Raw genomic sequence first — 137,633 nt, 5'->3', positions numbered from 1 at the left:
TGTCGTTGTTGTTAGATAGGACAGAGAGAAATGGAGAGAGGAGGGGAAGTCAGAGAAGGGGGAGAGAAAGATAGACACCTGCAGACCTGCTTCACTGATTGTGAAGCGACTCCCCTGCAGGTGGGGAGCTGGGGGCTCCAACCGGGAACCTTATGCCAGTTCTTGTGCTTTACGTCATGTGCACTTAACCCGCTGTGCTACTGCCCGACTCCCAAAAACTTTAATTTTTTTATCAGTTTTCCCTTTGTTGCCCTTTTGTTTATTGTTGTAGTTATTACTGCTGTTTTTATTGATGTATTGGTGTAGTTGTTAGAACAGAGAGAAATGGAGAGAGATGAGGAAGACAGAGATAGACACCTGCAGACCTGCTTCACGGCCTTTGAAGCGACTCCCCCTGCAGGTGGGGAGCCGTGGGGGGGGGGATGGCCTCGAACTGAGATCCATAGGCTGGTCCTTGTGCTTCATGCCACGTGCGCTTATCCCGCTGCGCTATCACCCAACTCCCAAAATAAAAACCTTAATGTCTGAGACTTTGAGGTCCCAGGTTCAATGCCCAGTACCACCATAAATCAAAGCTGGGCAGGGTCCTGATATATATATATATAATTTTTAAATCCAATAAGCTGGAGATGTACTCAGAATACACAGCAAATGAAGAAATTATAAAATACTACAACCACTGTGGAAAGGAATATAGGGGTGCCTCAATTTTGTTTTGCTTTTTTTTAAAAAAAATATATCATTTATTTATTCCCTTTTTGTTGCCCTTGTTATTTTACTGTTATACTTATTATTGATGTCGTCGTTGTTGGATAGGACAGAGAGAAATGGAGAGAGGAGGGGAAGACAGAGGGAGGAAAGAAAGATAGATACCTGCAGACCTGCTTCACCACCTGTGAAGCGACTCCCCTCCAGGTGGGGAGCTGAGGGCTCGAACTGGGATCCTTGCCTTTTTTTTTTTTTTGCCATTTTCTATTTATTTATTTATTTATTTATTTATTCCCTCTTGTTACCCTTGTTTTATTGTTGTATTTATTGTTGTTGTTCTTGATGTCATCGTTGTTGGATAGCACAGAAAGAAATGGAGAGAGGAGGGGAGACCGAGAGGGGGAGAGAAAGACAGACACCTGCAGCCCTGCTTCACCGCTTTTGAAGGGACCCCCCTGCAGGTGGGGAGCCGGGGGCTCAAACTGGGATCCTTAAGCCAGTCCTTGCTCTTTGTGCCACGTGCGCTTAACCCACTGTGCTACTGCCTGACTCCCCGTTTTTATTTATTTTTTTTATTATCTTTATTTACTGGATAGAGACAGTCAGAAATAGAGAAGAAGGGGGAGACAGAGGGAAAGAGACAGAAAGACACCTGAAACCCTGTTTCACCACTCACAAAGCATTTCCCCTGCAAGAAGGGACTGGGGGCTCGACCTGGGTCCTTGAGCATTGCAACATGTGCGCTCTATCAGGTGCGCCACCACCCGGCCCCCTGCCTTTTTCTTACTTCTTTTTTCTTTTTTTAAGTATTGGTTTATTTTTATCTTAATACGGGGTGGGGGAGGCTAAAGAGAGAAAGACAAGACCACTACTCAGCTCTGGCTTATGGTGGTGCTAGATATTGAACCTGGGACCCTGGATCCTAGACATGAGATTCTTTTGCATAACCATTATGCTATCTCCCAAGCAAAGTTTCTTCTTTCTTCTACTTGATAGGACAGAGAGACAATGAGAGGGAGGAAGACACTGCAAGGGGAAAAGAAAGACGCCTGCATCACTGCTTCATCACCAATGCAGCTTCTCCCTTACAAGTGAGGACCAAGGGTTTGAACCTGATTATGATAATGAGTGCACGTAACTAGTGCACCACTGCTCAGTCCCTAGAAATGCTTCAAGAAAGTACATATGTTGAATAAATGAGTTAACAATTCCACTTCATAATCTGTGCCAAAAAATACTGATGGTAGGGGGAGCCGGGCGGTAGCGCAGCAGGTTGAGCGCTCGTGGCCCGAAGCGCAAGGACCGGTTTAAGGATCCTGGTTCCAGCGTCCCTTCACAGGCTGTGAAGCAGGTCTACAGGTGTCTCTCTTTCTCTCCCCTCTCTGTCTTTCCCTCCTCTCTCCATTGCTTTCTGTCCTATCCAACAACGATGACATCAGTAACAACTACAACAATAAAACAACAAAGGCAACAAAAGGAAATAAATACATAAGTATTTTTTAAAAATTTAAATATATTGATGGTAGGGACATGAAACAATGTACACCACTGCTCACAACAGCAAAATAATGTCAGAAAACACAAACAACTAAAATGTCTTTCAATATTTGAATAAAATGTCGTGTGTGCATATATGTATGTACTTACATGTATGCATGCAACGGAATATTATTCACAATAAAAAGAAGGTAAGATATATTGGCAAAAAGAAATTAAATCCTGATACATGTCACAAAACCTTGAAAATGTTATTCCAAGTGAAATAAGCCAGGCAAGCTTGTGTGTGTGTGTGTGTGTGTGTGTGTGTGTGTGTGTGTGTGAATAACTCAATTTAATATAAAGTCACTCACTTGGATAATGTGCTACTTTGCCATGCGTGTGACCCAGGTTTTAGCCTGATCTACATTGCACTGGAGGAAGTTTCAGTGCTATGGTCTTTTTCATGTTGCATATCTGTCTCAAACTGGGGTAAAAAAATAGCAGAAATGACTAAGCTAACACTAATTAAAGAAGGATTAAGAGTAAAAAAATCAACAAAGACAAAGTGAGACATTATTTAATGATAAAAAAGGTAAATTGCGATTGTCCAGGAAGTGGCACAGTGGATAGAGCATTGGATTCTCAACCATGAGGTCCTGAGTTCGATCCCCAGCGGTACATATACCAGAGCGATGTTGTTTCTTTTTTTTTTTTTTTAATTATTTAATTATTTCCCTTTTGTTGCCTTTCATGGTTGTTGTAGTTGTTATTATTTATGTTGTTGTTCTTAGATAGGACAGAGACAAATGGAGAGAGAAGGGGAAGACAGAGAGGGGGAGAGAAAGATAGACACCTGCAGACCTGCTTCACAGCTTGTGAAGGGACCCCCCCCTTGCAAGTGGGGAGCCTGGGGCTTGAACCAGGATCCTTACGCAGGTCCTTGGCTTTGCGCCACCTGCGCTTAACCCACTGCACTACCGCCTGACTCCCATGATGTCTGGTTCTTTCTCTCCTCCTATCTTTCTCATGAATAAATAAATAAATTCTTAAAAAAAAAAAGTAGGGAGTCAGGCGGTAGCACCGTGGGTTAAGCGCAGGTGGCGCAAAGCGCAAGGACCGGCGTAAGGATCCGGGTTCCAGCCCCCGGCTCCCCACCTGCAGGGGAGTCGCTTCACAGGCGGTGAAGCAGGTCTGCAGGTGTCTATCTTTCTCTCCCCCCTCTGTCTTCCCCTCCTCTCTCCATTTCTCTCTGTCCTATCCAATAACAACCACATCAATAATAACTACAACAACAATAAAAAAAAGACAACAAGGGCAACAAAAGGGTAAATAAATAAATAAATAAAAATTTTACAAAAAAAAAGTAAATTGCCAAAAATACGTAGCAATCCTAAATGTGTGTGTGCTAGCTACAAAGCTGAATTTATGTGAATAAAACCTAATAAAACACAAAAGGCAAAGAGTTAAATCTACGATCAAAGTTGGAGCTATCAAATCTGTTTCTCAATAACTGATAAACTATAGAGAAAGCCAGCCATTACATAAAGGGACTGTGCAACATCGTAAGTCAACAAGATTTTATCAAAATTTATAAAACACTCCACCCCAAGACAATAGAATACATACTCTTTTTTTCTTAAATATTTATTTATTTGTTCATGAAGAAGATAAGAGGAGAGAGAGAAAGAACCAGGCATCACTCTGGTAAATATGTTGCTAGGATCGAACTCAGGACCTCATACTGGAAAGTCCAAGGCTTTATCCACTACATTACCTTCCGGACCACCAGAATACATACTCCTTTTAAATATCCATTGAATATACAGATCTTATCATGAGCCATAAAAAAAAAAAATCCTCAATAGTCTGGAAGAAGGGAAGTCTTTTAGAACATTATCTCCAATCCCAATGGATATAAACTTGAGGTCAAAATATAAAGTCACCAGGAGCAGCTGAGGAAATGGGTCAAGTTGTATAGCATTAACCTTGTATGTGTGAAGTTCCCAGTTCAGTCTCTGGCACTTGCATGTACCTGAGTAATCCTTTGGCTTGTCTCTCTTTCCCTCTCTGTCTCATGTGAAACTCTCTCTCTCATATGAAGCAAATAAAATAAATCTTTTAAAAAAGAAGATGCCAGACTGTTCTGCACAGAGGTTGGACCAATTGACATTCCCACCAGCAGTGCAGGACGGTTCCTTTGACCCCACACCCTCTCCAGCATTTGCTGCTGTTACCTTTTCTGATGTGTGACATTCTCACAGGAGTGAAGTGATATCTCATTGTTGTCTTGATTTGCATTTCTCTGACAATCAGAGACTTGGAGCATTTTTTCATGTGTTTCTCGGCCTTTTGGATCTCTTCTGTGGTGAATATTCTGTCCAAGTCCTCCCCCCATTTTTGGATGGGGTTATTTGTTGTCTTGTTGTTGATTCTGGCAAGCTCTTTATATATGTTGGTTATTAAACTCTTATCTGATGTATGGCATGTAAAGATCTTCTCCCATTTTGTGAGGGGTCTCTTGATTTGGGTAGTGGTTTCTTTTGCTGTGAAGAAGCTTTTTAATTTGATGTAGTCCCATAGGTTTATACTTGCCTTAGTCTTCCTTGTAATTGGATTCATTTCATTGAAAATGTCTTTAAAATTTATGCGGAAAAAAGTTCTTCCAGTATTTTCCTCTAAGTATCTGATAGTTTCTGGTCTAACATCCAAGTCCTTGATCCACTTGGAATTTACTTTTGTATTTGGTGAAATACAGTGATTCAGCTTCATTCTTCTGCATGTTTCAACCCATTGTTTCCAACACCATTTGTTGAAGAGACTCTGCTTCCCCCATATAATAGTCTGGGCCCCTTTGTCAAAGATTAGATGTCCATAGGTGTGGGGCCTCATTTCTGGGCTCTCAATTCTAATCCACTGGTCAGTGTGTCTGTTCATGTTCCAGTACCAAGCAGTTTTGATGACAATGGCCCTATAATATAGTTTGAGATCTGGCAGTGTGATGCCTCCGGTTCTGTTCTTTTTTCTCAAGATTGTTTTGGCAATTCTAGGTCTTTTCTGGTTCCAGATAAACATCTGTAGCATTTGTTCTATTCTCCTAAAAAATGTGCTTGGGATCTTGATGGGGATAGCATTAAATTTGTAGATGGCTCTGGGTAATATATTCATTTTGATGATGTTAATTCTTCCAACCCATGAGCATGGAATATCTTTCCACTTCTTTGTGTCTTTTTCAATTTCTTTGAGTAGTGACTCATAATTTTCAGTATACAAGTCTTTCACTTCTTTGGTTAGGTTTATTCCTAGATATTTTATTGTTTTTGTTGCTATGGAAAAAGGAACTGATTTCTGGATTTCAATTTCTTCTAACTTAGTGTTTGCATAGAGGAATGCCACTGACTTTTGAATGTTAATTTTATAGCCTGACACATTACTGTATTGCCTGATGATTTCCAAAAGCTTCTTGCTAGATTCCTTAGGTTTTTCCATGTATACTATCATGTCATCTGCAAATAAGGAGAGTTTGACTTCTTCTCTTCCAATCTGTATTCCTTTAATTCCTTGCTCCTGCCTGATTGCTATGGCAAGAACTTCCAACACTATGTTGAATAGTAATGGTGATAGTGGGCAGCCCTGTCTAGTACCCGATCTGAGGGGAAATGCTTCCAGTTTTTCACCATTGAGTATGATGCTGGCTGTAGGTTTGCTATATATAGACTCCACTATCTTCAGGAATTTTCCATCTATTCCTATTTTTTGTAGTGTTTTGATCATAAAGGGATGTTGTATTTTGTCAAAGGCTTTCTCTGCATCTATTGATATGACCATGTGGTTTTTGGTCTTGCTTTTTTTGATGTGGTGGATCACATTGATTGATTTATGTATATTAAACCAACCTTGCATGCCTGGGATAAACCCCACTTGGTCATGATGAACAATTTTTTTGATATACTGCTGTATCCGGTTGGCTAGAATTTTGTTCAATATTTTCGCATCTATGTTCATCAGAGATATTGGTCTGTAGTTTTCTTTTTTGGTTGTGTCCCTGTCTGCTTTTGGTATCAGGGTGATGTTGGCTTCATAGAAGCTGGCAGGGAGTATTCCAGTGTCTTCAATCTTCTGGAAGACTTTTAAAAGTAGAGGTATTAGCTCTTCTTTGAAAGTTTTGTAGAATTCATTTGTAAAACCATCTGGTCCAGGACTTTTATTTTTGGGAAGATTTTTGATAACTGTTTCAATTTCATTAGCTGTGATGGGCCTGTTCATGTTATCCACTTCCTCTTTACTTAGTTTTGGAAGTTGGTAGGTATCTAGGAAATCATTCATTTCTTCCAGGTTCTCTAGCTTGGTGGCATATAGTTGTTCATAGAAGCCTCGCATAATATGTTGAATTTCTGCTGTGTCTGTTGTGATATCTCCTCTTTCATTTACTATCCGATTTATTTGGGTCTTCTCCCTTTTTTGTTTAGTGAGTCTGGCTAAAGGTTTGTCGATTTTGTTTACTCTTTTGAAGAACCAACATTTACTTTCATTGATCTTTTGTATGGTTTTCCTATTCTCAATGTTATTTATTTCTGCCCTAACTTTAGTAATTTCTGTCCTTCTGGTTGCTTTAGGGTTCCTTTGTTGTTCTTCTTCTAGGTCTTTAAGATGTGCAATCAGGCTGTTTATTTGTGCCTTTTCTTGTTTCCTAATGTGTGCTTGTATAGCTATGAACTTCCCTCTTAGGACTGCTTTAGCTGTGTCCCAAATATTTTGATAGCTTGTGTCTTCATTTTCATTGAACTCTCGAAACATTTTGATTTCTTCCTTGATTTCCTCTTTGACCCAGAAGTTGTTAAGAAGTGTACTGTTGAGCTTCCACATTTTGGCACTGTTACTAATCTTTTGTTGATTGTTAAGTGTTAGTTTAATTCCACTGTGGTCTGAGAAGATGCTTGGGATGATTTCAGTGCTCTTGAATAGGCTGATGCTGTCTTTGTGGCCTAACATATGGTCTATTCTTGAGAATGATCCATGTGGATTTGAGTAAAATGTGTATTCCAGTTTCTTGGGATGAATGACTCTGAAAATGTCCAATAGTTCTAGTTTATCTATCTCTTCATTTAGCTCCCTTATGTCTTTACTGATTTTCTTCCTGGATGATCTGTCAAGTTGAGAGAGTGGGGTGTTGAAGTCCCCTACTATGATTGTGTTACTGGTAATATATTGCTGTAGCTCTTTCAGTAGAAGTTTGATGTATTTAGATAGCTTCTCATTGGGTGCATAGATATTAATAATTGTTAAGTCCTCTTGATTGACTGATCCTCTGAGCATTAAGTAGTGTCCATTCCTATCTTTTTTAATCTTATCTATTTTAAAGTCTATCATGTCAGATATGAGAATAACTGCTCCTGCCCTTTTTTGTGGGCCATTGGCTTGAATGATAGTTTTCCATCCTTTCACTTTAAGTCTGTGTTTGTCTTGTTGCGTTAGGTGAGTTTCCTGTAGACAACATATTGTTGGGTTGTGTTTTCTGATCCATCTTCCTACTCTGTGTCTTTTAATAGGTGAATTCAGGCCATTCACATCTATTGATATCAAAGATTGAAGATATTTTAACGCCATTCTTGTAGAGTTTTAGAGTGTTTTGATATATGTTCTATTTGTGGTGGTCTGGTTGTTTATAGGAAACCTTTCAGAATTTCTTTCAAGTTAGGCTTGGTGATGGTTGCTTCCTTCAACTGTTGCTTGTCTGAGAAGGTTTTGATGCTTCCATCTAGTCTGAATGACAATCTAGCAGGATATAGTATTCTTGGCTGAAAGCCTTTCTCATTGAGCACTCGATAGATATCTTGCCATTCTCTTCTGGCCTGTAGTGTTTGTATGGAGAAGTCTGCTGCTAATCTTATGGGTTTTCCTTTGTAGGTGATTCTTTGTTTTTCTCTTGCAGCCTTCAGGATCCTTTCTTTATCCTTATTCCTTTGCAATCTAAGTATGACATGTCTTGGTATCTTTAGGTCTGGGTTAATTCTGTTTGGGACCCTCTGGGCTTCTTGAATCTTTATGTCTTTGGTGTTGTCTAGACTAGAGAAATTTTCAGCTATTATGGCCTGGAGAACGCTTTCTTCCTCTCCTTCTCTTTCTTCCTCTGGTAAGCCAATAATGCGTATATTGTTTCTTTTGAAGTCATCCCATAGGACTCTGTTGTTGTTTTCAGCATCTCTTAATCTCTTTTTGAGATCTCTTACTTCTTTTTTAGTTGTCTCTAATTCATCCTCAATCTTGCTAATTCTGTCTTCAGCCTCATTGATTCTATTCTCTCTGCCCTCTACTGCTTTCTGGAGTTCATCTATTTTGTTGCCCTGCTCTGATACTGTTTTAGCTTGTTCAGCTAGTTGCCTTCTTAGCTCAGCAATTTCAGCTTTCAGCTCTCTAATAACCATGAGGTTAATAGAATTTTCTTCCATAGTCTCATTTGTTATTCCTGCAGTTCTGATTACAATTTTTTAAATTCTTTACTCACTCCTGTTATTATTTCCTTAGCTAATGTTTGGATGTTGAACTCGTTGTTTTGTGCTTCGCCCTCTGGAGGACTTTTAGCTGGACTCTTGTCCTGGTTCGAGTCTCCATTATTTTTTCTTGTTGTTTTAACCATTTTATATAAGTTAACAGTTTTTTCAATCCCTGAGTTGGAGTTCAATGGTGTAAAAAGCCTTTTTTTTTTCCCCCTGTAGGCTATGGTAGCCTGAGGGCTTTTAAACTATCAATAGGCTTCTTGGCTTAATCACTGACTCCTGACCAAGAGATAAAGCAGGGTGTGGCAGAGATAATCCAGTGGTTATGCAAAGAGACTTTCACAGCCCCTCAGCTATGCCACCGAGGTATAGGTCTTCTCCTGAGTTTCCCGGTTAGATCTCTGTACCCTGGTGTCCCTCCCTGTTGCTGCTCCAGATTCTGAGGGTAGTAGCAATGGAGACTCAGAGTTGCACTTGGTGAGTCTCTGGGGAGTCCTTTCCTCCCTTCAGCTGTCCCCTTGTTGGTGGAGCAGACTGGAGGTGGTGTCTCCACTGACAAACTGTCAAACTGTTAGCAGTCACTTAATCTCTCCTTAGGCCCCTCTCTCCTCTCTGTCTCCAGCCACGCGTGTTTGTACTCACGGGTGATTTACTGGGTTTCTATGGTCATTCTAGTCCTGTCTTGTTTCGGTCCGGGTGGTCTCCTTTGGTCTTCCTAGTTGATCCAGGAGAAGAGAGGAGAGGAGAGAAAGCGATCTGCTGCTCGTAGCTCCGCCTCCGGAAGTTGAATCGAATAGTGCATTGTTTTGCCATGTGCATGACCCAGGTCTGAGACTGACCCAACCTCACTGAAGGAAGTTTCAGTGCTTTGGTCTGTCACTCTCTCTTTGACTTTCTATCTGTATCAAAACATTATTTATAGTCCAAGTAATAAAAAACAAACATGTAAAAAACTTTTATTATATAAGCAAGAAAGAATATATTCTACCATATAACTAAATATCTAGACAAGGACAAACAGTAATAAATTCAGTCCCCTCCCCCCATTTTTTTTCTGTCACTGTCAGGTCTTCAAAGCTCCAGACCAACTTTTTTCATATTGAAAGAGAGAAACCAGCTTCAATCTCTGACACTACAATAAGCCAGGACTGTGCAGTGCCTGCTTGTTTCTCATTTATGTAAATAAGTAATTTCAAAGAAAGAAAACAAAGAGAAACACAAATGTAGTGAGTGATTCAGTGGAAAAGGGGAAAAAAGGAAACAGAACATTGAAACTTCCCCCAGTATTGTGGGGGAGTGGGGTAGGCTCTAACCTGGGTTGTATGCCTGGCAAAGTAGATACCCTCCCAGGTAATCTATCTTGCTGTCCTGCACTGCTTTTATTAAATGAAAAAGGATACCTCTCCTGGGAGGTTGGGCGGTAGCTCAGTGGGTTAAGTGCACTTGGCTTGAAGCATGGCTTAAGGATCCGGGTTGGAGTCCCCAACTCCCCATCTGCAGGGGGTTGCTTCACAGGTGGTGAAGGAGGTCTGCAGGTGTCTATCTTTCTGTCCCTCTCTGTCTCCTCTCCTCTCTTGATTTCTCTCTGTCCTATCCAACAACAACAAAATCAGTGGCAACAATAGCAATAATAAGGACAACAAAATGGGAAAAAATAGCCTCCAGGAGCAGTGGATTCATGGTGCAAGCACCAAGTTCCATCAATAACCCTGGAAGCAAAAACAACAACAACAAAAAAAGAATACCCCCCCTAAAATTGGGGGGAAAGTCTCTCTCTTTAGTCTAATCAAGAATGATTGAAGTCATTTAAACCTTTTTCTGTGTGTACATGTGAAATGAGAACATGTGAGGTCATACTTTGAAGAGTAAAGTGATTCTTCATTCATTATTATGAAAGGAACAGTAGAGAGGATAAAGTGAGAGCCAATAAAAATAAAATAATATTCATTTTTACATGTAACTCAGCATGTGATATTTTCCATATATTTGCTTAAATAATAATAATTTTAAAAAACATTGGACCTTCTTATCCCAGTATCTTGATTTATAGCTTACAAACTAATACTAAAAGTGATCTTGCATTGAAAACATTTGAGCAGATTCTAAGCGTCACTTTTATTTTCTATAATGTCATGTAATTAATACCTTCTATTGGTATAATTCAATTATAAATATGAGACTTTAACATAATATTCTACTGGATTATTGAAAACCTGTTTAACTTCTTCCCACCAGGAGTCCAGTGTCTGTTCTCAGGTCCCCCTGCTGCTTAAACATATATACAAAACCATGAGTGAAAGGGTTGACTCCAACAATTCATTCAATATAAATAAATCATGTCTTCAGAAAATACCTTTAATGCTATAACCCAACATAATTTTCAGTCTTTAAACTTTCTTTAGGTAATAGTAATAATATTTGCTTACCTAGAGTAATTTTATAAGGATTCATTAATCTTCTGAAATGCTTGGGGAGGTTAAAATGAAAGATCTCATACAGTAAGAATACATCAGTTTCAGTTCTGATTCAATGACATTTCCAGTGGCAGTTTTTCTTTTTTTTAACAATTTTTTAAAATTTATGTTTATTTATTTTCCTTTTTGTTGCCCTTGTTGTTTTTTATTATTGTTGTAGTTGTTGTTGTTATTGATGATGTTATTGTTGGACAGGACAGAGAGAAGTGGAGAGAGGAGGGGAAGACAGAGGGGGAGAGAAAGACACCTGCAGACTTGCTTCACCGCTTGTGAAGCGACTTCCCTGCAGTAGGGAGCCAGGGGCTCCAAGCGGGATCCTTAGTCAGTCCTTGAGCTTAGTGCCTCCTGAGCTTAACCCGCTGTGCTACAGCCTGACTCCCCCCAGTGGCAGTTTTTTTAAAGTAAAGTGTTTTGCCCATTGCTATCACATCTTCACTTTTCATCCTTCTCTCCTAGTTGTTTTCATTACTTTAACTAATACTATTAAAATTTTTGTAGTCTTTTTTCCTTTGCTTCTGTGAAGAAACACCCCCTAAGTAAACTTACCTATGATGCCTTTTTTAAAAAAATTTTTAAATATTTATTAATTTTCCCTTTTTATTGCCCTTGTTTTTCATTGTTGTTGTAGTTATTGTTGTTGATGATGTTGTCGTTGTTAGATAGGACAGAGAGAAATGGAGAGAGGAGGGGAAAAAAGAGGGGGAGAAAAAAGATAGAGACCTGCTTCACCACCTGTGAAGCGACTCCCCTGCAGGTGGGGAGCTGGGGGCTCGAACCCGGACCCTTACATCGGTCCTTGAGCTTTGTGCCATGTGCACTTAACCCGCTGCGCTACCAACGGACTCCCAATGCTTTTTCTAATACACACACACACACACACACACACACACACACACACACACACACACACTTTGTAGCACAATCTCAGTGGAGAGTGTCATTCAGACCTATTATCATAATATACTAAATTCCTTCAACTATCTCAGTGGTTATTTGTATCATAGCAAGCAATGTGCCAGTCTAATCCTACCATTTTCTGTACATAATCACCTGAGAACCAATAATGGGCACATCTAGTTCAGAAATCTCCTGAGCAGGCCAGAGCCAGTGGCACAACGGATAACGCATCTGACTACGAATCAGAAATCTCCTGAGCAAACAGAAATTCCTTGAAACCTTTCCCTGGGAGACCATTTCTCATTTACTCTAGAGGAAGAACTCACTGGGGCTTTGTGGGCCAACAGACAGAAATCCTTTTCTGTTTCCTCTAGCTAGTTGACTACTGGGTGACACTAACCTTTTGTAATGTTTTTTTTTTCCAGAGCACTGCTCAGCTCCAGCTTGTGGTGGTGCAGGTGATTAAACTTGGGACTTTGGAGCCTCAGATATGTCTCTGCATACCCATTATACTATCAATCCCCACCCACCCCATTGTATTCTTTTTGAACTAATGAATGCTAACAGAGATTTATAAATATCTATAAATACAAATAAGGCTGAATAATATCACAATCGATCTTCACTGCATTATTAGTATACCAGCTTTTATGAAATTAAAATAACCTTTGTGAACTTTAGGTTTACCTAGCCAACTGGATGTTTCCCTATTTAATTTTATTTAGCCATGAATATTTCATATTTCATAGAAAGATCTTATTTGGAAATTAGTTATGCCTCATCAAAAATAAATAATTCTCATCTCAACTTGGCTTCATCAAAATTCCACAAATGAAAAACTCAAAATCATGCACAGTGTCATCATTATAAATCATACTTGATACAGGTGTAATAAATTATATGAAGAGTTTTAAAAATCAAGAAAAAGGGGGCCAGGTGGTGGTGCACTGGGTTAAACACACATAGTACTACATGCAAGGAACTCAGTTCCAGCCCATGGCTCCCCACCTGTGGGGGGAGGGGGGGTCACTTCACAAGCGGTGAAGCTGAACTGCAGGTGTCTGTCTCTCTCCTTATTTCCCCTTCCCCCTCTCAATTTCTCTCTGTTCTGTCCAATAAATGAAAAAAAATCAAGAAAAATAAATCAGGTTTCTACATACCTCAGCTGAAAGTGAATGTCTATTTGTGAGATGTAATGTCCAGTGTAACGATAAAAGAAAAAAAAAACCTAACAGCTAATATATATCTAAGACATTATAGTTCCTGCACCAGTAAAGGGAAAAATGGGTTCAGTGACTATTAAGCATTTTATTTAAAAAAATTTTATTATCTTTATTTATTTGATAGAGACAGCCAGAAATCAAGAGGGAAGGGTGAAGAGAGACAGAGAGACACCTGCAGCACTGCTTCACCACTTGCAAAGCTTTCACCCTGCAGGTGGGGTTCAGGGGATTAAACCTGAGTCCTTGTGCACAGTAACGTGTGCTCAACTAAGTGTGCCACCACCTGGTCCTGATTATTAAGCATTTTAATAATGCCATTATTAGCATTTTTTTTTTTTTACCAGAGCACTGCTCAGCTCTGGCTTATGGTACTACGGGGTATTGAACCTGGGACCTTGGAGCCTCAGGCATTAGAGTCTGTTTGCATAATCTTTATATATGGCTCCCCTACCCCATTAGTAATTTTCAAAGTAAAACTTTAGATGTAAGTTTATATCCAACTAGTTCATCCAATAACGGCAAAATTAATTTTCTGTCTTAGTTGTCATTAATGCCAAGTACACTAATGAAAATATCCTATTGACTTCAAGCCAAGGGGGTAGCACAGTAGTGTAAGCTCTTAACTACCAGGCTTACAATTCTAACTTCAATCCCCAATACTTCCTGTGCCAGAGTGATGTTCTGGTTCTTTCTCTCTTTTCCATCTCATTAATAGATGAAAGAGAAAGAAGGGAGGGGAAAGGGGGGAGGGGGAGAGAAGGGGGAGGGGACAAGGGGTAAGGGGGCAGGGGGAGAGGGTAGGAGGAGAGGCAGGAGGTGAGGTGTGGGGGGGGACAGGGGTGAGGGGTGGGGAGGGGGATAAGGGGGAGAGGGAGAGGGAGGGGGAAGAGAAAGAGAGAGAGAGAGAGCACACCTGTACACTAGCACTGGGGGGTGGCACACCTGTTGGATCATAAATATTAAGTGCACAAGGACTTATCAGGGGGAAAGTCCCTTTCATGGGGAAAGCTTTGCAAGTGGTGAAACAGTGCTGCATGTGTCTCTGTTTCTCTCTCTCTACTCCCTTTGATTACTGGCTGTCTCTATCCAATAAATAAATAATGACAATAAAAATTTAAAGAATATAAATTCTAAAAAGAGAGAATACCCTATTGGAAAAAGAAAGAAGAAGAAGGAGGAGGAGGAGGAGGAGGAGGAGGAGGAGGAGGAAGAGAAGGAGAAGGAGTAGGAGAAGAAGGAGAAGAAGAAGAATAAGAAGAAGGAGGAGGAGGAGGAAGAGGAGGAGGAGGAGGAGGAGGAGGAGGAGGAGGAGGAGAAGGAGAAGGAGAAGGAGAAGGAGAAGAAGAAGAAGAAGAAGAAGAAAAACTACCTCTAGTAGATAAACTGATCTTTTCTTCCAAAGGTCTTTCTAGAAAGCTAATACACACAAAAATGACATGGAGAGATAGTAATAAATGTCACCGTTCCTCCGAATAGTCTTTCCCTTTTCAAGGCCAATTATTTTTTTTAAATTATTTTTTAAAAGTTACTTATTTTCCCTTTTGTTGCCTTGTTTTTTATTGTTGTTGTTACTGATGTCATTGTTGTTAGATAGGACAGAGAGAAATGGAGAGAGGAGGGGAAGACCAAGAGGGGGAAAGTTAGACACCTGCAGATCTGCTTCACCGCCTATGAAGTGACTCCCCTGCAGGTGGGGGAGGGGGGGCTCAAACCAGGATCCTTAGCCTGTCCTTGTGCTTTGTGCCACGTGTTGCTTAATCCGCTGCGCTACCGCTACCGCCTGACTTCCAGAGGTGGACATTTCTGACAAGCATACTAAGAACTTTTACTGTTTGGTTCAGGCTTATGATTTGGAAAACACTAATAAATATTAGTAATAGAAAATTTACTAGGAGGTGGCGCACCTTGTTAAGCACGCACATTACAATGCGCAAGGACCCTGATTCAAGCCCCTGGTCCCCACCTGCAGGGGGGATGCCTCACTAGCTGTGAAGCAGGTCTGCAGGTATCTCACTGCCTCTTGCTCTATCTCTATCTTCCCTCTCCCCTCTCAATTTCTCACTGTTTCTATCCAATAATAAAAAATAAAATTAAAAAAGGAAATTTAATAGGAAACCATTGATAGTGATAAACTTTTAAATTTGATAGTCACTATTACAGACTACATGTCTGTAAACAAATCAGATGCGCAGATGACACTGCCATATATATTGAGGTTTCAATTTATTTTTAAGTCAGAGTTCATTAGAAAACTTACTTGGGAGAGTGTCTGCTTTACCATGCACTTATCCAGGTCTCAACTGGGCATCCCCTCCCTCCACACCAAATGGAAGTACTGAGACACTGAAGAAAGTCTCTGGGCGATGGTCTCCCCTGCCCCTTTTAAAAAAAGCAAAGTCGGTGATCTGAGAGGTGTAGAGTGTGTAAAGACAAACCGAGAGAGAGAACTATTATTCTGAGTATTATTCCGAAAGAATATTTATGAGAGAGAGTATTATTCTGAAGTGAAGCTCTCTTTATATATATTAAAACATCTGCAGGGGTGGTGAAACCCTGAGGAAAATGACAAAGAGAAAATATAATGAAACTCAAATTTCAGTCCCAGACCCCATTTTTTCTTTTTTAAACCTTTTAATTTATTTATTATTGGATAGAGACAGAGAGAATTTGAGAGGGGAGGAGGGATAGAGAGGGAGAGAGACAGAGAGACACCTGCAGCCCCGATTCACCACTCATGAAGCCTCTCTACTGCAGGTGGGGACCAAGGTCTTAAATCAAGGTCCTTGATCACTGTAATGTCTGGCCATCTGGCCCCACTATATTTTTTTTTAATAGATAAATGTGACCCGGTATAACTCTGTGAAGTTTTTGTTTGTTTGGCTTATTTACTTATTTATTGGAGAGAGACAGAGAGAAATTAAGAAGTAAGGTGGATGGAGTCGGGTGGTAGCATAGCAGGTTAAGTGCACGTGGTGCAAAGCTCAAGGACTGGCCTAAGGATCCCGGTTCGAGCCCCCGGTTCCCTACCTACAGGGGAGTCGCTTCACAAGTGGTGAAGCAGGTCTGTTGGTGTCTTTCTCTCACCTCTCTGTCTTCCCCTTCTCTCTCCATTTCTTTCTGTCCTGTCCAACAACGACGACATCAATAACAACAACAACCACAACAACAATAAAAAACAAGGGCAACAAAAGGAAAAATAAATTTAAAAAAAATTAAAGAAAAAAAAAAGGAAGGTGGAGAGACAGAGACACCCTGCATCTCTGCTTCACTACTTGTGAAGCTTTCGCTCTGCAGGTGGGGACCAAGAGCTTACACCTGGGTCTTTGCACACTGTAATGTGTGCACTTAACCAGGTGTGTCACTGCCTGGCCTGTGTTTCTTTTTCTTTCTTTTTTGATTTTTATCTTTATTTACTTATTAGATAGAGACAGCCATATATTGAGAGACAGCCAGAAACTGAGGGGGAAGGGGGTAATAGAGTGAAAGACAGAGAGACACCTGCAGCCCTGTTTCACCACTCACAAAGTTTTCCCCCTGCAGGTGGGGACCAGGGGCTCAAACCTGGGACCCCGTGCACTGTAATGTGTGCTCAATCAGGTGCGCCACCACCTGGCCCCTGTTTCTTTTTCTTAATGTTGAGTTGTTCTTGCAAAAATGAGGTGACATGATTTTTGTCTGTGGTGGGAGTATAGGGATGGATAGAGGCCTGGCACATAGGATTAGAGAGTAATCAGACTGCTAAGTAGGGAGCAAAGATATTAAAGGACCATGAATCCAGTCCTGTAATAACTCTTCTTGGCTTCCAATGACCAAATCTACTTTCAATTAAATGAAAGTCACAACCTCAGTGATGTTCTGGGAATTGAACTAACATGATAAAACAAAAATCACAATTTAATTCTATAGACTTTTATCTTCTTTTTTTTTCCTCCAGGGTTATTGCTGGGCTCGGTGCCTGCACCATGAATCCACCGCTCCTGGAGGCCATTTTTCCCCCTTTTTGTTGCCCTAGTTGTTGTAGCCTCGTTGCAGTTATTATTGCCATTGTTGACGTTGCTTTGTTGTTGGATAGGACAGAGAGAAATGGAGAGAGGAGGGGAAGACAGAGAGAGAGGGGAGAGAAAGATAGACACCTGCAGACCTGCTTCACCGCCGTGAAGCGACTCCCCTGCAGGTGGGGAGCCGGGGGCTCGAACCAGGATCCTTACGCCGGTCCCTGCGCTTTGCGCCACGTGTGCTTAACCCACTGCACCACCGCCCGACTCCCTTGACTTTTATCTTCTAATGAAACCCAAATGCAAATACTATACCACACTTGTTCTGTAAATGATTTTTTTTATATTGGCTCTAGCCAAAACTAGATCTAAGATAGAGTCCAGGTCAGAATGAAAGTGCAAAATTCAAACTGACCATTAAAAAATTATTTTGTCACAAAACAATGTGCATTTTAGACAATTAATTAGCGGTTATGGAACTGAAGATTTTCTGATTCACTCTCCCCATTCATCAAATTTACCAAATAATTTATAAACTTCTACTCAGCTTTGTGTCTTCTTGTTACTGGCCCAGCATATCATTTCCCTAGGTTAGAAATTATACACATGGGGAGTTGGGCTGTAGCGCAGTGGGTTAAGCGCAGTGGGTTAAGCGCAGGTGGCACAAAAAAAAAAGTGCAAGGACCAGCATAAGGATCCTGGTTCAAGCCCCCAGCTCCCCACCTGCAGGGGAGTCGCTTCACAAGCAGTGAAGCAGGTCTGCAGGTGTCTATCTTTCTCTCCCCCTTTCTGTCTCCCCTCCTCTCTACATTTCTCTCTGTCCTACCCAACAACAACTACAACAAGGGCAATAAGAGGTGATAAATAAATAAATATTTAAAAAAAGAAATCATACAGTGTCGTATGCTTTACATTGGTTTGTTCTAGCTCTCCCCCGCCAAGAGAATTGGATAAGTCCTGTTAATTTCGCGGGCCTGCTTGGCCCCGCCCCAAGGAACCCTGACAGAGGGTTCCTGAGTTCCTGAGTTTGAGAGTGCCAGAGTTGGAGGGTTCCTGAGTTCCTGAGTTCCAGAGTAAGAGAGAGAGTGCTTGTGCCGCCGCAAAGAGACAGCAGAGTTCTGTTTGGTGATTAGTTTGTCTTAGTTTATGAATCGTTGTTCCTGAATAAAGAAATACAGCTTCCCTGCCCAGCCGTTGTCTCCGCGTCTCTGTTCACCACTGCGAAGCTAACTCGGCAAGAGCCTACGAATTTTAACAACAATACAGATAAAATTTGTTTTGCTTTGGTGGAGGAGAGTTCATGTCTGAGGTTTCCTGCTCAATCCCCAGGGTCCCCATGCACTAGAGAAGTGTTCTGGCTTATCTAGCTCTCTCTATTTCATGTGAAACACTCTCACACATAATAAGTAAAATAAAATAACTTTTAAAGGGTTCTGATAACCAGTTTGATAGTGAGAACCTTCAGTCCCCCTTTCCTGGAGAACTGCTTAGATTAAGCACTTCAGGATATGAGTGTCAGAGACCCAGAATCATAGAAAAGGAATGTCCAGGGGCCAGGCAGTGGTGTTCCTGGTTAATTGCACACACTACAATGCTCAAAGACCTGGGTTCAAGCCCCTGGTCCCCATCTGCAGGGGAAAAGCTTCCCAAGCGGTGAAACAGGGCTGCAGGTGTCTTTCTGTCTCTCTTCCTCTCTGTCTTTCCCTTTCTCAGTTTCTCTAGAAAGAGACAGACAGAGAGAGAGAAAAGAATGTCTTGATAGTGTTATGCCTAGAAGTTCGAATCCCGATCTCTCGCAAAGAAGACTAGAATCAAATGCAACGTCAAGAGCCTTTATTAGCAAGCTTAAGCTTGGGCCGCCGACACCCCTCTGCACAAGGGGAGAGGGGAGAGTCTGCAACCGACCGCGATCATTTTTCATCCCACCTTTTTATAGTTATCACAGGGTGGGTACAGGTGGAAATATTTACGCGGAGCAAGGTTTTGGGTTAATGGCTGTTCTCAATATTCGGGGCTTTTCTCTAACCTCCAAAGATAGCTCCTTCCACAAACACCATGTATAAGTAAGAATGGTTTAAAGAAAAAAAAAAAAAAAGGATGGTTTAAAGGGAGTGGCTTGGAGGGGAAGAGAGGATTGGATCAGGAAGAGAAAGTGGGCAATCAAGTATAAGTAGACAGATAGTTGTAGAGATGGTTGGCCCATGAGTACAACCCTAGGGGAACTGTGGTGGCTGAAGATTCAGAACCCTGGTGGTGGGAATGGAGTGGATTTATACCCCTATTGACTGCAATTTTGTAAATCAATATTAAATAACTGATAAAAAACAAAAAGAATGGTTTAAAATGGGAGAAGAAGAGAGAACAAAATGCAAGAAGTTGGGACTCTGCCCTGACATTTGTCTCAGGAATGGTGATAATGGGGGGGGGGGTAGTGATAACACTGAATTTCAGGATTAGGCTTGGGTTCCAGTGAGAGCTCTGACATCAAGAACTACCAGTCTTGGGGGCCAGGTGGTGGTTAAGCGCATGCGTTACAGTGCACAAGGACTAGGTTCAAGCCCCTGTTCTCCACCTGCTTGGGGGAAGCTTCCCAAGTGGTGAAACAGGGTTACAGGTGTTTCTCTCTCTTTCTCTATTTCCCCTCCCTTTTCAATTTCTATCTCTGCCCAATAATAAATAGATGTATTTTTTTTAAAAAAAGAACTTATCATTAGTAAACATTTAATTTTTTGTACAGGAGTGCAAATAAATAAAAATATTAAAAACAAGAGGATGTGTTGTTGCAGAAATTATGCCCAAACACGAGACTAGACGGTAGAAGTGAAATAGAGAGGAGTTTAATACACTGGTGTATATGTGAGACTCCTGATCACTCCGGGAAGTTCTCCTCAACCTTAAAAAAGCACACAGTTTTATTCTGGTTACATTGCAGTACTCAAAAAGGGGCGGGGGAACAGACCAGATGGACTATCTCATTACTTCAAAGTAAGCAGTAAACAGACAAAAGCAATCTTTCACATAGTTACTATACATGCACTTGATCCCAGGCCTCCATAGGGAGACCTAGTATGTATCAGCTCCAGACCACCTGGATTCCTCCCTAGTCATCTTTATCTTCAAGCACCCATGCCTTGGGCCTACTAGCTTAGGAATGTAGAGGGAGGAGGTACAGTAGCTAGTCACTGATTTCTTTGAGACCCATCAGGTGCAGAGGAAATACAGACTTACGCTTTATGTCCCTGTATCACAGAGGAAATACAAATCTCTACCAGGCACATAGATTAAAATACCTACATGGGGAATCAGGAGAGTATGCACTCTATATTCATCTATTTTTCCATTTCACTGTCTTTAGTAAATGTGCTTAACTTGCGTACAGGAGTGCAAACCTGCTGTTCTTTCTTTGGTCTTGCAAACACTAAGAAGAATGAGAGTGGATAAATGACTTCGAACAGTGCTTACTCCATATCAAACTTCACTGTGGCAAGAATTATTCAGCCGCCAATCTTTGCGAGCTAACATGTTCAACTTTGAAGTGTAGATCTCTTCTCACTCTGGCTCTTGACCCCCACACATTGGCCCCAACGCCAATAAGCGCACCTGGGGTTTGGCCCTTTAAAAGGAAGGGCCCCGGGAGAGTCCATTGAAGAGCCGACGATGACGTAGGCGTGACGCAAGTGGTAGGCGGGGCGGGTGTTTACTTCCGGGTCAAGAGCGGTGTGTGGGGGTTGTTTCCGTTAGAGGTTCGCGGTGCGTGGTGACGTCCTGTCCCACTGCTGTAATTCTGCGTTTCCTGCTCCGGTGGCCTTGGCCGAGCTAAAGCAGACATGAAGATCACGAGGCAGAAACATGCCAAGAAGCATCTCGGTTTCTTCCGCAACAATTTCGGCTTCCGAGAGCCGTACCAGATCCTGCTGGACGGCACCTTCTGTCAGGCGGCGCTGCGGGGCCGCATCCAGTTGCGAGAGCAGCTGCCGCGCTACCTCATGGGGGAGACGCAGCTGTGCACCACCAGGTGAGCCTGCGGGGTTTTGGGGGGTTGGGGAGCCCCCGGGAAATCTGGGGTGGGGAGAGCGGGGACCCTCCTCTGGGGCTGCACCGGAGGGTGCAGAGCGCCCCGCCCAAGACGTGGCAGTCGGTGCAGGGGGTCCCAGGACTTTCCTCTAAAAGCAAAGTCTGAGAGGTGTAGTGTGTGTAGAAGTGTTGCACGCTCAAGCATGAGGTGCTGAGTTCGACCCCTGGTATCACATCTACCAGAGTGAGGCTCCCGTCCTCTGTGTGTCTGCTCCTTCATGTAAATAAGTAAACAAATAAATGCGCAAAGTCAGACGTCCTACGAACGTTTTGTCAGTAACCTGCAGCAAAATCTGGGCCCGCCAGATTGCGAATTCTGATATTTATTTATTTATTATTGGGTAGAGACGAAAGTTGAAGATGGGGAGATAGCCATGGAGAGGAGACAGACACCTGCCCTGCTACACCAAACATTAAAAAAAAATTTTTAATTTCTTTATGGGATTAATGATTTACAGTCTACAGTAAATACAGTAGTTTGTACATGCATAACATTTCCCAGTTTTTCACATAACAATTCAACCCCCATGAGGTCTTCCTCTGACACCATGTTCCAGGACCGGAACCCTCCGCCCGTACCCCAGTTTTTTACTTTGGTGCAAGACACCAAGATAATCCTAAACTTTCCGCCTCCGGGTGGGGACCAGGTCCTTGCGCACTGAAATGTAAGCGCTCAACTAGGTGCACCACCGCCTGACCCCCCAGATTCCAGACTTAACCTCTGTAATCATGGGCAAGTTAATTCACCTCTGTGAGCCTTGGATTTCTTGTTTGTGGAGAAAGCAACAACAACAACAACAAACCGCTGTAACTGTTAAGGTTGCTGTAAGGCAAACACGAAGTGGAGCGTGTGGTTTATTTATTGGTATCCAATCCTTACTCCCTCTCAATAGTTGCTGTTGTTTGCATGGCTTCTCCTGTGTAAATTAAACAAGTCTCAAGCTTCACAACTGACCTGTTAAGTAATATCTTAGATTCCCAGAAAAAATAAATAAGCCAGGTTTTTTTTTTTTTATTTTTTTATACACCAGAGTGCTGCTCAGCTCTGGTTTATGGTGGTGCAGGGGATTGAACCTGAGATTTTGCAGTCTCAGGCATGAGAGCCTCTTTGCACAACCATTATGCTGTCTACCCCGCCCAAGCCAAGCTTTTTTTTTTTTTTTTTTAAATAAAGACTTTATTTATTTATTAATGAGGAAGCTAGGAGGAGAGAGAAAGAACCAGACATCACTCTGGCACATGTGCTGCCCGGGATCGAACTCAGGACCTCATGCTTGAGAGTCCAAAGCTCCATCACTGTGCCACCTCTGGGACCACCCCAAGCCAAGGTTTTTTTTTTTTAATTTATTTTTATTTTTTATTTAAGAAAGGATTAATTAACAAAACCATAGGGTAGGAGGGGTACAACTCCACACAGTTCCCACCACCCAATCTCCATATCCCATCCCCTCCCCTGATAGCTTTCCCATTCTCTATCCCTCTGGGAGCATGGACCCAGGGTAGTTGTGGGTTGCAGAAGGTGGAAGGTCTGGCTTCTGTAATTGCTTCCCCGCTGAACATGGGCGTTGACTGGTCAGTCCATACTCCCAGTCTGCCTCTCTCTTTCCCTAGTAGGGTGGGTCTCTGGGGAAGCTGAGCTCCAGGACACATTGGTGGGGTCTTCAGTCCAGGGAAGCCTGGCCAGCATCCTGATGACATCTGGAACCTGGTGGCTGAAAAGAGAGTTAACATACAAAGCCAAACAAATTGTTGAGCAGTCATGGACCCAAAGGTTGGAATAGTGCAGAGGAAGTGTTAGGGGGGTACTCACTGCAAACTCTAGTGTACTTCTGCTTTCAGGTATATATTTTGCCCTAGTTTATGGATATGTGTGAACATATGCTCTCTCTCACAGAAACTGGTATATATCTAGGTTTTGGGACTTTGTTAGAAAGTGAACCACCTGAGATGAAATTAGAGTATACTATGAAAGGAAAGGTCTCACCTTTCCTTGAAGCTGAAGGGTTGTCATTCCACACGTGAAGTCTCTGGACACAGTCTGAGCTGAAGCATGTTGAGGTGGCCATCGTTGCGTTGATTAGGTTGCGATCGGCAGATGCAATATTATTTGATATGGATTGGGAGAAGCATACGGGAAAGTGGGCCCTATCCAAAGGTTCCAGGACTGGGGGAAGTAGAGGCTCTATAGTGGAGATGTGAGGTTCCTGCTGTCTTAGGGTTCAAAAAGACAATCGATAGTTAATGTTATCATCACATTATTTGGTAATTGGGTTAACTTTGAAAAGTCCTTTTGTTGGGGTTTGCTGTACATTACCCAGGATCTTGTAAATAGCTGTGTACAGTAAATAGCTGTGTACAGTACCCAGTATCTTGTAAATAGTTGCTTCTGATCTACTTGGTCTAGGCTTTTGAGAGTCTGCATATCAAATACACAGCCTATATATTAAAAAGACTCAGTCTGTGTTTTAAAAACTTCGAGACATACAATTAATTTTCCCCCTCTCGTATTAATTAACTAGTGATTTATATGACTACACTTTACTAGGAGTGTACATAAATACCATTCCCACCACCAAAAGACTTGTGTCCCATCCCGCCCACCCACCTCCACCCCCCACCGGCCCAGGAAGCTGCATGTCTACCCCTCACCACAGGGTTTTTACTTTGGTGCCCTAAAGCCAAGCTTTCAATGCTCTTCTGGTGGTGGGAATTGTGTGAAATTATACCCTTCTTATCCTATGGTTTAGTCAGTGTTTGCTTTTTATAAATAAAACATTTTAAAAAATAATATAATCCAGATTAAAAAAAAAAACTTTGCCAACGAACACCTGGTATGTTTAGCTTTCATTAAGTACCGATCATCCAAGCGCAGCTCTAGCCACTGAGGATAACTTGTGGGAACAGGACCGTCTTCCTGCCCTCCAGGCCAGTAAAGTGCACAAGTCAGCATCAAGTTGTGTTTGATTCCTTGTCTAGTTGCCTAACTCCCTAAATGTGTGGGAGACTAAAGATGGAGCAAAGTGGGGGGAGAAGACGGGAATACAAGGGCGGATGGAATCCTGAGGGATCTCATAGAGGAGATGTATTTGTTTATTTATTTATTTTCACCAGAGCACTGCTTAGCTTTGGTTTATGGTGGTGCGGGGTGGGGGTTGAGTCTGGGACTTCAGAGCCTCAGGTGTGATAGTCTTTCTGCATAACCACAATGCTGCCTTCCCCCACCTGTAAAATCACTTTGAAGCCCAGTCATAGTTTTCTGAGAAGTGGAGTTGTAAAGTGCTTGGGAAAGAGATTAGAGCTCAGCATGTTACTAGAAATGAAGTGGAGGAAAATTTAAATTGAGGTGGGTTATGCGAAACTACCATTAAATAATATATGTTTTATTTACTTATTTTATCAGCGATTCAAAAATTGTTAGATAATAGGGGTATAATTCTATATAGTTCCCACCAACAGAGTTCTATGTCCCCAGCCCCTCTGGAAACTACAGTAATTCTCCCAAGGTGACCAACATGGGCTGGCTCTATATCTTATCTATCTGTACATGAATATATATATTCCCCCATTTTTTAAATACATTTTTTAAAAGATTATTCCCTTTTGTTGCCCTTGTTTTATTGTTGTAGTTATTATTGTTGTTATTGATATTGTCGTTGTTGGATAGGACAAAAGAAATGGAGAGAAAAGGGGAGAGAAAAATAAGACGCCTGCAGACCTGCTTCACCGCCTGTGAAGCAACTCCACTGCTGGTGGGGAGCCAGGAGCTCGAACCAGGATTCTTACTCCTGACCTTGCGCTTGGCACCACTTGTGCTTAACCTGCTGTGCTACTGCCCGACTACCTATATTCCCCCATTTAAAAAAATTTTATTTATTTATTCCCTTTTTATTGCCCTTGTTTTATTGTTGTAGTTATTATTGTTGTCTGTCTTCATTGTTGGATAAGACAGAGAAATGGAGAGAGGAAGGGAAGACGGGGGGGGGGGGGGGGGGGAGAAAGACAGACACCTGCAGACCTGTTTCATCACCTGTGAAGCGACTCCCCTGCAGGTGAGGAGCGGGGGGCTCGAACCAGGATCCTTACATTGGTCCTTGTGCTTTGGGCCACGTGCGCTACCACCTGACTCCCATTTTAAAAATAATTTTTATTTATTATTGGATAGAGACAGGTGGGCAAATGCAGTATTGGCTCTTAGTGTACATAAATAGAAATACTGTGTTTGGGGCAATGCATTTAATGTCAGTTAAACCTCCCATTTCATCCTCCCTTACCTCTTTGTGGTTGTCTGAAGCTTAGAGTATAACTTGAGCTCTCTCAGAATGAAATACCCTGAATGAAGGAAGGATAATTTCAAAGTAAGCTGTTTGATTTGCAGGGCTATTTTAAGATGAGTTGAGAATTTATGGGAAGAGCAGTTAGCACATTGCCTTGTGAATAATAGGTACTCAGTAATTTTTGGCAATTGTTCTTGCTCTTTCTGCTTGGTGGTTGTGTTTTTCAGGCCTTTTAGGAGTGAAGTGACAGATTACTTGTGGCTACCATATAATAAAAATAGGATTGTAGTACTAACAATTTTTTTTTTTCTTGAGTTAGGCCCTTGCTCATATGTGCTTACACTAGCACCTAACTTAATTTTTTCATTCAGATAGACAAAGGGAGAGACATCTCAAAGCACTCGGGAGAAAAAGCTTGCGTGCTATGGCTCAAACCAGGGGCCTCATACGTAGTAAGGTACTCATCTAATCAGTGAGTGACCTCTGTCCAGTGATGCAGTTTAGCAAAACAAAAATAAGTTGAACTTTGTGTTTTCATATTTCTCTGTTTCCTCTTATTAAAAAAAAAATTTTTTTTCCTTAGGTGTGTGCTAAAAGAGTTAGAAACACTGGGAAAGGAGTTGTATGGGGCAAAACTGATTGCACAAAAATGCCAGGTCCGAAATTGTCCCCATTTCAAGACTGCAGTCAGTGGATCAGAATGTCTACTTGCCATGGTTGAAGACGGGAATCCCCATCATTACTTTGTGGCAACACAGGTAATAATACTTTAGCATCTGCTTGAATCACTTGGAGTTCTTGAAGGGAAGATAAGTGGAACAAAGATTTTACTTTTAAAAAATTTATTATTATTATTTTCTTTTTTTAAAATAGTGTTTGACTTGTTATTTAATAGAGACAGGAATTGAGAGGGAAGGAGAGAAGATACCTTCTAGCACTGCTTTACTGCTTGTGAAGTTTTCCCCTCATAAGTTGGGACTGGGGCACTTGAACCTGGGTTCCTTTTTTCTTTTTTTCTGTTGTTCTTTGGCCTGTACCTTTTTATGATCTCATCATCTAATTTTTTCCCCCCTCCAGGATTATTGCTGGGGCTCAGTGTCTGCACTACAAAGCCACTGCTCCTGGGGGCTATTTTTTTTCCCCTTTTGTTGCCCCTTTTTTTTTTTTATTGTTGTTGTGGTTATTATTACTGTGGTTATTGATGCCATCATTGTTGGATAGGACAGAGAGAAATGGAGAGATGAGGGTAAAACAGAAAGGGGGAGAGAAAGATTGACACCTGAGACCTGCTTCACCACCTGTGAAGGGATTCCCCCCCACGCAGGTGGGGAGCTGGGGGCTTGAACTGGGATACTTAGGCTGGGCCTTGCAGTTTGCATCATGTGCGTTTAACCCGCCCAACCTCCGACCTCATCTAATTTTTAAAAAAAAATATTTTTATTTATTATTGGTTATATAGAGACAGAAATTGAGGGGGGGGGGCGATAGCAACGGAAAGAGACAGAGAAACACCTGTAGCCCTGCTTCACCACTTGCAAAGCTTCCCCCTGTAGATGAGGACAGTGGGCTTGAACCTGGGTCCTTGAGTGCTGGAATGTGTGCCCTTAACTAGGTGCTCTACCACCCAACCCTGAACCTGGGTTCTTATGCACTGTAACATGACTGTGCAACCAGATGTACTACTGTCAAGTCTCCCTTTTGTTTTCTTTACCAGAGTACTATTCAGCTCTGGCTTATGGGGGTGCAAGGGATTGAATCTGGGACAGTGGTGCCTCCAACATGAGAATCTTCTGCATAACCAGTATGCTATCTCTCCCTGCCCATAACAGTTTATGTATTCATAGATGTCTTCATATTCCAGCATTTTATTTTTCTCAAAAAAAGTTGTATCATGTTAATTGAGATTATACCAATATTTCAGTCTTTTAAAGACTGGGCAGCAGGAGACAAAGTATAACTCTCAGATCCACATACATGCTGCTCTATTTAAATGTACCTTTAGAACTATATACAGTTCGAGGCAAAACTTAGTTTCCAATCTTAGTCAGGTAATTCCTACTTTATTTTTACATCTTCAACCTTTTTGAAGAATGACTTAGAGTGGAAACAAGGGTCATCATCTACCACTTCCCTTTGTGTTAGTGTGTGATTCATGATCCTATAACATTGATAGGTCCAGTCCTCAGTGTTGCTACTTAATTGTATATGCTCAGTTTTGCTTCTCTTCCTATTTCTTGAAATAAGTTACCACTACTAAGACATACTAAAAATAAAAATTTTAAAAACCTATTATTTGGCACAACACATTTTACTTTATTCTCTGAAATCCCGCTCATTTCATTTAACTTTCTTTTATTATATCTGTATGGCAATCATAATTTGCATGATATTATTTAATCCAAACTGGCTAGAGACATTTATGGTTTCAGAAATATCTTTATTTTTAACAATGGACATAAGCAAAAATTTGAAGTTCCTGTTTATTTTTTTTAAGAATTTATTTATTTATTAATGATAGGGGAGAGAGAAAGAACCAGACATCACTCTGGTAGATGTGCTGCCAGGAATTGAACTCAGGACCTCATGCTTGAGAGTCCAATGCTTTATCCACTATACCACCACCTGGACCACAGTTCCTGTTTATTTTACATTTATTTTTAAATTGCCACCAGGATTATTGTTGTGGCTCAGTGCCCACACTACAGATCCTTGTAGCCATTTTTCCCCTTTTATTTTTCTTTCTATTTTGTTAAGACAGAGAAATTGAGAGGATGGGGGCTGGGAGGATAGAGTTATAGAGATGAGAGAGAGGTGCAGTCCTACTTCACTGCTTTTGGAGCTTTCCCTTGCAGGTGGGGACCAGGGACTCGAGCCCCAGTCTTTGCACATGGTAATATGCATGCTTAACTGAGTGTATGAGTGAAACAAAGTCCAGCCAAAGGGAGAGTCTGATAGTGCTATGTCGCAATGGTATGGTTCATATCAGAGATTAAATGCATGACTAATAAGTATTTATTTTCTGAAGTCTACAAACACTCTTGATTCCTTCACTTCTTTCTGGTCTCTATTAACATAAAGTTTCTTTGTTAATTTGAATTTATATAACTCCTACTGACAATATCTGTGGTTTATTTTTGTGGTCAGTTTATTTGATGTAATTTTTTGCTGTGAACATGCCTTTTTTATTATAGGATTCAAACTAAATCTGGGAACTTTGTGTTTGAAGTACTCAGTAGAAGATTAGTATTAACTTAGAAATGACAGATACCAATTTACTGAAGACATTAAGAGAACAGATAGAAGGATAAAGAATAGGGAAGCCGGGAGTCAGGCGGTAGCACAGCGGATTAAGCGCATGTGGCGCAAAGTACAAGGACCAGTATAAGGATCCCGGATCGAGCTCCTATCTCCCCACCTGCAGGAGAGTCTCTTCATAGGCAGTAAAGCAGGTCTGCAGGTATCTATCTTTCTCTCCCCCTCTCTGTCTTCCCCTCCTCTCTCCATTTCTTTCTGTCCTATCCAACAACAACTACATCAATAATAACTACAACAATAAAACAACACGGACAACAAAAGGGAATAAATAAATATTTAAAAAAATAGAGAAGCACAGCGGGTTAAGCGCACATGCCACAACACGCAAGAATCCCGGTTCAAGCCCCCGGCCCCCTACCTGTAGGGGGTTCGCTTCACAAGCAGTGAAGCAGGTCTGCAGGTCTTATCTTTTTCTCTTTCTCTGTCTCCCCTCCTCCATTTTTCTCTGTCCTATCCAACAACAACAGCAATGGCAACAATGGCAATAACGACAACAACAAGGATAACAAAATGGAGGGGAGGGGCCTCCAGGAGCAGTGGATTTGTGGTGCAGGCACTGAGCCCCAGCAATAACCCTGGAGAAAAAAAATAAGAGAGAGAATAGGGAAGCTATCAAGGAAGGGGATTAGACACAGAGCTCTGGGGATGAGCAACGTGAGGAAATGTATCCCTCCTATCCTATAGTCCTGCCAATACCCCCACCTTATAAACAAAAATAAAAAAAAAAGAAAGAACATATATGTTCATAGAATGAAATTATGTAGTCCTCTTTCTCTCCTCTCTGTCTTCCCCTCCTCTCTCCATTTCTCTCTGTCCTATCCAACAACGACAACAACAATAATAACTACAACAATAAAACAAGGGCAACAAAGGGAATAAATAAATAAAATAAATATTAGAAAATTAAAAAAAAAGAAGTTATGTAGTCCTGGATATCTGCGGTTATCTTGAGAGTCATTCATTTCTGTTACTTTTCTCTCTCCAACTATGTGCTCTCTGGCATCATTTACATTTGATGGATCTAGAATTTGAGGTTTTAAAAACTTATAATCCTTTATTTTTAATGTAGCTTTTTTTTTTTTTTTTTAAATAACCAGAGCACTGTTTAGCTCTGGTTTATGGTGGTGCGGGGGATTGAACCTGAGACTTAGAGCCTCAGGCATGAGATTCTGTTTGCATAACCATTATGCTATCTACCCTCCACCTGCTTTTTTTTTTTTTTTTTTTTTTTTTTTAATAAATCTATTTAGGGGGTCAGGTGGTAGCACAGCGGGTTAAGCGCACACAGTGCAAAGCGCAAGGACCTGTATAAAGATCCCGGTTTGAGCCCCTGGCTCCCCACCTGCAGAGGGGGATCGCTTCATAGGCGGTGAAGCAGGTCTGCAGGTGTCTCTCTTTCTCTCCCCTTCTCTGTCTTGCCCTCATCTCTCCATTTCTCTCTGTACTATCCAACAACAATGACATCAGTGACAAGAATAATAGTAACCACAACAATGTTAAAACAACAAGGGCAACAAAAAGGGGGAAAGAAATGGCCGCCAGGAGCAGTGGATTCGTGGTGTAGGCACCGAGCCCTAGCAATAACCCTGGAGGCAAAAAAAGAAATCTATTTAAGGCATCTTACTTAATTGGTATATTTAAACCAAATATTTTTTTTCTTTTTAATAGGATCAGAATTTGTCCCTGAAAGTAAAGAAAAAACCTGGAATTCCTCTTATGTTCATTATACAGAACACGATAGTCTTGGACAAACCTTCTCCCAAAACTATTGCCTTTGTTAAAGCTGTAGAGTCAGGTCAGCTTGTCTCAGTGCATGAGAAACAAAGTATTAAACAACTCAAAGAAGAACAGGGATTAGCAAAACACCCTGAGCAGAGAAGAAGAAAAAAGCACAAGAAAGTAAGTGGGCCCAATCCTCTTAGCTGTTTGAAGAAAAAGAAAAAAGCACAGGATACACAATCATCTACTTCTGAAAGGAAAAGGAAAAGGAAAAGAATTCGGAACAGATCTGCCCCAAAGACGCTTTCTGAAAAGCAGGGTGCTGAAGGACAATGAATCCACTGGATACTTTAAAAGACTTTACAAAACTTTTATTTTTAAAAACTGTGGTTGTTTACAATAAAAGGCCAATTTTATTTTTGTAAATGATATTGATTCATAAGCTTTTGCATAAAATTATTTGTGTGAAAAGAAACAAAATAGTGTATAAGTTTAAGCGTGACACTGTTCACGTTTATTAGTGATTTTGGAGATTTTTTTTTTTTAAGGTAAGAATATTGTATCTGTCTTATACTTCTTCCCATCCTTGCCATTATAATGGGGATAGTTTTCTTAAAAAAATGAAAAAAGACAGTTTCCTTTTTCCATGTTCAGAGAGAAAACTTACTCTTTTAACTCAGCTAATGATTGTAGAATTTACTTTTCCACATGCTACATTTTGATTCATTATCCAGAAACTTCGGTGATGTGGTATTGCTCCCTCTGTCTTTCTCTGTCTGGGGCAGAGGGGAGGGGAGGGGTTGTCTACAATGATGAAACCCTTGAGAAAACAGATATTTAAAAAGAGAGTGGCTGGGAATCTGGCGGTAGCGCAGGTGGCGCAAAGCCAAGCCCCTGGCTCCCCACCTGCAGGGGATTTGCTTCATAAGTGGTGAAGCAGATCTGCAGGTGTCTTGTCTTGTCTTTCTCTTGCCCTTTGTCTTCCCCTTCCTCTCTCCATTTCTCTCTGTCCTATCCAACAACTACAACAATAAAACAATAAGGGCAACAAAAGGGAATAAATAAATAAGAGAGTGGTCCAGGAGGTGGCACAGTGGATAAAACATTGGACTCAGCTGGGGCCTTAATTGGGGAGTCCTGAGATTCCCAAGCAGACATGATGGGCCTAGACCTCAAATAAATCCCTCTGTCCATTGTTACTAGTCATTTCTTTTTTTCTTTTTCTTTTTTTTGTCTTTTTTTCCCCTTTGTTGCCCTTTTTATTTATTGTTGTTGTTATTGATGTCATCGTTATTGGATAGGACAGAGAGAAATGGAGAGAGGAGGGAAGACAGTGGAGGAGAGAAAGATAGACACCTGCAGACCTGCTTCATCACTTATGAAGTGACTCCCCTGCAGGTGGGGAGCTGGGAGCTCGAACCGGGATCCTTAGGCCAGTCCTTGCGCTTTGTGCCATGTGTGCTTAACCCGTTGTGCTACCGACAGGCTCCCTATTTTTATTTTTTATTTTTTTTATTTTTGAGAGAGATGAGAGACACATACACAGAAACACCAGAGCACTGCTCAGCTCTGGCTTGTGGTGTGGGGGATTGAACCTGGGACTTCAGGCATGAGAGTCTGTTTGCATAACCATTGTTATCTCCCCCACCCTTTACTGGTCATTTCTATAAGGAACAACACAATACATGGCTTTGTGGGCCTCCATAGGACCCTGCCCTCAACTTGGATCAACAATGGTAGAGAATGTTCCATTTTCTGAAGGGAGGCTGGACAATATACTCTGCCACACCTGAGGAAGATGGGTCCTGATACTGGGGCAACTTGGAATGTTCCTACTCATGACCACAGAATGTGAGCTCAGATCTACAGGGATGCAGAGGTTACATAGGCTCCTAAACTGAATATGGGCCCCAGATCACATCAAATCAATGAGGTTTACAATCAATATTTAAAAAAAATAATAATCCCTTTTGCTGCCCTTGTTTTATTGTTATAGTTATTACTGTTGTTGTTCTTTGATAGGACAGAGAGAAATGGAGAGAGGAGGGGAAGACAGAGGGGGAGAGAAAGATAAGACACCTGTAGACCTACTTCACTGCCTTTGAAGTGACTCACCTGCAGGTGGGGAGCCAGGGGATGGAACCTGGATCCTTAGTCTGGTCCTTGTGCCTTGCGCCACATGCGTTTAACCCACTGCGCTGCCGCCCAACTCCCTACAATCAATATTTATACACTTTTCCCATATTTAGGAGCTACTCTCTTCCCTGATCCAGCTTTCTGGTCCTGCCAGCCATGACATCATCTTCCCATACAATAATTAGGATCCACCTGCATATCAGATTTCAGGCTCAGGCAAAAAAACAAACACACACTAGTATAGCCACTGGCCCTTTGGAATATAACTAAAAGACACCCCCCTCCAACTCTTCACCTGCACTATTCCAGCCTTTAGGTCCTTAATTGTTCAACAATTTGGCTTTGTATGTTAACTCTCTTCAGCTACCACGTTCCAGATGCTAGCATGATGCCACCAGACTTTCCTGGACAGACAACACCACCAATGTATCCTGGAGCTCTGCTTCCCCAGAACCCCTCCCCACTAGGGAAAGAGAGAGCCAGGCTGGGAGTATGGATCGACCTGTCAACGCCCATGTTCAGTGAGGAAGCAATTACAGAAGCCAGACCTTCCACCTTCTGTATCCCACAATGACCTTGGGTCCATACTCCCAGAGGGTTAAAGAATAGGAAAGCTATCAGGAGACGAGATGGGATACAGAATTCTGGTGGTGGGGATTGTGTGAAGTTGTACCCCTCTTATCCTATGGTTTAGTCAATGTTTCCTTTTTATAAATAAAAATTTTAAAAAGAAAAAGAAACCCATCATGAAGGATCATGTGATGGCAATTATATGAACGGTTCAAATCAGGCAAATTTAGGAAGATAAGTTGATACATAGATAAATTGCATAGGTAGAGAATGGAGCCTGGGAGTGGTAAAGGTGGAGAGTTCCTTTCCAGAGTAAAAAAAAGTTTAATTGTAGTGACAGGTATACAGATGTGATTAAGCCATTGAATTTTAAATTAAGCCACTGAATTTGCACACTTAAAATGCATGAATTATAAAGTGTCATACAGGAACTGAATGATGGCACAATGGGTTAAGCACACATGTTACTATGCCCAAGGACCTGAGTTTAAGCCCCTAGTCTCTCATCTGTGGGGGTTGGGGGTGGGGAAGCTTCATCATCAGTAAAACAGTTCTGCAAGTGTCTCTGCCTCTCTATATCCCCTTCACCTCTCAATTTCTCTCTGGCTTATCAAATATATATATAATTTAAAATAAATGTTAAAAGTATTATCCACAAAATAGATATACAATACATGTCAATGGATTCGTCATATAGCCAAATGTATTAAATGAAATATATTTCTGTACTTAAATAGCAACTAAAGAAGAAAAGTATATGCATTTCTAAATTTTTAAAAACTATTTATTCCCTTTTGTTACCCTTGTTTTATTGTTGTACTTGTTGATGTTGTTGGAAGGACAGAGAGGAAGGGAAGACGGACAGAGAAAGACAGACACCTGCAGACCTGCTTCACTGAAGCGACCCTCCTGTAGGTGGGGAACTGGGGGGCTTGAACAGGGATCCTTATGCTGGTCTTTTTGCTTTGCACCACGTGCACTTAACCCTCTGCAGTACCGCCCTACTCCCAAGTATGTGCATTTCTTCCAACTATCTTTAAAGGAGAAAACCGGCAAGCTGTGTATTGATGTTTCATTTCTTTTTCTTGTAAATTTATCTCAAATGAGTCTCTGCCAGCTTGCTAATGCTTATTGTCTTTCCCCAGATATCATCAAAAAGAACCCATCTGTTCCCTTAAATTTCCAAAATGTTACAATAAAATTATACCTTCTCACAAGTAGTAAATGCTGAAGAGGTAAATCTTGTAAATGTTTAGCACTGCACATTTTTTACAATGATTCTTTTGTTGTGCAACTTGATGGGAAAGTGATAACTATATAAAGAATATTTTGATTCTAAACTAGCAAATTATATATACATTACTTCCAGGATTATCATTGGGCCTCTGTGTCTGCATGAATTAAAAAAAAAAAGTAGGGATCAGGTAGTGGCTCACCTGGTTAAGCACACATTACAGTGTACAAGGACCTAGGTTCAAGGCCCTGGTCCCCACCTACAGGGGGGAAGCTTCACAGGTGATGATGCAGGGCTGCAGGTGTCTCTCTGTATCTGTCTACCCCTTTCAATTTCTGTCTATCCAATAAATTAAGATAATTTTTTAATAGTCCTTTTTGTTGCCCTTGTTTTTTTATTGTTATTGAAGTTTATTGTTGTTATTGATGGAGAGGGAGGGGAAGTCAGAACTGGGGAGAGAACACATTGTCAGGCTGGAGTAGTGGCCCTGTCTGTGGACTCTGAGAAATGGGGAGAGAAAGATAGACACCTATAGACCTGTTTCACTGCCTGTGAAGCGACTCCCCTGCAAGTGGGGACCCAGGGGCTCAAAGTGGGATCCTTTATGCCAGTCCTTGCACTTTGTGCCACCTGCGCTTAATCCGCGCCACTACCGCCCAACTCCCTAAAGATATAATATAAAAAGAAATAGAGGGTGAGGGACAGAGTGAAAGACAGCATGGCTTCAATGCTTGTGAAGCTTCCTCTTTTCATGGTGTTTCCATATGGTGACCAGGGGCTCAAATCCAGGTCCTCAAGCATAATAGACTGTGCCCTCCACTTTACTGTGAACTACCTCCCAACCACCACAAATGTAAATCTTTTTTTTTATTTTATTAATTTATTTATTCCCTTTTGTTGCCCTTGTTGTTTTTTTATTGTCATAGTTATTATTGTTGTTGTCGTTGTTGGATAGGACAGAGAGAAATGGAGAGAGGAGGGGAAGACAGAGAGGAGGAGAGAAAGACACCTGCAGACCTGCTTCACCGCCTGTGAAGCGACTCCCCTGCAGGTGGGGAGCCGGGGTTCAAACCGGGATCCTTATGCCGGTCCTTGTGCTTTGTGCCACCTGCGCTTAACCCGCTGCGCTACAGCCCGACTCCCACAAATGTAAATCTTTCATGTGTTCAAGAGGGTGGTGATGCTTGACTATATGGCATCATAATGTTCTCCATCTAGAAAGAGCAGGGACCTTTAGAAGACACAGGTTGCTGGGAGGTGCTGCCTACATGTAAGGCTCCTCTGAACGGTGTTGAGCCCAGGCACAGATAGCAGCCCTGAATCTGACAACTTCTGGGTCTTTATGTCTTCCCATCATTTCCTGAAATACCACATTAGACACTTAACATCTCTCACTAGGTTTTCCTTTGGTTCAAGTACAAACAAGACAGGGCAATGAGATAAGCAAAGGGTTAACTGACATCTCCAAAGTGAGAAAAGAAACTGCTGTTCTCTTTATTCCCTTATCCTCTGATGTCTTGTCTGACTGCTCTAGCATTGAAAACCCAGGTCAAACTGACCTCCAAACAGAAACTAAGTGATCAGTAGTACTCAGATACATGGGAAACCCAAGGCGGACGCTATATAGCTCTTCCCTCTTAATGCCGTCCAGCACTCCTGAAGCCTATAAGTTGAAGAAAGGAACATCCCAGGGCTCCACTCTCCTCCAGGAGGGAGGGGGCACGTCACTTTACCTATTCCTTCCCAGTGTCCTCTCTCCCAAAAGAACAGGAGAGGGAGGTGAATTTAGAGGAGGTAACCACTAGTATATCCCTTTAAAAAAAGAATAATTTTTAAATCTATTCTTCATTGCTTCATTTTTTTATTTATATTTTTACCAGAGCACTACTCAGCTCTGGTTTATGATGGTGCAGAGGATTGAATCTGGGACTTCGGTGCCTCAGGCATGAGAGTCTCTTTGCATAACTTATGATACATACTATATATATATATATATATATATATATATATATATATAGAGAGAGAGAGAGAGAGAGAGAGAGAGAGAGAGGGAAAATTTGAGAGAAAAGGGGCAGAGGGACTTGCAGCATGGCTTCACTGATTATGAAGCTTCCCCCCCTTGCAGGTGGGGGGGGGAGTCTTATAGAACTCACTAGTAAATACACCTGGGCTATTATGTAGATTTTTGATTACTCAATTTCTGTACTAGTGACTGAGCTGTTCAAGTTATCTACTGCCTCAGGCTAGGTTTGGCAAGTCGTATGATTCTAGGAATGTATTAATCTTATCTAGGTTGTCCAATATGAACACAGAGATGTTCATATTAGGGGCCAGGTGGTGGTGCACCTGGTTGAGTGCACGTTACAATGTTCATGGGACCCAGGTTCAAGCCCCTGGTCCCCACCTACAGGGGAAAAGCTTCACGCATGGTGAAGCAGTGTTGCAGGTCTTTCCCTCTCTATCTCCTCCTACCCTCTCAGTTTCTGACTGTCACTACTTAATAAAGATATTATTATTCTTTTATTTTTTTAAAATTTATTTATTTAAAAAAAGGAGACATTAACAATACCACAGGATAGGAGGAGTACAACTCCACAATTTCCACCACCAGATCTCCATATCCCATTTCCTCCCCTGATAGCTTTCCTATTCTTTATCCCTCTGGGAATATGGACCCAAGGTCATTGTGGGATGCAGAAGGTAGAAGGTTTGGCTTCTGTAATTGCTTCCCCGCTTAACATGGGCGTTGACTGGTCAATCCACACTCCCAGTCTGCCTCTCTCTTTGCCTAGTAGGGTGGGTCTCTGGGGAAGCGGAGCTCCAGGGCACATTGGTGGAGTCATCTTTCCAGGGATGTCTGGTCGGCATCATGCTGGCATCTAGAACCTGGTGGCTGAAAAGAGAGTTAACATACAAAGCCAAACAAATTGTTGAGCAATTATGGACATAAAGGCTAGAATAGTGCAGATGAAGTGTTGGGGGGTACTCACTGCAGACTATTGTGTACTTTCGCTTTCAGGTATATATTTTGCCCTAGTTTATGGATACGTGTGAACATATGCTCTATCTCACGGGACCTGGTCTATATTTGTTAGGCAGTGAACTGCCTGGAATGGAATTAGAGTATACTATGAAAGGAAAGGTCTTACCCGAGTAATGAACCTGAAGGGTTGTCATTTCACACCTTAAGTCTCTGGACACAGTCTGAAGTGAAGCATGCTGAGGTGGCACTCGTTCCATTGTAAAAAAAAAAAAAAAAAAAAAAAATTAAACTACTAAAAAGATTTATAAAGGGGCTCGGTTGTGGTGCACCTGGTTGAGTGCACATGTTACAATGCACAAGGACCCAGGTTTGAGACCCTGGTTCCCACCTGCAGGGGGAAAGCTTTATAAGTGGTGAAGCAGTGTTGTAGGTGTCTCTCTGTCTCTCTCCCTTTCTAACACCCCCTTCCCTCAATGTCTGGCTGTCTCTGTCTAATAAATAAAGGTAAAATAAGTAATATATATATAAAAATAAACATTTATCAAAATGTTCATAATATTCATGTATGATTCTTTGTATCCATCTTTGTGATTTACTCTCATTCTTGATTGCTTTTTTAAATTTTTTAAATTTTCTTTTGTTGCCTCTGTTGTTTATTGTTGTAGTTGTCATTTATGTCATCGTTGTTGGATAGGACAGAGAGAAATGGAGAGAGGAGGGGAAGACAGAGAAGGGGAGAGAAAGACAGACACCTGCAGATCTGCTTCACTGCCTGTGAAGCAATGCCCCTGCAGGTGGGGAGCCAGGGCTCGAACTGGGATCCTTACATTTGTCCTTGCACTTTGCGCCACATACACTTAACCCGCTGCGCTACCGCCCGGCTCCCTCTTGATTGCTTTTTATCATAGCTTTCTCTTTTAGAAAATATTTTATCTATTTATTAATGAAAAGGAGGAGAGAAAGAACCAGACATCACTCTGGTACATGTACTGCTGGGGATTGAACTTGGGACTTCATGCTGAGAGTCCAGTGCTTAATCCTTAGCACCATCTTCTGGACTACAGCTTTCTCTCCTTTCCTTTATGTGAATCAGCTTTTGGTTTCATTAATCATTTGAATTGTCTTTCTGGTCTCTATTTCATTAATTTCTGCTCTGATTTGGACTACTTTCTTCCTCCTACGGACGTTTGGGTTTCTTTGCTGCTCCTTCTCTAGTAGGTTTATTTGTGATCTTAGATAGCGTACTTAAGATCTTTGCTGTTTGTTAATGTGTTTGTTAGCCTGTATTGCTGTAGACTTCCCTCTTAGGACAGCTTTTGCTGCATCCCACAGGGTCTGGTAGTTGATTTCTTCATTTTCATTATCCTCCAAGTAATTTTTAAGTTCTTTTCTGATTTTTTTTTTTTTTTTTTTTAGTGAACCAGGTGTTAATCAGAAGCATATTGTTTAGTCTCCATATTTGGGGTGTATTTCTGTTTTTCTTTTTGTGATTGATTTCTTTTTTTTTTTGTGATTTTTTTTTTGTGTGTGTGATTGATTTCTAAACTTACTACCTTGTAGTCAGAAAATGTACTCTTTTTTTTTTAACCAGTATATATTGAGTTTATTTGTGTTCTCAAGTATTTAAGAATCAACATGCAGCTTTCGTCCACTGACTTCACGGGTCATGGCCAACATAGAACTTGGACAGGAAATCCTTTGGCCTGGGCTCTTCTCTTTCATGGAAGAACTGCAGAATATGTGTCCACTTCTTCCACACTTGAATCGTCTCCTCCAGTTCCATCTTTCCCTTAATGACTAGAAGATCAACCACTTTGGGGTCTGTGACGTGGGCATTCTTCATAAACATTTCTCAAGCTTTATCCCATCTCTGTTTCACAGAGATGTCTAGTTGGAATTAAGTGCACGGTGTTCGGTGCCTCTCGATACCAGGCACCGTAGAGCTCGTGCAACCTCCGCTTGGCCTCTTACATATCCCGGCTGAAAATGGGCTTCACCTCCGTGCCGGCTCCGGTAGCAGCCTGGCTAAGCCCTTAGCCGCCGTCTTGCTGGAGCCCCAGAAAATGTACTTTTTATGATTTTAATATTCACATATTTATTAAGACTGCCTTTGTGTCCCAACAGATGGCCAAACCTTGAGAATGTTCCGTTTTGCACTTGAAAAAAAAAGTATCTTATTTGGGATCAAAGATTCTGAATGTATCTGCTAAGTTCATTTCATCTATGACTTCATTTCAGAGCTCAATTTCCCTGTTGATTTTTTTGTCTCAATGGTCTATCACTTACTATGAGTGGGAAATAATGTCTCTCACTATTTTTTAAATATATATTTATTCCCTTTTGTTGCACTTGTTTTATTTTTTAAAAATATTTATTTATTTATTTTCCCTTTTGTTGCCCTTGTGTTTTAACATTGTTGTGGCTATTGATGTTGTTGTTGTTGGATAGGACAGAAAGAAATGGAGAGAGGAGGGAAAGACAGAGAGGGGTAGAGAAAAACCTGCAGACCTGCTTCACCGTCTGTGAAGTGACTCCCCTGCAGGTGGTAAGACAGGGGCTCCAACCTGGGTCCTTCTGCTGGTCCTTGCACTTTGTGCCTCATGTGCGTAACCCGCTGCGCCACCACCTGATTCCCTTGTTTTATTGTTATAGTCATTATTGTTATTGTTGTTGAATGGATAGAGAGAAATGGAGAGAAGAGGGGAAGACAGAGGGGGAGAGAAAGATAGACACTTGCGGACCTGCTTTACTGCCTGTGAAGCGACTCCCCTGCAGGTGAGGAGCCAGGGGCTTGAACTGGGATCCTTACGTTGGTCCTTGTGTTTTGTGCCACCTGCGCTTAACCTGCTGTGCTACCGCCTAACTACTGTCTCTTACTATTATTGTGTTGCTATTGATATCTCCTTTGAGGTCAGTAAGTAGTTGTTTTATATTTTGGGGTGCACTCTTATCAGGGGTGTATATATTGATGATAGTTTCGTCTTCCTCTTGGATTGATCCTCTAACCAATATATAGTGTCCATCTCTGTCTCTTACCACTTTTTTTTTTTGCCTCCAGGTTTATTGCTGGGGCTTGGTGCCAGCACTATGAATCTACTGCTCCTGGTGGCCATCTTTTCCATTTTATTGGACAGGACAGAGAGAAATTGAGAGGGAAGGCAGAGGCAGAGAGGGAGAGAGATTTGTAGACTTGCAGGTCTTGCTATTGTGAAGCATGCCCCTGGAGGTGGGGAGCTCAAACCCAGATCCTTGCACTGTGTGCTATGTTCACTAACCAGGCATGCCCACCACTAGGCCCCCTACTGTAGTATGTCTCCATGTGCGCCATCTTGGATTCAGGAATTTAGTTGTTCTTTCAGCTTCTTTTTAAAATTTTTTTTAAAAGATTTTATTTATTTATTAATGAGGAACATAGGAGGAGAGAAAAAGGACCAGTCATCATTCTGGTATATGTGCTGCCGGAGATTGAACTCAGGACCTCATGCTTGAGAGTCTGATGCTTTATCCACTTCGCCACCTCCCAGACCACTATTTTTTTTTAAACTTTTTTAAATCTGATTGAACAGAGAGAAATTGAAAGGGAGAAGGAGATAGGGAGGGAGAGTCACAGAGACACCTGCAGATCTGCTTCACCACTTGTGAAGCTTCTACCCTGCAGATGGTGACTGGGGGCTTGAGCCTGGGTCCTTGTGCATAGTTATATGTGAACTTAACCAGGTGCACCACCACCTGGCCCCTTCTTTCAGCATCTTGAATGTCTGTGTTTTGAATGTTACCCATATGTGGAGATTTTTCTGCTATGACTTATTTGGAAATGTTCTCTGCTCCCTTGTCCCTCTCTTCTTCCTTGGTGATCCTAATAGTTCTCACATTTGTCTTTCTGATGGTGCCTGCTATTTCATGGAGAAGTGCTTCATTTTCCTTAAATATTTTCAGCTTTAAATTTTGTATTGAGGGAGGCGGAGCTACGAGCAGCAGATCGCTTACTCTCCTCTCCTCTCCTCTCCCGGATCAACTAGGAATACCAAAGGAGACCACCCGGACCGAAAACAAGACAGGACTATAATGACCACAGGAACCCAGTAAATCACCCGTGAGTACAAACACGCGTGGCTGGTGATAGAGAGGAGAGAGGGGCCTAAGGAGAGATTAAGTGACTGCTAACAGTTCAACAGTTTGTCAGTGGAGACACCACCTCCAGTCTGCTCCACCAACAAGGGGACAGCTGAAGGGAGGAAAGGACTCCCCAGAGACTCACCAAGTACAACTCTGAGTCTCCATTGCTACTACCCTCAGAATCTGGAGCAGCAACAGGGAGGGACACCAGGGCACAGAGATCTAACCGGGAAACTCAGGAGAAGACCTATACCTCGGTGGCATAGCTGAAGGGCTGTGAAAGTCTCTTTGCATAACCACTGGATTATCTCTGCCACACCCTGCTTTATCTCTTGGTCAGGAGTCATTGATTAAGCCAAGAAGCCTATTGATAGTTTAAAAGCCCTCAGGCTACCATAGCCTACAGGGGAAAAAAAAAAAGGCTTTTACACCACTGAACTCCAACTCAGGGATTGAAAAAACTGTTAACTTATATAAAATGGTTAAAACAACAAGAAAAAATAATGGAGACTCAAACCAGGACAAGAGTCCAGCTAAAAGTCCTCCAGAGGGCGAAGCACAAAACAACGAGTTCAACATCTAAACATTAGCTAAGGAAATAATAACAGGAGTGAGTAAAGAGTTTGAAAAAATTGTAATCAGAAATGCAGGAACAACAAATGAGAATACGGAAGAAAATTCTAATAATCTCATGGTTATTAGAGAGCTGAAAGCTGAAATTGCTGAGCTAAGAAGGCAACTAGCTGAACAAGCTAAAACAGTATCAGAGCAGGGCAACAAAATAGATGAACTCCAGAAAGCAGTAGAGGGCAGAGAGAATAGAATCTATGAGGCTGAAGACAGAATTAGCAAGATTGAGGATGAATTAGAGACAACTAAAAAAGAAGTAAGAGATCTCAAAAAGAGATTAAGAGATGCTGAAAACAACAACAGAGTCCTATGGGATGACTTCAAAAGAAACAATATACGCATTATTGGCTTACCAGAGGAAGAAAGAGAAGGGGAGGAAGAAAGCGTTCTCCAGGCCATAATAGCTGAAAATTTCTCTAGTCTAGACAACACCAAAGACATAAAGATTCAAGAAGCCCAGAGGGTCCCAAACAGAATTAACCCAGACCTAAAGACACCAAGACATGTCATACTTAGATTGGAAAGGAATAAGGATAAAGAAAGGATCCTGAAGGCTGCAAGAGAAAAACAAAGAGTCACCTACAAAGGAAAACCCATAAGATTAGCAGCAGACTTCTCCATACAAACACTACAGGCCAGAAGAGAATGGCAAGATATCTATCGAGTGCTCAATGAGAAAGGCTTTCAGCCAAGAATACTATATCCTGCTACATTGTCATTCAGACTAGATGGAAGCATCAAAACCTTCTCAGACAAGCAACAGTTGAAGGAAGCAACCATCACCAAGCCTGCCTTGAAAGAAGTTCTGAAAGGTTTCCTATAAACAACCAGACCACCACAAATAGAACATATATCAAAACACTCTAAAACTCTACAAGAATGGCGTTAAAATATCTTCAATCTTTGATATCAATAAATGTCAATGGCCTGAATTCACCTATTAAAAGACACAGAGTAGGAAGATGGATCAGAAAACACAACCCAACAATATGTTGTCTACAGGAAACTCACCTAACGCAACAAGACAAACACAGACTTAAAGTGAAAGGATGGAAAACTATCATTCAATTCAATGGCCCACAAAAAAGGGCAGGAACAGCTATTCTCATATCTGACATGATAGACTTTAAAATAGATAAGATTAAAAAAGATAGGAATGGACACTACTTAATGCTCAGAGGATCAGTCAATCAAGAGGACTTAACAATTATTAACATCTATGCACCCAATGAGAAGCCATCTAAATACATCAAACTTCTACTGAAAGAGCTACAGCAATATATTAACAGTAACACAATCATAGTAGGGGACTTCAACACCCCACTATCTCAACTTGACAGATCATCCAGGAAAAAAATCAGTAAAGACATAAGGGAGCTAAATGAAGAGATAGATAAACTAGAACTATTGGACATTTTCAGAGTCATTCATCCCAAGAAACTGGAATACACATTTTACTCAAATCCACATGGATCATTCTCAAGGATAGACCATATGTTAGGCCACAAAGACAGCATCAGCCTATTCAAGAGCACTGAAATCATCCCAAGCATCTTCTCAGACCACAGTGGAATTAAACTAACACTTAACAATCAACAAAAGATTAGTAACAGTGCCAAAATGTGGAAGCTCAACAGTACACTTCTTAACAACTTCTGGGTCAAAGAGGAAATCAAAGAAGAAATCAAAATGTTTCGAGAGTTCAATGAAAATGAAGACACAAGCTATCAAAATATTTGGGACACAGCTAAAGCAGTCCTAAGAGGGAAGTTCATAGCTATACAAGCACACATTAGGAAACAAGAAAAGGCACAAATAAACAGCCTGATTGCACATCTTAAAGACCTAGAAGAAGAACAACAAAGGAACCCTAAAGCAACCAGAAGGACAGAAATTACTAAAGTTAGGGCAGAAATAAATAACATTGAGAATAGGAAAACCATACAAAAGATCAATGAAAGTAAATGTTGGTTCTTCGAAAGAGTAAACAAAATCGACAAACCTTTAGCCAGACTCACAAAACAAAAAAGGGAGAAGACCCAAATAAATCGGATAGTAAATGAAAGAGGAGATATCACAACAGACACTGCAGAAATTCAACATATCATGTGAGGCTTCTATGAACAACTATATGCCACCAAGTTAGAGAACCTGGAAGAAATGAATGATTTCCTAGATACCTACCAACTTCCAAAACTAAGTAAAGAGGAAGTGGATAACATGAACAGGCCCATCACAGCTAATGACATTGAAACAGTTATCAAAAATCTTCCCAAAAATAAAAGTCCTGGACCAGATGGTTTTACAAATGAATTCTACAAAACTTTCAAAGAAGAACTAATACCTCTACTTTTAAAAGTCTTCCAGAAGATTGAAGACACTGGAATACTCCTTTCCAGCTTCTATGAAGCCAACATCACCCTGATACCAAAAGCAGACAGGGACACAACCAAAAAAGAAAACTACAGACCAATATCTCTGATGAACATAGATGCGAAAATATTGAACAAAATTCTAGCCAACCGGATACAGCAGTATATTAAAAAGATTGTTCATCATGACCAAGTGGGGTTTATCCCAGGCATGCAAGGTTGGTTTAATATACGTAAATCAATCAATGTGATCCACCACATCAACAAAAGCAAGACCAAAAACCACATGGTCATATCAATAGATGCAGAGAAAGCCTTTGACAAAATACAACATCCCTTTATGATCAAAACACTACAAAAAATAGGAATAGATGGAAAATTCCTGAAGATAGTGGAGTCTATATATAGCAAACCTACAGCCAACATCATACTCAATGGTGAAAAACTGGAAGCATTTCCCCTCAGATCAGGTACTAGACAGGGATGCCCACTATCACCATTACTATTCAACATAGTGTTGGAAGTTCTTGCCATAGCAATCAGGCAGGAGCAAGGAATTAAAGGCATACAGATTGGAAGAGAAGAAGTCAAACTCTCCTTATTTGCAGATGACATGATAGTATACATGGAAAAACCTAAGAAATCTAGCAAGAAGCTTTTGGAAATCATCAGGCAATACAGTAATGTGTCAGGCTATAAAATTAAGATTCAAAAGTCAGTGGCATTCCTCTATGCAAACACTAAGAAGAAATTGAAATCCAGAAATCAGTTCCTTTTTCTATAGCAACAAAAACAATAAAATATCTAGGAATAAACCTAACCAAAGAAGTGAAAGACTTGTATACTGAAAATTATGAGTCACTACTCAAAGAAATTGAAAAAGACACAAAGAAGTGGAAAGATATTCCATGCTCATGGGTTGGAAGAATTAACATCATCAAAATGAATATATTACCCAGAGCCATCTACAAATTTAATGCTATCCCCATCAAGATCCCAAGCACATTTTTTAGGAGAATAGAACAAATGCTACAAATGTTTATCTGGAACCAGAAAAGACCTAGAATTGCCAAAACAATCTTGAGAAAAAAGAACAGAACCGGAGGCATCACACTGCCAGATCTCAAACTATATTATAGGGCCATTGTCATCAAAACTGCTTGGTACTGGAACAGGAACAGACACACTGACCAGTGGAATAAAATTGAGAGCCCAGAAATGAGGCCCCACACCTATGGACATCTAATCTTTGACAAAGGGGCCCAGACTATTACATGGGGAAAGCAGAGTCTCTTCAACAAATGGTGTTGGAAACAATGGGTTGAAACATGCAGAAGAATGAAGCTGAATCACTGTATTTCACCAAATACAAAAGTAAATTCCAAGTGGATCAAGGACTTGGATGTTAGACCAGAAACTATCAGATACTTAGAGGAAAATATTGGAAGAACTTTTTTCCGCATAAATTTTAAAGACATTTTCAATGAAACGAATCCAATTACAAGGAAGACTAAGGCAAGTATAAACCTATGGGACTACATCAAATTAAAAAGCTTCTTCACAGCAAAAGAAACCACTACCCAAATCAAGAGACCCCTCACAGAATGGGAGAAGATCTTTACATGCCATACATCAGATAAGAGTTTAATAACCAACATATATAAAGAGCTTACCAGACTCAACAACAAGACAACAAATAACCCCATCCAAAAATGGGGGAAGGAATTGGACAGAATATTCACCACAGAAGAGATCCAAAAGGCTGAGAAACACATGAAAAAATGCTCCAAGTCTCTGATTGTCAGAGAAATGCAAATCAAGACAACAATGAGATATCACTTCACTCCTGTGAGAATGTCACACATCAGAAAAGGTAACAGCAGCAAATGCTGGAGAGGGTGTGGGGGCAAAGGAACCCTCCTGCACTGCTGGTGGGAATGTCAATTGGTCCAACCTCTGTGGAGAACAGTCTGGAGAACTCTCAGAAGGCTAGAAATGGACCTACCCTAGGACCCTGCAATTCCCCTCCTGGGGATATATCCTAAGGAACCCAACACAGCCATCCAAAAAGATCTGTGTACACATATGTTCTTGGCAGCACAATTTGTAATAGCCAAAACCTGGAAGCAACCCAGGTGTCCAACAACAGATGAGCGGCTGAGCAAGTTGTGGTATATATACACAATGGAATACTACTCAGCTGTAAAAAATGGTGACTTCACTGTTTTCAGCCGATCTTGGATGGACCTTGAAAAAATCATGTTGAGTGAAATAAGTCAGAAACAGAAGGATGAATATGGGATGATCTCACTCTCAGGCCGAAGTTGAAAAACAAGATTAGAAAAGAAAACACAAGTCGAACCTGAAATGGAATTGGAGTATTACACCAAAGTAAAAGACTCTGGGGTGGGTGGGTGGGTGGGGAGAATACAGGTCCATGAAAAATGATGAATGAAATAGTGGGGGTTGTATTGCTAAATGGGAATCTGGGGAACGTTATGCATGTAAAAAAAAAAAAAAAGAAGTAGAAACGCAAAGCAGAAAATGACTGAGTTTGGAGTATGGCACCAAAGTAAGAAAGCAGAAGTATACTAGAGTTTGCAGTGAGTACCTCCCTAATACTTCCTCTCCACTTTTCCAAGCTTTGGGTCCATGATTGCTCAACAATTTGTTTGGCTTTGTATGTTAACTCTCTTTTCAGTCACCAGGTTCCAGGTGTCATCAGGATGCCGGCCAGACTTCCCTGGATTGAAGACACCACCAATGTGTCCTGGAGCTCAGCTTCCCCAGAGACCCATCCTACTAGGGAAAGAGAGAGGCAGACTGGGAGTATGGACCGACCAGTCAACGCCCATGTTCAGCGAGGAAGCAATTACAGAAGCCAGACCTTCTACCTTCTGCAACCCTCAATGACCCTGGGTCCATGCTCCCAGAGGGATAGAGAATGGGAAAGCTATCGGGGGAGGGGGTGGGATATGGAGATTGGGCGGTGGGAATTGTGTGGAGTTGTACCCCTCCTACCCTATGGTTTTGTTAATTAATCCTTTCTTAAATAAAAAAAAAAAAAAAAGAAAAAAAAATTTTGTATTGTGGTTGTGTCTTTCTTTCTTTTTTATTATTATTTATTTTCCCTTTTGTTGCCCTTGTTGTTGTAGTTATTGTTGTTGTTGATGTCATCATTGTTGAATAGGACAGAGAGAAATGGAGAGAGGAGTGGAAGACAGAAAGGAGGAGACAAAGATAGACACCTGCAGACCTGCTTCACCGCCTGTGAAGCAATTCCACTGCAGGTGGGGAGCTGGGGGCTTGAACCAGGATCCTTTCACCAGTCCTTGTGCTTTGCACCACGTGCACTTAACCCGCTGTGCTACTGCCCAACTCTCTCTCTCTCTTTTTAAAAAATATTTATGTATTAATGAGAAACATAGGAGGAGAGAGAAAGAACCAGGCATCACCCTGGTACAGCCTGCTGAGGGTTGAACTCAGGACCTCATGCTTGAGAGTCTGATGCTTTATCCACTGTGCCACCTCCCAGACCACGTGGTTGTGTCTTCTAGTGCTGATATTCTCTCCTTAACCTGATTTAGTCTACTTTCTAGGCCTGCTGCTTGAGCCAAAAGTGCATTTATGGTGTCCTTTCTTCTTCTTCTAGCATTTGCTCTTCTTCTGTAGCCAGTCAACAGCGTCAGGTTGAGCCTGATGTAAAGTTTCGAGACCTCATTTGAATCTGGAGAGGTGGCAGTCGTTGACTATGTGGGTCATAGTCTGTCTGTATGGTGTCCTTCATATTCTGAAGCTCTGTTTGAAGTCTTTTTTTTTTCTGTGTTTTATAATTCTTTGGTGAAATGATCTTTGAGTTCTTGAATATATGCCTGTAAAATTTAATTTCTTAAATTCATGTCATAGTGAGTTTTCTGAATTTTAGCTCTGTCATTGTTTTTCTAGATCTATGTCCTCCTGGTCTTTTCAAATGTGCAGCAAGATAAACTTTTTCTGGGACATGAACTTGTGTTTGAGACTACAGCAATCCTAGGTCCAGATACTCATCTTGAACTTCTCTCAGCCTCAGTTTTCTTCTGGATAAAATGAGCTAAAATAGATAGTAAAAAAAAAAAAAAGTAGTGTTTGGTACTTATTAGACATTCAACCAACAGTTCACCGGTTGTAATAAAGTGGTGTTTAGCCATTAAAGTACTTACATGTTGTTGCAGGGGCTTCACTACTCTGGGCCAACTTTCTTAGACAGGAAAGAGATGGAGATAGGGTGAGAGAGAGAGAGAGAAGGCAAGACACAACAGTACCAAAGATATCTCTAATGTGGGAGCTGGGCCTGAACTTGGGTCAAAGCAGTTACATTATCCTATAGAGCTATTTTGCTGGCACTGGAAGACGTATTTTAGAAGACAACCTCACGGTCTAAGAAATGTTTGTTTTCTTATGCCATTCTTTCCCCTGCACATTTCACTACCCACTTCCGCAGGCACATAGCCAGGTCTTCGATTCTAGTGGAATTTTGATCTGGAACAGCTTTTCTTATCTCTGACTACAATTTAGTCTCTAATGAGACCTTTCAGAAAATCTCCAGAGGTACTTAGAATTCTAAGCATTTTAAGAGCTTCCTCAAATGATTCTAATATGAAGTTAATGTTCAGAAATGATAGTGTTAGGAAAAGAGACTCCACTGTCAGGGTGCAAGACTTGTGCTTGATCCCTGGCACCACATACGTTTGCATTATTTATCATTTTTTGTATTTTATTTATTTTTATTTTTGAGAGAGATGCAGAGAGAGAAAGACACAGAAACAGCAGACCACTTCGCAGCTCTGGTTTATGGTGGTGCAGGGGGATTGAACCCGGGACTTTGGAGTCTCAGTCATGAGATTCTCTTTGCATAAGCATTATGCTATCTACCCCCGCCCACGTTTGCATTATTTAATAGATTCCTAACTTCTTGTCTTACCACAAACAGCAGCATTAACTGGGACCATGTTAGAAATGCAAATAGAGCCACACAGCATAACCACTTGTTAGAATTTAAAGGATGGAATCCTGGAACACCTCTTCTTACAAGTTTTCCTGGTGTTTTTTAAAATTTGTTTATAAAATAAACACATTTTATCAACAATACCATAGGATAAGAGCGGTACAATTCCACATTGTTAGTGATTTTTAAGAAAGCTAAAATTTAAGAATCGCACATCTAGGTATTAATACTACACTGACGCAGTTATGGAAAGAAAGCAGTTCCAAGAATCTGAGACCATCCTTAGGGTTTGATAGGCTAGGTTTGGGGGCTGGGTGGTGGCACACCTGGTTGAGCACACATGTTACAATACAGAAGGACTCAGGTTCAAGTCCCCAGGTCATCCAGGGGAGGGGATGTTTGCGAGTGGTGAAGCAGTGCTACAGGAGCCTCTTTTGTCTCTCTCCCTCCTTATCATCTCCTTCCCTCTTAATTTCTGCCTGTCTCTATCCAATAAATAAAGATAATAAAAATAAAAATTAAAAAAAGGCTAGGTTTGTGGCAAATTTCTGACTGAAGCCAGAGTCTGATGCCAGTCCTTGAGCATCAGAATTTGAGCATTTTAGGTATGTTCCTAGGGACTTGTGACTTTAGTAATTTTTGCTTGAGCTTGATAGATAATATGCAGGTGGACTAAGAATATTGTCTGGGAAGATGGTGTCGGCACTGAGAATAGAACTGGGAAGCTGGATTAGGGCAGAGAGGAACTCCTAAACTTGAAGAAAATAAATACAATTAATTGTTTATTTACTGAGAACATAGTGAGTTAAGAAACTGTGATACACACATCCTCATCATCCTCATCATCGCCCATCCTTAAAGAAGGAAATCCTGTCATCTATGCCAACAAGGATGAAGCTAAAGGACATAAGTCAGACACACAAATCCAAGTATTACATGAGAATATGTGCAAAAATTGTTTTGGAGTGCAAAATAATTAAACTGGCAGGAGCGGATTCGACTTCCGGAGGCGGAGCTACGAGCAGCAGATGGCTTTCTCTCCTCTCCTCTCCTCTCCCAGATCAACTAGGAATACCAAAGGAGACCACCCGGACCGAAACAAGACAGGACTAGAATGACCACAGAAACCCAGTAAATCACCCGTGAGTACAAACACGCGTGGCTGGTGACAGAGAGGAGAGAGGGGCCTAAGGAGAGATTAAGTGACTGCTAACAGTTCGACAGTTTGTCAGTGGAGACACCACCTCCAGTCTGCTCCACCAACAAGGGGACAGCTGAAGGGAGGAAAGGACTCCCCAGAGACTCACCAAGTACAACTCTGAGTCTCCATTGCTACTACCCTCAGAATCTGGAGCAGCAACAGGGAGGGACACCAGGGCACAGAGATCTAACCGGGAAACTCAGGAGAAGACCTATACCTCGGTGGCATAGCTGAAGGGCTGTGAAAGTCTCTTTGCATAACCACTGGATTATCTCTGCCACACCCTGCTTTATCTCTTGGTCAGGAGTCAGTGATTAAGCCAAGAAGCCTATTGATAGTTTAAAAGCCCTCAGGCTACCATAGCCTACAGGGGAAAAAAAAAAGGCTTTTACACCACTGAACTCCAACTCAGGGATTGAAAAAACTGTTAACTTATATAAAATGGTTAAAACAACAAGAAAAAATAATGGAGACTCGAACCAGGACAAGAGTCCAGCTAAAAGTCCTCCAGAGGGCGAAGCACAAAACAACGAGTTCAACATCCAAACATTAGCTAAGGAAATAATAACAGGAGTGAGTAAAGAATTTGAAAAAATTGTAATCAGAACTGCAGGAACAACAAATGAGAATATGGAAGAAAATTCTAATAATCGCATGGTTATTAGAGAGCTGAAAGCTGAAATTGCTGAGCTAAGAAGGCAACTAGCTGAACAAGCTAAAACAGTATCAGAGCAGGGCAACAAAATAGATGAACTCCAGAAAGCAGTAGAGGGCAGAGAGAATAGAATCAATGAGGCTGAAGACAGAATTAGCAAGATTGAGGATGAATTAGAGACAACTAAAAAAGAAGTAAGAGATCTCAAAAAGAGATTAAGAGATGCTGAAAACAACAACAGAGTCCTATGGGATGACTTCAAAAGAAACAATATACGCATTATTGGCTTACCAGAGGAAGAAAGAGAAGGGGAGGAAGAAAGCGTTCTCCAGGCCATAATAGCTGAAAATTTCTCTAGTCTAGACAACACCAAAGACATAAAGATTCAAGAAGCCCAGAGGGTCCCAAACAGAATTAACCCAGACCTAAAGACACCAAGACATGTCATACTTAGATTGGAAAGGAATAAGGATAAAGAAAGGATCCTGAAGGCTGCAAGAGAAAAACAAAGAGTCACCTACAAAGGAAAACCCATAAGATTAGCAGCAGACTTCTCCATACAAACACTACAGGCCAGAAGAGAATGGCAAGATATCTATCGAGTGCTCAATGAGAAAGGCTTTCAGCCAAGAATACTATATCCTGCTAGATTGTCATTCAGACTAGATGGAAGCATCAAAACCTTCTCAGACAAGCAACAGTTGAAGGAAGCAACCATCACCAAGCCTGCCTTGAAAGAAGTTCTGAAAGGTTTCCTATAAACAACCAGACCACCACAAATAGAACATATATCAAAACACTCTAAAACTCTACAAGAATGGCGTTAAAATATCTTCAATCTTTGATATCAATAAATGTGAATGGCCTGAATTCACCTATTAAAAGACACAGAGTAGGAATATGGATCAGAAAACACAACCCAACAATATGTTGTCTACAGGAAACTCACCTAACGCAACAAGACAAACACAGACTTAAAGTGAAAGGATGGAAAACTATCATTCAAGCCAATGGCCCACAAAAAAGGGCAGGAACAGCTATTCTCATATCTGACATGATAGACTTTAAAATAGATAAAATTAAAAAAGATAGGAATGGACACTACTTAATGCTCAGAGGATCAGTCAATCAAGAGGACTTAACAATTATTAATATCTATGCACCCAATGAGAAGCCATCTAAATACATCAAACTTCTACTGAAAGAGCTACAGCAATATATTAACAGTAACACAATCATAGTAGGGGACTTCAACACCCCACTATCTCAACTTGACAGATCATCCAGGCAGAAAATCAGTAAAGACATAAGGGAGCTAAATGAAGAGATAGATAAACTAGAACTATTGGACATTTTCAGAGTCATTCATCCCAAGAAACTGGAATACACATTTTACTCAAATCCACATGGATCATTCTCAAGGATAGACCATATGTTAGGCCACAAAGACAGCATCAGCCTATTCAAGAGCACTGAAATCATCCCAAGCATCTTCTCAGACCACAGTGGAATTAAACTAACACTTAACAATCAACCAAAGATTAGTAACAGTGCCAAAATGTGGAAGCTCAACAGTACACTTCTTAACAACTTCTGGGTCAAAGAGGAAATCAAGGAAGAAATCAAAATGTTTCGAGAGTTCAATGAAAATGAAGACACAAGCTATCAAAATATTTGGGACACAGCTAAAGCAGTCCTAAGAGGGAAGTTCATAGCTATACAAACACACATTAGGAAACAAGAAAAGGCACAAATAAACAGCCTGATTGCACATCTTAAAGACCTAGAAGAAGAACAACAAAGGAACCCTAAAGCAACCAGAAGGACAGAAATTACTAAAGTTAGGGCAGAAATAAATAACATTGAGAATAGGAAAACCATACAAAAGATCAATGAAAGTAAATGTTGGTTCTTCGAAAGAGTAAACAAAATCGACAAACCTTTAGCCAGACTCACAAAACAAAAAAGGGAGAAGACCCAAATAAATCGGATAGTAAATGAAAGAGGAGATATCACAACAGACACTGCAGAAATTCAACATATCATGCGAGGCTTCTATGAACAACTATATGCCACCAAGTTAGAGAACCTGGAAGAAATGAATGATTTCCTAGATACCTACCAACTTCCAAAACTAAGTAAAGAGGAAGTGGATAACATGAACAGGCCCATCACAGCTAATGAAATTGAAACAGTTATCAAAAATCTTCCCAAAAATAAAAGTCCTGGACCAGATGGTTTTACAAATGAATTCTACAAAACTTTCAAAGAAGAACTAATACCTCTACTTTTAAAAGTCTTCCAGAAGATTGAAGACACTGGAATACTCCTTTCCAGCTTCTATGAAGCCAACATCACCCTGATACCAAAAGCAGACAGGGACACAACCAAAAAAGAAAACTACAGACCAATATCTCTGATGAACATAGATGCGAAAATATTGAACAAAATTCTAGCCAACCGGATACAGCAGTATATCAAAAAGATTGTCCATCATGACCAAGTGGGGTTTATCCCAGGCATGCAAGGTTGGTTTAATATACGTAAATCAATCAATGTGATCCACCATATCAACAAAAGCAAGACCAAAAACCACATGGTCATATCAATAGATGCAGAGAAAGCCTTTGACAAAATACAACATCCCTTTATGATCAAAACACTACAAAAAATGGGAATAGATGGAAAATTCCTGAAGATAGTGGAGTCTATATATAGCAAACCTACAGCCAACATCATACTCAATGGTGAAAAACTGGAAGCATTTCCCCTCAGATCAGGTACTAGACAGGGATGCCCACTATCACCATTACTATTCAACATAGTGTTGGAAGTTCTTGCCATAGCAATCAGGCAGGAGCAAGGAATTAAAGGAATACAGATTGGAAGAGAAGAAGTCAAACTCTCCTTATTTGCAGATGACATGATAGTATACATGGAAAAACCTAAGGAATCTAGCAAGAAGCTTTTGGAAATCATCAGGCAATACAGTAATGTGTCAGGTTATAAAATTAACATTCAAAAGTCAGTGGCATTCCTCTATGCAAACACTAAGTTAGAAGAAATTGAAATCCAGAAATCAGTTCCTTTTTCTATAGCAACAAAAACAATAAAATATCTAGGAATAAACCTAACCAAAGAAGTGAAAGACTTGTATACTGAAAATTATGAGTCACTACTCAAAGAAATTGAAAAAGACACAAAGAAGTGGAAAGATATTCCATGCTCATGGGTTGGAAGAATTAACATCATCAAAATGAATATATTACCCAGAGCCATCTACAAATTTAATGCTATCCCCATCAAGATCCCAAGCACATTTTTTAGGAGAATAGAACAAATGCTACAAATGTTTATCTGGAACCAGAAAAGACCTAGAATTGCCAAAACAATCTTGAGAAAAAAGAACAGAACCGGAGGCATCACACTGCCAGATCTCAAACTATATTATAGGGCCATTGTCATCAAAACTGCTTGGTACTGGAACAGGAACAGACACACTGACCAGTGGAATAGAATTGAGAGCCCAGAAATGAGGCCCCACACCTATGGACATCTAATCTTTGACAAAGGGGCCCAGACTATTACATGGGGAAAGCAGAGTCTCTTCAACAAATGGTGTTGGAAACAATGGGTTGAAACATGCAGAAGAATGAAGCTGAATCACTGTATTTCACCAAATACAAAAGTAAATTCCAAGTGGATCAAGGACTTGGATGTTAGACCAGAAACTATCAGATACTTAGAGGAAAATATTGGCAGAACTTTTTTCCGCATAAATTTTAAAGACATTTTCAATGAAACGAATCCAATTACAAGGAAGACTAAGGCAAGTATAAACCTATGGGACTACATCAAATTAAAAAGCTTCTTCACAGCAAAAGAAACCACTACCCAAATCAAGAGACCCCTCACAGAATGGGAGAAGATCTTTACATGCCATACATCAGATAAGAGTTTAATAACCAACATATATAAAGAGCTTACCAGACTCAACAACAAGACAACAAATAACCCCATCCAAAAATGGGGGGAGGACTTGGACAGAATATTCACCACAGAAGAGATCCAAAAGGCTGAGAAACACATGAAAAAATGCTCCAAGTCTCTGATTGTCAGAGAAATGCAAATCAAGACAACAATGAGATATCACTTCACTCCTGTGAGAATGTCACACATCAGAAAAGGTAACAGCAGCAAATGCTGGAGAGGGTGTGGGGGCAAAGGAACCCTCCTGCACTGCTGGTGGGAATGTCAATTGGTCCAACCTCTGTGGAGAACAGTCTGGAGAACTCTCAGAAGGCTAGAAATGGACCTACCCTAGGACCCTGCAATTCCCCTCCTGGGGATATATCCTAAGGAACCCAACACAGCCATCCAAAAAGATCTGTGTACACATATGTTCTTGGCAGCACAATTTGTAATAGCCAAAACCTGGAAGCAACCCAGGTGTCCAACAACAGATGAGCGGCTGAGCAAGTTGTGGTATATATACACAATGGAATACTACTCAGCTGTAAAAAATGGTGACTTCACTGTTTTCAGCCGATCTTGGATGGACCTTGAAAAAATCATGTTGAGTGAAATAAGTCAGAAACAGAAGGATGAATATGGGATGATCTCACTCTCAGGCCGAAGTTGAAAAACAAGATTAGAAAAGAAAACACAAGTCGAACCTGAAATGGAATTGGAGTATTACACCAAAGTAAAAGACTCTGGGGTGGGTGGGTGGGTGGGGAGAATACAGGTCCATGAAAAATGATGAATGAAATAGTGGGGGTTGTATTGCTAAATGGGAATCTGGGGAATGTTATGCATGTAAAAAAAAAAAAAAGTAGAAACGCAAAGCAGAAATTGAGTTTGGAGTATGGCACCAAAGTAAGAAAGCAGAAGTATACTAGAGTTTGCAGTGAGTACCTCCCTAATACTTCCTCTCCACTTTTCCAAGCTTTGGGTCCATGATTGCTCAACAATTTGTTTGGCTTTGTATGTTAACTCTCTTTTTAGTCACCAGGTTCCAGGTGTCATCAGGATGCCGGCCAGACTTCCCTGGATTGAAGACACCACCAATGTGTCCTGGAGCTCAGCTTCCCCAGAGACCCATCCTACTAGGGAAAGAGAGAGGCAGACTGGGAGTATGGACCGACCAGTCAACGCCCATGTTCAGCGAGGAAGCAATTACAGAAGCCAGACCTTCTACCTTCTGCAACCCTCAATGACCCTGGGTCCATGCTCCCAGAGGGATAGAGAATGGGAAAGCTATCGGGGGAGGGGGTGGGATATGGAGATTGGGCGGTGGGAATTGTGTGGAGTTGTACCCCTCCTAAAATAAAAAAAAAATAAAAAAAAATAAAAAAATTTATTTATTTATAAAAAAAAAAAAAAATAAAAAAAAAATAAACTGGCAGGAGCGGTGAGCATAATGGCAGTTGACAGAGACAATAGAAGTGGAAAATTATAGTCAAAGAGCACAATGTTTCTTTGTGTTAGATGGATAAGTGCTGGAGTCCAACAGATGAGTTTAGTTAATAAAAATTGCATACTTGAGGGAGTCGGGCAGTAGCACAGCGGTTAAGCGCAGGTGGCGCAAAGCACAAGGACCAGAGTAAGGATCCTGGTTCAAGCCCCCTGCTCCCCACCTGCAGGGGAGTCGCTTCACAATCGGTGAAGCAGGTCAGCAGGTGTCTATCTTTCTCTCCCCCTCCTCTCTCTATTTCTCTCTGTCCTATCCAACAACGACGACACCAATAACAACAATAATAACTACAACAATAAAAAGAAAACAAGGGTGAAAAAATGGACAAAAAGATAGATAAATAGATAGTTATAGAAATAATAGTAAAGTGGGAATAGATAGCATAAATGGTTATGCACAGAGACTCTCATGCCTGAGGCTCCAAAGTGCCAGGTTCAATCCCCCACACCACTAGAGATGAGCAGTGCTCTGGTTAAAAAAAAAAAAAAGTTGCTGGGCAGTGCTCTGGAAATAATAGTCGACTCATATCTGTGCCTTTGGGAGAACCACTTCAGTTTCCAAGGGAGGGGATGATGACACAAAACTCTGGTGGTGGGAACAGTGTGGAACTGTGCTCCTGTTATCTTGTAAATCAATATTAATATACCAATAAAAATAAAAATGAAAAAGATAACTTCTCAGTGAACACTTAGATTGTTTCTATATCTTAGCTATTGGTAGTACTGCTTCAGTAAACATGGAACAAAAACTCTTTGGGTTACTGACTTAATTTTTTTTTTATTTATAAAAAGAAAACATTGTCAAAAACATAGGTTAAGAGGGGTACAACACACAGTTCCCACCACCAGAACTCCGTATCCCATCTCCTTTCCTGATAACTTTCCTATACTTTTTCCCTCTGGGAGTATGGACCCAGGGTCATTGTGGAATGCAGAAGGTGAAAGAACATGGGCGTTGACAGGTTGATCCATACTCCCAGCCTGCCTCTCTCTTTCCCTAGCGGGGCAGGGTTCTGGGGAATCGGAGCTCCAGGACATATTGGTGGGGTTGTCTGTCCAGGGAAGTCTGTTTGGCATCATGCTAGCTAGCATCTGGAACCTGGCTGAAAAGAGAGTTAACATATGGGAGTTGGGCAGCAGCGCAGCGGGTTAAGCGTACATGGCGCGAAGCACAAGGACCAGCTTAAGGATCCGGGTTAGAACCTCTGGCTCCCCACCTGCAGGGGAGTCACTTCAAAGGCGGTGAAGCAGGTCTGCAGGTGTCTATTTTTCTCTCCTCCTCTCTGTCTTCCCCTCCTCTCTCCACTTCTGTCCTATCTAACAATGACAACATCAATAACAACAACAATAATAACTACAAGGGCAACATAAGGGAAAACAAATAAATATAAAATTTTTTTAAAAATTAAAAAAAAAGAGAGTTAACATATAAAGCCAAACAAGTTGTTGACTAATCATGAACCTAAAGGCTGGAGTAGTGCAGATGAAGAGTTGGGGTCTCCGTTCTGTGTATAGCTAGTAGGCATATTTTAGTTATATTCCAAAGGGCCTGTGGCTATACTAGTTTTTTTTTCCCCCTGAGCCAGAAATCTGATATGCAGGTGGTTCCAAGTTATTGTCTGGGGAGGTGATGTCATGGCTGGAAAAAGGACCAGAAAGGTGGATCAGGGAAGAGAGTAGCTCCCAAATATGGGAAAGGTATATAAATATTGTTGACTATAAATCCCATAGATTTGATGTCATCTGGGGCCCATATTCAGTTTAGGAGCCTATGTGACCTCTGCATCCTTGTAGATCTGAGCTTACATTCTGTGTTCATGAGTAGGAACGTTCCAAGCTGCCCCAATATCAGGACCCATCTTCCTCAGGTGTAGCATAGAGTATGTTGTCCAGCCTCCCTTCAGAGGATGGAACATTCTCTACCATTGTTGATCCAAGTTGAGGGCAAGGTCCTGTGGGGGCCCACAAAGGGGTCTGTTTTGTTGTACCTGATAGAGATGACCGGTAACAATGGAGAGAGGGATTTATTCACGGTCTAGGCCCACCATGTCTGTTTGGGAATCTCAGGGCTCCCTGACTAGGGCCTCAGCTGATGGGGTGGCCTGATAGTGACTAAAGAGTCATCATTAAAATATGCCAGTCTCTTGCCCTTATTCAGCTATTGTAGTCCTTGCTTTGATAAGGATAGCTTGGGAGTGAGTGAGGGAAGTATAACAGGAAATATGTGAGGAGAGTTTCTAAGTCTGCATAGACACTATTTCATTATAAACTTCATACTGACTCACTGTAGGCTATTGTGTACTTCTGCTTTCAGGTATATATTTTGCCCTAATTTATGGGTACATGTGAACATGTGCTCTATCTCATGGGACCTGGTCTATATCTAGGTTTTGGGACTTTGTTGGGAAGTGAACCACCTGGAATGGAATTAGAGAATCCTATGAAAGGAAGGTCTCACCTGAGTAATGAGGCTGAAGAGTTGACATTCCATGCCTGATGTCTCTGGACACAGTCTGAAGTGAAGCACAACAAGGTTGTTCTCATTGCATTGATACTGGCTTAATTTTTTAACTGCCTTCCAAAAGAGGAATTGCTGGAACATATGGCAGTTTTTTTTTAGATATTGTTTTTTTAATTACCTTTATTTATTGGCTACAGACAACCAGAAATTGAGAGGAGGAGGGAAGCTAGAGAGTAAGAGAGACAGAGAGACACCTGTAGACCTGCTTCACCACTCGGAAATTTTTCCTCCTGCAGGTGGGGATGGGGGCTTGAACCCGGGTCCTTGTGCACTGTAGCATGTGCACTCAACCAGGTGCGCCACCATCTGGGCCCCCCCTTTTTTTAAAAGAAGACACTCTCTCTTTTCATAAGTATTGTGTCAACTTACATTCCCACCAATGGTGTACAAGCATTTCCTTCTCTATACATACTTATATTCTTATATTTTCAGTTTATATAAATATCCTGTATCATACACAATCCTGGTATATAATAGGTACCTAATATTTGTTGTGGGGGGTTACTGTCTAATAAAAGAAGCATTGCTAAATAAAGCACTTTGTAAGGCTGTTCTATAGTGGTTGCTATTTAAAAAAACATTAATATATTTATTTGAAAAAGGAAATTTGTCTACAGAGCCAGTGCTAGGTATGAGAATACTTTTGTGGCCCCTAGAGGGCGTGCTAGCCTCCTATATGGGTCTCCTCAGCAGTTTTTATCTTCTGGATTTTCTTATATCATGTCCAAAGAAAAGAAAAGAACTATCTCCCCCTTCTCACTATCTCTATCCAATAACAAATAAATAAATAAATATATAAATAAATAAAGAAAGAAAGAAAGAAAGAGAGAAAGAAATAAGGAAATAATTAAAGAGAATCTATTAATGGCCAGAAAAATAGTTCATTTGAATAGTGCACTATTTTGCCACGTGCATGACCCAGGTTTGAGTCCAGTCCTCACTGTATTGAAGAAAGCTTCAGTGCTGCAGTCCTACCCTACTGCCCCATTATTGGGGACCAGGAGGGAGATCTGTTAAGGGTAAAAAAAAAGCCAACAACAAATACTGGGCATATTCTTACAGTATGACTTTCTCTATTAATCACATAGGCATAGAAAGACTGGTTCAGCGGGCCAAGTGGTGATGCACCTGGTTAAGTGCTCACCTTACAGTGTGCAAGGGCCTGGGTTTGAGGCCCTGGTCCCCACCTGCAGGGGGAAAGCTTCATAAGCAGTGAAAAAGGATTGCTGGTGTCTCTTTGTCTCTCTCCTTCTCTATCTCCCCCTCTGTTCTCAATTTCTCTGTCTCTATCCAATAGTAAATAAATAACTATATTAAAAATAGAAAGGAAGACAGGTAGTCCAGGAAGTGGTGCAGTGGATAATGCATTGGACTCTCAGACATGAGGTCTTGAGTTCAATCCCTGGCAGCACATGTACCAGAAAGATGTCTGGCTCTTTCTCTCTCTTGTCAAATCAATAAATAAAAATCTTAATATATATAAAGAAAGACGGGTTCAGGGCTTCTAATCTTTGAAACTGCCTCTCTTAGGTTGGATTTAGTTATCTATTAACATATATATTGAGTGTTTGCTACATAGCAGATCAGTTCAAGAGGGCCTGTATTACAGCAATAACAATATATAGAAGTTCATTCTCTGTGATATTTATTTATTCTTAACTTTTTTCCCCTTTCTTTTTAATGAGAGCAGTGGTGGTGAAGAGGGAATTTAACATGGGACTTTTCAGCCTCAGATATTGAGAGTCTATTTGCATAGCCAGTATGCTATCTCCCCCACACTAGATGATCATTCCCTTTGGAAAAGAACACCCTACCGTATTTCAGCTGCTTTTCTTTAGTCCTGATAAAGAAACTAAATAGGGGTGCAACCTCAATGATTTTAATTCCACAGATACAACCTGAAGAAAACTAAGTCAAGTGTGGGAATCAGATCAAATAGGTTTATCTCTAGCTTGCCTGAGTGCTTGAATGCAAATAGATTAATTGCATGCTTTATATGTCTATCACTATATGTGCTAAATGTTTATTATGAGGAATTAACCCACACAATTATAGAAGCTTAGAAGTTTCATGATCGGGAGCTACGAGCAGCAGATCGCTTTCTCTCCTCTCCTCTCCCGGATCAACTAGGAATACCAAAGGAGACCACCCGGACCGAAACAAGACAGGACTAGAATGACCACAGGAACCCAGTAAATCACCCATGAGTACAAACACGCGTGGCTGGTGATAGAGAGGAGAGAGGGGCCTAAGGAGAGATTAAGTGACTGCTAACAGTTCAACAGTTTATCAGTGGAGATACCACCTCCAGTCTGCTCCACCAACAAGGGGACAGCTGAAGGGAGGAAAGGACTCCACAGAGACTCACCAAGTGCAACTCTGGGTCTCCATTGCTACTACCCTCAGAATCTGGAGCAGCAACAGGGAGGGACACCAGGGGACAGAGATCTAACCGGGAAACTCAGGAGAAGACCTATACCTCGGTGGCATAGCTGAGGGGCTGTGAAAGTCTCTTTGCATAACCACTGGATTATCTCTGCCACATCCTGCTTTATCTCTTGGTCAGGAGTCAGTGATTAAGCTAAGAAGCCTATTGACAGTTTAAAAGCCCTCAGGCTCCCATAGCCTACAGGGAAGAAAAAAAAATAGGCTTTTACACCACTGAGCTCCAACTCAGGGATTGAAACAACTGTTAACTTCCACCATGGTAAACCCTTTAATTAAATTACTTAGACACAAGTCAATCCAGGCAATAGTGATCAATAATTTGAAAAGTACTGATAAAGGGAACTCATAACATAATATATAAAATGGTTAAAAAAACAAGAAAAAATATTGAAGACTCGAACCAGGACAAGAGTCCAGCTAAAAGTCCTCCAAAGGGTGAAGCACAAAACAACGAGTTCAACATCCAAACATTAGCTAAGGAAATAATAACAGGAGTGAGTAAAGAATTTGAAAAAATTGTAATCAGAAATGCAGGAACAACAAATGAGAATATGGAAGAAAATTCTGGTTATCTCATGGTTATTAGAGAGCTGAAAGCTGAAATCGCTAAGCTAAGAAGGCAACTAGCTGAACAAGCTAAAACAGTATCAGAGCAGGGCAACAAAATAGATGAACTCCAGAAAGCAGTAGAGGGCAGAGAGAATAGAATCTATGAGGCTGAAGACAGAATTAGCAAGATTGAGGATGAATTAGAGACAACTAAAAAAGAAGTAAGAGATCTCAAAAAGAGATTAAGAGATGCTGAAAACAACAACAGAGTCCTATGGGATGATTTCAAAAGAAACAATATACGCATTATTGGCTTACCAGAGGAAGAAAGAGAAGGAGAGGAAGAAAGCATTCTCCAGGCCATAATAGCTGAAAATTTCTCTAGTTTAGACAACACCAAAGACATAAAGATTCAAGAAGCCCAGAGGGTCCCAAACAGAATTAACCCAGACCTAAAGACACCAAGACATGTCATACTTAGATTGGAAAGGAATAAGGATAAAGAAAGGATCCTGAAGGCTGCAAGAGAAAAACAAAGAGTCACCTACAAAGGAAAACCCATAAGATTAGCAGCAGACTTCTCCATACAAACACTACAGGCCAGAAGAGAATGGCAAGATATCTATCGAGTGCTCAATGAGAAAGGCTTTCAGCCAAGAATACTATATCCTGCTAGACTGTCATTCAGACTAGATGGAAGCATCAAAACCTTCTCAGACAAGCAATAGTTGAAGGACTCAACCATCACCAAGCCTGCCCTGAAAGAAGTTCTGAAAGGTCTCCTATAAACAACCAGACCACCACAAATAGGACATATATCAAAACACTCTAAAACTCTACAAGAATAGCGTTAAAATATCTTCAATCTTTGATATCAATAAATGTCAATGGCCTGAATTCACCTATTAAAAGACACAGAGTAGGAAGATGGATCAGAAAACACAACCCAACAATATGTTGTCTACAGGAAACTCACCTAACTCAAGAAGACAAACACAGACTTAAAGTGAAAGGATGGAAAACTATCATACAAGCCAATGGCCCACAAAAAAGGGCAGGAACAGCTATTCTCTTATCTGACATGATAGACTTTAAAATAGATAAGATTAAAAAAGATAGGAATGGACACTACTTAATGCTCAGAGGATCAGTCAATCAAGAGGACTTAACAATTATTAACATCTATGCACCCAATGAGAAGCCATCTAAATACATCAAACTTCTACTGAAAGAGCTACAGGAATATATTAACAGTAACACAATCATAGTAGGGGACTTCAACACCCCACTCTCTCAACTTGACAGATCATCCAGGAAGAAAATCAGTAAAGACATAAGGGAGCTAAATGAAGAAATAGATAAAGTAGAACTATTGGACATTTTCAGAGTCATTCATCCCAAGAAACTGGAATACACATTTTACTCAAATCCACATGGATCATTCTCAAGGACAGACCATATGTTAGGCCACAAAGACAGCATCAGCCTATTCAAGAGCACTGAAATCATCCCAAGCATCTTCTCAGACCACAGTGGAATTAAACTAACATTTAACAATCAACAAAAGATTAGTAACAGTGCCAAAATGTGGAAGCTCAACAGTACACTTCTTAACAACTTCTGGGTCAAAGAGGAAATCAAGGAAGAAATCAAAATGTTTCGAGAGTTCAATGAAAATGAAGACACAAGCTATCAAAATATTTGGGACACAGCTAAGGCAGTACTGAGAGGGAAATTCATAGCTATACAAGCACACATTAGGAAACAAGAAAAGGCACAAATAAACAGCCTGATTGCACATCTTAAAGACCTAGAAGAAGAACAACAAAGGAACCCTAAAGCAACCAGAAGGACAGAAATCACTCAAGTTAGGGCAGAAATAAATAACATCGAGAATAGGAAAACCATACAAAAGATCAATGAAAGTAAATGTTGGTTCTTCGAAAGAGTAAACAAAATCGACAAACCTTTAGCCAGACTCACAAAACAAAAAAGGGAGAAGACCCAAATAAATTGGATAGTAAATGAAAGAGGAGATATCACAACAGACATTGCAGAAATTCAACATATCATGCAAGGCTTCTATGAACAACTATATGCCACCAAGCTAGAGAACCTGGAAGAAATGAATGATTTCCTAGATACCTACCAACTTCCAAAACTAAGTAAAGAGGAAGTGGATAACATGAACGTGCCCATCACAGCTAATGAAATTGAAACAGTTATCAAAAATCTTCCCAAAAATAAAAGTCCTGGACAAAATAATTTTACAAATGAATTCTACAAAACTTTCAAAGAAGAACTAATACCTCTACTTTTAAAAGTCTTCCAGAAGATTGAAGACACTGGAATACTCCCTGCCAGCTTCTATGAAGCCAACATCACCCTGATACCAAAAGCAGACAGGGACACAACCAAAAAAGAAAACTACAGACCAATATCTCTGATGAACATAGATGCGAAAATATTGAACAAAATTCTAGCCAACCGGATACAGCAGTATATCAAAAAGATTGTTCATCATGACCAAGTGGGGTTTATCCCAGGCATGCAAGGTTGGTTTAATATACGTAAGTCAATCAATGTGATCCACCACATCAACAAAAGCAAGACCAAAAACCACATGGTCATATCAATAGATGCAGAGAAAGCCTTTGACAAAATACAACACCCCTTTATGATCAAAACACTACAAAAAATGGGAATAGATGGAAAATTCCTGAAGATAGTGGAGTCTATATATAGCAAACCTACAGCCAATATCATAATCAATGGTGAAAAACTGGAAGCATTTCCCCTCAGATCAGGTACTAGACAGGGCTGCCCACTATCACCATTACTATTCAACATAGTGTTGGAAGTTCTTGCCATAGCAATCAGGCAGGAGCAATGAATTAAAGGCATACAGATTGGAAGAGAAGAAGTCAAACTCTCCTTATTTGCAGATGACATGATAGTATACATGGAAAACCCTAAGGAAGAAAAACCAGCAAGAAGCTTTTGGAAATCATCAGGCAATATAGTTAGGTGTCAGGCTATAAAATTAACATTCAAAAGTCAGTGGCATTCCTCTATGCAAACACTAAGTTAGAAGAAATTGAAATCCAGAAATCAGTTCCTTTTTCTATAGCAACAAAAACAATAAAATATCTAGGAGTAAACCTAACCAAAGAAGTGAAAGACTTGTATACTGAAAATTATGAGTCCCTACTCAAAGAAATTGAAAAAGACACAAAGAAGTGGAAAGATATTCCATGTTCATGGGTTGGTAGAATTAACATCATCAAAATGAATATATTACCCAGAGCCATCTACAAATTTAATGCTATCCCCATCAAGATCCCAAGCACGTTTTTTAGGAGAATAGAAAAAATGCTACAAATGTTTATCTGGAACCAGAAAAGACCTAGAATTGCCAAAACAATCTTGAGAAAAAAGAACAGAACCGGAGACATCACACTCCCAGATCTCAAACTGTATTATAGGGCCATTGTCATCAAAACTGCTTGGTACTGGAACAGGAACAGTCACACTGACCAGTGGAATAGAATTGAGAGCCCAGAAATGAGGCCTCATACCTATGGACACCTAATCTTTGACAAAGGGGCCCAGACTATTACATGGGGAAAGCAGAGTCTCTTCAACAAATGGTGTTGGAAACAATGGGTTGAAATGTGCAGAAGAATGAAACTGAATCACTGTATTTCACCAAATACAAAAGTAAATTCCAAGTGGATCAAGGACTTGGATGTTAGACCACAAACTATCAAATACTTAGAGGAAAATATTGGCAGAACTCTTTTCCGCATAAATTTTAAAGACATTTTCAATGAAACGAATCCAATTACAAGGAAGACTAAGGCAAGTATAAACCTATGGGACTACATCAAATTAAAAAGCTTCTTCACAGCAAAAGAAACCACTACCCAAACCAAGAGACCCCTCACAGAATGGGAGAAGATCTTTACATGCCATACATCAGATAAGAGTTTAATAACCAACATATATAAAGAGCTTGCCAGACTCAACAACAAGACAACAAATAACCCCATCCAAAAATGGGGGGAGGACTTGGACAGAATGTTCACCACAGAAGAGATCCAAAAGGCTGAGAAACACATGAAAAAATGCTCCAAGTCTCTGATTGTCAGAGAAATGCAAATAAAGACAACAATGAGATATCACTTCACTCCTGTGAGAATGTCATACATCAGAAAAGGTAACAGCAGCAAATGCTGGAAAGGGTATGGGGTCAAAGGAACCCTCCTGCACTGCTGGTGGGAATGTCAATTGGTCCAACCTCTGTGGAGAACAGTCTGGAGAACTCTCAGAAGGCTAGAAATGGACCTACCCTATGACCCTGCAATTCCTCTCCTGGAGATATATCCTAAGGAACCCAACACAGCCATCCAAAAAGATCTGTGTACACATATGTTCTTGGCAGCACAATTTGTAATAGCCAAAACCTGGAAGCAACCTAGGTGTCCAACAACAGATGAGTGGCTGAGCAAGTTGTGGTATATATACACAATGGAATACTACTCAGCTGTAAAAAATGATGACTTCACTGTTTTCAGCCGATCTTGGATGGACCTTGAAAAAATCATGTTGAGTGAAATAAGTCAGAAACAGAAGGATGAATATGGGATGATCTCACTCTCAGGCCGAAGTTGAAAAACACGATTAGAAAAGAAAACACAAGTCGAACCTGAAATGGAATTGGAGTATTACACCAAAGTAAAAGACTCTGGGGTGGGTGGGTGGGTAGGGAGAATACAGGTCCATGAAAGATGATGAATGACATAGTGGGGGTTGTATTGTTAAATGGGAATCTGGGGAATGTTATGCATCCACAAACTATTGTATTTAATGTTGAATGTAAAACATTAATTCCCCAATAAAGAAATAAATTATTAAAAAAAAAAAAAAAGAAGTCTCATGATCTGGGAGTCGGGCTGTAGCGCAGCGAGTTAAGCACAGGTGGCGCAAAGCACAAGGACCGGCATAAGGATCCCGGTCCGAACCCCGGCTCCCCACCTGCAGGGGAGTCGCTTCACAGGCGGTGAAGCAGGTCTGCAGGTGTCTATCTTTCTCTCCTCCTCTCTGTCTTCCCCTCCTCTCTCCATTTCTCTCTGTCCTATCCAACAACGACAACAACAATAATAACTACAACAATAAAACAACAAGGCCAACAAAAGGGAATAAATAAATAAAATAAATATTTTTAAAAAAAGAAGTCTCATGATCTGTCATCTGTTATCTTTTTATATCTAGGCAAGTTACTTGAGCTCTTATAGTCTTAATGTGAAAGTCTAGGAGGTGGTGTAGTGCGTAAAGCATTGGACTTTCAAGCATGAGGTCCTGAGTTCAAGCCCTGGAAGCACCTGTATGAGTGATGATTGGTTCCACCCCCCTTCTATCTTTCTCATGAATAAATACATTCTTTATTTTAAAAAAGCTTTAATGTTAAGGTCAATTTTTTTTTTTTTTGCCTCCAGGGTTACAGCTGGGGTTCTGCCAGTCCACTGCTGCTCCTGGGGGCCATCTTTTTTTCTTTCTTTCTTTCTTTCTTTCTTTCTTTCTTCCTTTCTACCTGTCCACATTTATACATAGTTGACCCTTCTCTTTCTGATTTAATCTTCTCTTCCCCTCTAAGCCACTCATGACATCACAACTACCTCCATATGTCCCTCTCCTTTTCCTTATCTCTCTCTGGGTGCTAATGGAGCTGGAGTTCAGAGCCCTCTTCATTCTGTCACTTCTCCCCTGCTATGAGTATGAATCAAGGTTGTTTATGGGGAGCAGAAAGTAGGAGTTCTGGCTTCTGTAGCTGCTTCTCCGCTGAGCATGGGCGTTGACAGGTCGAGCCATACTCCCAGCCTATTTCTATCTATCTCTAGTGGACTAGAGCTCTGGAGATGCAAGGGTTCAGGACACATTGGTGAGGTTGTCTGCCCAGAGAAGTCAGGTAGCATCTGTAACTTGGTGTCTGGAAGGTGGCATGACCTAAGTTGAGACAAAATGGTTAATGAACAGGAACCAAAAAGTAAGATCAGAGCAGATGAGATTAGGGATTTTAGCGTAAAAGATAGCTAGGAGAAACATTTCAGACATGTTCCTGGGGGCACACAACCATGGTAGTTTTGCTTGAGTTTGGTAGCTAGCCTGAGGTTGGATAAGAATATTGTCTGAGGGAGAATATTGTTGGGCGGTAGCACAGTGGGTTAAGCGCAGGTAGCACAAAGTGCAAGGACCGGCTTAAAGATCCTAATTTGAGCCCCTGGTTCCCTGCTTACAGGGGAGTCGCCTCACAAGAGGTAAAGCAAGTCTGCAGGTGTCTGTCTTTCTCTGCCTCTCTCTGTCTTCCTCTCCTCTCTCTCTCTTCCTCTGTCTCCCCCTTCCCTCTCAATTTCTCTTTTTGTCTCTATCCAATAATAAATAAATTATTTTATTTTTAAAATTTAAAACATTTTAAAAAGAGACTTTTCAAATGAGATGTGTGTTTGAAGGGATATGCCTAAGTTTAGTAGTGATAAATAATGATTCTAAGTAACTCTCCAGCAGAGGAAAAGACACTTTAGGGAATGACTAAAATTAATAGGTTACCAGGGGCAATGCCATCACCAGAGCTTGAGGAAAGCTTGGGGCTCTGAACCTTTGAGACACTGGGTTAAACCTAAAATAGCAATTCAATAAAATGCACATGTTACAGTGTGCAAAGACAAAGGTTCAAATCCCCAAGCCCCACCTGTAGGGGGAAGCTTCATGAGTACTGCTACAGTTGTCTCTCCCCCTTCCTCTTGATTTCTCTCAGTCTCTATGCAAAAATGAACAAATAAAATCTAAAATAAATTAGAAATATGTTTGTGTATGTGCATATAAGTGTATAGTCTGTATAAAAATATCTATGTATGTAGATATATTTTAACCTATTTTTTATTTGTTGTGCTAAGGATCAATTTCTAATTTTTACTTATTTTAGCCATAGCACTGCTCTGCTATGGCTTATGGTGGTGCTGGGAATTGAACCTGGGACTTAAAAAAAATTAATTAATTAATTAATTAATTAATTTTATTTAAGAAAGGATTAATTAACAAAACCATAGGGTAGGAGGGGTACAACTCCACACAGTTCCCACCACCCAATCTCCATATCCCACCCCCTCCCCTGATAGCTTTCCCACTCTCTATCCGTCTGGGAGCATGGACCCAGGGTCATTGTGGGTTGTAGAAGGTGGAAGGTCTGGCTTCTGTAATTGCTTCCCCGCTGAACATGGGCATTGACTGGTCGGTCCATACTCCCAGTCTGCCTCTCTCTTTCCCTAGTAGGGTGGGTCTATGGGGAAACTGAGCTCCAGGACACATTGGTGGGGTCTTCAGTCCAAGAAAGCCTGGCCGGCATCCTGATGACATCTGGAACCTGGTGACTGAAAAGAGAGTTAACATACAAAGCCAAACAAATTGTTGAGCAATCATGGACCCAAAGCTTGGAATAGTGGAGAGGAAGTGTTAGGGGGATACTCACTGCAAACTCTAGTGTACTTCTGCTTTCAGGTATATATTTTACAGTAGTTTATAGATACATGTGAATTTATGCTCTCTCTCAAAGAAACTGGTGTATATCTAGGTTTTGGGACTTTGTTAGAAAGTGAACTACCTGAGATGGAATTAGAGTATACTATGAAAGGAAAGGTCTCACCCGAGTAATGAAGCTGAAGGGTTGTCATTCCACACGTGAAGTCTTTGGACACAGTATGAAGTGAAGTGGCAATCGTTGCGTTGATTAGGTTGTGATCGGCAGATGCAGTATTATTTGATATGGATTGGGAGAGGCAGACAGGAAAGTGGGCGCTATCCAAGGGTTCCAGGACTGGGGGAAGTAGAGGCTCTCTAGTGGAGATGTGAGGTTCCTGCTGTCTTAGGGTTCAAAAAGACAATCGATAGTTAATGTTATCATCACATTATCTGGTAATTGGGTTAACTTTGAGAAGTCCTTTTGTTAGGGTTTGCTGTACAGTACCCAGTATCTTGTATATAGCTGTGCTATTGGATGCTTCTGATCTACTTGGTCTAGGCTTTTGAGAGTTTGCATATCAAATATACAGCCTATATATTAAAAAGACTTAGTCTGTGTTTTAAAAAACTTCGAGACATACAATTAATTTTCCCCCTCTCATATTAATTAACTAGTGATTTCTATGACTACATTTTACTAGGAGTGTACATAAACACTATTCCCACCACCAAAAGACTGTGACCCATCACTCCCACCCACTCCCACCCCGCACTGTCCCAGGAAGCTGCATGTCTACCCCTCACCACAGGGTTTTTACTTTGGTGCCCTACTTACAATTTGGTCAGGTCCTGCTTTTAGGTTCCCTTTCAGATCTTCTTCCTCAACTTCTGTTGATGAGTGGGATCATCCCATACTCATCTTTATCTTTCTGACTTAGCTCACTTAACATAATTCCTTCTAGCTCTGTCCAAGATGGGTCAGAGAAGGTGAGTTCATTGTTCTTGATAGCTGCATAGTATTCCATTGTGTATATATACCACAGCTTTCTCAGCCACTCATCTGTTGTTGGGCACCTGGGTAGCTTCCAGGTTTTAGCTATTATTGTGCTGCTATGAACATAGGAGTACACACCTCTTTTTGGTTGGGTGTTATGGAGTCCTTGGGGTATAACCCCAGGAGAGGAATTACTATTATTACTACTATTATTATTATTACTATTATTATTTGAAAAAGGAGACATTAACAAAACCATAGGATAAGAGGGGTACAACTCCACACAATTCCCACCACCAGATCTCCGTATCCCATCCCCTCCTCCCCTGATAGCTTTCCTATTCTTTATCCTTCTGGGAATATGGACCCAAGATCATTGTGGGATGCAGAAGGTGGAAGGTCTGACTTCTGTAATTGCTTCCCCGCTGAACATGGGCGTTGACTGGTCAATCCATACTCCCAGCCTGCCTCTCTCTTTCTCTAGTAAGGTGGGGCTCTGGGGAAGCAGAGCTCCAGGACACATTGGTGGGCTCGTCTGTCCAGGGATGTCTGGTCGGCATCATGCTAGCATCTGGAACCTGGTGGCTGAAAAGAGAGTTAACATACAAAGCCAAACAAATTATTGAACAATCACGGACCTAAAGGCTGGAATAGTGCAAATGAAGTGTTGGGGGGGATCCTCCATTTTGTAGATAGTTAGCAGGAATATTTTAGTTATATTCCAAAGGCCTGTAGCTATACTAGTTTTTTTTTTTCTCCCTGAGCCTTAAATCTGATATGCAGATGGATCCAAATTATTGTCTGGGGAGGTGCTGGAACCTGAGACTTCTGATCTCAGACGTGAAAGTCTTTTATGACTTAAGTCTTTTTTGCATAACCATTATGCTGTCTCTCCAGGGCCTCTTTTTTTAAAAAAAAACATTTATTTATTTATTTTTCCCTCTTGTTGCCCTTGTTTTTTTTATTGTTGTTGTAGTTATTATTGTTGTTGTTATTGATGTTGTCACTGTTAGACAGAAATGGAGAGAGGAGGGGAAGACAGAGGGGGAGAGAAAGATAGACACCTGTAGACCTGCTTCACCGCTTGTGAATCGACTCCCCTGTAGGTGGGGAGCAGAGGTTTCCAACCAGGATCCTTACACCGCTCCTTGTGCTTTGCACCACTTGCGCTTAACCCACTGCCCTACTGCCCTGACTCCCCCCCCCTTTTTTTTTGTATGGTAAAACCTTACATTAGGAAAAATTAAAACATTATAGAAAAGAGTTGGGAATCAAAAGTCAAAAAGTTAGATGCTCACACCTATGGACATCTAATCTTTGATAAGGGGGCTCAAAGGATTAAATGGAAAAAGGAGGCTGTCTTCAATAAATGGTGCTGGGAAAACTGGGTTGTAACATGCAGAAGAATGAAATTGAACCACTTTATCTCACCAGAAACAAAAATCAACTCCAAATGGATCAAAGACCTAGATGTCAGACCAGAAACAATCAAATACTTAGAGGAAAACATTGGTAAAACAGTTTACCACCTATACCTCAAGGGCATCTTTGATGAATCAAACCCAATTGCAAGGAAGACTAAAGCAGAAACAAACGAATGGGACTACATCAAATTGAAAAGCTTCTGCACATCCAAAGAAACTATTAAACAAACAAAGAGACCCCTCACAGAATGGGAGAAGATCTTCACATGCCATACATCAGACAAGAAACTAATCACCAAAATATATAAAGAGCTCAGCAAACTTAGCACCAAAAAAGCAAATGACCCCATCCAAAAATGGGCAGAGGATATGAATAAAACATTCACTACAGAGGAGATCCAAAAGGCTAACAAACATATGAAAAACTGCTCTAGGTCATTGATTGTCAGAGAAATGCAAATTAAGACAACACTAAGATACCACCTCACTCCTGTAAGAATGGCCTACATCAAAAAGGACAGCAGCAACAAATGCTGGAGAGGATGTGGGGACAGAGGAACCCTTTTACATTGCTGGTGGGAATGTAAATTGATACAGCCTCTGTGGAGAGCAGTCTGGAAAACTCTCACAAGGCTAGACATGGACCTTCCATATGATCCAGTAATTCCTCTCCTGGGGTTATATACCCCCAGGACTCCATAACACCCAACCAAAAAGAGGTGTGTACTCCTATGTTCATAGCAGCACAATTCATAATAGCTAAAACCTGGAAGCTACCCAGGTGCCCAACAACAGATGAGTGGCTGAGAAAGCTGTGGTATATATACACAATGGAATACTATGCAGTTATCAAGAACAATGAACCCACCTTCTCTGACCCATCTTGAACAGAGCTAGAAGGAATTATGTTAAGTGAGCTAAGTCAGAAAGATAAAGATGAGTATGGGATGATCCCACTCATCAACAGAAGTTGAGGAAGAAGATCTGAAAGGGAACCTAAAAGCAGGACCTGACCAAATTGTAAGTAGGGCACCAAAGTAAAAACCCTGTGGTGAGGGGTAGACATGCAGCTTCCTGGGACAGTGCGGGGTGGGAGTGGGTGGGAGGGATGGGTCACAGTCTTTTGGTGGTGGGAATGGTGTTTATGTACACTCCTAGCAAAATCACTAGTTAATTAATATGAGAGGGGGAAAATCAGTTGTATGTCTCAAAGTTTTTCAAAACACGAACTGAATCTTTTTAATATATAGGCTGTGTATTTGATATGCAGACTCTCTCAAAAGCCTAGACCAAGTAGATCAGAAGCATCCAATAGCACAGCTATATACAAGATACTGGGTACTGTACAGCAAACCCTAACAAAAGGACTTTTCAAAGTTAACCCAATTACCAAATAATGTGATGATAACATTAACTATCGATTGTCTTTTTGAACCCTAAGACAGCAGGAACCTCACATCTCCACTAGAGAGCCCCTACTTCCCCCAGTCCTGGAACCCTTGGATAGGGCTCACTTTCCTGTCTGCCTCTCCCAATCCATATCAAATAATATTGCATCTGCCGATCACAACCTAACCAATACAACGATTGCCACCTCAATATGCTTCACTTCAGACTGTGTCCAGAGACTTCACATGTGAAATGACGACCCTTCAGCTTCATTACTCGGGTGAGACCTTTCCTTTCATAGTATACTCTAATTTCATCTCAGGTGGTTCACTTTCTAACAAAGTCCCAAAACCTAGATATGCACCAGTTTCTGTGAGAGGGAGCATAAATTCACACGTATCTATAAACTACTGCAAAATATATACCTGAAAGCAGAAGTACACTAGAGTTTGCAGTGAGTATCCCCCTAACACTTCCTCTCCACTATTCCAAGCTTTGGGTCCATGATTGCTCAACAATTTGTTTGGCTTTGTATGTTAACTCTCTTTTCAGTCACCAGGTTCCAGATGCCATCAGGATGCTGGCCAGGCTTCCCTGGATTGAAGACCCCACCAATGTGTCCTGGAGCTCAGTTTCCCCAGAGACACACCCTACTAGGGAAAGAGAGAGGCAGACTGGGAGTATGGACTGACCAGTCAACGCCCATGTTCAGCGGGGAAGCAATTACAGAAGCCAGACCTTCTACCTTCTGCAACCCACAATGACCCTGGGTCCATGCTCCCAGAGGGATGGAGAATGGGAAAGCTATCAGGGGAGGGGGTGGGATATGGAGATTGGGTGGTGGGAATTGTGTGGAGTTGTACCCCTCCTACCCTATGGTTTTGTTAATTAATCCTTTCTTAAATAAAAAATAAAAATAAATTTTAAAAAAAAGGTTAGATTCTCTCAATAACAGAGTGTTATGGGGGTCGGCGGTAGCGCAGCGTGTTAAGTGCACATGGCACAAAATGCAAGGAGCAGAGTAAGGGCCCGGGTTACACCCTGCGACTCCCCATCTGCAAGGGTTCGCTTGACAAGTGGTGAAGCAGGTCTTTGGGTGTCTGCATTTCTCTTCCACTGCTCTGTCTCCCCCCTCCTCTCTTCTCCCCTTCCTCTCTGTCCTATGGCAATAATAACAAGGGCAACAAAATGGGAAAAATGGCCTCTGGGAGCAGTGGATTTGTCTGAGCCCCAGAGATATAACCCTGGAGGGGGAAAAAAAGTGTTAAAATAAAACATGGCACATATGTAAAAAATCCATGTAGTCTTTAAGAAACTGAAATAAGAGGCCAGGCAATGGTGCACCTGGTTGAGCACATACGTTACTATATGCAAATATTCACAAATACTTGTTAGATACTGACTTGGGCACTTGAAAATCAGTAGTATTCGAGACACCACTTTTGCCCTATTATGGAATCTTGGGGGTAAAAAAATAAATAAAAAACTTAATGTAAAATGCAGTTAAGGGGGCAGGCAGTGGCGCACCTGGCTAAGCACTCACACTTCATTGTGCAAGGACCTGGGTTCAAGCCCCTGGTCCCCACCTGCATGGGGAAAGCTTCACAAGTGGTGAAGCAGGCCTGCAGATCTCTCTCTATATATATCTCTATCTATTTATCTATATCCTCCTCCCCTCAGTTTCTCTCTCTGTCTCTATCCTATAATAAATAAATAAAATGCAGTTTAGGACATGTCGATATAATGGTTATGCTCTGAGGTCCAAGGTTCAACCCCCAGTACCACCATAAACCAAAATTCAGTGGTGTTCTGAATTTTGATCCTGGGACTCAGGCAATGTTTCTGGAAGAAGTGACATCAGCTGAGTCCTGAAGAATGTGCAGGAGTTAGGAGGCTCCTAATTTATTAGTGGTGATGGTCCAGATTGAATGCAACCTTGTTAAACTGATTTCCCTCAACCTAGTAGACAGTAGTCAAGCTGGGTTTCCCTGGGGGCCCAAAAGTTTTCTAAGAAAGAGCAATTTTTTAAAAAAAAATTATTTATGAAAAGGAAACATTGGGGGCTGGGTGGTTGTGCACCGAGTTGAGCACCGGTATTACAATCTGCAAGGACCTGGTTCGAGCTCCCAGTCCCCACCTGTCGGGGGAAAGCTTTGCAAGTGGTGAAGCAGGGCTTCAGGTGTCTCTCTTCTATCTCCCTATCACTCCTTCCCTCTCTATTTCTCATTGTCTCTATCCAATAAATTAATTAATTAATAAAATTTTTAAAAAGGAAACACTGACAAAACCATAGCATCAGAGGGGTTCAACTCCACACAATTCCCACCACCAGAACTCTGTATCCCATCCCCTCCCCTGATAGCTTTCCCATTTTCTATCCCTTTAGGAATATGGACCCAAGGTCATTGTGGGTTGCAGAAGGCGGAAGGTCTGGTTTCTGTAATTGTTTCCTCACTGAACATGGGCGTCGGCAGGTCGAAGAAAGAGTGATTTTACGTGAGAGAAAAAAAATCTAGTCCCCGGGATGCTATCTTGATTAGAAACTGATGTTTCTCAGTGATGGCTCTTTTAATCCTGATATTAGTCACTTTTGGTAAAGGATAGCAGGAGGTGGGGCCAGGTGGTGGTGCACCTGGTTATGTGCACACATTACAGTGCATAAGGATATAGGTTCAAGTCCCTGGTCCCCACCTGCAGGGAGAAAGCTTCACAAGTGGGGACGTAGGGCTGAACATATCTCTTTATCTCCCTCTCCTTTCTCAATATCTCTCTAACTCTACCCAATTCTTCTTCTTCTTCTAGCGTTTGCCCTTCTTCCGTAGCCAGTCAACAGCATCAGGTTGAGCCTGATGTAAAGTTTCGAGACCTCCTTTGAATCTGGAGAGGTGGCAGTCGTTGACTATGTGGGTCATAGTCTGTCTGTAGCCGCAGGGGCAGTTTGGGTCGTCTCTGGCTCCCCAGCGATGGAACATAGCGGCGCACCGGCCATGGCCTGTTTGATAGCGATTGAGGATGGCCCAATCATAACGTGCTAGGTCAAAGCCGGGTTGACGCTTGCAGGGGTCTGTGATGAGGTGTTTGTTCTTTACCTCAGCTGACTGCCAAGTCTGTTTCCAAGAGACTGGAACAGAGAAGTTCAGTGTAGGCGTAGGGGACCAGATTGGGTGACAAGACGTCAAGCGTTGGACAGGGTGGGCGAAGATATCCGCGTATATTGGCAGGTCCGGTCGAGCGTAGACGTGGGAAATGAACTTAGATGATGCCGCATCCCAATGAATATCTGGCGGGGCGATGTTGCTAAGAACTGGCAGCCATGGAACCGGGGTGGAACGGATGGTTCCACAAATTATCCTCATGGAGGAATATAATTTGGAATCGACCAAGTGGACATGGGGGCTACGGAACCATACTGGGGCACAGTATTCTGCAGTGGAATAGCATAATGCCAGAGATGATGATCGTAGTGTGGAAGCGCTCGCGCCCCATGAGGAGCTGGCCAGTCTTGCAATGATGTTATTCCTTGCGCCCACCTTTGCTGCAGTTCTTATGAGATGTTCGTGAAATGAAAGAATTCGATCGAGAGTAACGCCAAGATAGACTGGCTGGGCTTCATGCCGGATTCTCGTATCACTAAGCTGCACATTAAGCTCACGCGAGGCCGAGGCATGGTGTAGATGGAAAACAGATGATACCGTTTTTGCAGTACTAGGGATTAGTCGCCATTTTTTACAGTAATCAGATATCAGAGACATGTCTTTCGTGAGTGTTTCCTCGAGGATGTCAAACTTGGATGCCTGAGTTGCACAACAGATGTCATCGGCATAGATGAACTTCCTTGAAGAAGTTTCTGGGAGGTCATTGATGTAAAAACTCTATCCAATGATAAATAAATAAAATAAAATAAAATAAAATAAAGAACGGCTGGGGGTGAGAGGTCAGGATTTGGTTTCCAAAAAGAAGATTTGCATGAATATGTACAAGGTTAATTCAAACCAGAGTGCTGGGTTGTTTGTTTAATATGAATGAGCCTTTTTGATGGCAGAGGACTTCTGTTTTCCTTGTTGTGGTAATAATGATTCACAGCACACTTGTCACATGGGTAAATGACAGAAATTTTATGAACAAAGATGAAATAATTTTTACTTATGACTTCACCCTTAGGTGAACTACATGGGAGAAAACATACCTGGAGAAATGCGTCTCCCAAATGTGGTGGTGTTGGACATATGTAGCATTGGGCCTTAGCTTCTCTGGAGCCATGTACTTGTAATGATCATCACCATTCATGATAATAGCTACTGGTATTTCTTGAGTATACTGTACTTTAGGAATTCTGATATGTGACACAGCATCGAACTATACCACAATCTCAGTAGGGAAATATTTAATTCAAGTTTTCTGAATAATGAAACAAATGTTCAGATAGATAAAGCATTTCTCAGATATCAAACATTATTGGTGGGATTTAAATCTAGATCAATGTGGTTCCTAAATAAAAATATTTTTATTCTATGTCATATTGAAGGAACTCCACACCACAAAAAACAATTTTGATCATACTCCCAGTGGGGAAGAAGTGATGGGGGAAGATGACCAGAGGGCTTTGAAATCCAACTCCATCTGGACCTGTAGAGAGAGGAGGAAAAAGGTAGAGACATTTGGATGTAGTAATAGATGTATGTGTGACTTGGAAAGGAAGAGAAGATGGGACCTACCAAAAAAAAAAAAGGCCAAATATATACAAATATACACAGATAGTTGTAAAAAAAATAATAGTAAACCCATATCTGCAACTTTGGGAGAACTGCTGTAGCTTACAGTAGAGGGATTAGGGACACAGAACTCTGGTGGTGGGAATGGTACAGAATTGTCCCCCTGTTATCTTGTAATTTTGTAAGTCAATATTAAATTACTAAAAAAAAAAAAAAAGGAAAGAAAGAAAGGAAGAAACTCCATTTAGCCACTTCTGTTGTCCCTTGAAAAGATCCTAAGAATTCAGGAAATTTGTTTGTACTCATACCCATATTCAGCAAAAACAACAAACAAACAAACAAACAAAAACCTTAAGGAAAAGGGATTGAACAGTTATCAGCTAGTACTAAACTAGCTTGAACTCATTCTGGTGAAGAAAAACCAGAGAACTTCATGGGTCATTCATCCATCTTAAATTCTTTTGGAGCAGGGACCGGGTGGTGGTGCACCTGGTTGAGCACACATGTTACAGTGCTCAAGGACCCAGGTTCGAGCCCCTGGTCTCCACCTGCAGGGGGAAAGCTTCACAAACGATGAAGCAGGTCTGCAGACGTCTCCCTTTCTTTGTCCCTCCCTGTCTCCCCTACCCTCTTGATTTCTGGCTGTCTCTATCCAATAAATAAAGATAACAAAAAAAATTTAAAAATTCCTTTGGAGGTCCAAGACACTTTGAATTTTATCCTTTGAAACCTAAATTCAAGTTACAAAGAACTTGATAGGTTATACTTTGAAGGGATTCAGTGTTGGTCCAAAGCCTGTGGGAGAGTTGGTCAAGATGTCGTATTTTGATTCGACTTCCGGAGGCGGAGCTACGAGCAGCAGATCATTTTCTCTCCTCTCCTCTCCTCTCCCGGATCAACTAGGAATACCAAAGGAGACCACCCGGAACGAAACAAGACAGGACTAGAATGACCACAGAAACCCAGTAAATCACCTGTGAGTACAAACACGCGTGGCTGGTGACAGAGAGGAGAGAGGGGCCTAAGAAGAGATTAAGTGACTGCTAACAGTTCGACAGTTTGTCAGTGGAGACACCACCTCCAGTCTGCTCCACCAACAAGGGGACAGCTGAAGGGAGGAAAGGACTCCACAGAGACTCACCAAGTACAACTCTGAGTCTCCATTGCTACTACCCTCAGAATCTGGAGCAGCAACAGGGAGGGACACCAGGGCACAGAGATCTAACCGGGAAACTCAGGAGAAGACCTATACCTCGGTGGCATAGCTGAAGGGCTGTGAAAGTCTCTTTGCATAACCACTGGATTATCTCTGCCACACCCTGCTTTATCTCTTGGTCAGGAGTCATTGATTAAGCCAAGGAGCCTATAGATAGTTTAAAAGCCCTCAGGCTACCATAGCCTAGAGGGAAAAAAAAAAAGGCTTTTACACCACTGAACTCCAACTCAGGGATTGAAAAAACTGTTAACTTATATAAAATGGTTAAAACAACAAGAAAAAATAATGGAGACTCGAACCAGAACAAGAGTCCAGCTAAAAGTCCTCCAGAGGGCGAAGCACAAAACAACGAGTTCAACATCCAAACATTAGCTAAGGAAATAATAACAGGAGTGAGTAAAGAATTTGAAAAAATTGTAATCAGAACTGCAGGAACAACAAATGAGAATATGGAAGAAAATTCTAATAATCTCATGGTTATTAGAGAGCTGAAAGCTGAAATTGCTGAGCTAAGAAGGCAACTAACTGAACAAGCTAAAACAGTATCAGAACAGGGCAACAAAATAGATGAACTCCAGAAAGCAGTAGAGGGCAGAGAGAATAGAATCAATGAGGCTGAAGACAGAATTAGCAAGATTGAGGATGAATTAGAGACAACTAAAAAAGAAGTAAGAGATCTCAAAAAGAGATTAAGAGATGCTGAAAACAACAACAGATCCTATGGGATGACTTCAAAAGAAACAATATACGCATTATTGGCTTACCAGAGGAAGAAAGAGAAGGGGAGGAAGAAAGCGTTCTCCAGGCCATAATAGCTGAAAATTTCTCTAGTCTAGACAACACCAAAGACATAAAGATTCAAGAAGCCCAGAGGGTCCCAAACAGAATTAACCCAGACCTAAAGACACCAAGACATGTCATACTTAGATTGCAAAGGAATAAGGATAAAGAAAGGATCCTCAAGGCTGCAAGAGAAAAACAAAGAGTCACCTACAAAGGAAAACCCATAAGATTAGCAGCAGACTTCTCCATACAAACACTACAGGCCAGAAGAGAATGGCAAGATATCTATCGAGTGCTCAATGAGAAAGGCTTTCAGCCAAGAATACTATATCCTGCTAGATTGTCATTCAGACTAGATGGAAGCATCAAAACCTTCTCAGACAAGCAACAGTTGAAGGAAGCAACCATCACCAAGCCTGCCTTGAAAGAAGTTCTGAAAGGTTTCCTATAAACAACCAGACCACCACAAATAGAACATATATCAAAACACTCTAAAACTCTACAAGAATGGCGTTAAAATATCTTCAATCTTTGATATCAATAAATGTCAATGGCCTGAATTCACCTATTAAAAGACACAGAGTAGGAAGATGGATCAGAAAACACAACCCAACAATATGTTGTCTACAGGAAACTCACCTAACGCAACAAGACAAACACAGACTTAAAGTGAAAGGATGGAAAACTATCATTCAAGCCAATGGCCCACAAAAAAGGGCAGGAACAGCTATTCTCATATCTGACATGATAGACTTTAACATACATAAGATTAAAAAAGATAGGAATGGACACTACTTAATGCTCAGAGGATCAGTCAATCAAGAGGACTTAACAATTATTAATATCTATGCACCCAATGAGAAGCCATCTAAATACATCAAACTTCTACTGAAAGAGCTACAACAATATATTAACAGTAACACAATAGTAGGGGACTTCAACACCCCACTATCTCAACTTGACAGATCATCCAGGAAGAAAATCAGTAAAGACATAAGGGAGCTAAATGAAGAGATAGATAAACTAGAACTATTGGACATTTTCAGAGTCATTCATCCCAAGAAACTGGAATACACATTTTACTCAAATCCACATGGATCATTCTCAAGGATAGACCATATGTTAGGCCACAAAGACAGCATCAGCCTATTCAAGAGCACTGAAATCATCCCAAGCATCTTCTCAGACCACAGTGGAATTAAACTAACACTTAACAATCAACAAAAGATTAGTAACAGTGCCAAAATGTGGAAGCTCAACAGTACACTTCTTAACAACTTCTGGGTCAAAGAGGAAATCAAGGAAGAAATCAAAATGTTTCGAGAGTTCAATGAAAATGAAGACACAAGCTATCAAAATATTTGGGACACAGCTAAAGCAGTCCTAAGAGGGACGTTCATAGCTATACAAGCACACATTAGGAAACAAGAAAAGGCACAAATAAACAGCCTGATTGCACATCTTAAAGACCTAGAAGAAGAACAACAAAGGAACCCTAAAGCAACCAGAAGGACAGAAATTACTAAAGTTAGGGCAGAAATAAATAACATTGAGAATAGGAAAACCATACAAAAGATCAATGAAAGTAAATGTTGGTTCTTCGAAAGAGTAAACAAAATTGACAAACCTTTAGCCAGACTCACAAAACAAAAAAGGGAGAAGACCCAAATAAATCGGATAGTAAATGAAAGAGGAGATATCACAACAGACACTGCAGAAATTCAACATATCATGCGAGGCTTCTATGAACAACTATATGCCACCAAGTTAGAGAACCTGGAAGAAATGAATGATTTCCTAGATACCTACCAACTTCCAAAACTAAGTAAAGAGGAAGTGGATAACATGAACAGGCCCATCACAGCTAATGAAATTGAAACAGTTATCAAAAATCTTCCCAAAAATAAAAGTCCTGGACCAGATGGTTTTACAAATGAATTCTACAAAACTTTCAAAGAAGAACTAATACCTCTACTTTTAAAAGTCTTCCAGAAGATTGAAGACACTGGAATACTCCCTGCCAGCTTCTATGAAGCCAACATCACCCTGATACCAAAAGCAGACAGGGACACAACCAAAAAAGAAAACTACAGACCAATATCTCTGATGAACATAGATGCGAAAATATTGAACAAAATTCTAGCCAACCGGATACAGCAGTATATCAAAAAGATTGTCCATCATGACCAAGTGGGGTTTATCCCAGGCATGCAAGGTTGGTTTAATATACGTAAATCAATCAATGTGATCCACCACATCAACAAAAGCAAGACCAAAAACCACATGGTCATATCAATAGATGCAGAGAAAGCCTTTGACAAAATACAACATCCCTTTATGATCAAAACACTACAAAAAATAGGAATAGATGGAAAATTCCTGAAGATAGTGGAGTCTATATATAGCAAACCTACAGCCAACATCATAATCAATGGTGAAAAACTGGAAGCATTTCCCCTCAGATCAGGTACTAGACAGGGATGCCCACTATCTACATTACTATTCAACATAGTGTTGGAAGTTCTTGCCATAGCAATCAGGCAGGAGGAAGGAATTAAAGGAATACAGATTGGAAGAGAAGAAGTCAAACTCTCCTTATTTGCAGATGACATGATAGTATACATGGAAAAACCTAAGGAATCTAGCAAGAAGCTTTTGGAAATCATCAGGCAATACAGTAATGTGTCAGGCTATAAAATTAACATTCAAAAGTCAGTGGCATTCCTCTATGCAAACACTATGTTAGAAGAAATTGAAATCCAGAAATCAGTTCCTTTTTCTATAGCAACAAAAACAATAAAATATCTAGGAATAAACCTAACCAAAGAAGTGAAAGACTTGTATACTGAAAATTATGAGTCACTACTCAAAGAAATTGAAAGAGACACAAAGAAGTGGAAAGATATTCCATGCTCATGGGTTGGAAGAATTAACATCATCAAAATGAATATATTACCCAGAGCCATCTACAAATTTAATGCTATCCCCATCAAGATCCCAAGCACATTTTTTAGGAGAATAGAACAAATGCTACAGATGTTTATCTGGAACCAGAAAAGACCTAGAATTGCCAAAACAATCTTGAGAAAAAAGAACAGAACCGGAGGCATCACACTGCCAGATCTCAAACTATATTATAGGGCCATTGTCATCAAAACTGCTTGGTACTGGAACATGAACAGACACACTGACCAGTGGAATAGAATTGAGAGCCCAGAAATGAGGCCCCACACCTATGGACATCTAATCTTTGACAAAGGGGCCCAGACTATTATATGGGGGAAGCAGAGTCTCTTCAACAAATGGTGTTGGAAACAATGGGTTGAAACATGCAGAAGAATGAAGCTGAATCACTGTATTTCACCAAATACAAAAGTAAATTCCAAGTGGATCAAGGATTTGGATGTTACACCAGAAACTATCAGATACTTAGAGGAAAATATTGGCAGAACTTTTTTCCGCATAAATTTTAAAGACATTTTCAATGAAACGAATCCAATTACAAGGAAGACTAAGGCAAGTATAAACCTATGGGACTACATCAAATTAAAAAGCTTCTTCACAGCAAAAGAAACCACTACCCAAATCAAGAGACCCCTCACAGAATGGGAGAAGATCTTTACATGCCATACATCAGATAAGAGTTTAATAACCAACATATATAAAGAGCTTACCAGACTCAACAACAACAAATAACCCCATCCAAAAATGGGGGGAGGAATTGGACAGAATATTCACCACAGAAGAGATCCAAAAGGCTGAGAAACACATGAAAAAATGCTCCAAGTCTCTCATTGTCAGAGAAATGCAAATCAAGACAACAATGAGATATCACTTCACTCCTGTGAGAATGTCACACATCAGAAAAGGTAACAGCAGCAAATGCTGGAGAGGGTGTGGGGGCAAAGGAACCCTCCTGCACTGCTGGTGGGAATGTCAATTGGTCCAACCTCTGTGGAGAACAGTCTGGAGAACTCTCAGAAGGCTAGAAATGGACCTACCCTATGACCCTGCAATTCCCCTCCTGGGGATATATCCTAAGGAACCCAACACAGCCATCCAAAAAGATCTGTGTACACATATGTTCTTGGCAGCACAATTTGTAATAGCCAAAACCTGGAAGCAACCCAGGTGTCCAACAACAGATGAGTGGCTGAGCAAGTTGTGGTATATATACACAATGGAATACTACTCAGCTGTAAAAAATGGTGACTTCACCGTTTTCAGCCGAACTTGGATGGACCTTGAAAAAATCATGTTGAGTGAAATAAGTCAGAAACAGAAGGATGAATATGGGATGATCTCACTCTCAGGCCGAAGTTGAAAAACAAGATTAGAAAAGAAAACACAAGTCGAACCTGAAATGGAATTGGAGTATTACACCAAAGTAAAAGACTCTGGGGTGGGTGGGTGGGTGGGGAGAATACAGGTCCATGAAAAATGATGAATGAAATAGTGGGGGTTGTATTGCTAAATGGGAATCTGGGGAATGTTATGCATGTAAAAAAAAAAAGAAGTAGAAACGCAAAGCAGAAATTGACTGAGTTTGGAGTATGGCACCAAAGTAAGAAAGCAGAAGTATACTAGAGTTTGCAGTGAGTACCTCCCTAATACTTCCTCTCCACTTTTCCAAGCTTTGGGTCCATGATTGCTCAACAATTTGTTTGGCTTTGTATGTTAACTCTCTTTTCAGTCACCAGGTTCCAGGTGTCATCAGGATGCCGGCCAGACTTCCCTGGATTGAAGACACCACCAATGTGTCCTGGAGCTCAGCTTCCCCAGAGACCCATCCTACTAGGGAAAGAGAGAGGCAGACTGGGAGTATGGACCGACCAGTCAACGCCCATGTTCAGCGAGGAAGCAATTACAGAAGCCAGACCTTCTACCTTCTGCAACCCTCAATGACCCTGGGTCCATGCTCCCAGAGGGATAGAGAATGGGAAAGCTATCGGGGGAGGGGGTGGGATATGGAGATTGGGCGGTGGGAATTGTGTGGAGTTGTACCCCTCCTACCCTATGGTTTTGTTAATTAATCCTTTCTTTAATAAAAAAAAAATAATAATAATAAAAAAAAAGATGTCGTATTTTTCCACTTTGGCAAAATCTTTGAAGATAGAATCAAGCAAGTTGAATTTTTATTATCTTTGGGAAGCAAGAATTCTGAAGTTCTGTAGCTAATGCCAGATATAGTTTAGTTTGTTTCAACAAACATCTACTAAATGTCTTGTTTATGCTGTATTAGACTGGGAAATTAAAGAGAAATAAGATGTGGGTACTTTTGGGTTAAAAGTCATGATGTATTTTTCTTTCTTTTTCTTAAAATGTTTGAACTGTTAAAAATATTTATTTATTGGGAGTCGGGCAAAGCGCAATGACTGGCTTAAGGATCCCGGTGTGAGCCCCTGCCTCCCCACCTGCAGGTCGATTCACAAGTGGTGAAGCAGGTCTGCAGGTGTCTCTCTCTCCCCCTGTCTGTCTTCCCCTCCTCTCTCCATTTCTTTCTGTCCTATCCAACAATGACGACATCAATTACAACAACAATAACTACAACAGCAATAACGACAAGGGCAACAAAAGGGAATAAAAAATTAAAAAATATTTTTTAAAATGTATTTATTGAGTAAAGAAATAAATTGAGGGGGAGGGGAGATAGAGAGAAGAGGAGACAGAGAGACACCTGCAGCCCTACTTCACCACTTGTGAAGCTTTCCACCCTGCTGTTGGGGGCTAAGGGCTTGAACCTGGGTCCTTGAGCACTGGAATCCTTATGCTTAACTGGGTATGCCACTGACTGGCCCCATGATGTATTTTTCTACGTGAAGAAAAATGCATCATGTGGTCTGAGAGGTGGCACAGTGGGTAAAGCATTAGATTCAAGCATGAGTTCCAGAGTTCGATCCTCAGTAGCACATGTACCAGAGTGATGTCTGGTTCTTTCTTCTATCTTTCTAATAAATAAGTAAAATCTCAGTAAAATCTCTTTAAAAAGAAAAATACATCATGACTTTTCCAACAACCCAATATATACAGGAAGTCTAAGTCTAGTTGGGGAGATTGATGCATCAATGAATAATTATGAAAAGGTGAAATAAGCCTAACAAAAAAATGGATACAGGCAGGGGCCTATGAAGACAAGGTCAGTGAACCTACCTGAGCTCTTCATTTCAGAGTTTTAAAAATCTTTATTACAATAGATTTCCCCAGACATGTAGCATCCACACCACCTTTGTTGTTTGGTAATTCCAAGAATGATTCCAGCATAATAGAGTTGGGAATTTGCTGAGAGAAGAATGAGAATTCCAAGGGATATTATGAGTTTGCTTTCTGCCTTTATTATGTTTGGGGACTTGAGGGTATCAGTAGCTCTTTTGTTTTTATCAGGTGTCAATCTTGAGAATGAACTTTAAATTACCAGTTGGATATTAACAGCAAAAGACATAGCTTTCCTGGAGGGAACTGGATAGTCAAAATTAATGTAGAATAAAAAGTCTCATGGAAAAAGAAAGAGCCTCTTGAGATACATGTTGAAATAAGACTTCACTGTGATTATATTCTATCATTCTAGAAAGCAACAGGAACCAAGCTATGCTAAAATGTAAAGAAATATTATTCATACCTCCTAAAGCAAGCTATACTTATTCCTTATTTTAAATTATTTCTTATAAAAGTAACATTTATTAAACTGCACAGACAACTACTATATTAGTTTCCTATTGCTGCTATAAAAATTGCCTTTGAGATAGTGTCCTTAAGCAACATAAATTTATTATATTTTCGTTCTAGAGGTCAAAAATCTGAAACTAATTTCACTGGGCTGACTTCAAGTTTTTTACAGGGTTTGTCCTGTCTGGAGGTTAAGAGGCAAAATCTATTACCTTTCCATTTTCAACACTGTTTTCCCTGAATCACTCATAACTGGAACATAAGCAAAGAAAGAAAGGGGAGAAAAACAGAGTGAAACTTAGATTAGTTGTATTCTATTGCTGGAGAGTCGTGGACTCTGGGTTGAAGCTGGAGTTTGGAAGGGGCTGAGCAGGTATTGGAGCCAATTTCAAGTTCATTTAAAATATTATTTAAAAAAACTAGTATAGTTATGGGCCCTTTGGAATATAACTAAAATAGGTCTATTAGCTATCTACAAAATGGAGACCCCCCAAATCTTCATCTGCACTATTCCAGTCTTTAGGTTCATGATTAGTAAACAATTTGTTTTGCTTTATATGTGAACTCTTCTTTCAGCCACCAGGTGATGCTACCATCTGGACTCCCCTGAGCAGACGACCCTACCAATGTGTCCTGGAGACCTGCTTCCCTAGAGCCCCACTACTAGGGAAAGAGAGAGACAGGCTGGGAGTATGGAAGTTACCCTGGATGCTTGAACTAGTATCTGTACACTGGGCTCGAACCTTTACACCAGTCCTTGTGCCTCATGCCATGTGCGCTTAACCCGCTGCGCTACCGTTCAAACCCCCATTTTCAACATCTATCCACAGTTACTTTTCTTACTGTGTTAGCCATTTTCACCTTCTTAAGACACATTGTTCTAATTTTACCTTTGTCATCTTAACACCTGATTCTGACCTGCCTACCTGCCTCTTAGAACTGATGTGATACTGTGATCCAAGATAATCTAAGATCCTTCATTTACTCACATTACAAAGTTTCTTTTGCCATGTAAGGTAATATTCATAGGTTCTTGGAATTAGGATATAGATCTATTTGGGGAACCATTTTTCAGTCTACATAACTATGTTTTTGAGTACTGACTCTTATTCTATAAAATTTCTTATCATGCAGACTTTTAAAAAATAATTTCTCTATGGGGGTTTAATGGTTTACACTCAGCAGTAAAATACAATAGTTTGTACATGTATAACATTTGTCAGTTTTCCACATAACAATTCATCCCCCTCTAGGTCTTCCTCTTCCATCATGTTCCAGGATGTGACCCCCCCCCACCCCCACTAGAGTCTTTTACTTTGGTACAATACACCAACTCCTGTCCAAGTTCAATCATGCAGACTATTATGTAAATGTACACTGTGTGTTATTTTTCACTTCACTTAATGCTATTTTCTATGTGATTGTATCTATTTTGAAATAATGCTTTTTAAAAAGGTACATACTTCTTCCATAAGTTTCTGTCACAATTTATCTAGGTGTCTCATTATAATCTTTAATGGTTAAGATTTGGGGTTGTATATAATAGAGATTCAATTCTAGTTGGTTAAGCACATAGGAAGTAGTCTGCTCTGGAAATCTGATGAAATATGAAACCACTAGACTCTAGACTTCAGTTATTAATACCTCTTAAGACAAGCTATACTTACCCCTTCTTTTAAGTTGTTTCTTATAAAAGTAAGAGTGCCTGCTTTGCTGTGTTCACAACTTAGGTTGTAGCCCAGCCCCCACTACTCTGGGGGAAGCTTTGGTGCTGTGATGTCTTTCTCTCTTTCCCTCTGTCTCTGTCTTTCTGTATCTGAAAAGGTTGGCCTAGAGTTGTGAAGCACTGATAAAAATAGTACTAGAATTCAGGAGTCAAAGAAATGAGGATTCAAACAGTGCCAGGACACACATCATCTTTGTGTCCTTTTCCTGTTTTCTCACTCCTCTGTTTATCCCCCATGTGTTAGGTTTCTCCAGTAAAATGGTGTGCTGACTGATTGAAAGCTCTCTCTTTAACCTGTTCAGTGCAAGCATGCCAACAAAATGCAAATCTCTGGAGGCTGGGCAGTGATGCACCCAGCTGAACTCAAAGGCTACCATGTACAAGGACCCATGTTACAGCTCCTCCTCAGGACCTGTAGGGGGGACGCTTCACAAGCAGTAAAGCAGGTTTTCAGGTGTTTCTCTTTCTCTCTCCCTCTTTTTTTTTTTAAACTGGTGATTTAATATTAATTAATAAATTTACAAGATAATAGAGATACAACTCTGCACCGTGCCCACCACCAGAGTTCTGGGTCCCCCATCCTTCCATTGTAAGCTACAGCAGTTCTCTCAAGGTTGCAGATATGGGTTAACTATTATTTCTACAGTTATCTGTCTATATTTGTATATATTTGTCCATATATATATATATATATATATATATATATATATCCCATATTCTCTTACTTTCCAAGTCGCACATACACCATTATTACATGCAAATATCCCTTCCTTTTCCCTCCTCTCTCTGGTCATCTTCCCCTTATCATTTCTCCACTATTAAGAATATGGATAAAATTATTTTTGGAGTACAGAAGGTGTAGGTTCTGGCTTCTGTAATTGTTCCTTTTTGGCTATGGGCATTGGTAGGCTGATCCGTATCCCTAGACTGCTTCTGTCTTTCCCTAGTGGGGCAGGGTTCTGGAGAGGTGAGGTTCCAAGACACACTGGTGTCTCTCTCCCTCTCTAGCTCCCTTTCCCCTACCAATATCTATTTGTCCTATCAGATATGTTTTCTCTTCCAGTTGTAATTTTATTTATTAAGCCATTTCCTTTTTCCCCTTTGTCTAATTGAAGGCTTGTTTATCTTTTTAATAAATTAGTTCATATTTTCATTGATCTTCTGGCATTTTTCTTTTTTTAGTTTCTACTACATTTATTTCCAATGTAGTCTTTGTTATTTCCCTAAAATTCCACTTTGTGGTAAATAACCATAAACAAGTCAATAGTCACCTCTAAGACTTAATGTTCTCATCTGCAAAAAACAGATTAAGAATAATTACTACTTCTTTTTTTAAAATATTTATTTTATATATTTATTCCCTTTTGTTGCCCTTGTTGTTTTATTGTTGTAGTTATGATTGTTGTCATCGTTGTTGGATAGGATAGAGAGAAATGGAGAGAGGAGGGGGAAGAGAGAGAGGGGGAGAGAAAGATAGACACCTGCAGACCTGCTTCATCGCTGCCTGTGAAGCGACTCCCCTGCAGGTAGGGAGCCAGGGGCTCAAACTCCGGACCTTGTGCTTTGCGCCATCTGCGCTTAACCCGCTGCGCTACAGCCCGACTCACGGAATAATTATTAGTTCTTAGAGTTTTATTTACTTATTTTTTGCCAGAGTAGTGCTCAGCTCTGTTTTATAGTGGTGCTGGGTGCCGGGCTAGCTTCGCAGGAGGGAGAGAGACGACCAGGGACTCATGGCTGGGCTGGGAACGCAGTTCAATCTTTATTTAGCTGGAATGCAGTTCGATCTATCTCTAATTACAATCCTGTCCTATTTATATCTCCTGAGGCGGAAGTGTCAGGTCAGAAGAGGATGTAAGTAGGATAGGGGGTGGAGATAGAAGGAAAAAGCCAGAGAACCAGTGGGGATTAAACCAGTGTGAACAAAACAATGATTATGTAAGTAGACCACAATGTCAAGCAGAGGGGGTCTTAGAAGCAGAATTTAGAAACAGACCAACATTCAATAGCTGGGGACTGAACCTGCAACTTCTGGTGCCTCAGGCATAAAAGTTTCTTTTAGAAACTGCTATGTGGGGCTAGGTAGTGGCGCACCTGGTTGAGCGCACTTGTTACAATGTGCAAGGACCTGGGTTTGAGCCCCTGGTCCCCACCTACAGGGAGAAAGCTTTACTAGTGGTAAAGTAGGGCTGTAGGTGTCTCTCTGTCTCTCTTCCTCTCTATCACCTCCTTCCCTTTTGATTTCTGGCTGTCTCTATCCAATAAATAGAAAGATAATAATAATAATAATTAATACTACTACTAATAAAAGAAATTGCGGGGGTTGGGCGTTAGCGTAATGGGTTAAGCACATGGTGCAAAGGGCAAGGACCCACAAGGATTCCGGTTCAGCCCCGGGATCCCCACCTGCAGGGGGGGTCGCTTCACAGGTGGTGAAGCAGGCCTGCAGGCAGCTATCTTTCTCTCCCTCTCTCACTCCCCCCCCCCCTTCTCTCTTGATTTCTCTCTGTCCTATCCAACAACAGCAGCAATGGCAACAACAAGGGCAACAAAATGGGGAAAATGGCCTCCAGGAGCAGCAGCTTCATAGTGCAGGCACTGAGCCCCAGTGACAGCCCTGGAGGCAAAGAAAAGAAAAGAAAAGAAACTGCTCTGCTATTTCTCCTAGCTCTTTCTTAGAGTACTGTCAGGATATGAAGGTAATGTATGTAATATACATCAATTCAGGACCTTATATAGTAAGTTCTAGTTCAAAGTAGTTATACAACCTAAACTGGGAGCATGGTAATCATAGTGTCTACTTTTGTAGAGGAAGGGGCTTGAAAGGAAGCTCATTAAGTGGGCAGGGGAGACAGCATAACTGTTATGGGAAAAGACTTTCAAGCCTGGGGGTGGGGTCGGGCGTTGGTGCAGTGGGTTCAGTGCACATGGCGAGAAGTGCAAGGACCAGAGTAAGAATCTAGGTTAGAGCCCCTGGCTCCCCACCTGCTTGGCACCCCTTCACAGGCAGTGAAGCAGGTCTGCAGATGTCTATCTTTCTTTCCCCCTCTCCCCTTCCTCTCTCGATTTTTTTCTGTCTTATTGAACAATGACAGCAATAACAACAATAACTACAACAACAATAAAAACAACAAGGGCAAAAAAAAAAAAAAAGGGAAAAAACAGCCTCCAGGAGCAGTGGCTTCGTGGTACAGGCACCGAGCCCAAGCAATAACCCTGGAGGCAAAATAAATAAATAAATAAAATTTTAAAAAAGACTTTCAAGCCTGAGGCACCCAAAATGCCAGTTCAGTCCACTATACCATGATAAGCCAGTGCTGAGCAGTGCTCTGGTATAAATGAACAAACAGAATCCCCCAAAGCAAACAAACAAACCGCCCCCACTTTAATTAGTGTCTAAATTTCTAGGCAGTGGAACCAGCATAAATACTAACAGTGAAATCTTCCCTCTTCAGGATGGATTTGATGAGTGTGTGACCTATATCATTTCACAGTCTCACATTACTCTAATGTTCATTCTATTGTCACCACTTTTGAGATTCCTGTTGACTTTATTTTTTTGAAAAATTATCTTTACTTATTTATTAGATAGAGACAGCCAGAAATCAAGAGGGAAAGGGGTGATAGGGAGGGAGGGAGACAGACACCCTGTTTCATCGCTTGCAAAGCTTTCCCCCTATAGGCCGGAACCTGGGTTCTTGCACATTGTAACATGTGTGCTCAACCAGGTGTGCCACCACCTGGCTCTTTCTTGTTGACTTTTCATAAGGGAATTAGCTTTTTAGTTTTTGCACTGGCTTGGAAATTAATGTGTCTTTTCCTGTAATTCCCTTTTTTTTTTTTTTAATTATTGCCACCAGGGCTATTGTTGGAGCTCAGTGCTGGTGGACATTTTTTTCTTCCTTTCTTTCTTCCTTCCTTCCTCCTCCTCCATCACCAGCTTATTCTTTCTCTACTCCTCCTTCATCATCATCTTTCTCTCTTCCTCCTCCTTTGCTCTCTCTCTCTCTATTTCTATTTTATTTAACAGAACATAGAGGAATTGAGAGGGATGGAAGTCAGGCAGTGGCACATGGGGTTAAGTGCACATAGTGCAAAATACAAGGACTCACCCAAGGATCCCGGTTCAAGCCCCTGGCTCCCCACCTACAGGAAGAGGGGTGTCTCCTTACAAGCAGTGAAGCAGGTTGGCAGGTGTCTCTTTCTCCCCCTCTCTTACCCTCTCCTCTCAATTTTTCTCTGTCCTATCCAAAAAAATTGAAACAAAAACCGCAGGAGCAGTGGGTTTCAAGTGCAGGTACTGAACCCCAGTGAACCCCTGGAGAGAGAGAGACAGAGATTGAGAGGAGAGAGGGAATAAAAAGGAGAGAAAGGCCCTTGAAGACCTGCTTCACCATTGTGTAGTGTCCCCCCCGAAGGTGTGAGGAAGAGGAGTTTGTACCTGGGTTTTCATGCATGTTAATGTGTTTGGTTAACAGATGTGTCATTGCCTACTCCCAGTCTCCTCTTAACCTTTTAAAAAAATTATATTATCTTTATTTATTTGATAGAGACAGTCAGAAATTGAGAGGGAAGGGGTAGATAGGAAGAGAGACAGAGAGACACTTGTAGCCCTGCTTTACCATTCATAAAGTTTTCTCCCCTGCAGGTGGGAACTGGGGGCTTGAATCTGGGTCCTTGCGCATTGTAACATGTATGCTCAACCAGGTGCACCACCACCCGGCCTCTCTCCTTTTAATCTCAACTGAAGTAAAAGGTTTTCCTCCAATTTTGTGGGTTTGGGTACTTTTGTTTGATTATTTTTCCTTAGGCAGAAAGATTTTTGTGGATAAGAATCAGGGTTCAAAAAAAAAAAAAAAAGAATCAGGGTTCCTTCTGCACAGCTAAAGAAACTACTACCCAAACCAAGAGATCCCTCACAGAATGGGAGAAGATGTCATACATCAGACAAGAGGCTAATTGTCGTTTTCGACGGGTTAGGTTGTTTTCGCCGGGCTGGCTTCACGGGCAGGTAACAGACGACCAGGGACTCATAGTTGAGCTGTAGGCAGTATCTCTTTATTCATGCAGGACGCAGCACAATCTAAGCCGAGCTGAGCTGAGCTAAACTAAAGGTAAAGTACTCTAAAACTCACAATGCTGTCTTTATATATACTTGACAAGTAGGGTGGAAACAGGGTGTGACATAGAGAGGGTGGAGAGAAAAGTGACTGGTGACAATCAGAGTGTGACAAGGAGGGGGGGTGGAGCAAAAACATATCATGAAACAGTGGGGATTGAACCAATGCCCTGGAGGGAAGTGCTTGTTAACAGCGGTTATATAAATAGAATGAAGTGGTTATGTAAATAGAATAGTGTTAAGCAGGGGGGATTTAAACCAAATGAAACAGAAGGGGTCTCATGCATACCAACAATTCCCCCTTTCTTTTTAACTAATGGCCATTGCGGGGTGAACAGAAATGTATATTGTACAGGCGTTTTCAAAAGAACTGGCATATGACATGGAAAACAAAATAGACGAGCAGCAATAACCGGTGTGATGCCAAGTGGAGCTTTTCTTGCCTCAAAGGGCAAGGCCTAGCAGGCGAAAGGGCATTTCTTGCCTCTGGGAATGCTTCATGCCTCTGGGGGCATCTCTTGCCTCAAAGGGCATTTCTTGCCTCTGGGAATGCTTCATGCCTCTGGGGGCATCTCTTGCCTCAAAGGGCGTTTCCTGCCTCTGTGGGCATCTCTTGCCTCTTGGGGCGCTTCATGCCTCTGTGGGCATAACCTAATAAGGAGGGGGAGCTTTCTGCCTCTGGGACAGAGCCTGCAGGCGAGGGGACATGGTCTATAAAGTTTCAATGCAACTGGCTGAAGTTTGTCTTTGAGAAACACAGCAGTGTGTACCAGTAAGTCCGATGGAGGTGTCAGTCCAAAGTAGCTGACCACAGAAGAAAAATGCCAAGGGATGAAACGCTGTATGTCTGTCTCGATGGGGAATGTCGGCCACCTGAATTCTGCTTTTCTGTAGAGAGTGATCTTTGGAGTCTGTGAATCTGTTTCTTCAGGTCGTGCCAGGTCTCATCATTGGTTTCCGGGGGTGATGTCAGAGAACCGGATCCAAATGGATTTCCAGGAATTCCATTTGAGTAGATGTTTTTTCATGTGAAGACTTTGAGAGCTGAAATTCACTTACTTGTTGAACAAAACTTGTAGCAGATTAGAAGTTTACTATAATTGATAACTCCATTATAATTGGAAGTCCTTTCTAGTATGATTTTAAGGTTGTTTAAACAGTTTAAACTCAATAAAATATAGAAAGGTAAACAGAAGAACCACGGTTAAAAGCCTCAGGCATGAGAATAATTAACATAATCATTGCACTATCTGCCCCACCCATAACTCATACAGTTTTCAGGATTAAATGTTTCAGATTCATGTCAAGACGTAAAAGAGAAATCAAAGGAGGGAAAAAACAATTTTTTGGATTGTTTCTGGATGTCTCTAGAAATCATGGCTGCGTCCAGCATTTTTTTTTAAGTCAATGTTAAAATTCAGTCATTCAAATCATTCTCTTATGAAACGCAACTTGAACCAGATTATCAAGATCTCACCATGTAGGATTAAGAATCCCCGGAGGGCGACCTAGTCCAAAAAGGTCCTCGAAATTCCATTTAGGGTGTTTCTGACTGTTCCTGCTGGATTGCTTCAGGCACCCATTTTTAAAAGCGTCTTCCCATTGAAGAAAGAATCCAATCAGGAGAGTAGAACTAACCACATGTCTCCATACTTGGGAACTGCCAGGGTACTCGAGAATGTTCTTCAAATTAGAGTAGTCCTTCTCCATGGGAAACATTCGAGAAGAAGTCCAGAAAGTTCCAGGGGAAATCCCCATGCATATCCCAAGGTCTACGATCACGGTCATAAAGAACCAAACTGTGGCCCGGAGCAAAATGTAGTCCTTTTCCTCAGGAAACATGGGAGAGGGAATCCAGAAAGTCCAAGGAGAAATCTCCGTGCATCTCCCAAGCTCTATGATCCCGGTCATAAGAAACCAAATTTCCCAGTGAGGGAACCGAAGTGTGGCCCAGAGTAAAATGTTCCAGAGACAGAGAAACTGTCTCATAATGAAACAGTAGAGGCTTTGGCAAACCTCTTCGTAAGTAGAAGAGAAGACCATAGTGCATAGGTAGGCAAAGTCTTCACTTATCTGGGAGTTGCGCAGGTCTGGTCCCACGTTGTAGGCGCCATATGTCGTTTTCGACGGGTTAGGTTGTTTTCGCCGGGCTGGCTTCACGGGCAGGTAACAGACGACCAGGGACTCATAGTTGAGCTGTAGGCAGTATCTCTTTATTCATGCAGGACGCAGCACAATCTAAGCCGAGCTGAGCTGAGCTAAACTAAAGGTAAAGTACTCTAAAACTCACAATGCTGTCTTTATATATACTTGACAAGTAGGGTGGAAACAGGGTGTGACATAGAGAGGGTGGAGAGAAAAGTGACTGGTGACAATCAGAGTGTGACAAGGAGGGGGGGTGGAGCAAAAACATATCATGAAACAGTGGGGATTGAACCAATGCCCTGGAGGGAAGTGCTTGTTAACAGCGGTTATATAAATAGAATGAAGTGGTTATGTAAATAGAATAGTGTTAAGCAGGGGGGATTTAAACCAAATGAAACAGAAGGGGTCTCATGCATACCAACAGCTAATAACCAGAATATATAAAGAACTTGCAAATCTCAACAAGACAACAAATAACCCCATCGAAAAATGGGGGGAGGACATGGACAGAATATTTACCACAGAAGAGATCCAAAAAGCCGAGAAACACATGAAAAAAATGCTCCAAGTCTCTGATTGTTAGAGAAATGCAAATCAAGACAATAATGAGATATCACTTCACTTTTGTGAGAATGTCATACATCAGAAAAGGTAACAGCAGCAAATGATGGAGAGGGTGTGGGTCAAAGGAACCCTCCTACACTGCTGGTGGGAATGTCAATTGGTCCAACCTCTGTTGGAGAACAGTCTGGAGAACTCTCAGAAGGCTAGAAATGGACCTACCCTATGATCCTGCAATTCCTGTCCTAGGGATATATCCTAAGGAACCCAACACACCCATCCAAAAAGACCTGTGTACACATATGTTCTTGGAAGCACAATCTGTAATAGCCAAAACCTGGAAGCCACCCAGGTGTCCAACAGCAGATGAGTGGCTGAGCAGGTTGTGGTATATATATGTATATATACTACTCAGCTGTAAAAAATGGTGACTTCACCGTTTTCAGCCAATCTTGGATGGACCTTGAAAAATTCATGTTAAGTGAAATAAGTCAGAAACAGAAGAATGTATATGGGATGATCTCACTCACAGGCGGAAGTTAAAAAACAAGATCAGAAAAGAAAACAGAAGTAGAACCTGAAATGGAATTGGCGTATCGCACCAAAGTAAAAGACTCTGGGGTGGGTGGGTGGGGAGAATACAGATCCAAGAAGGATTCAGAGGACCTAGTGGGGGTTGTATTGTTATATGGAAAACTTGGAAATGTTATGCATGTACAAATTATTGTATTTACTGTTGAATGTAAAGCATTAATTCCCCAATAAAGAAATTTTTAAAAAAAGAATCAGGGTTTGACTTAGCCACAGTTAAAAAAAAATACAGCCTGATGAGTGCTGTACTTGCAAGTATAAAGTCCTGAGTTCAATCTCCAACATTATGTATGCCAGAGTGTTGCTTGCTCTGGTTTTCTCTAGCTCATGAAATAGATATTTTTTTTGAGGAGGGGAGTCTTGAAGAAACAGAAAAGGCTCAAGAACAAAAACATCAAATCATTAAGCCATCACTTTAGTGGTCTTTTCTTTGTATATATATATATTTTTTAAAATTTATTTTCCCTTTTGTTGCCCTTGTTTTTTATTGTTGTGGCGGTTATTGTTGTTATTGATGTCATTGTTGTTGGATAGGCCAGAGAGAAATGGAGAGAGGAGGGGAAGACAGTGAAGGGGAGAGAAAGACAGACACCTGCAGACCTGCTTCACCACTTGTGAAGCAACTCCCCTGCAGGTGGGGAGCTGGGACTTGAACCGGGATCCTTATGTGGGTCCTTGCACTTTGTGTCATATGTGCTTAATCCACTGCGCTACCGCCCAGCTCCCAGTGGTATTTTCTAATTGTCAAAAACACAGTGAAGTTTGTCTTGCTAATAAGAGGCCTTCTTGGAAAGGTGGAGATGGTCAGTGCTATATCCAGTAAAATGAGCCAGTAGAGCAATATTGCCCTTAGAGCAGACAAGTCTGAGTCCTGTTTGTCCAGGTGTTGTGCTCCTGTGCAAATCAGTCTAAGCAGTTACTCCAGCAGAAGCATCTACGGAGGCAGCCCAGGTGTGGGAAGACTACATCTCACAAGATGGTGAGGAAGTCCAGAAAAGGGTGGTGGTGGGAGAGGGTGTATAGCTCCTACCAGAGGAATGATGTGCCTGGAATAACAAAAGAAAAATGAAAACAAAACAAACCCACAGCAGAGGAGTTTCATCCAAGCTTAAAAGTGATGAAAGCAGAATGAGAATTTAGTTGGAGTTCAAGCTGTGGTTAGAGTTATGTGGTGAGGGTTAATAAATCAGTGAGTCTGGAAAATGTTAAATGTCAATACAATGAGGAAGTTGCAATACTGTCATTCAAATAATGTTATTTAAAATTTGTAACTACTACCACATGTCTGTCTGCTTTCAGCAGACATCTTTTATTTCTTCTTCTTTACTAAGACTTGACTTCTTCAAGAGAAAGTGTGGTGTAACGGAGAAAAGGAATCTGCCTCTTGCTAACTATGTGGTCTTTGGTGGACTATTTCAGATATCTGAGTCTTCATTTATTTGACTCTAAATTAGACTTCACAATAACCATTTCTTTGGGGTGTTTCTTTCATGAATTTTGGCAACAGACTAGAGTAAAAATATTATCTTTAAAAAAGAGAGAAGATTTTATTTAGGTCTGGGGAGATAGCATAATGGTTATGCAAAAAGCCTTTCATGCCTAAAGCAGTAAAGGTCCCAGATTCAATCCCCAGCACCACTATAAACCAGAGCAGAGGAGTTCTCTGGTAGAAAAAAAGAGAGATTTTGTTTAGTAATGACAGGGTTAGGAGGAGAGAGAGAGAAAGAGGGAGAGAGAGAGGAAACCAGATATCACTCTGGTATATGTACTGTGGGATTACACTCAGGGACTCATGCTTGAGACCCAACATTTTATCCACTGTGCTGCCTCCTGTACCATGCCTAAAACATAATCTTATATAATGATGCAATAAGCTGCATACAGAACCTCTACAGTTATAACTAAAAATAATTTTAATACATAGTGTGCTCTCATATTATTCTGCAATTTTTTGTTGTTGTCAGAGAGACTGAGAGCATTGCTCCATTAAAAAAAGATTTTTTTAAATAAGGTAGCAGGGATGGAACCCAGGGCCTCATGCATGCAAGGTATGCACTCGACTGATGAGTCATTTCCCTGAACCTCATATTTTATTCTTTTTTCATTGTAATTAATTTAGAGTCACTGTTCATGATCCACTGAACTGACTTCACACCTTAATCTTTCAAAAATATTCTTGCAGGTTTATCTGAAAGCTAGAACAGATATAAAGTGCCTAGCTCACACAATAAATCAAGAAATATGAATACTTTTTTTTTCCTAGAACAGAAAATTTAACTTTAGCTGCAATTTGTACTTTGTTTTTCCATAAATTGGTGGGATTATTCTCTCAGAGAGGATCAAATAAGATCTTTTTCTCAGAAAGGGGCTCACTTTCCTGCATGCTTCTCTCAGCTCATACCAAATGATAGTGCATCTGCTGATCCCAACCTTATCAACGCAATGAGTACCGCCTCCACATGCTTCACTTCAGACTCTGTCCAGAGATATCAGGCATGGAATGTCAACCCTTCAGCATCATTACTTGGGTGAGACTCTTCCTTTCATAGGATTTTCTAATTCCATTCCAGGTGGTTCACTTCCTAACAAAGTCCCAAAACCTAGATATAGACCAGGTCCCATGAGATAGAGCGCAGGTTCACATGTATCCATCAATTAGGACAAAATATATACCTGAAAGCAAAAGTACACAGTAGTCCTCAGTGAGTCAGTATAAAGTTCATAATGAAATAGTGTCTACTTAGACTTAGATACCCTTCTCACCTACTTCCTATTACACTTGCCTCACTCACACACACACACAAATATCTTTTAAAAAAGTTTTTTACTTGTTTGTTTTTAAGTATTTTTACTTATTTACTGGATATAGACAGAGAAAAACTGGGAGGGTAGAAGGAGATAGAGATAAACAGAGAGTCACCTGTGGCCTTGCTTCACCACTCATGAGGCTTTCCCCCCTACAGGTGGGGGCCAGGGACTTGAAACCTGGTCCTTGTGCACTATAATGTATGCACTTAACTACGTGCGCCACTACCTACCACTGTAGGCCTGCCACGTCCCTATCAAACCAGAAACGAAGGGTCTGACAAACTCAACACCCGGGAACCACATCTTCAAGGAAGAGTGATTCTGGGAACGGGACATGGCATGCCGATCAAATTTAGATTATAATTCATTATTCTTATGATTACAGTGAGTCTTATGTTTGGCGGGAACAGGTGGGGATAAGCTCCCCTGGTCTATAGATTAATAACAAATGACCAGGATACTCAGTCACTAATTCCCAGAGGCCCAGCCCGAGATACAGTCCCTGATGACTCACATTTTCAAGAAATAGAAACTGAAGAAAAAACCCAGAGTTCAGCAAGTTAGAAAACCAGACAGAGGGTCCTACCACAGACCAGCACCTACAGTTATGACCAAATGGGGACCAGCTTACCCCTTGGGTAGTAGACTGTGGTTTCCTCCCTATCTTTACTGCAAATACTTACCTAAGCCCACTGACTGCCCTTTGCACTATACCGTTGCCTACATACAAGGTGACAGAAAAGTTAGTATTTATGGCACTCATATATCCTGGTATAGTTTGTCCTTTTTTAGAAAGATTAGCAAGAAGCAGACCTCCTTGGTGTTTGCTTCCTCTCAGAACACGTTATAAATTATATACCCAATTGACACATTTGTGGTGCACCAGGTACAGAGACTGCAGTAGATCTAGAGTCCCTAATGTAGATAAATTAAAATTAGTAAATATATTAAAAATGAGCCAAAAGAGGTATCAGGAGTAGAAGACATACATACACTTTTTTAAAAAAAATTTTATTTTATTTATTTATTCCCTTTTGTTGCCCTTGTTGTTTTATTGTTGTAGTTATTATTGTTGTTGTCGTTGTTGGATAGGACAGAGAGAAATGGAGAGAGGAGGGGAAGACAGAGAGGAGGAGAGAAAGATAGACACCTGCAGACCTGCTTCACCGCCTGTGAAGCGACTCCCCTGCAGGTGGGGAGCCGGGGTTCGAACCGGGATCCTTATGCCGGTCCTTGTGCTTTGCGCCACCTGCGCTTAACCCGCTGTGCTATAGCCCGACTCCCCATACATAGACTTTTAAGAAGATTTCTCAATCATATGTTGCCCCCCTTAGAAGCCAAAGCCTTCGCTTATGCTGCTCCCCCATGATTAAGGAGGGAGTTAGATTTTCACAGTGGAGAAAGTTAAGTTTCTACAGAGAGCTCCTACTCATGAATGCATTATAGGTTACTCCCGCAGGGCTTGACACTCCCTTGAAATAACCACAATTATCAGAGATGCTTTACTTTCTGTTCTAGATTTCTGCTTTCAAAATATCATGTAAATGCTAAAAAAAAAGGTATATAAACGCTTCCCTGTCTAATAAACATTGAGTTCAGATTCACCCTCCAATAGAGTGTGGTGTCTATCTGTTCTCCCTCGCTCTCCTCCCTCTCCTATTCTCTCTCTCCTGACCCACCTGGGGCTCTCTTCAGCAGACCCTGACAACTCCTGCTGCTCCCCCGCCTGAGCTGTCTGTAGCATAGGCCTCTTCCAGTAAAGTGTCCCTGTGAGCCAGCAGTAATAGAGACCCTTGCCCCAGTGGCTTTTAATCTTTTTCCTAGTAAAAGAAGCCATCACTATTTCCCATCACTTGTCATTTAGAAGAATGTAGTTTGGTGGTTATTATGCAGGATAAGTGTATCAGTGAATATGACCTCTCCATCTGAGAAACCCACCTTTTTATTCTTAGAATAAAGAAGTAATCGTGGATGGGGAGGTAGCATAATGGTTGTGCAAACAGATGCTCATGTGTGAGGCTCTGAGGTCTCAGATTCCACCACCATAAACCAGAGTTGAGCAGTGCTGTGCTCTGGTAAAGAAAAAAAAAAAAAAAGAATCCCTTCTTTGCTACATAATAGTCTGAGTCCCTTAACAAAAGATACTTATTCTACATTCACACTATTTTTCTATTTTCAATTTTAGTATCACTTTATTGAGGAAATGCTGATTTACAGAATTATTGTTGGCATTAATACTGTATTTATATCAAGCTGTCATCTTCCACCACTGAGTACTGGGCTTACCCACCACTACCACCATTACACACACTTCATTCTCTTCCTCCCCCCTTTTGGGTTGCCAAATCTACTATATTTGGCTATATTCATTGAAGTTTCACCCTATATTTTCCCTTGTTCTGTTATTATTATTTTTTTTGCCTCCAGGGTTATTGCTAGGGCTCAGTGCCTGCACCATGAATCCACTGCTCCTGGAGGCCATTTTTTTTTTTACCTCTTTTGTTGCCCTTGTTGTTGTAGTCTTGTTGTGGTTATTATTGTTATTGTTGATGTCATTCTTTGCTTGATAGGACAGAGAGAAATGGAGAGAGGAGGGGAAGACAGAGAGTGGGAGAGAAAGATAGACACCTGCAGACCTGCTTCACTGCCTGTGAAGCGACTCCCCTACAGGTGGGGAGCCAGGATCTCAAACCAAGATCCTTATGCCGGTCCTTGTGCTTTGTGTCAGTTGCGCTTAACCAGCTGCGCTACCACCCAACCCCCCCCCCCCCCCGTTCTGTTTCTTAGGTCTCACCTAGGGGAGAGACTAACTTGTATTTATCTTCCTTCTGGCTTATTTCATTCATCATATTTCTCTCCAGTTCCACCAATGTTGCAGCAAAAGAATAAGATGTCACCATTTCTTATAGCTGAGTAGTATTCCAGTGTCTATGTGTCACACTTCCTTATCCACTCAGCTGTAACTGGACATTTGGATTATTTTCAAATTTTGAATACTACAAATTGTGCTGCCATGAATGTTATCATGCATAGGTTTTTTGGTTTTTTTTAACCAGTGCACTTCTCCACTCTGGATTATGGTAATGTGGAGGACAGAACCTGGGAACTACGAGCCTCAGGCCTGAGAGTCTGTTTGTATAACTGTTATCATGCATAGATCTTTTCCGTGTTTTTGTGCTCTTTGGTTAGAAGCTGGTCCACCCCAGTTTTCCTTTAGCATTTACTATTAAGCAGATTCTTCATATGTATATTATTTGACTGTTTTTTTCTTTTCCCATTACAACAGTTGCTAAGGACACTTCCACCTTCCCAACATGCCTTTTGCCTCTCTCCAGCCCCTTTCCTAGCCACTCCTGTCCCGACTTGCCACTTCTGGAATTCTCCCATAAAAGCCTCTCCTATTTCCACTTTTGCTCTCTCTTCTCCTCTCTTTTCTCTTCTGCAACCCGACCCGGAGATGGGGTGGTGGGCATAGTGGGAGGCGGACATTTTGCTAGCTCCACATGGCCTACACCACTGTGCTCACCCCCAATTCTGGAGCATCCGTGTGAATAAAGATTTGCGTTCCCACTCTGCCACGAGTTCCTGGTCTCTTCTCTCTCCCCTGCGACACAACCCGACAACTGAACATGATATTTTGGACTTTTCAATATCAATGCTGACTTGGTCTGGGCTGTTAAGTAGTTAACTTTGACTTCATAAAAGATGTATATGGGGTCAGAGAAATAGCTCACTTGCAGCATGTGCTGCTTTCTCATCTGCACTTCTCTGCTTGGAGTCCAGACCTCATTGTATTAAAGGACACTGGTGCTGTGGTTTCTCTTTCTTTTTCCCTATATATTAAAAAAAAAGTTTATATGATCCTGAGTTATATTTAATCTTTTTTGTTTTTAATCTTTATTTCCTTATTGGCTAGGGACAGCCAGAGATTGAGAGGGAAGGGTGTGATGAGACACCTGCAACACTGTTTCACCACTCACAAAGCTTTCCCCCTGCAGGTGGGGACTGGGGTTTGAACCCGGGTCCTTGTACATTGCAACATATGCACTCATCCAGGTGCGCCACCACCCAGTCCCAGAGTTATACTTAATCTATAACAAACTAATGAGCAATCCAAAAAGTATATATATTTATCAAGGATTGCTACACATGAATCATTAAAGTAGGAATATGACCTCACATTTACATAAAGCCTTACACTTCTATATTTTCACATGTAATATTTCATTGGTTCCTTGTAATAATTCTCAGGTGCTGGTCAAACAGAATATTGCTCTCATTTTGGAGATGATTAAGTTAGAAGATTACACTTCTGTTTTTGATTCTTGGCTGAAGATTAGAATAAGTTTGGGAATTAAAAAAAATAAGGCCAATACCTATGCTCAAGAATTTCAAACTCAAATGTTCTGGAAGAAATCTGAGCAGCAGGAGTTTCCAAAATGGGCACATGTTTGTTCAATGTACAGTCATGGCTGAGAAGTACTGGGGGTTGGGGATAGATAGCATAATGGTTATGCAAAGAGACTTTCATATATGAGGCTCCAAAGTCCCATTTTCAATCCCCCCAGCACCACCATAAGCAAGAGGTAAGCAGTGCTCTGGTTTAAAAAAAAAAAAGTCTGGGGCTAGGCGGTGGCTCTGTGGGTTAAGCACACTTGTTAGGAAGCACAAGGACCTATGGTGGAGCCACCTGCAGGGGGTCGCTACACAAGCCGGTGAAGCAGGTCTGCAGGTGTTTATCTTTCTTTCCCCCTCTCTGTCTTCCCCGCCTCTTTCAATTCTCTCTGTCCTATCCAATAACAGTAATAACTTGAACACGGGAAGTGGAGGACCTAGTGGGAGTTGAATTGTTATGTGGAAAACTGGGAAATGTTATGCATGTACAAACTATTATATTTTACTGTCAACTGTAAACCATTAACCCTCCAATAAAGAAATTTAAAAAAGAAACAATAAAAACAACAATAACAAAGCAACAACAGTGCCAACAAGGGCAACAAAATGGGAAAAATGGCCTCCAGGAGGAGTGGATTTGTAGTGCAAGACACCGAGCCCCAACAATAACCCTGGAGGCTAAAATAAATAAATAAATAAATACTGGGCAACACAGTTCTGATATTAAAATGCCCATATAAATAAAAGGGACTCCATTAACACAGTGAGTCAATTATTATAGCCATTCCTGTAGAGAGTCCACTTCTTCAAGTTTCTACTGCTGTCAGATGATCTCTGCTTAGGAAAAAAAAACTTCTGGTAATTTGTTCAAATCAATGCATATAATCACTGCTTACATAACATAATTTCTTTTAAAAATTCTTTATTATCTTTATTTATTTATTGGATAGAGATAGTCAGAAATGGAGAGGGGAGAGAGAGATAGAGAGACACCTGCAGTCTTGCTTCACCACTCGTGAAGCTTTCCCCCTGCAGGTGGGAACTGGGGGCTTGAACCAGGGTCCTTGGGCACTGTAATATGTGCACTCAACCAGGTGCACCACCAACTGGCCCCCATAACATAATTTTTTTAGAAACTACTCTCAGTGCCTATTTCTAGCTAATTTTGACTGAGCATGAACTGTGAGGCTTCACAGCTTGTCATCCTACCTTTAAGGGTAAGCCCAGGGAAGGAAGAAATTGTTTTGTTATTTCAAAGCTGTTGACAATGGCAATTATAAAAGCCACTCATTTTCCATTGTCCCACAACTCCTTTGGCTCAATCCTGTGTGGTCAGACCCCACCAATTGTATTGACTTGATTTTTATCAAGACTGCATCTTTAATAGGCTGTTAATATAGAGAAATCAGAGAAACTATCAAATATTGAATCTAGCACAGGGACTGAGGCTTGGCAGATTTTATTCATTAAGTAAGAGAATAAAAGGGTTGGGGAGACAGCATAATGGTTTTGCACAAGGTTTTTATGCCCATGGTTTTAGGGTCTCAGGAACAACCTTCAAGCACCACCATAAGCCAGGGTGAACAGTGCTCTGGAAAAAAAAAAAAAGACTGGAACTCAGAGTAGGTCTGTGGAAAAGGTTGATCCAATTTTTTTTTCTTCTGCTCTGTCCCTTCTCTTCCCTTTTTATGGAAAGACGGTTTTCTTTAGAATAATATCAAAGGAAAATAAGCTGCAATAGGGTATCTCTAGCTTGCTATTGAAAACACTCTGACATGGTGGAATTTGAATCACAACCATACCCTACAGAGAAACCATATATAATATTATGATTTGCATATTTCCAATCCTTTTGTTGAGTGGAAATGTGTGCATGTATCAGTATTGTACTTCATTTTGTGATCCCAACATTTAATTGAAATAGGTTATATGCAGGGGTAGATAGCATAATGGTTATGCAAAGAGACTCTCATGCCTGAGGCTCCAATGTCCCAGGTTCTATCCCCTGCACCCCCATAAGCCAGAGCTGAACAGTGCTCTGGTAAAAAAGAAAGAAAGAAAAAAAGAAAGAAAGAGAGAAAGAAAGAAAGAAAGAAAGAAAGAAAGAAAGAAAGAAAGAAAGAGAGAAAGAAAGAGGTTATAAAGGGGCTGGGTGGTGGAACACCTGCTTGAGTGCACATGTTATAGTGCACAAAGACCTGGGTTCGAGCCTCTAGTCCCCACCTGCAAGGGGAAAGCTTTACAAGTGGTGAAACAGTGCTGCAATTATCTCTCTGTCTCTTCCCCTCTATCTCCCCCTCCCTTCTGAATTTCTCTCTATCTCTATCCAATGATATGGTGGAATTTGACATGGTGGAAATTGACATGGTGGAATTTGAATTATAACCTTACTCTACAGAGAAACCATACTTAATATTTTGATTGCATATTTCAATCCTTTTGAGTGGACCTGTGTGTAACTGTATGTAAATGTGTGTAAATATATGCACATTCACTTATATATCCGGTGAACCAACTAGATGTCTTTGGGCATGATGGTGAATCTCGCTTTTTTAAAAATTTATCTATAAAATGGAAATATTAACAAGACCATAGGATAAGAGGGATAAGAGGGGTACATTTCCACACAATTCCCACCCCCAGAACTCTGTATTCCATCCCCTCCATTGATAGCTTCTTTATTCTTTATCCCTCTGGGAACATGGACCCAGGATTATTATGGGGTGCAGAAGGCGGGAGGTCTGGTTTCTGTAATTGCTTCCCTGCTGAACATGGGCTTTGGCAGATGGCTCCATACTCCCAGCCAGTTTCTCTCTTTTCCTAGTGGGGCAGGGACCTGGGGAGGTGGGGCTCTAGGACACATTGGTGAGGTCTTTTGCCCAGGCAAGTCAGGTTGGCATCATAGTAGCATCTAGAACCTGGTGGCTGAAAAAGAGTCAAGATATAAAGCAGAACAAATTGTTGACCTAAAGGTCATGAACCTAAGGGCAAGAATATTGCAGAGGAAGATTTAAGGTCTCCATTTTGGAAAAAGCTGGTAGGTCTATGTCGAGCTGCACCGCAGAGAAGAGAGAGAGGAGATCCGGAGCGAAGAGGGAACGCAAATCTTTATTTGCACTGGCACCTCAGAGCTGGGTGAGAGAGAAGCAGCTTGGGCCACATGGAGGTAGCAAAAATGGCCCCCTCACGCAGCAACCTTCCCTGTGTCTAACCACCGAAGTGAAGGGCCGGCAAGAGAGTGAGGTGCGGAAGAAGAAGGGCTTTTATGGGAATAGCTCTCTCGAGAATGAGAAGAGGGAGGAGTGACCATAGCACTCCAGGGTAGGATAATAACTCTTGAGGGAATGGGAAGGGGGAGGAGTAACCAAAGCACTCCAACTATCACGGGGAATTGACAATGCCCCGAGGGCACAACATGGCGGAACAGGTGCTCCCAAGAATGTCCCAACTCTCGAGGGAACTAGCAATAGCCTGAGGGGACAACATGGCAGATGTGACTGCATCTGCACAATTTCCCAGCAGGTCTAATTTAGGTATATTCCAAGAGGCCCATGACTTTACTAGTTTTTGCCTGAGCCTAACATCTAATATGGTGGACCCAGGTTATTGTGTTGGGAGATGGTGTTATAGTTGGAAAAAGGACTAGAAAGCTGGGTCAGGGAAGAGAGTAGCTACCAAATATGGGGAAAGTATATAAATATTATTAACTGTAAACCCCATCGATTTGATCTGGGGTTCATATTCAGCACAGAAGCCTCTGTAACCTCTGCATCCCTGTAGGTCTGAGTTCGCATTCTGTGGTCATGGCTAGGAACATACTAGGCTGCACTAATTTCAGTACCCATCTTCCTTGGGTAGTAAGTAGAGTATATTGTCCAACCTCACTTCGGAGAATGGAACATTCCCTACCATTGATCCACACTGAGGGCAAAGTCTTATAGGGACCCCACAAAGGGGTCCATTATGTTGTTCCTGATGGAGATGACCAGTGATAGTGGAGAGAGGGATCTGTTCGAGGTCTAGATATGATTCTCATCATATCTGTGTGGGAATCCCAGGGCTCCCTGACCAGGGCCCTGGTTGATAGAGTGGGCTGGTAGTGACCAAAGAGCCATCATTAAAGTATGCTGGTCTTGGGGGTTGGGCAGTAGCGCCACCGGTTAAGTAGTGCACGTGGTGCAAAGCACAAGGACCAGAGGAAGGATCCTGGTTAGAGTCTCCCCCCCCCCCCCCCGCTCCCCACCTGCAGGGGTGTCTTCATGGGTGGTGAAGCAGGTCTGCAGGTGTCTTTCTCACCTCCTCTCTGTCTCTCCTTCTCTCTTGATTTCTCTCTGTCCTATCCAACATCAGCAATGACAACAGCAATAATAATGGCAACAACAAGGGTAACAACTAGGGCAACAAAGTGGGGAAAAAATGGCCTCCAGGAGCAGTGGAATCATAGTGCAGGCACCTAACCCCAGCAATAACCCTGGAGGCAAAATAAAATAAAGTATGCCGGTCTCTTTCCCTTATCCAGTTTTTGTAATGCTTACTTTGTCTGCCAGTGTTAGCTTTGAAGTCATTGAGGAATGTGTAGTAGGAGAGAGGTGAGGAGGGTATCTAGGTCTAAGTATAAACTATTTGATTAGGTGCTTTATGGTATTTTTTTTAGGTCTTTCTACTTGCTTGCTACATTTTTTGACTCAATGCAAACTGTTGTGCACTCTTGCTTTAAGGTATATATTTTCCCCTAACTTATGGATACATGTGTAGGTATGCCCTATCTCCTGGGCCCCAGTATTTATCTAGGTTTTGAGGCTTTGTTAGGAAGTGCACCATTGGAAAGGGAATTAAGGGGTCCTATGAGCTAGGAAAGGTCTCACTCGAGTAATGAAGCTGGAGGGTTGACATTCCTCACCTGACATCTCTGGACACAGTACGAAGTGAAACATGCCAAAGCAGTACTGGTTGCATTGATTAGGGTGAGATCAGCAAATGTGTTATCAGCATGCAGGAAAGTGAGTCCCACCCCAGAGGTTCCAGGCCTGGGAGAAATATGGGTTTTTATAGAGAATGGGGAAGGTTCCTGCTGTCTTAGGGTTTAAGAAGGCAATAGATATTGCTATAACCAAATTATCTGGCGATTGGGTTAACTTTGAAAATCCCATTGTTTTATCATACAAGTCCTATGGATGGCAAGCAGATTAAGATTTTCAGATAAGCCCACCAGGTATGCTTCAATACCCTCCTGGAAAACACAGATGGCAACGCTCTCAAACCTCAAGTCAGTTTTGAAATCCTGGGCGACCTCATTCACCAGCCTCTGGAACAGCAGCTTCGGGATCAGAAGATCATGGATTCCAGAGAACCACAGATTTCTCTAAGCGCCACTGTTGGGGCCTATAGCCATGAGGCCTTTTCACTCCGCGGGTGGAGGGGCCACTTTTCCTGGCGACTTTAGTTCCTGAGGGGCTCTTTTCCACCCATGGATTTTTGCGCAGTCTGTTTGGTTCAGTCCATCTTCTCCTACCTTACAACAGAGTCTTAGGCCACTTCTGCTGTTCAATATAGAGCCGCAATTGTCAAGCAAGAGATAGCAAGTCTCCTACTAGCAGCCATGCCACCCTACGCTCTGAAATATTTTTATCTTTATTTATTATGATAGAGACAGCTGGAAATTGAGAAGAAGGGGGATATAGAGAGGGATAGAGACAGAGAAACACCTGCATCCCTGCTTCACCACTTGTGAAGCTTTCTCCCTTGCAGTTGGGGATCGGGTCATTGAACCTGAGACCTTTCGCATTGGTATATGTGCACTCAACCAGGCACACCAATACCTGGCCCCCACCATTCAAAACTTTTAGTATTCCATTATTCTCACATAACCCCTCGAGAATGCTGTATTGTGGCCCAAGAAGTGGCTCAGTGAATAAAGCATTTGGCTCTCAGGCATGAGGTACTGAGTTTAATCCCCAGCAGTAATCTACCCTCCTATCTTTCTCATTAATAAATAAATAAAATCTTGGGGAATAAAAAAGAAGAATACTGTCTTTACTTAGTCTAACAATCTGTTAACAATTTTTGGTGCATTATCTATGTCTTTCAAGGTCTTCTATGCCCTTTTGTTTATAGAAATTACACAATATTGGTCCGGGAGGTGGCACAGTGGATAAAGCATTGGACTCTCAAGCGTGAGGTCCTGAGTTTAATCCCCCGCAGCACATGCACCAGAGTTATATCTGGTTCTTTCTCCCTCTCCCCTCTCCTACTATCTTTCTCATGAATAAATAAATAAAATCTTTTTTTTTTAAATCACACAATATGATGGACACATACTGAATAAACACATTTGATGATAAAGTGAGTGAGACAGAACAAGTCTCCTGTCTTCGCAGTGAGTTTAGCAGTTAAGGTTAGAAGAAATATACTGGGGGGGGGTTAGCAAGTGGTGCTGCACCTGTCTAAATGCACACATAACAATGAACAAGGACCCTGGTTCAAGCTTCTGGTCCCCACCTGCAGGGGGAAGCTTCATGAGTGGTGAAGCAGGGCTGCAGGTGTCTCTCTGTCTCTCTTCTATGTCCCCCTTCCCTCTCAATTTTTCTATATTTCTACCCAATAATGAAAAAGGAAGGCACATATTTTGAAAGGTGTACATACCTCAGTTGCTCTCAGGTGATGAGGCCCCTTCTGAGGGCAACCCAGAATCCTAGAATGTAGGCGGAATTTCTGAATGTGTTTGCTAACTGACATTCTGACCTAATATAGGACCCCATTATCTGTTAGACCAAGGGTTTCTTTTATAACTAGATGCACTCTTGAGTCTTAATTTCATCATAGTTGTGATACTAATTTCCACCTCACAGGAACATGATATGGTGAATATGAAAAGTCTAGGACGCAACTGTGAAAATGAGTTCTCTGTAAGCCCTCAGTGGGTTGGGATTTTTGCTTTTTGTAGACTTCACATCAAATGACAGTTTTTTCAAGGTCACTTTGATAAAGAAATATGCTGGGATAGAGCAACAGATAAAAAATCCATCATTTCCCCAAATTAAATTGAGATATCCCATATAAATATTGAAGATTTTTATGAACACACACACACACACACTGAAGCCTTTGGTCTTATGGAATCTGGTTTGTTTTTGTAACAGCGTCTGCCAGCTGGATTTGATTTGCTTCTGGCGACAGCCCTTCTACACATTACTAAGACAGTAGGTGAGTGTTGTGCTGACAGGAGAGAAAGTTCTGGAGGCCTGTGTGTCTTATTCATTCAGTTGTCTCTGTGTTAATTTACTCAGCCAACACTGAGCGCTCACTTTTTGTCAGGCACTATGATAGATGCTGGGATATAGAAATGAAAGAGAACATCCTATTCCCCAGGAGCTCACATTTTTACAGGGGAGGAAAACATATCAACAAGCAACGTATTGTTCTGCGGTATGATAGCATCATAATGAGACAATAAATATGTGTTGAGTTTGCACTACATGGCAGAGACTATTCTGGTGTTGAGAATGTATTGCATGTACACAGAATTTGTGATCTCTGGCTTCTGTGTTAGTACATAAAGAGTTAGTTTGGCGGCTATAGGAGAAGAGGTGAAGACAATTGGTCTTGTCAGGTAGAATCATGGAAGATTTACTAAAGGTCATATTTGAGCCGAGTTGAGTTTTCTTTTCTTTTTTTTAGATTTTATTTATTTATGAAAAAGATAGGAGGAGAGAGAAAGAACCAGACATCACTCTGACACATGTGCTGCCAGGGATCAAACTTGGGACCTCATGCTTGAGAGTCCAAAGCTTTATCACTGCACCACCTCCAGGACCACTTCTTTTATTATTATTTATTATTATTTTTTTTTAAATTTTTTAACGAGAGCACTGTTTAGCTCTGGCTTATGGTGGGTGGTGCAAGGGATTGAACCAGGGATTTTGGAGCCTCAGGCATGAGAGTCTGTTTGCATAACCATTATGCTATCTACCCTCTACTACCCTCCCCCAGCTGAGTTTTTTAGAGACAGAAAGACAGACACACACAGAGAGAGAAAGGCACCACAGCACCAAAGCCTCCTCCAGTGCCATAACACCTCCAATGTGGTACCAGATTAGAAGCCAAGTTGAACTCAGAGAAAGACACAAAAACCCTGCCTGGTTAGGTATCTCTTTGGCCCAGGGTTTCAATGACTTAATAGGAACTTTTCTCACATGAAAGCTGTCAGAGGTGGAGGCTAGAGAAAAGTGTACGTAAAGAGGGAGAGAGTTTTCCATTCATGGGAAACATTAGGTCATAGTGCATATATAGCTTTAATTGGGTGGGAATAGGAAGAAATGAAAAGAGAAGGTCATAGGGGACTTAAGTACCTTTATAAAGAATTTAGAATTTTTTAATTTTTAAAATTTCTTTATTGGGGGAATTAATATTTTACATTCCATAGTAAATAGAATAGTTTGTACATGCATAACATTTCTCAGTTTTCAACATAACAATACAACCCCCACTAGGTCCTCTGTCATCCTTTTCCAGGACCTGTATTCTCCACCCCATCCACCCATACCAGAGTCTTTTACTTTGGTGCAGTACACCAACTCCAGGTCAGGATCTACCTTTGTATTCTCTTCTGATCTTGTTTTCCAACTTCTGCCTGTGAGTGAGATCATCCCATATTTGTCCTTCTGTTTCTGACTTATTTCACTTATCATGATTTCTTCAATCTCCATCCAAGATGGGCTGGAAACAGTGGAATAACCATTTTTAAGAGCTGAGTAGTATTCCATTGTGTATATAGAACACAACTTGCTCAGCTACTCAACTGTTGTTAGACACCTGGGTTGCTTCCCGGTTTTGGCTATTACAAATTGTGCTGCTATGAACATAGGTATACACAAATCTTTTTGGATGGGTGTGTTGAGTTCCTTAGGATATATCCCCAGGAGAGGAACTGCAGGATCATAGGGTAGGTCCCTTTCTAGCCTTCTGAGAGTTCTCCGGACTGCTCTCCACAGAGGCTGGATCAATTTACGTTCCCACCAGCAGTGCAGGAGGGTTCCTTTGACCCCACAACCTCTCCAACATTTGTTTCTGCTACCTTTTCTGATGTATGACATTCTCACAGGAGTGAAGTGTTATCTCATTGTTGTCTTTATTTGCATTTCTCTGACAGTCAAAGATTTGGAGCATTTTTTTAAACATTTTTTTATTATTAATTTTCCCTTTTTGTTGCCTTTGTTGTTTTATTGTTGTAGTTACTATTATTGTTGTTGGATAGGACAGACCGAAATGGATAGAGGAGAGGAGGGGAAGACAGAGAGGGGGAGAGAAAGATAGACACCTACAGACCTGCTTCACCACTTGTGAATCGACCTCCTTGCAGATGGGGAGCCAGGGGCTCAAACCAGAATCCTTAAGCCAGTCCTTGCGCTTTGTACCACGTGCACTTAACCCACTGCACTACTGCCTGACTCCCTGGAGCATTTTTTCATGTGTTTCTCGGCTTTTTGTATCTTTTCTGTGGACAATATTCTGTCTATGTCCTCTCCCCATTTTTGGATGGGGTCATTTGTTTTCTTGTTGTTGAGTTTGTCTAGCTATTTATATATTGTGGTTATTAAACTCTTGTCTGATGTATGGCATGTAAAGATCTACCATTCTTTGAGGGGTCTCTTTGTTTGGGTATTGGGTTTTTTTTTTTGTTTTTTTTTTGCTGTGCAGAAGCTTTTTAATTTCATGTAGTCCTATAGGTTTATACTTAGTCCTATAGGTTTAGTCTTCTTTATAATTGGATTTGTTTCATTGAAGATGCCTTTAAAATTTATGCGGAAGAGAGTTCTTTCAGTATTTTCCTCTAAGTATCTGATAGTTTCTGGTCTAACATCCAGGTCCATGATCCACTTGGAATTTACTTTTGTGTTTGGTGAAATATAGGGGTTCAGTTTCATTCCTCTGCATATTTCAACCCATTTTTTCCAACACCATTTGTTAAAGAGACTCATCTTTCCCCATTTAATAGTCTAGGCACCTTTGTCAAAGATTAGATGTCCATAGGTGTGGGATCTTACTTCTGAGCTCCCAATTCTATTCCACTGGTCAGTGTGTCTATGTTCCAGTACCAAACAGTTTTGATGACAATGGTGATATAATACAGTTTGAAATCTGGGAGTGTGATGCCTCCAGTTCTGTTATTTCTTCTCAATATTGTTTTGTCTAGGTGTTTTGTGGTTTTAGATAAACATTTGTAGCATTTGTTCTATTATTCTAAAAAAATATGGTTGGGATCTTGTTGGGAATAGCATTAAATTTGTATTTGGCTCTGGGTAGTATATTCATTTTAATGATGTTAATTCTACCAACCCATGAGCATGGAATATCTTTCCACTTCTTTTTTTTTTTTAATTATTTTTTTTCCTGTTTGCTGCCCTTCTTGTTTTATTGTTATAGTTATTATTGTTGTTACTGATGTTGTTGGCTAGGACAGAGAGAAATGGAGAGAGGAAGGGAAGACAGAGAGAAAGACACCTGCAGACCTGCTTCACCACCTGTGAAGCGACTCCCCTGCAGGTGGGGAGCCAGGAGCTGGAACTGGAATGCTTGCACGGGTCCCTGTGCTTTGTGCCACCTGCGCTTAACCAGCTGCATTACTGCCTGACTCCCTTCTTTGTGTCTTTTTCTATTACCTTGAGTAGTGACTCATAATTTTCAGTATACAAGTCTTTCACTTCTTTGCTTAGGTTTATTCCTAGGTATTTTGTTGTTTTTGTTGCTATAGTAAAAGGAATTGATTTCTGGATTTCATCTTCTTCTAACTTAATGTTTGTGTAGAGGAATGCCACTGACTTTTGTATGTTAATTTTGTAGCCTGACACTTTACTGTATTGCCTGATGATTTCCAAAAGCTTCTTGCTGGATTCCTTAGGTTTTTCTATGTATAATATCATGTCATCTGCAAATAAGGGAGAGTTTGACTTCTTCTCTTCCAATCTGTATCCCTTTAATTTCTTGCTCCTGCCTGATTGCTATGGCAAGAACTTCCAACACTATGTTGAATAATAATGGTGATAGTGGGCAACCCTGTCTAGTACCTGATCTGAGGGGAAATGTTTCTAGTTTTTCACCATTGAGTACGATGTTGGCTGTAGGCTTGCTATATAGAGACTCCGCTGTCTCCAGGAATTTTCCATCTATTCCATCTTTTGTAGCATTTTGATCATAAAGCAGTGTTGGACTTTGTCAAAGATTTTCTCTGCGTCTATTGATATAAACATGTGGTTTTTGGTCTTGCTTTTTTGATGTGGTGGATCACATTGATTGATTTACATATATTAAACCAACCTTGCATCCCTGGGATAAACCCCACTTGGTCATGATGAACAATCTTTTTAATATGCTGCTGTATCCAGTTGGCTAGAATTTTGTTCAGTATTTTAGCATCTATGTTCATCAAAGATATTGGTCTGTAGTTTTCTTTTTTGGTTATGTCCATGTCTGCTTTTGGTATCAGAGTGATGTTGGCTTCATAGAAGCTGGCAGGGAGTATTCCAGTGTCTTCAATCTTCTGGAAGACTTTATAAAGTAGAGGTATTAACTCTTCCTTGAAGGTTTTGTAGAATTCATTTGTAAAATTATCTGGTCCAGGACTTTTATTTTGGGGAATGTTTTTGATAACTGTTTTAATTTCATTAACTGTTATGGGCCTGTTAAGATTAGCTTGTTCCTCTTTATTTAATTTTGGAAGTTCATAATTATCTAGGAAATTTTCCATTTCCATTTATCTAGGAAAATTGTCCATTTCTTCCAGGTTCTCTAGCTTGGTAGGATATAGTTGTTCATAGAAGCCTCACGTGATATGTTGAATTTCGTGTGTGTGTGTGTGTGTGTGTGTGTGTGTGTGTGTGTGTGTGTGGTACATTTTCTTTTCTTGTCTTCTTTATTTATAAAAAGGAAACACTGACAAAAACCATAGGATAAGAGGGGTACAACTCCACACAGTTCCCACCACCAGAATTCCATATACCATCCCCTCCCCTGATAGCTTTCCTATTCTTTTTTTTTTAAGATTTTCTTTTTTTATTTTTATATTTATTTATTTTCCCTTTTTGTTGCCTTGTTGTTTTTCATTGTTGTTGTAGTTATTATTGTTGTTGTTGTTGTTGATGTCATCATTGTTAGGACAGAAATAAATGGAGAGATGAGGAGATGACAGAGAGGGGGAGAGAACGATAGACACCTGCAGACCTGCTTCATCGCCTGTGAAGTGACTCCCTTGCAGGTGGGGAGCCGGGGGCTGGAACCGGGATCCTTATGCTGGTGCTGGTCCTTGCGCTTTGTGCCTCCTGCGCTTAACCCGCAGCACTACTGGCTGACTCCCAGCTTTCCTATTCTTTAACTCTGGAAGTATGAACCCAAGGTCATTGTGGGATGCAGAAGGTTGAAGGTCTGGCTTCTGTAATTGCTTCCCCGCTGAATATGGGTGTTGACGGGTTGATTCATACTCCCAGCCTGCCTCTCTCTTCCCTAGTAGGGTGGGGCTCTGGGGAAGCAGAGCTCCAGGACACATTAGTGGGGTCCTCAGTCCAGGGAACACATTGTTGGGGTTGTCTGTCCAGGGCATTGGTTTGATCCCACTTAAAGCTGCGGTCTATTCACATAAACCACTTTTAACTAAGCACTACCCCCCTCCAGGGCATTGGTTTAATCCCCACTGGTTCACAATGTCTTTTTGCTCCGCCCCCTTTCCTAGTACACCCTGATCTCCACCAGTTCTTTTTTTGCTCCACCCTCTCTTCGTCACACCCTGTTTCCACCCTACTTGGCTAGTATATGTACAAGCTGCTTTTCTGAGTGAAAACACTTGGAATTGCTTTCTGGCTCCGAGAGTTCCAGAGTGTATCTCCTGCAATGTTAGCTTGGCACGAGTTCCTGATCCCTCTCCCACACAGCAGCCTAGATTGGCTCCAGTTGAGTTCTCTCCAACCCAGAGAGCACTTGGTCGGGAAGAAGCACCCTCAGGCTATCCCAGCATTGGGTGCCTAAAGAGGGACATGTAAGCAGCAGATTTACAAGAAGACATCTTAGATAAGTATACACTATTTGGGTATCTGCAACCTCATGTTAAGGCACTGTGATTTTTTTTTTCTCTTTTCTTTCTTATTATTTTCCTGAGACCTCTCTGCCATAGACGATCTTTTCCAAATTCTATATTCTTTTTTCTGTATACAATTTTTATATATCTGGGACATTTTTCTCAGGGCCGCACCTTATATCCTGTTGATTATCATCGCAGCTTTTAAGGGATATATAGGGCAACCTCTCAAAAGGCTAAGGGACCTAGAGGCTGAGGTCCAAGAGATAAAGAAAGTGATCATAGAACTTAACCAGCACCTTAAAAACAAGAAGAAGCAAAAGCCTGTCCTGATCCTGACCCACCCTAAGCCCTCTGCATCTTGCCCTAAGGCCCCCATTTTGGCAGACACGTGTCTGAATTCTCCTTCGGACTCCACAGCCGCTTCTTCGCCAATCCCCGTTTTGGCAGACACATGTCCAGATTCTCCTGTAGCCTCCAAAACCACTTCTTCGGCCACCACTTATCCAGAAGCTTCCACTTCTATGACTCCTCCCCCCACTGCTACACACTTATCAGAGCAAGTCCACACATTTCCGATCAATGTCGCCCCCAATAGACAAAAACCTCAGGCCTGGCATCCGTATTCCGTCACAGACCTGACAGAACTATGCCAGGCTATTAAGGATGATGGTATTCATGCCCCATGGACCAGGTCCATTTTATAAGGCCTGCTTCAGAACCTTAATACCCCCCAAGATTGGAGGGACGTAACTCGCGCTACGCTCCCAGGCCCCCTCTTCCTGCAATGGGAGGCATTTTTTCGCCACGAATATTTATAGCAATCACGGAAAAATAGTCAAAATCAGCCAGAGGGGAGTTTTGATGCATTGTTTGGCATCAGGCCAATTAGTAATAGGTATTCAACAGGCGGAAGCCAAGTTTCCACCCAGGTATTTTGATCAGGTATGCCTCTGTGCATTAAGAACATGGGAGCGATTAACACCACCCATGGGAGTGGCCTCAGCCCCCATTCTCTCCCTTCAACAAGAACCTGATGAATCCCTGGCTAAATTCATTGTCAGGGTCCAGTCGAGTTTGGAAAAGAAGATTTATAATCCTGACGCTCGTTTTCTCCTCCTGCGATCCATTGTCTGGGATGGAATGCTTCCACATTTCTGACAGGCCTGTATCACTCTTAAAAACTTACACCCAGATACCTGGATTATAGCTACACAGGATCATAGATCAAGCTCTTTTCAAGCACCTATGATGCAGGCCTATGCAGCTACCTTACATAAGCAAAAAGGGGCTTGCTTTCAGTGCAGTTGCCAAGGGCATTGGCGTAACCAATGTCCAGAAAATAGACTGCGACCCCGCCTCCATCCAGGGCAACCCCACCTCCAGCCAGGGCAACCCCACCTCCAGTCAGGGCAACCATGCCTCCAGTCAGGGAACCAGAGACCATGAATGCCTTGTCCCAGATGCCAGAAAGGCTTTCACTGGAGGAGAGATTGTTGGTCAAGGTTCCACAGGAACGGCATGCCCCTGCCAAAAGTAAACAGAGATTAAACTAGGTGTGGGGCTTCCCTTAGCCCCACCCCCAAGAGGGAATGAAGCATGTTGCCCGCTTGGTGCCACGCCTTTCTTCCATAAACAGAAGCCCAGCTTGGGACCCAACCCATCGCTATGCCCACCACGCCAAGTAACAATAGCAGAGGGTGAGCGGAAGGAGGAGTGTGCAGCGTGTGGGAACTTCCAGCATAGGAATAACTGGCTGGAGCAAGAAAACAGTTCAGATTCAGAGCCTGAAATTTTGTGGACCACCCGTTTTAGAAAGGGGTCACCCGACTATGACAATAAGGATTGGTAATACTCCTTTTAAGTGTTTGATTGACACGGGAGCAGATAAAGACAATCTTAAGACAAGCAGAGGTTCCCCAGAGTTGGGAACTCCTCCCAGGACGGCACTTACATGGTGTTGGAGGGTTGACTCAGGCATTCCTCAAACGAGATTCCCTTGTGTGGGAAGATCCAGAAGGGACTACCAGACATTTTCGGCCTTTAATAGCTGATATAAGCACCAATTTATTGGGAAGAGACTTGCTGGAATCTTTGGATGTAGTGATATCCTCATACACCTCTGCAGGACACCACACTCACTCCTGTGAGACTGCTAGACCCAACCAGCACCCCAATACTAACTGCCACTGTTTGTAACAGAACTCCCCACTTAGATTGGCTTTCTAACGAGCCTGTCTGGGTGGAAAAGAGACTCTCACACCCCAAGGATCCAAAGCTCAGGGCTCAATTCAGATTCTCTGTCAAGTCGGGCAGCACTGCTGGGCCTTGTGAGTTTCTAAACAAGACCCATTTATAGGTTCTGAGGCAATTATTAACCATGTTATCATCAGCAGAATAATGTGGAAAGGCTCCCACTATACAGACCCACTGTTAGGCCACTGAGGTGCAGATCTTCTCCTGAGTTTCCTGGAGAAATTCAGTTCTCTGAGTTTCTCAGTTTCCTGGAGAAAGTCAGTTCTCTGTCGCCCAGTGTCAGCACAGGGCCTCCTCCCCTACTGCTCCTGCCTCTGAGGGCAGTAGCAATGGAGACTCACAGTTGCATTTGGGATGCATTGGATCGACCTTCCCGTGGTGCATCCCGTGAGTACCTATTCATTGGGGAAACTGACGATCCTTCCTAGCCGACTGAATCCACATGGATCCGTCACTTTCAAAGCCATTAACTGGCTACGGAAGAAGGGCAAACGCTAGAAGAAGAATTTGGTGAGTCTTAGGGCAGTCCTCTCCTCCCTTCAGCAGTCTTTTTGTTGCTAAAACAGGCTGGAAGTGGTGCCTCAACTGGTAAACTACCAGACTGCTAGCAGCCAGTCAATCTCTTCTTAGGTTCCTCTCTCTCCAGACATCTGCAACACTACTTTGCTGCTTATGAAGCATCCTGTAGGTGGAGTGGCAGGGGCTCAAACCTGGATCCTTGCGTGGGTACTTACACTTAATACTATGTGTGCCACCTCTGGTCCCCTAGCCTCTTTCTATCTCTCTCTCTTTCTCTTTTTCTAGCCTTCTTCTCTTGACTACTTTTTCCTTTTCTTTCTTTTATTTATTTTGTTTTTTGTATTTCTCACAGCTGACATGCTCTATCAGCTTGTTATCTTATTCTGTTTTCCTATTATGATGGCTTGACTCCTAACACTGGGATGTAAGCTTCAAGAAAACAGGGATTTTTGTCTTTTTTAACATGTAACTTAGTAAGAAGAGAGACAGAACATCATTCTAGCATATATGATGCCAGAGATTGAACTCAGGTGCTCTATCCACTATATTGCTTCTGTCTTGATTGCTGTTTCTGAAGTATGGTCACTTCTCAGTGTATCTATATACTACCAATACATATAAAAGAGTGTTTGGCACACAGTAGGCAGCAAATTGATATCCTTGAATAGGATAATGATTGAATCATGGGCATAGTTCTATGTTTTTCTTTTTTTTTTATTTTGAAGTACTCAGATCCTGAGAAATTCTCAAAGTTGAATAATATATCTTTACTAACTTTTTTTTTTCTTTATTGGAGAGATTAATGGTTTACAGTCAACAGTAAAATACAGTAGTTGTTACATGTGTAACATTTCTCAGTTTTCCACATAACAATCTAACCCTCCCCACCTAGGTCTTCCTCTGCCATCATGTTCCTGGACCCGAACCCTACCCCCACCCTAGAGTCTTTTACTTTGGTGTAATACATCAACTCCAGTCCAAGTTCTGCTTTGTGTTTTCCCTTCTGTTCTTACTTTTCAATTTCTGTCTATGAGAGAGATCATCTCATATTCATCCTTCTCTTCCTGACTTATCTCAATATGATTCCTTCAAGCTCCATCCAAGATAAGATGTGTTGGACATTAAGCCAGTCCCCTGCTCCCCCCTGCTCCACTGCTGATACTGTGGCCTATTTACATAATCATTGTTTTGCCTGAAAGATTCCCCACCCATTCCTTTGGTCTATCTTCTTTCTACCTTGAGACCCTCCCAGCCTGCTGAGTACATTAATCCCACCAGTTAAAACCCTAGTAACCATTGCTAGGGAAGCTTTCTACCTTCCTGCTCTTTCTTTTCTCCATCCCCTTTCTCAGCCATCTCCATTCCCGATTTGCCACTTCCGGTTTTACCCTATAAAACCCACTTCTGTTCCTGGTTTTGCTCTCTTTTCTCTCCAGCGTCCCAACCTGGAGAAGGGCTGGTGTGCAGAGCGGAAGGCAGCCATTGCGTTTTGGCACCACGTGGTTTAACCTGCTGTGTTCACACTGGACTCTGGGGCTCCTGCATGAATAAATAATTGTAGTACCATGCCACCAGGAGTTCCTGGTCACTCTCCCATGATGCTAGCCCGGCAAAGGTGAAAAAGGTCAATTCACTGTTTACTGATTGCTAATTGAAATATCAAATTGCTTTCTATTATGAAAATAGTCACAAACCTACAGGAGTGCAGCAACACTTATGACCTCATCAACAGTAGAAACTACATCCCTTTCATGTCACAATATGATTACTGATTTTTTCTATCATATTCTTTATCCTCCTACTACTCATTACTACATCAAAATTATAGTTATTTAATACATATTGCCAGACTTGCTATTCAGTCCATTAATAAAGAAGCAGTACTACTTCACAAACAATTACTATATCATTAAATATATCTTCTTTTTAAAAATATCTTATTTAGTTTTATTTTAATGAGAAAGAGTAGATACAGAGGGAAAGATACTGAGAGAAAGAGAAAGAGACCAAAACACTGCTCAGTTCTGGCTTATGGTGGGACTGGGGATTGAACCTGGGACCTCAGAGCCTCAGGCTTGAAAGGCTTTTGCATAACCATTATGCTATCTCCCCAGCCCTAAATATATCTTCAGTATTTAGAATACTTGTCAACATAGTTTCACTTAGTGTCATGCATTTTACTTTGAACATTTGCAAACAATGTTCTAACAAGCAGTGTATTGGCTTCAACCCAGAGTTAAAGGTGTCCTTGGGGAAAACAGGTCAAGAGTCCCTGTTTTAGTTACATTTTGTATAATTCCTAGTTGGAGTCGTCCCAAGAAGAGATGAAATAGTAATAAGTTAGGTTTTTCTTCTTCTCCTTTTTTTTTTTTTTTCCATTTTCAACTCTTCCTCACCTGGAACAGTTGAGGATGTGACTTAACTCTGACCTTCTAGACCCGTTTCAGGCTCAAAAAACTACAAGAGTCCCACAGTTTATCCATCTGACTTGACAGCTTTCTACTAACAGCAGTGCTTTCTGGACTTAGGCAATTGAAGCTTCTCTGCAAGGTTTAGCTGATGAGAGATTCACCTCTCTTCTTTCCTTAGGAGCTGGTGCCAAGATGACTTCCTCCATTAGTGTTAGCTACACTTCCTCCATTAGTGTAGCTAACACTGACATTGTGGGCTTGGAGGCTTCTCTCATTTAGTCAGCACCAATCCTACCTTCTATTTTTGAATTCATTATAACTAGGCCATGGGGCCTATATATCCTCTCACCTGCTTCTAAGTCTGACTCTGCCCTCCCATATTCCTTCTTTATCCACATCCCTTCCAGCTGTGGCAGGTGATGTTGCCAGGAGAGAGGAGGATTCCAGCATCTAAGTCTTGCAGACTCCTGCTGAGACAAGCTACCAGCTTTCACCATTTGACAAAAAGACTGTAGAAACAAAATCAGACCAAGAGCAAAGGTCATGCTGAGTTGAAGTCTCTGATCCTGTCTTTTTTTTTTTTTTTTTTTAATCACAAAACGTTCTGGCCCAGAATTTTTTTTCCCATAAAGACAAAACTTCTCAATCTATTACTGGAGAACCTTTTAACTGCACAAAACTTTGTTGTCTAGTTTAACTGTAGTCATGAGAGGTAACATTTTAGTTAGTGAAGTGCTTTCATTCATATATAAAGTCTTTTACTTATTATCAGATAGACAGAGAGAAATTGTGAGGGGAGAGGGAGATAGAGAGGGAAAGACAGAGACACCTCCAGCCCTGCTTCACCATTCTTGAAGCTTTCCCCCCGGCAGGTGGGAACCAGGTGCTTGAACCTCGGTCCTTTTTCTCTGTAATGTGTGCACTTAGCCATGTGCACCACCACCTGGCCCCATTCGTGTGTGTGTGTGTGTGTGTGTGTGTGTGTGTGTGTGTATGTGTGTGTATGACTTCATTTATCCACAGAGCAATTGTAAATTGTACACATTGTATTTTTTGTTTCCATATGAGAAATATCTCTGAGCCTATCATGGTCCAAGAATAATGATAAAGTGCTCTGGAAAGTGACTCAGTGGATAAAGCATTGAATTCTCAACCCTGAAGTCTTGAGTTCAGTCCCCGGCAGCACATGTAACAGAGTGGTCTGGTTCTTTTTCTATCTCCTATCTTTCTCATGAATAAATAAATTCTTTTAAAAAAGAATAATGACAAAAGCACTAAAACTAGGAACTACGCTATGTCTTCTGGCTCCAGGTACAACACAAGTTGTACTCTTCTCTAATTCCTGCTATAGGAAGAGGTGAATGAAAACATAAGTGAGATATATCAAATTTATGACTTGTTGATGTTTTATGTCCTACTAATTCTTTCCTTCAAATGATGTCTTAAGATTATTTCTGTGAGATCCCAACATTTAAAATGTATATTTTTCAGGTGGGGAAGATGGTATAGTGGTTACGCAAAACATTCCCATGTCTAAGGCCCCAAGGTTCCAGTACCACCTTAAACCAGAACTGAGCAGTGCTCTGGCTGGTTTAAAAAATTTTTTTTTCTTCCTCCAGGGTTATTGCTGGGGCTCAGTGCCTGCACTATGAATTCACTGCTCCTGAGGCCATTTTTTTTTCCCATTTTTTGGATGGGACAGAGAGAAATTGAGAGAGTGAAAAGAAGAGGAGAGACAAAGATACCTGCAGCCTTGCTTCACCGCTTGTGAAGTGACCCATCTACTGGTGGGCAGCTGGGGGCTTGAACCTGGATCCTTTTGAGTGTCCTTGAGCTTTACACTATGTGCACTTAACCTGGTGCTTCACCTCCAGGACCCATGTTTTGTTTTTTTCTTCCCAGGAAGTGCTGTAGTGAATTATGCACTAGACTCTAAAGTATGAGGCCTTGAGTTTGATCCTTGATATCACGTGAACCACAGTGATGGAATGGTTGTTTCTTTCACACAAATAAATACTAGATAATTAAATTAAAAAGATGTAAATCCAGATTCCTGACTGCTTCCTCCTTTGTGTGAGTTAACAAGTCTGACTACACAAGATGCACATCACTGCAAGGAAACAATGCACTAATGCTGAGTCATGGTGTGCTTTAGTTGGAGTGTGAATTGTCTAAATTGCTGCAGTCCCTCCTATCTTTCTTGCTCCCAGCCCTAAGATAGAAGGTAAATTACTGGCTATTATTCTTGTCCTGCTTTCCTTGTAGTGGAATGAAAAGGGGAGAGGAAAAACAATTCTTCAGTATTCTGATCAAAGGTGATAACATGAAAAATGAACCTACAGAACCTTGTTTATGGGGAGTCGGGCAGTAGTGCAGTGGGTTAAGTGCACGTGGCGCAAAGCGCAAGGACCAGCCTAAGGATCCCAGTTCGAGCCCCTGGCTCCCCACATGCAGGGGAGTCGTTTCACAGGCAGTGAAGCAGGTCTGCAGGTGTCTGTCTTTCTCTCCCCATCTCTGTCTTCCCCTCCTTTCTCCATTTCTCTCTGTCCTATCTAACAACGACATCATCAACAACAATAACTACAACAACAATAACTACAACAACAATGAAAAAGAACAAGGGCGACAAAAGGGAAAATAAATATTAAAAATAAAAAAAAAAAAGAACCTTGTTTACTTGAGGGCCAGTGAAGTATTCCCTGTGTATTGTGTCCTGCTTTGTCATGTTTGCAACCCAGGATTGAACCCTATTGCATTGAAAGAAACTTTAGTGCTGTGGTCAATTTCATTCTCTCCCTCTTTCAAAAAAATATTTTCTTTATTGTTAGTGAGAAAGAGAGAACCAGACATCATGCTGGGCTAGCATGGGGGTGCCTTCTTCCCAGGTGCGTACTCTCTGGGTTGGAGAGAACTCGACTGGAGCCTGAGCCTGGGCTGCTGCTTACTCAGCAACGTTGGAGAGATATCAGGAACTCGTGGCGGAGTGGGCACGCAATGTGTCTTTATTGATCAGAGACAACGCTTTTTATAGATAGAGCTTAAAGTGGCAAGTCAGAAAAGGAAATGCTAGGAAAGGGGGTGGAGAAAAGGAAAAGGCCGGCTAAGGTAGAAACTTCCTTAGCAACTGTTGCGAAGGTTTTAACCGGTGGGATTAATGTTACCCTGCAGGCAGGGCAGGTCTTGAGGTAGAAAGAAGATAGTTCAAAGGTATGGAATTGGGTGGGGATCTTTCAGGGAAATAAATGATTATGTAAATAGGCCATAGTATCAGGAATTCAGGGGAGCTGGCTTAATGCCCGACATCATCACTCTGGTACATGTGCTGCCAGGGATTGAACTCAGGAGCTCATGTTTGAGAGTCCAGTACTTTATCCACTGTGCTACCTCCTGGACCATTTCAAGGTCAATTTCACTCCCCATCTTCAAAAACCAAAATAAAACAATGAAAAAAAACTTGTTTATTTTAAACTGATTTTTAACCTATAGGAATTGGAATTTGTGATTCCTTGTGGAGAAAACTATTCTCAAATCTTGATGCTTACTGTAATCACTTGGAAAATTAAAGAAAAAAATTAGATGTCTCTGGGCTTCACTACAGGCTCATTAATTATACCCAAGGTATATGTTCTTGTTTTTATTTTCCAGATTATTCTAGTCAGAAAGCCACTGATTTATGCTTAATCTCATCAAACTACTGATGGCTGTCATGGTACCTTCTTTGGGATGACCTTTTATGAAAAAGTAGTTTCCATTCAGCTCTGGCTAATGGTGGTATGGGGGACTGAACCTGGGACTTTGGAGCCTCGGGCATGAGAGTCTGTTTGCATAACCATTATGTTAGCTCTCCACCACCACCTCACCTTTAAGTCTCTTTTTAGGTAAGCAGATGATATAAAACCCAGTCAATCAGAAGTTGACTGGCAGTCCGAGATAGGTAAAAGTGGTCCAAGTAGGAAATTTTTTTTGCCTCCAGGGTTGTTGCTGGGGCTTGGTACCTGCACTACAAATCTACTGCTCCTGGAGGCTATTTTTCCCCCTTTTGTTGCCGTTGTTGTTACTATTATTGTTATTGCTGTTGTTGTTGTTGGATAGGACAGAGAAATTGAGACAGGAGAGGAAGATAGAGAGGGGGAGAGAAAGACAGACATCTGCAGACCTGCCTCACTGCTTGTGAAGTGATGCCCCTGCAGATGGGGAGGCAGGGGTTTGAACTGGGATCCTTACACTGGTCCTTGTGCTTTGTGCCATATGTGTTTAACCTGCTGTGCTACCGCCCAGCCCCCAAGGAATTTTAATAAGTTGAATATTGTTAGTTTGTCTTATCTCCTCACCACCAACAGCAAAAAGGCATTAGGAGATTATATCAGTGCAAGAACATTTCTTTGTTTAATTTAATTTTTTTTTAAAAAATTATTTTTTGCATAGAGACAGCCAGAAATTGAGCAGAAAGGGGAGATAGAGAGGGAGAGAGAAAGAGACACCTGCAGCACTGCTTCACCACTCATGAATCTTCCCCCCTGCAGGTGGGGCCAGGGATTCCAACTCTGGTCCTTACACCTTGTAACATGTGCGCTCAACCAGGTGTGCCACCACTCAGCACCCTATATAGCTTCTCTATGAGGATAAGTCTGTATTATTACAATGAATTTCTGATAGAACATCAAAATTGAAAAGTAACAGGGCTGTGATTCCATCAAGAAGTAATTCTCCTTACAACCCATTTTACATTTTCATGTGCAGTATGGTAGCTTACCTATCACTTTCCTTTGTTTTTCTTTTATCATGAAGATCCCAAGTTTATTTTTCCAGAAGAAAACCACCAATAACCCTAAAGCCACTGTTCTGAGTTTTAACTTCTCTTACCTGAAAGAGTATTCTGTCTCATCTTTCTTATCATTTCATTTACTTCCTTCACTGCCAAAAGTCTCCCATTTATCTCTCTCCTTCTGCTTCCATCAGGCCCTCCTGGATGGTAATTTTTCATCCTGTCTGTTTCCTTATCCCAGTAGCCCATTCATTTTCTTCAAGAACCGTTTAACTTCCTCCCACCCCACCCCGGCATGCTCTTTCATGACAGGATTATCTCTAGTGAAATTTTGAAGCATTTAAAAGTTGACAGCTAAAGATAGTGATTGGGCTGGAATGAGAAGATGAGTCTATCTAATAGTTATTACTGGGCTTTAAATCAATCAAAGTTCTTGGACGCAAATGATGGAAACTCAACTCTAGTTAGCTTAAAGGAAAAAAAAAAAAAAGAATTTATTGGATCACTTACCAGAAAAGAATATTGGGGCAAACCGTCTTCTCACAAACTAAAGCCAGAAATCAATGCTCTTGGGTCACATTTCTGTACAACTTTTTCCTGATTAGTTAAGTCTGCAGACAGGTTTTTCCTATGTGCTGGGCAGTATGGCTACTGACTTGCGATCTCCAGATTTATATCCCTGTTTCATCCCACAAACCCAGAAGCCATATGTCACTTTCAAGGAAGTCATTCAATTGTTTCTGATTTGTTCTGTGTTCTACCCTGGATTAACTTTTACAAACATAACCAGACTTGAGCCATGAAAGTGGAGAGAAAGAGACCAGGACTCAACACTGTAACTGATAATCCTGCCAGAATCAATGGACAAGAGATGCATGGTTCTCTAAAGAAAAAGATTGCTGATGATTGCCTGATGATTTCCAAAAGCTTCTTGTTGGTTTTTCTTCCTTAGGTTTTTCCATGTATACTATCATGTCATCTGCAAATAAGGAGAGTTTGACTTCTTCTCTTCCAATCTGTATGCCTTTAATTCATTGCTCCTGCCTGATTGCTATGGCAAGAACTTCCAACACTATGTTGAATAGTAATGGTGATAGTGGGCAGCCCTGTCTAGTACCTGATCTGAGGGGAAATGCTTCCAGTTTTTCACCATTGATTATGATATTGGCTGTAGGTTTGCTATATATAGACTCCACTATCTTCAGGAATTTTCCATCTATTCCCATTTTTTGTAGTGTTTTGATCATAAAGGGGTGTTGTATTTTGTCAAAGGCTTTCTCTGCATCTATTGATATGACCATGTGGTTTTTGGTCTTGCTTTTGTTGATGTGGTGGATCACATTGATTGACTTATGTATATTAAACCAACCTTGCATGCCTGGGATAAACCCCACTTGGTCATGATGAACAATCTTTTTGATATACTGCTGTATCCGGTTGGCTAGAATTTTGTTCAATATTTTCGCATCTATGTTCATTAGAGATATTGGTCTGTAGTTTTCTTTTTTGGTTGTGTCCCTGTCTGCTTTTGGTATCAGGGTGATGTTGGCTTCATAGAAGCTGGCAGGGAGTATTCCAGTGTCTTCAATCTTCTGGAAGACTTTTACAAGTAGAGGTATTAGTTCTTCTTTGAAAGTTTTGTAGAATTCATTTGTAAAACCATCTGGTCCAGGACTTTTATTTTTGGGAAGATTTTTGATAACTGTTTCAATTTCATTAGCTGTGATGGGCCTGTTCATGTTATCCACTTCCTCTTTACTTAGTTTTGGAAGTTGGTAGGTATCTAGGAAATCATTCATTTCTTCCAGGTTCTCTAGCTTGGTGGCATATAGTTGTTCATAGAAGGCTCGCATGATATGTTGAATTTCTGCAGTGTCTGTTGTGATTTCTCCTCTTTCATTTACTATCCGATTTATTTGGGTCTTCTCCCTTTTTTGTTTTGTGAGTCTGGCTAAAGGTTTGTCGATTTTGTTTACTCTTTCGAAGAACCAACATTTACTTTCATTGATCTTTTGTATGGTTTTCCTATTCTCAATGTTATTTATTTCTGCCCTAACTTTAGTGATTTCTGTCCTTCTGGTGGCTTTAGGATTCCTTTGTTGTTCTTCTTCTAGGTCTTTAAGATGTGCAATCAGGCTGTTTATTTGTGCCTTTTCTTGTTTCCTAATGTGTGCTTGTATAGCTATGAACGTCCCTCTTAGGACTGCTTTAGCTGTGTCCCAAATATTTTGATAGCTTGTGTCTTCATTTTCATTGAACTCTCGAAACATTTTGATTTCTTCCTTGATTTCCTCTTTGACCCAGAAGTTGTTAAGAAGTGTACTGTTGAGCTTCCACATTTTGGCACTGTTACTAATCTTTTGTTGATTGTTAAATGTTAGTTTAATTCCACTGTGGTCTGAGAAGATGCTTGGGATGATTTCAGTGTTCTTGAATAGGCTGATGCTGTCTTTGTGGCCTAACATATGGTCTATCCTTGAGAATGATCCATGTGGATTTGAGTAAAATGTGTATTCCAGTTTCTTGGGATGAATGACTCTGAAAATGTCCAATAGTTCTAGTTTATCTATCTCTTCATTTAGCTCCCTTATGTCTTTACTGATTTTCTTCCTGGATGATCTGTCAAGTTGAGAGAGTGGGGTGTTGAAGTCCCCTACTATGATTGTGTTACTGTTAATATATTGTTGTAGCTCTTTCAGTAGAAGTTTGATGTATTTAGATGGCTTCTCATTGGGTGCATAGATATTAATAATTGTTAAGTCCTCTTGATTGACTGATCCTCTGAGCATTAAGTAGTGTCCATTCCTATCTTTTTTAATCTTATCTATTTTAAAGTCTATCATGTCAGATATGAGAATAGCTGTTCCTGCCCTTTTTTGTGGGCCATTGGCTTGAATGATAGTTTTCCATCCTTTCACTTTAGGTCTGTGTTTGTCTTGTTGAGTTAGGTGAGTTTCCTGTAGACAACACATTGTTGGGTTGTGTTTTCTGATCCATCTTCCTACTCTGTGTCTTTTAATAGGTGAATTCAGGCCATTGACATTTATTGATATCAAAGATTGAAGATATTTTAACGCAATTCTTGTAGAGTTTTAGAGTGTTTTGATATATGTCCTATTTGTGGTGGTCTGGTTGTTTATAGGAGACCTTTCAGAACTTTTTTAGGGCAGGCTTGGTGATGGTTGCTTCCTTCAACTGTTGCTTGTCTGAGAAGGTTTTGATGCTTCCATCTAGTCTGAATGACAATCTAGCAGGATATAGTATTCTTGGCTGAAAGCCTTTCTCATTGAGCACTCGATAGATATCTTGCCATTCTCTTCTGGCCTGTAGTGTTTGTATGGAGAAGTCTGCTGCTAATCTTATGGGTTTTCCTTTGTAGGTGACTCTTTGTTTTTCTCTTGCAGCCTTCAGGATCCTTTCTTTATCCTTATTCCTTTCCAATCTAAGTATGACATGTCTTGGTGTCTTTAGGTCTGGGTTAATTCTGTTTGGGACCCTCTGGGCTTCTTGAATCTTTATGTCTTTGGTGTTGTCTAGACTAGAGAAATTTTCAGCTATTATGGCCTGGAGAACGCTTTCTTCCTCCCCTTCTCTTTCTTCCTCTGGTAAGCCAATAATGCGTATATTGTTTCTTTTGAAGTCATCCCATAGGACTCTGTTGTTGTTTTCAGCATCTCTTAATCTCTTTTTGAGATCTCTTACTTCTTTTTTAGTTGTCTCTAATTCATCCTCAATCTTGCTAATTCTGTCTTCAGCCTCATAGATTCTATTCTCTCTGCCCTCTACTGCTTTCTGGAGTTCATCTATTTTGTTGCCCTGCTCTGATACTGTTTTAGCTTGTTCAGCTAGTTGCCTTCTTAGCTCAGCGATTTCAGCTTTCAGCTCTCTAATAACCATGAGATTATTAGAATTTTCTTCCATATTCTCATTTGTTGTTCCTGCATTTCTGATTACAATTTTTTCAAATTCTTTACTCACTCCTGTTATTATTTCCTTAGCTAATGTTTGGATGTTGAACTCGTTGTTTTGTGCTTCACCCTCTGGAGGACTTTTAGCTGGACTCTTGTCCTGGTTCGAGTCTCCAATATTTTTTCTTGTTGTTTTAACCATTTTAAATAAGTTAACAGTTTTTTCAGTCCCTGAGTTGGAGTTCAGTGGTGTAAAAGCCTTTTTTTTCCCCCCTGTAGGCTATGGGAGCCTGAGGGCTTTTAAACTATCAATAGGCTTCTTAGCTTAATCACTGACTCCTGACCAAGAGATAAAGCAGGGTGTGGCAGAGATAATCCAGTGGTTATGCAAAGAGACTTTCACAGCCCCTCAGCTATGCCACCGAGGTATAGGTCTTCTGAGTTTCCCGGTTAGATCTCTGTCCCCTGGTGTCCCTCCCTGTTGCTGCTCCAGATTCTGAGGGTAGTAGCAATGGAGACTCAGAGTTGCACTTGGTGAGTCTCTGGGGAGTCCTTTCCTCCCTTCAGCTGTCCCCTTGTTGGTGGAGCAGACTGGAGGTGGTGTCTCCACTGATAAACTGTTGAACTGTTAGCAGTCAGTTAATCTCTCTTTAGGCCCCTCTCTCCTCTCTGTCACCAGCCACGCGTGTTTGTACTCACGGGTGATTTACTGGGTTTCTGTGGTCATTCTAGTCCTGTCTTGTTTCGGTCCGGGTGGTCTCCTTTGGTATTCCTAGTTGATCCGGGAGAGGAGAGGAGAGAGAAATCGATCTGCTGCTCGTAGCTCTGCCTCCCAATTTTTTTTTTTTTTTTTATTAATAGTGGGTTACAGGATTGCAAGATTGCAGGTTATAATTCCACACGGCACATCCACTGCTTCTTCTAGCGTTTGCCCTTCTTCCGTAGCCAGTCAACAGCATCAGGTTGAGCCTGATGTAAAGTTTCGAGACCTCCTTTCTACTAAAGTTCTGTATCTCAACCTCCTTACCTCCGAAAGATAACCACCATAGTTCTCACAAAGTCTAGTTTGCTTCTATTTTTTTTTTTTACAAGTTCATGTGTTTTAGTTTTCTAGATTCCACATATGACTTAAACCACCCAGTAGTTGTCTTTTATCACTCTTACTTATTTTGCTAAGCATAATCACCTCGTTCCATTCATTTTATACCAAAGGACACAATATCATATTTTTGATTGCAGAGTAATATTCCATGGAATGTATATTCCATAGTTTCTTTAGCCAGTCACATGTTGATGGGAATTAAGTCTGCTTCCACTCTGGCTATTGTGAATAATGCAGCTATGAACGTAGGTGTGCATATGTCTCTTTGAATTAATGTTTTAGTGTCCTAAGATAAATGCCTAAGAGTGGTATTGTGGGATCATGAAGTAATTCTTTTTATTTGTAAAAAAATCAAAAACGTTTTTTATAGCATTGGGACTTTGCACATATTTGATTCCACCTCTCACAGGCTGGCCTTTTCATTCTTATTTCATGTGAGAGAGAGAGAGAGAGAGAGAGAGATCCATACAGCTTCCCCCACAGTACCATGGTGCTCCCATGTTGTGCTGAACCTCTCACATGGTAAGGCACATGTCCTACTGGGAGGGCTATCTTTTGTTCTCCCCAAATTACTTAATTTTTAAAAATTTTACCTTTATTTATTTATTGGATAGAGACAGCCAAAAATTGAGAGGAAAGGGAAGATAAAGAGGTAGAGAGAGACAGACACCTATAGCACTACTTTACCACTCACAAAGCTTTCTCCCTGCAGGTGGAAACAGAGCTTGAACCTGGGTTCTTGTGCATTGTAACATGTGCACTCAACTAAGTGTGCCACCACTTGACCCCTCCAAAATTATTATTTTTTTAATTATTATTTTTTTAATTATTATTTTTTATGGCTCTGGCTTACAGTGGTGCTAAGAATTGAACCTGGGACCTTTGATGTCTCAGACATACATTCTTAAAAAAAAACTAGCCATAGGGGTAGGTAGCATAATGGTTATGCTAAAGAGACCCCATGCTTCAAACTCCAAAGTCTCAGGTTCAATCCCCTGCACCGCCATAAACCAGAGCACTGTAACATGTGCGCTCAACCAGGTGTGCCCCCATCCAGCATTCAGACATTTTATAAGAGTGCAAAGCAGTGTGTGCAGAGGGATTTGTCTTTGGTTGCTGCATTTGAAATCTTCGATATGTCTGACTTCTTCTGCTGGACATTAAGTAGCACATGGTTTGGTTATTATTATTATTATTTAAATTAAAATATTTTTTTAGTTTTTTTTTTTTAAATTTTTACCAGAGCACTGCTTAACTCTGTTAAGGTTATGGTGGTGTGGGGTATTGAACCTGGGACTTTGACGTCTCGGGCATAAGAGTCCCTTTGCATAACCTTTTCCCAAGATTATTTAAATAATTTTTTATACTTTAAAACAGTATTGTTTATTCTCTTTTGTTGCCCTTATTTTATTGTTGTAGTTATTGTTGTTGTTATTGATGTTGTCGTTGTTGGATAGGACAGAGAGAAATGGAGAGAGGAGGGGAAGACAGAGAAGCGGAGAGAAAGAGACACCTGCAGTCCTGCTTCACCACTTGTGAGCAACTCCCCTGCAGGTGGGGAGCTGGGGGCTCGAACCAGGATCCTTACACACTGGTCCTTGTGCTTAGCACCACCTGTGCTTAACCCGCTGTGGTACTGCCCAACTCCCTTATTTAAACAATTTTATTAAATAATCTTTATTAAAAGAGAGGGAAGGGCCAGGTGGTGGTGCACCTGGTAGAGTGCATACATGTTACCACGTATAAGTACCTAATTTCATCTCTGGTCCTCACCCACCTGCATAGGGAACTATATAAGTGGGCTGCAAGTGTGTCTCTCCTTCTCCTATATCCATCCCTCTATTGTCTGTATCATATATATATATATGCACATATATTACACACACACATATATATATACGATTTGTTTTAAATTTTAAAAAAGATTTTAAACCTTTTTTTTAAACATTTATTTTCCATTTTGTTGCCCTTGTTTTCATTGTTGTAGTTATTATTGTCGTCGTTGTTAGGACAAAGAGAAATGGAGAGAGGAGGGGAAGACAGAGGGGGGAAAGAAAGATAGACACCTGTAGACCTGCTTCACCGCTTGTGAAGCGACTCCCCTGCAGGTGGGGAGCTGGGGGCTCGAACCGGGATCCTTCTGCCGGTCCTTATGCTTCATGCCGCGTGCGCTTAACCCACAGTGCTATCGCCCAACTCCCCCTGAAATTTTCTATATTTATTTTCCCTTTTGTTGCCCTTGTTGTTTTTATTGTTGTTGTAACTGATGTCATCATTTTTAGATAGGACAGAGAGAATGGACAGAGAAGGGGAAGACAGAAGGAGAAAGATACCTGCAGACCTGCTTCACCACCTGTGAAGTGACCCCCTTGCAGGTGGGGAGCCGGGGGCTCGAACTGGGATCCTTATGCCAGTCCTTGTGCTTCACGCCACGTGCGCTTAACCCACTGCACTACTGCCTGACTCCCCAATATGTGATTTTTTTTTTAAGAGATACAAACTTTTATTTAAAAAAATTGCCTCAGAGGGGTGGAGGGTAAATAGCATAATGGTTATGCAAACAGACTCTCATGCCTGAGGCTCCAAAGTCAACGGTTTGATCCCTCACACTACCATAAGCCAGAGCTGAACAGTGCTCTGGTTAAAAAAAAAAAAATTGCCTTTGTTGCAAATTTAAGTCTGGGGAAGCTGCCCTGTTCCTTTAGCCCCACCCCACTCATACAGCACATAACCAATATACAGGAAAGCAGTTTCATTTTTAAAAAAGCATCATTAAAACACAAAACATGACATTGACAGGTTGCTGTCCAACTTCTAAGAGCAGCATGTTTAGGTATTCAAAGTATCAGCCTGATGAGGACTGACTTATGTTCTGGAATATAAAACTCAGGTTTCTTCACTTGAGAGAAAATGGTTAAAGAAAAAAAATATATATATATATCTATTCCAAGAAAGGAATGTCCCCAGATGGCATTCCTACATGCTTCTGCACGTTTCCTATGTTTAATGCTGCTGATGGCACCATGGTCATCTGTACAGTTGCTTACACCTGCAACAGGTTTTCAGTTTATACAGGAATACAAACTTCCTCGGAGCAAAGCAAAATACTGGCGTGATACCTATGTAGTCTGAATTTGCTGGCTCATGAGTGAGTGTAGTGGTAATGAGAACACTCTGCAGCATTGCATTCAATCTTCTACCACAAGACTCAAGTGCATACAGGAAGTTAAAGTACTCAGGGCCCACTTGAGTTGGGAGACAGTTCCTAGACAAAGCTCATCAGCACTGGGTGGTGGTGATACAATTTTCAAGGTTGGTCTGATACTGACTTGGAGCCAGTGCCCTGTAGATTATCTGAACATTCTTCCAACCAAGAATTGATCCCCAAGGATAAATTAGGAAAGCCTCCTGAAATGCCCACAATTGTCATTATTTCAGCTCTTGATTCCTATATACATAATTTTTAAAAGTGGGAATGAACCAGAGCATCACTGATATATGTGGTATGGGGTGCTCAAAACCCCAAGCTCAAAAGCTGGGAGCTCGAACCGGGATCCTAACCGGTCCTTGCGCTTTGCGCCATGTGCACTTAATCCGCTGCGCTACCCTACCTCCCTCCCCCCCCCACCCCCGACTCCCTCAAATAGTCACTTCTAACAAGGTGATCTAGGTTCCAAAAGGGTAGAAACCTTGTTTAAATATTTGCACCTGAGTGGCCTGTAGTAAAGTCAGTGACATCCTACCACACAAGGGTTTAAGTGCCTTTTGAATTACACTTCACTCAGTGCCACCTCGAGCCAGCTGTTTTTTTTTGTAGGCCCCAGACTTAATAATCAAACCAAGATTAGATTTTCTTCCATCTTTTATTATTTTACCAAAGCACTGCTCAGCTCTGATTCATGGTGTTATAGGGCATTGAATCTGGGGCATGGGAGCCTTGCGCATGGGACTCATTGCATGACCATTATATCCAGCTTAGGGTTTTCACTGTTTCTTGATTCACTATTCTTGTACTGTATCCTTCAAAGTGGAGGGAAGCAGCCTTGAGAGGAAATTTACTTTCCAAGTACTTAGCAATTGTAAGGGTATGTTTCCTTATAAAGACTTCTGCCATTTGCTGGCTAATAACATTAACAACAGTGCCGTGCCTGGACAAGAATTCAGGGCATTATGTATGTGCCTTCCTACTCCAACGTTCACCCTTTTTCTTTTTTAATCTTAGCACTGCTCAGCTCTGGCATGAGTTTAGTTAATAACTAATATGCTACTCCCACCATCATTCTTATTTTTTTAAATTTTTTTATCACACAATTTTATCTGAAGAAGTCTGGAGGGTTACACACAGGACATATCAACTTGAGATACTGTCCAGTGTTTGACCTCATCTTGATCTTCCCGAATATTCACATAATTATGCATTACTACCTCAAAAGGAAGAAGGGAGATTAAAGATCTTTTTTTTAAAAAAATATTCACTTATTTATTCCCTTTTGTTGCCTTTTTTAATTGTTGTTATTGATGTCATCATTGTTATATAGGACAGAGAGAAATTGAGAGAGGAGGGGGAAGACAGAGAGGGGGAGAGAAAGACACCTGCAGACCTGCTTCACCACTTGTGAAGTGACACCCCTGCAGGTGGAGAGGCAGGGGCTCGAACTGGGATCCTTATGCTGGTCCTTGCACTTAACCCACTGTGCTACCTACCGCCTGACTCCCTAAAGCTTTTTTAAGCAAAGCATACATCAGGGGTAAATATTCAGGGACAAATAACACATGGTTATATATCACATACATAAAGATCAGAATACATTTCCAACGGTGAAAACGCGAGTAAGGATGCTTAAAACTGTCATTGTCCAAATGTCAGTATGTCAAGTATATTAATTTGATGCCACAAGGTATTGCACTTATTCCAGTTATCCAATGCACAATCTTCAGACCCTCAGGGTAGCAGCCAGACATCAGTTATTACATTTGGCAATACCACCACTGTCCAGCCTGTGGGCCAGAAAAATCTGACATATCCAGACTTTGAATATGTA

The 137,633-nt window shown here is 41.2% G+C and overlaps 1 protein-coding gene and 1 pseudogene across 1 annotated transcript; one reads left to right on the top strand and one right to left on the bottom strand.

Moving 5' to 3' along the window:
* The first annotated feature begins 21,001 nt into the window (after positions 1–21,001).
* UTP23 (UTP23 small subunit processome component) lies at positions 21,002–31,351 on the top strand. Its single transcript, XM_007516655.3, has 3 exons — positions 21,002–21,285; positions 26,202–26,376; positions 30,602–31,351. Exons 1-3 carry the CDS (start codon positions 21,098–21,100, stop codon positions 30,986–30,988), a joined length of 750 nt encoding a protein of 249 aa, XP_007516717.1. The 5' UTR covers positions 21,002–21,097; the 3' UTR covers positions 30,989–31,351.
* A 7,799-nt stretch (positions 31,352–39,150) lies between these two features.
* LOC132542286 (NADH dehydrogenase [ubiquinone] 1 alpha subcomplex subunit 6-like) lies at positions 39,151–111,302 on the bottom strand (annotated as a pseudogene).
* Between the last annotated feature and the right edge of the window lie 26,331 nt (positions 111,303–137,633).

This window comes from Erinaceus europaeus, chromosome 1, assembly GCF_950295315.1.
Source record: "Erinaceus europaeus chromosome 1, mEriEur2.1, whole genome shotgun sequence".
NCBI lineage: Eukaryota > Metazoa > Chordata > Mammalia > Eulipotyphla > Erinaceidae > Erinaceus > Erinaceus europaeus.
Note: the sequence above shows the minus strand (reverse complement) of the source record. Positions and strands in the feature narration are given on the sequence as shown.

Coding starts and splice junctions, on each gene's coding strand:
- UTP23 (XM_007516655.3), top strand. CDS start 21,098: ATGAAGATCACGAGGCAGAAACATGCCAAGAAGCATCTCGGTTTCTTC. Junction 21,286..26,201: donor ACGCAGCTGTGCACCACCAG/GTGAGCCTGCGG, acceptor TTTTTTCCTTAG/GTGTGTGCTAAAAGAGTTAG. Junction 26,377..30,601: donor ATTACTTTGTGGCAACACAG/GTAATAATACTT, acceptor TCTTTTTAATAG/GATCAGAATTTGTCCCTGAA.